We start from the raw sequence: 144179 nt of genomic DNA, 5'->3' as shown, positions 1-144179 counted from the left end.
GCAGCCCGGCGTATGTCACAGGCTCTGCCTCTCTTATTATTACCACTGGGTGTCTGCCCTGGGACTTTCCGCAAGCCAAGCCACGAGAGGCCACGGGAAGCAAGCATATCAAGCCATATGCACTGACAAACAGCTCCAATCATGGGAAAGCAAGGGAGATATGTGAGGGGAGTGTGAGAAATCTGCTGGATTAATTCAGAAATTTCCTAAGTGCTGATTAAAACTGAGTACCCTGAGCCTGAACAAACTATTATTAGCAGACGTGAGGTCTGTGAGTGCACTGACTGCTCTGCACTAATCAGTGACTCTCTATATGACGCCATCAATCAAGATGGACAAGTGCTGACAGGTCTTCAGACTAACTTGTTTAAATTCCTCGAGTCAGGATGGATCAATAACGCTGCAGCGTTTTCTTGAAAACACGCACACAATACGTGCAAGAGGAATGCAAGCATCGGTTGGAGTAAGCAGCTGCACACGCAAGGAAATACAAATCCTGCACTGACAAGAAATTTACTCTTGTCAGGTTGAGTGAGCTCTCTGGTTTCTTTTCTTACCTCCGTTCCTCTCAGGTCTCTGGGAATGTATATGTCTTCTGTCATCTGCACCGTCAGGCCAAAGTCCACCAGCACGGCCTTGTCTGACATCAGGACAATGTTGCTGGCTGAGGAGAGATTAAAAAGCAGGAACTATGATTCACACAGTCAGAGCGGCTGATGCGTACAGCATTCGTTCTGTTTATATGTCATTGTGCAGGTAGGCATTCGAGGTAATAAGTGTTTAGACTCAAACAACCTGAACGTGTTTGTTTTGATATTTACTGTGAGAAAGGCCAGTCGAGCCTACAAATGAGTCACAGGCTTTTTAGAAAGGGCATTTGAGAGATAATTTGAGGGCAAGCCTTTCATGAAAAAGATCTTCCTTGTCCTTAAAAACCCATCGAGGCATAATTAGATATTGTGATTTGGGGCAGGAAATGCTAAGGACCACAGCAACGTGTCAGAGGGCGCTCTGGTGGCTGCTGCTTTAAGTCACTTGTCTGCCTGGACCCTACATTTAACCCTGACAGAGCATGAAAAGCAGCCTGGAATTTCCAGACAGCAAACATCCTTCAGTCCATAAGGCTGACAGACGGCTTTAGGGAATGCTTTCATCCCTGCAGCGATTCAACCAACGTGGAACTACCTCCCAAACCGCATCTGAGCTCCACCTACTGAAACTAACCGGCATTTGCGTTATCTAAGTCATTAGCTAGCAGATTTGTCAGTCTGACCTAGCTACCTAGAATTCCTGAAAAAGGCATTCGTCACATGCATATAATGCTCACTGTCAAGTCGGTGAGATTTCAGTGGTTTGTGGTTGCTCAAAGTGATTCACGTTTTTCCTACTCAATAATTATTTGCAAGCACTATTTCCGCCTGTGGCTCGAAACTGACGTAAAATATGGTATGAGTTGAAACAAGTACACCATTTCCTGAAGAATTTGTAGTAGCTCAGTTCCACAAAGCACATTTATCAACAACAACGTTTTTTTTTTTCTTTTCTTCTGTAGCGCTTACGTTTGATGTCGTGGTGAATGACGTTGTGTGAGTGCAGGTACTCCAGGCCCCGCAGGACTTGCTTCGTGACCCAGATGATCTCAAACTCCCTCATGGGCCCACAGCTGTCCAGCTTCTCGAGGACCGAGCCGCCCTCGCCTGCCTCCATGAACAAGTGGACGCTCTGGTCCCAGAGCAGAGCACCGTAGAGCTCGGCGATGTTCTCGTGGCGGAAGCGGGCCTGGAACTCCACATCGGCGGCTTTGAAGTGCTCCATTGGGATCTGGGAAGGGTGACATCAGACGTAAATGTGTGCAACGTCACAAATAGCTTCATTTAAAGGAATAGTTGATCTGCTCATTCTGGAGAGATAAAAAGCACAACCTGTTTGTGAAATACAAAGCTCCACTGTTCGTAACTGTAAACTGGTTGCGGTAGTTTTTCTCCAGTGTCCTCTGAATAGTGTGTACAATACACTGTGTCGACATGACGTTGTGATGATAACAACAGATAGGAAGCTACGTGTTCCTCTTTTGTCAATATTTTCCATGTTAGAAATAATCAGCACGCATGCACCCCCACCATCTGTGTAGCTAAGAATTCAGACAGTGTAATACACACAGTGTACACAGTGTAATATTGTCGCAAACACCCAAAGGAGATGTGAGAAGTCACGGTTAAATTTCCACTGTTGCATTATTCTAGTCTTGTTTTGCAAGTCTGAGACCAAAAAAGTTTTTTTTTCTATCAAGAGCACTGTTCCTCTTTTATTTCAAGAAGAAAAGAATGCAGGGAACGCAGGAAATGTCACACTGGCCTTAGGAACAGAGGAGCAGTTGCACTGAAAACACACAGTACTCGGCAAAACAAATATTTGGCACCTAAGGCAAGAGTTCCGAGCAGTCAAGGCTTGATTCCAATTACTCCTCAGCAAAACTCACCAGTTTGCAAGCCATTCTCTTCCTGGTGGTGGTGTCCTGAGCCAAGTGGACTTTCCCAAATGAGCCCTTGGGCACGAGGCCAGTGCCGTGATTCTTATAGGTCAATTTCCACTGAAACAGGAGCACGTCTATGTTGATCTGGTAGCGGCCTTTTTTAACAGCCATGTCCTTCTGCAAAGAAGAGTTTGGCATCTTTGTTAAAGAAATAGAAAAGTTCTTTTTTTTTATTATAATGAAATGTAAGGTATGTTTTAAACATTCAGGTTTGTTATGGAGACAGAAACAGATTCTTACTTTATTCAGGAGAACTCCCATCTCCTCTGGGAGGTGCTGCAGCCCTGACGTCTGCATGCTGGACAGGAGGTTGACAAAGGACAGGAGGTCTGTCACCGTCCCATAACGAACACCGCCGGTCTCATCAGCATAGTCCTTTTGCTCAATCCCCAAGCCCACCAGCTCCCCCGCCTCTTCGTTCTCATCCATCTCCTCCTGGGAGAAACCGTCTTCCTCAAACGACAAGCCTCCTTCCTCCTCCTCAAGTTGATAAAGAGTCTCTGCAGCGTTGATAATGTCCTCTACATTCATGTGAGCCAACAGCAGTTCTAGTCCGGGATTATACTTGTAATCCATGTTGACGCTTGCCTGGTCCTGTTTGGTGTAAAATCAAACATCAGGAGATCAGTTTGTGGACAGCTCTCGGCTGAATTGGGCTTTTTTGCAAGTGAACAGTGAGCGCGCAACTATCAGTTCATCCGGAGCACAGGATATACAGTGACACTACTCTCAAGCACTGCTTTGAACCAGCTGGCTGAGCACGCTGGCTGGGAGGGGCTAAAGAGGTCTGTTTTCCAAGCAAATGAAGGGAGTTTTGTAGTAAAGCTGGGAAGCCCCCAGGAAAACCTTCAGCTTATTTGGCAACTACAGAACACCAACTGATATGTGTGTATAACCCATATGTGTGTATAACCAAAAACAAACCAAAAAAAAAAAAAAAAAAAAAGATTCATTACTGGGCTGGAGTACAGCTTGTAAATGCATATTAGGCCAATCATACACATATGCATAGGTGGTTTTTTTTTTTTTTTTTTTTTTGTCCAACAAAAACTAATGTAACTTTAAATGACAGCACACTGATCGCTTTTTCCTTATAAGAATATTGAAAAACAAGCTAATTCTAAATAGCTATTATTAGAAAAAGTGCAAGCGAAAAAGTAACAATTCGTATTTAGCCATATCTGCAAAATACTTTCTATGAAAAAATAGCAGGCTATAGGGTTTATTATAATAACCCAGAACAAAGCAGGCAAGGCAAGGCATTTTTATTTATATAGCGCATTTCATATCAAGAGGCAACGCAATGTGCTTTACACAAGGCAAGGCAATGTGCTGTACTTACCGTAATTTCTGTCAGAAGATTAAGTGGCCCGTCGTGTCTTCATGGTGCGTCTCCAGCGTCGGACCCAGACTGACTGACGATAGAGCTGTACTCCTGTTTAGAAGGAAGTAAACACGGGAAGTGTGTGGCGTTCGAGGGCCGACGTGTGCGTAGGCGTACACTTTGATGTCAGGTGCCAAGCGTTTTGTCTCTGTCTAGGTTTCGTTTTCCTTTTTCCTCCGTTGCCTGGAACGAATTTTGAAAGAAGGAAAAAAGGCACGAGGGCACCACTTTCAGCAAAATTGTTGGGTATTTCCTGTGGGGAAATATTTTTGCATACAAGAAAATGTTATTAAAAGCTTCCGAGGTCATTTGTCGTTGAATAAGGCGAATTGAGACATTCGTAATTTTGTAGCTGTAACTCTATAATAACTACCAGGGACACATTGAAAAAAAATAAGGCTAATCGTGCGTATATCTATAAATCACTTCGTGTATTAATTTATTTATTTACATATCCTTTATGGTACCTTTCCGTTGCCGTACAAACAAACCTAGCGCATGCGCCCTTTGCTTCATTCTGAACAGCAATGGCGTCCTCCTTTGCCGTGTGCAGGTTACATATGAGGGGAAGGTCCAGCCTTGTGAACTGCTTACAGAGAGTCGACACGTTTCACATTAGAAGTATTGGAACAGACGTCGTTGCTACCCAAGCTGAGGCAACTCGGAAAAACGAAAATGGTTAGTAGAGATGCTAAACAAGTTAGTCTGCAGGCTAACCGCTGTCCGACTTAGACTGTCGTTCCAAACTCCATTGGGGAAATGTTGTGTTTTGGGTAGACTAAGATAAAATCCCAAATTTGCAAAGTATTTCACAGAGCATGACAAATGTATTTAATCATTAGGGGCTTACATTAAATTCGGCATTCAGTTTAGTTAGATACCAGTCGTAGTTTAATAAAGCGTCTTTAAAAGCGATTCTTATGTGGTTTCAGTGAAGAATTTGTAACGTTAACGTTACTATTCCATCGATGATACACTGCCTGGCCAAAAAAGTCACCACCTGGAGATAACTGACCAAATAGGCACGATCTTTATATTTATCTATTTATATTATTTTTCAGCTGGCAACAAGTTCTTAAACCCCAACTGATTTCATGAATAGCTTCTCATTGTCTTAAACAACCATGCTGAAAGACACATCCCGTCATCGTGGAAAAGATATTATATTATATATCTGTTTGAGAGGGGTCAAATCATTGGCATGCATCAAGCAGAGAAAATATCTAAGGTGATTGAAGCAGAAATTACACAAACAAACAAACAAACAAAAAAAACCTGGAAGGATGGCAGGGAACCATTGTCTGCCAGGAAGAAGTGTTTGGGAAAAAATTCTGATTGACGGTGATCTGTGATGATTTAAATGTTTGGTGAAAACAAACAACAGTAGAACTCAGGGCTATGTTTAATACTGAAAGTAAGAGCATTTCCACATGTACAGTGTGAAAGGAACTCAAGGCATTGGGTCTGAACAGCTGTGTAGCCTTAAGAAAACCAATAATCGGTGAGGCTAACTGGGAAAAAAAGGCTTCCATTTGCTAGGGAGCTTAAAGATTGGACTCTCAAGGCTTTGCACAGTGGTCAAACTCTCCCATCATCAATACAAGATCTTGGGGGAAAAATTAATGCAAGACTGGTTGGAAATAAATCTTGTGACACTGGAGAAGCTTATTGAAACAATGCCACAGTGTTTTTTTGATAAACTAAGGAGTAGTTTATCAGAAGTTTGTAAAATGAACAGCTTTCATATGAAGTTTGGACAGGATTGTTTGTTAGATGTGTGGTGTTCAAGTCCCCTGGAGCTAATGGTATTAATTCCAGCAACAGCATTACTCTAACCACATGGGAAGGAACAATAACAATGAATCAATGTCTAATAGAAGCAAAATTGCTTTTTCTCTGTTGTCAGTTGAAAAGGATGGTTGCAAGTCTTTGCACACTCTCCAGGTGGAGAGACAAGAGCAAGCTGAGAGATCTGTTCTCATCAACTGCCAGTCAAGAACCAACGAAAACATGTTCCTTAAGTATTTTTCCGCACATGGAGACATCAAGGAATACTTCTTTTATGAAAGTCATGTAAGTCAAAGATCAAGTTTCTCTGTTGCCTGACATAAGCGTTGTTTAAAACAAACTTCATTGCTAGGATTTTAGTTAGTTAGTTAATTGTTTGTGCTATTCTTCAGGGCAAGTATGCTGTAGTGGAGTTTGCCAACCGGGACGGAGTTGCCTCTTTACTTGAAGCGGCCGTTATCCCCAGCGTCAACCAAGAATCCGCTCTGCCTTTCAAATCAAGACTGCTAACACTGAGAAACCTCAGCCCAACAGCAGACTCAGCGAACCAGTCGTTAGGGAAAATGTGCCAGCCTCAAGTGACTGTTCCCATCAATGAGCTCATACAAAAACTGTCCAAGGAGGAGAGTGTAAGTGTGACCAGTGATTAGGAAATAATTGCATATTTTCAGTTAATATTCATTTGTAATGATCTGTAATGTCCTGTCTCTTCATTTCCCCTCAGATAGACCAGCAGATAACCGCCCTGACAGAAGCCTATCAGCTCACAGAGGAGAACACCAGGCTGCGCTTCCTTGTCTGCTCTCTGCTGAAGGACGTCACGGCCGCTTACTTCCCAGAATCCAACATCAAACCCTTTGGCTCATCAGTGAATGGCTTTGGAAAGCTTGGCTGTGACCTGGACATGTTTCTGGATCTGGACAACATCAGTGGGCGGAATGTGAAAATGGTAATGATGAGGGTTAAATCAGCAGGAAATAGTCTTTAAGGTTGGCCCTGTTGGTGTGGCCAGAAATTTGACTTTAAGTGTTTATATTAACGTAAGCAGTCAGTTTGCAAGTTCATATAGCTCAAATTTAGTGTAATGAATATTCACTAATAGCTTGGTTTATATTTGTAACATTCACCTTAAACGCAAAGCATATTTACAGATCAGCCACAACATTATGATGGAGAAGTGAATATCATTGACCATCTTGTGACAATGTGAAACTTTAGGACCTGCCATTCATGTTGATGTTACTTTAACCCCTTTCACATCAGATGAAAGTTTTTTTTTGTCTGATGTAAGGGGGTCCACACGGGTCGAATTACCCGGCAGTCGGACCGAGATTTTATCGGCTTGGCTAATTTACAAGATGACCTTGATGTACCTGCCTGTCGCGTTCTGATTTTGTCAATGGACATACTGTCAGACTGTGTCGTTCTAGAAGATCCAGGGATGCGAGCAGCTCAAAAACAGAGCAAAGTTTTCGTTTACTCTCACAAGAGGCCGATCTCTGAAGGGCAGAGGTTTTTGTCCAAAAACACATCAAATGTGTTGTTGTCAATCGCTAATGGAAGCGCATAGGTAAATTAGCCCTGTGTCATGTTCAGGACATTGCACTGAATGGGGAATGCATGTGCAAGTGTGTTTATATACATCGATATGGCACAGTTTTTTTTACTGACCATGGCAGCGCACTGGCAAGACCATGAGATCCACAGGCTGCTCTGCAATCCGAAGAGAAGAAACAACTCATAAAACATGAAGAACACCCACAAGGTGTTAAGCTGGCCTCCAAATTCACTAGATCGCAAACTGATCAAGTATCTGTGGGATGATCCACAGAGGCCCCTCCCCTCAACCCATAGGACCCAAAGACCCCCACTAACAACATTCTGTTTCCAGACACCACAGGACACCCTCAGAAGACCCATGTCCATTCTCTGATGAGTCTCTAGTGTTTTGGAGGCACAAGGGAGACCTACACAATATTAGGAATGTTAATAATGTTATTCCGGATCTATGTTTATTATGTGTGTGCATTTAATGAGAACATTATGCTGCCTAATGCACAATTACTTCAGTGAAAATGGTTGTATATTTTGTACATTATGCATAAACTGTGACTTGGTTCAGGATTATTAAACATGTTTAATCTGTCTGTTTGCAGCCTAAATCAGGCCTGTCTGTGGAGTACCAAGTGAAGCAGGCCAACTCTGAGCGGGCCGTCACTCAGAAAATCCTGTCCGTCATCGGGGAGTGCGTGGAACAGTTTGGGCCCGGGTGCGTCGGGGTGCAGAAGATTCTCAACGCCCGAATCCCTCTGGTCCGTTTCGCCCACCAGCCCTCTGGCTTTCAGTGTGACCTTACCGCCAACAACAGGTATTCCCCCCTGTGCACATGCTTGAAATTCATCATATTGTGGTGTTGCAATGTTTTAGTTAGAAACAGGTCACTTTCATACATTCACATGGTCACGTATGGAAATGTGATCTTTGACTTGGTCATAGCCCTCTTGCTTCACAGAAACTCTCTGCTTTTACGTTGAAGACTGTTTTGGTCTTACTGCTGGCGTTGCAAAAGCCCCAAAGAGAAACCAATCTTTGGCAGGAAGAGTTGTTACAGTTCAGTTGCAGGCTTGCTACGGTGAAACTAAAGTGGAGGACCGAAGTGGGGGCTTGTTTGCGTTTCACTTCTTCCTTTCCAACTTTAAAGATACGCTAGAGTGTGGCGACACACACACACACACACAAACACCTGCTAACGTACAGAAAACCACTCTGCAGTTTCTAAGGAAATGGAGTTGAGCCACCCGTTGTGGGTGGATGTGAGGGGGACTTTTCTCAAATCGTGCTCTCACATCTTTGAGGCGCCGCACTTTCCTGCCTGAGATGTGTGTGTTAAAGAAAAAGAAAGCTGAAGCAGCCGAGCATGGCTGAGTCAGTCACAGGGACGAGCTGAAGGTTGCTCTCCAGCGGTGGTTTCTGGTTGCTGTAACTTAAGTTTCACTGACCTCGCTGACGTTCACCACGATGCATTATTTAATCATTAAATCAATATCAGAAAAAAATCTTCAATGAATAAGATCATCCCAGGCTTAAATGTTCTAACATCTTGTAAATTCAATATTTAAGGTAAGTTTCAAGCCATTTTTAACCAGACACAGAGAAATATTATTACTACACTTATTTATCTGAAGTACTTTCAGATATTGAAAATGCAAAAGAAAGGCGATTAATTTTGACTTTTATTTCCACTGTAAGTCTCTAATTAGAATCATCAGTGTCATTAAGCCCAACTCTCTCAGCCTGACACACAACCTATACTGGATGACAATTTGCTAAGTACAGTTTATTGTAGCTTTCCTTTTTCTTTTTAACAAAGTTTTTACCGTTTATACTGAGCATGTTGCAGACCTGAAGACAAAATCTTGTAACACTGTACTACCTGTGTCCTGCATTGAAAATAAAGCCTATTCTGTTCTCTATCCTATTAAAACATGCACAGTGGCAGTCAGCAGCATTTGTGACTCTGCGTGTTGTCCACAGGGTGGCGATGAAGAGCACAGAACTGCTCTACCTTTACGGAGTGCTGGACCCCAGGGTGCGTAGCCTGGTGTTCACCGTGCGTTGCTGGGCCCGAGCTCACAGCATCACCAGCAGCATCCCCGGGGCCTGGATCACCAACTTCTCCCTCACCGTCATGGTGCTGTTCTTCCTGCAGACGAGGAGTCCTCCCATAATCCCCACAGTGAATGACCTGCGCAACCTAGCAGGTACCAGCCAGCACTCACCAGACGCATTGTAATCTGTTTAACATTTTAGTTAATGACCCCAGAAGTGCTCTTTTATTATTCTTTTCGCACGTCCTCTAAAGGCAGACGCTGTGGAGGACATGCAACATTACGCAACGCACCATGTCCTCAAGCGCCTCATACCTCGTCTCTTCCAATGCGTCATCCTTTTGCGTCATGTGTGTAAAATAGCACAGACTACATACCGTCGAAAGCAGCTTTAAAACATTCTGTTTAGCAATGTTCAGCAAAGATACATATGTAGTTGAGTCCATATAGAGCTACAAGCTGGTTGTAACTCCTTCACCAGTCGTCCAGTTTAGATGGGAATGCCATCAGGTTAAAGCAGAGTCTGCACCTACAGTGTATACAGTGACTTTTAAAAGAATTTGCATTCCTCAGAATTTTCTACATTTCTGCATAAGAACATGTCTCAAAACTAATTTTCGCCACGAGTCCTGAATATAGACAAAGAGTTAAACAAATAAAACTGAAATATTATGCTTTGGTATTTGTTTGTTTTGGAAAATGAGCCAGCATTTTATATCTGTGAGGTGCAAAAGGAAGTGAATTTTGTTTATTAATTTATTTTAAAAGGGCATTGCACAAGTCCTGACCGTGGTTCAATAGAAATGTTGTGGAAAAACCTGAAGCAGTTCATGTGAATGAAAACCCACCAACATCACAGAAGTGAAGTGGTCCTGTTCTAAGGACTAAAATTCCTCCAAGCTGCTGATCAGCAGTTACTTGAAACATTTAGTTGCCAGTACCTGCTGCACAAGGAGGTCACAGCAGATACTGAAAACAAGGGCTCACTTACTGACAATAGAATTTTTCTATTTAGTTTTTCTCTTCGTCTCATTTCAGGACTCGGGTGAAAATTGGCTCATGTATTGGCTAAATTTTATGCAGATGTGTAGAACATTCTGAAAGGTGCAAACACTCATCAGCACTACTGTGCGGTAGACGTTTCCACACACTGTCTTACTAATGCTTCTGTGGAATGAATATCCAGAACAACATTACAGTCAGGGACTCATGGTGGTTTTCCCCGAGTCGACACAGCCATACTAGTGAATTAAATTGGCAATCTGATAGTGCCAAATGTCAACAGAATGTGCTGAATGACTCAACAAAATGTTTTAATATTAAGGAAGTAGGGCACAGAGTGGAAGATACTCTTGGGCTGTCTGACAGTCCCAACTGCTGCAGGGCTGAGGTGTGTTTAATGAAGTAAAACAAGGAACCCCAAAATATCGTGTTCATCGTCCTGAAAGAGAACGAAAGTTATGTCACGTTAGAGAAGCTGCACATAGAAAGTGTGGTACTTTTGATTGATTTACTAAGCAAATAAATGACTGAGCTATGGCAACAAGAAGGATATGTTCAGATTAGCAATTAATTTCAGTAGTTAGATCTTAAAGTATGTCAGGAATTGATTTATTTTTAAAGGTCTGGAATTTGCCAAGTTGGTTTCCACAGAATTGTTTCAACTCTATAATTTATGATGAGGAAGGAGGACGTTTATGTGTGTGTCTGTGTCAGGCTGCATCCTGCTGGGGATGACTGCTGCTGTTAAATAGTGTCATTGCTATGGGGTGGGGGGGCCCTGGTCTGGTCCAGGTGGGTGCTACATGTCTAAGTTTCCCAGCAGTCACAAGATGGTCAATGATATTTACTTCACATGTCAGTGGTCATAATGTTGTGGCTGATCGGTGTAGGTTTGTTATGATAATCTTCTTCCTAAGCCGAAAAGTAGCATTTCAGTGTCTGATGTGATCAAGGAGCCCAAGTATTATGTGTGTCCTTCAAGTGCACTAGAATATGTTTTACTTAATAAATACTATGTGACCTTAATTGTTGCCCCACAGAAGCATCACAGCCTTTGTTTCCCTTTTTATTACTATTTATGCGTGTTATAAATGTGCATCTGCTCTAAAGTAACTTTCAACACACCAGTCTGCCTGCGAGTCCACCTCAACTCCTCCACCTCTCCCTCCCTCTGTCACCTTGGCCGCCTGATAATTGCCTTCCAAAAGCAATCTACACCTCCCCTCTCCTCCTCTTCCTCCTTGGTCCCGTTTAGCACGGACTCTATCACCCAGAGTGCTTACTGCACAATAAAAAGGGGCCATCACTCTGGGAAAGTCAATGATCCTGCCTCCTCCTGACACACGCAAGCATATAGGCAGCTATTTCAACAACGGTATAACACGCAGACACACCGGCCTCCAGCTCGTGAAGGAGACTGGTAACAAGGACATAGCTGGAGACGTAAACCAGCTCTCACTTGCCTCCCACTTTGTCTCACTGTTTCCTCTCCACGCCGTCCATCTTTGACTTGTTTACGACCGTCATAAGCGCCTTGAGGCAGTCGTTTACCTTGTACCCAATGCTCTCGTCCTCCACAAGGTCCTGCGGACAAGTGCGCGATTGAGGGGAACGACTGCACGATGGTCAGCGACTTGAGCAAGATCCGGCTCCAGAACAACACGGACACACAAGGTGAGCGCAGAACCAGCCGCGCAGTTGAACAGCTTGTGTTCAGGGCCGCTCAGTCTAACTTGACTTTTTCCTCTTTTGTTTCAGAGCAACTGCTGCGTGAATTCTTCGACTTCTATTCAACTTTCGCTTTCAGCACTATGTCCATAAATATTAGAAAGGTATGTATCATTGTCAATGATGACCTTAGGACGCCTATGGCTCACGGTTATCCCTTTGAAAATGAACTTAAATGTAAATTTAATATTTGAAACCCCCTTTTGAGGCATCTTCTATGTTAATACAGAGTGATCCAGTATATAAGCAATGCAAAACTAGTTCTATTTCTCAAAAATGTAAATGTTATGACTTATCTTAAGCAAAAAAATTTAGTACAGAAATGTGACATTACAGTATGTTGCAGATAATTAGAAATCATTGCCAAGTTGGATTTGTACTCGATGCAAAGGGGCAATAAGGGCCTTGCATAAAAACAGATACGAGCCCTTCATAATTTACCGGTTGATATTCGCTCTGCATCTCTGTGTCGTTTCCATTCGTTCATATTGCTGATGACAAAGCAGCTGCGTATATTTAGCAGTGGTAAAATGTATTTCACTGAGTCTCATTATAGGGAACATAGCCATGTTTCCTCTTTTGGTTTCTCATACAAGAGCGAGGATTCTTGTAGTGTCGCTCGGTGTTCGTTCCTAAAAAAGGAGACTGACGGAAAAACTGCTGAGAGTCTTTCTTTCACTAACCAATTTGAGGTGCATAACAGGAAGGAAAAAAAAACAGAACAAGCAGCAGTGTAGCCCTGATGTAGCGTGACCTCCTGGCCTAGAAACATGGCTTCTGCGGGTACGGCAGAGCTGCTCTGACTAAGAGGATCTCATTGTCTTTGGTTTATTGTAACTGTCAATCTTGACTTACACCAATGTGTGTTTTTATCAGCCTCAAAACTCTCATCGTGCCGTGGGCATCGCCCACGAGCTGGTCAGTCCAAATCCTGAGACCACTTTGCTACTTGACCTTGAAAATGAAACCTGTGCCGTGCGTCACTGAGGAACCAGATCGGAGATTTCAAAAATAAATAAAACCCTTTCAAAAAGAGCTTCAGCGCTCAAGGAAAAGCCACTTCAGTGTTCTTTCAACTTTTCCACCCATCTGAGCTCCGGCAGCGAAATCTGTTGGTAATAAGGCAGCGTTTGCTGGGTGGCGTCTTCCCACACACACAGATGACAGCTGTCCTCGTCTTCTGTGATTGATGCCGACCCCACGGGAGCCTGGCGCCCTTGAGCTGGGATCCCAATTAGCATCTCTGTCAAGTGTAAACAAATGCATATTTGTACTGCTCAGACCCATTTTTATCCTGTTGTTGCCATTTTTTTTTTTTTTTAAATACGCCTTGTAGCATCCAGAGTTTATGTCTCACTGCATCTCAAACCTAACATTCAGGTCTAATTATTCTTCTATACGTGCAGGATGGTTAATTAACCCACTGCTTACAGTGTTCAACGCTGAATAATATCCTTCTTAATGCTTAATAGTCTCCCGGTGAAATTCTGTTGATAAGTAGGTTTTCATGCTTTGGTGGCTCAGTGTATGAGCTGCAGGGGACTTTGAGTTTAATGAATCGATACCTGTGGGAAAGCCAGACCTTCCAGGCTAATATATGAGACTAATATGAAGTTTGACACAGTAGAGGAGGCTTGCCGGCAGACCGTGGCCTTGACCCGTGCCTATAGGCTTTCACCGGGGGAGTAAGGGCCATAAATCTGCTTTACTGTACCGTGTTCCTCCGGTTCGCTCTGCTCCCCTTGACTGATTGCTTCACGTTGCCATCTTCTGCCCCTCCTGCCTCCACACAGAAACCTTCCCTATATGCCTCCAGCTCCTTTACCGTCAGGTATGAGGCAGGCTGTGCAGCACGGCAAGATTCTTGCCATTTCTCTGACCCACATTTGGGCCCTCGTCTGCTAGTTGCAAGATCAGATCCAATACGCTTCTCTTCATGTGTTTTCATATTAAGTCCCTTTGCAAATTTGTCTTTATTTCATGCTACAAGTCAAAATGTCTTTTAAAAGCGATGTCCACGTTTGTTCCTTTGCCATCTGCTATCCTGCAGAGCAGTGTTCCATTCCACTATGCATGCCCCACATACAGAAGCAAAGACCTTAAAGTATGACCAACAAGATAGATAGACCATAACATGCAGGCCACTGCTGCCGCTCTCGAATGTGTTCTGAACTGCCAGCATTGTCCCTTCCCTCTCTCCAGGGCAAAGCGCAGAACAAGCCGGAGGTGTTTCCACTGCACATCCAGAACCCCTTTGAAAACTCTCTGAACGTCAGCAAGAATGTCAACGCCAGTCAGCTGGAACGCTTCATCTCTCTGTGTCAGGAAAGCTCCTGGCTGTTGCAACAAGTCGAGATCAGTTCACCCGCACCCAAACCTTGGGGACTGGCTACCCTCCTCCTACCCTCACAGGTGGCGGCGGTCACAAGTCGCAAGAAAAGGAAACGAGAGCCAGCCAGTGAGAGGATCAAGGGCTTGTTAGAATCCTTGAATATCAAAAATCAGAAAAAGAAGAGCTAGTATCTCTAAGACATCTCCGATACCATGTCCGCTGGGGGACACTGGTGTTGCTGTCCAATATTTCACCTGTGAGGTGAGAAAAGAAAAGACCAGAGCTGGAGGCTGCAGAGAGGGGACTGTAGTCCCAAACATGGACACTGGAGGGTGTTACTGAGGCCAGTATCTGAATAAGTTAGGGACCTGAAACAAGGAGATGACTGCGTGGGTTACTGTAGACTTCACTACTCTGCTGTAATTAAAGGCAATCCTGTGGAATCAGCCCTGCCAGGTCCTTCTTTAGGTCCTATTTTCACAGGTTCACTTGATACAAGATCCCTCTACACAGATCATAACAGCATGAGTCCACAGACGTCTACTGTTTACACTCAACTCAAAGTTATGGACATTTATATTTATATATCATTTTATTGATACAAATATATATCTACTCATTACTTTGATTGAGCAAAAAGCAGCTACATGTAAGCAGAATACACTATTATCATTAATAGTTCAGTGTAAATGTAGGGCGACTGTTATGCTTTCTTAATCTCCAAATAAATTCCAAATTTTAAAAGTTTTTTATTCACCAAAGCCACATTTCCTATTTTCTTTGTGATATTGTGTTGTTTGCGCATTCGGGGTGAGGAAGGATTGATGGATGTTGTTTGTGTTGCTGTGTGTGAAACTCTTCGAGAACAATGAGAAGGATTTGTGGCTAGTTAGCCTGGAAAGACTCTGAGCTAATGCTTGATCTTCTTGATCATATTTAAGTCTTTTAATTTATGAGCAGCCGAGTGGGAGGAACACTTTCATGTCATGATGGAACTGGTACATAAGCAGCACCAGACATTAACATGACTATATTAATAAAAACTTTTATCATGTTGTGACAGTGCAGTGTTCTGCTGGGAAACTTTTGGACGTGGCATTCATTCATATAGATGTCACTTAGACATGTAACACCCATCTAGACCAGACCAGACCCCCACCCCATAGTGATGACACTCCTTGATGGCAGTAGTTGTCACAAAAACACTTTAGGAACACCTCAGAAAACATGAAGAACAGCACAAGGTGTTGACCTGGCCTCCAAATTCACTAGATCCTAAACTGATCAAGTATCTGTGGGATGATCCACAGAGGCCCCTCCCCTCAACCCATAGGACCCAAAGACCCCCACTAACAACATAACATAATGTTACTCCTCATCTGTGTATATGGACAGAGGAGTAGTTCTGAATAAAGAGATGGGAGCTAAAGAGAAGCAGGAAAAGTAATAAAACCGGTGATCGTGCGAAGTGATAACCACACCATTTAAAATCCAAAACACTTCCTCCTTCCTCATCATGAATTATACATTTGAAAAAATTCCATGGGAACCAGCTTGACTGTTCCCCTCCCTTAGTTAAAATAAACTGGAAGCTTTCACTATTTCAATCAAAAGTCCCAAACATTGTCTGGGTGACATAAGTTTATTTCTCTCTTGTGACGATGAACAGAATATTTTGGGGTTCCTGGTTTTATTTTATTAAATTTGTTGATGCCAAACTGATCAAGTATCTGTGGGATGATCCACAGAGGCCCCTCCCCTCAACCCATAGGACCCAAAGACCCCCACTAACAACATTCAGGACACCCTCAGAAGGCCCACGTCCATTCTCTGATGAGTCACAGTTGATTTGGAAACAGATGGGAGACCTACACAATATAAGGAGGGTGGTCATAATGTTATGCCTGATTAGTGTTTAATATCACAGTTTTTTCTATTTTTTTTTTGTCTGTAAATGATCAGTCACGGTGTCATGGTGTTAGTATAATTTATATCTGTATAGAAGGAGACAGCCCATCAGCTTGGTCACCGTCTTTACTTGAAACAAAGTCTGTGGTGAAGCCTGTCGAATAGATTGACCCCTCTGAAAACGGTGGTTGATGTGTCACTTTAAATATATGAAAAGAGACAGATGGCACTTAAACTTCTAAACTGGCCGAAGCCTTTTAATTCCAACTCACAATTCCTGGGCCTATTTATCAAATCCCTTGAAGTGTGGCCCAAGAGCTAGAGGTCATCAACATGCTCATATAGTTTTCTTTTTAAACTTACATAACGTGTGCGTGTGCGTGTGCGTGTGCGTGTGCGTGTGCGTGTGCGTGTGCGTGCGTGCGTGCGTGCGTGCGTGCGTGACGGAAGAAGAAAAGACCTTGGGGTGCATGTGTTGAAAGTGCATCTACAGGTTCACATCCTATCAGAGTGCCCGGGTGTTGTTTGTGTACCTGTGTTTTGGGCCCATGGGACGAGGTTTGAGGATGGGAGTGTGTAGACCACAGCTGTTTTTCCGCTCATTGCCTTTGGAGGTTGAGGAGAGATGATAGACTTTTAACTACCTCTCCCTCCCTCGCCTCCTGCCACCCGGCATCCACCCTTTTGCCACGGGGGCCACGGCTCGGACAGGAGGAAAGGAGTGAGACGGCTTTGAACTTCACTCACTGCCCCTGCCTCCTCTCTTTCTAGCTCACATTTCTCTTTCAAATTCAGGGTGCCTTCCCCCCCTCCCTCCCTCTCTCTCTATCTCAGTCATCTGTTTTCCTGCTCCACACAGAGTGGCAGTGTTCTTTGAGGTTGGTGGAGTTTGTTTATTTCCATGAGTGACTTTCTGACTGATGGATCTGCTCTGGTGTGGAGCAACATAGCGGTTATGAAACGTTGGTGGTTAGAGGAGCATTGGGTGGGGGAAATCGACACCTCTGGAGAATTTGATGAAATGCCGCTGCTGGGTGTAGTTGGGCTCATTTAGAATGAGCTGCATGTCAGCGCTGCGTATCCTCTTAGTCCCATTTTCAGTGGTTTTAAACATCCCACCAAGTTCTTTGATGGTGGTCTTCATTTATTGAATGTTCTATGAGGAAATAACATCTTGTAATAATTCAATGTTCTACTGGGAAACTCTTGGGCCTTGCATTCATGTGGATGTTACTTAGACATGTACCACCCACCTAGACCGGACCAGGCGCCCCCACCCCATAGCAGTGACACTCCTTGATGATAGCAGCCATCCCCAGCAGGATGCAGCCTGACAGACACAACAACTCAAAAAGCACAAGCACAAGGTGTTGACCTGGCCTCCAAATTCACTAGATCTCAAACTGATCAAGTATCTGTGGGATGATCCACAGAGGCCCCTCCCCTCAACCCATAGGACCCAAAGGCCCCCACCAACAACATCCTGTTACCAGACTATTCTCTGATGAGTCACAACTGTTTTGGAGGCAAAAGAGGAGACCTACACAATATAAGTCAGGTGGTCATAATGTTATGGTTTATTGGATGCAGACAGATATTGTGGCCAAAAGGTTGGCACAGGCCATTGTCAAGGTTAATTATATATATTTTTTCTAGTTCATCCTGACAGGATTTTATGGGACCATCTACGAGTGATGGAGCACTTCATTCCGCAAAGGGTCCAGGATTTTGTTTCGGAAAACCTGCCTAGCGGTGACCTTCCTCCGGGGTGTTTGCAGGCAGCACACCGTGGAGTCTGATTTATTAGGAAAACTGGCAAAAAATGTCCAAGATGAATTGGCCGTCTCACAGAGGTTCCAGAGGTTCAGCGAAGCAATGGCCAGAGTTTATGTTGCTGCTTTTTTTTTTTCTTTTCTCCTAATGCGCCTTCAGAGGCTGAAAGAATGTAAAAAGGTGGCTTGAGGGTTTGAAAAACATGCAAAGTATTTGAGGAAATACAGTGAAGGAGGTGGGGGTGGTGGGGGAGTAAGAAAAACAAGAAAAGAAAAGGATTTTGGCATGCATTTGAGGTTCAATGCCCCCTAAAAATCTAGTACAGCCTTGTTCACAGACATGCGAGGGAAAGAGCTTTTCTACTGGAGAACACGACGTCACTGCGAGGCGTTTGATGCTGAGGGTCTTATCAGTTGGCGTGCTTTCAGGAGTCGTTTTATCAAGCCCTCCGATCGTTTTCGCCACGCCTTCCACTTACCTCCACGAGCTCCACAAAGACCCGCGAGCCGTGCGCAGAAAGTAATCTCCAAAGCACTTCCCTTTGCAGTTCCATGAATTGTCCCTGACAACATTGTCATGACGCTAGTTTTCCGTGGTTGAGGGACAAGATCCTAGCAGACCCTCGCAATACCAGGTTTCCCACTCTCCAGCACCACAGTTGACCCGATAGGACATGGGGAGAGGGAGCAGGGAACAAAGGAATGCACTTGACCTTATCACAGTGAGTATCTATCTCTGAATGCTTTCTACTGTGGATGTGCAGAGGTGTGTTCTGTTGCTTGTGGAAAGCTTGTTTCCAGGGGCCCCAGCTAAAAGGCAGCACATCCCCCTACAAAGAAAACATGATGTAAGCCATTGGCAACCAGCTCGGTAATGTAGGCTATGTCTTTAGGGTGTATGGGAATGCTTTGGACTTACTGTACCCACCAGCCAGAACCATTGTTTGAGTGTAGGACTGCCCTAATTGGAGCCTGGCACAGAATTACTGGTGACTCCACTCTGCACATTCTTTTCCTCACTGGACAGTAGAGTGGCTACATCCCTCCAGCAGCAGTGGTCGGGATCAGTGGTTGCACGCTGCGACGGAAGATGAACCGTCACACCATACCCAGGCGTAGCCACTGTACAGTTTGCCATCAGGACACGGGCGGGTATCCATGGAAACACGGCCCGCTCATCCACAGCGCTCCACCAAGCTCTCCTGGGTGCCTTTGCTCCGTGACTGGAGAATGTGTGTGCGTGCAATGCCACACATGTGCGTGTGCTCTGTTTATGCCATCACATTCTCTTTATTGGATTTTCAAAGCTGGCTGCTTGGTTGGAAAGGGGCTCTTTCAACATACTGTATTAAACTGTATTAGTTTTTCATCCTAATCCTAATGAGGGTTTATTTTATGGGGCTGTAATTTCCAAATCATTTCCCAGCAGATGTCCTTGAAAAAAGAGAAGACTGTTTTCATTATAAATTTATGTTATTATATCTTTTAAAGGCAGTTTTTGGTGTCCTCTAAAGAACTTTTGAGTGTATACTTCATGTTAACTCTTTAACACCTCAGCCACAAAATGTCCATCTGGTCTTTTTTGCTTATTTTGACTGTTACAAGGTCAGAAACTGTCCCCAAACTGTCGTCAGACATGTTCTTGAAACTATTCAGTAAATTTAGTGACGACAAGCATCATTGTAGTGTGACAGAGCGGTGAGTTGTCCATGCTTGTTAAGTGTTTGCTTTAGCCGTAGTTCAAACATTGATTTGTAGCTAGCAGACGCTCACCATCTCTGGTTTGATCGTGTTTTGCGTTACATCTGTTTCCATTGTTGTGTAGTGATCAGTTCCTAACAAATGCAGCTCAGACCACCTCCAAATGTGATCAGATATTAAGTCACTCAAATGCAGGCTTGGTGTGTTCACACCTGTGCATTAAAGCTTGTTACACACTACGCAAGAAGCAAGAAAATTCTCGCTTTTAGGGTTCCAGGAACAAGTTTTGACACAGTGACCAGTTTTCTCAAAAAGAAGATATGTCTGGGGAAAAAGAGGAAGTCTGGTCACCCTAGCTTAGGCCAACGTCATCATATGTCACGGAGAAGTCCTCATGTGCCCCTTCCATTGCGCCATATGTCACACGGGCGGAAGTTTCGTTGTTATATTTGAATGTCAACCAGTCGTCTTTTGACCTCGTCTGTCGGATCTCACCATTTATTCACCAGGCACCCGTCACATTGCGAACATTGGCATCGGGGAGCTCACGGGTGCCCAGTAACACTTATTTTTTTCCGCATTAACCACGTCCCACTTCCTATTTCTAACCAATTACACAATAGTTGTTGGACACAACGCAAAGGAGAATTTCTGCCTGAGTGATGTGCTGAGAACAAACTGCGAGAGCCCCCAAACGAGAACAAACTTCTCGTGGAGAATGTAACAGCCTTAAGCTGGTCACTTGCGAACCGATTCCCCAAGGTGAGAACAACGTCTTTGTCTAAGTATCCATTTAACAACACTCAGAATCAAATCAAAGTCTTTTTGTTTTCTTAAATGCAAATTTGCAAAACAAACAAAAAAAAAAAAAAAAAACAGATGAGAGCTTCAAATCCTCAAATCAAGTCAGCAGAGCATGGTGGGATACAGACCTCGAAGTGATCATCACGACTCTGTCCAGATAGATGGCACGCCTGCGTGTGGCCTCTGAAAGAAGATACAGACGAGGTTACTGGAAGGATAGTGTGAGTGGAGAGGAGATTGAGGGTACAGGGTTGGGGTTGTGCAGATAATAACATTTGGCTCTGTGCTAGGAGGCTGATCACTCTCCCTTCTCGTCCTCATGAGCCAGATTTCTCCCCCTTTTTCTATAAGAGCTTAATCTACACTCGGCACCGCAGCCAGTGGAGGCCTTATCAGCTGTGTGAGAGCTCCGGCCTTGGCTCCCCTCCGTGAATGGACCTGGCTGAGTAGAAATACTCTCATACACACTCACACACACTGGCAAGGCCAGTTCAAGTTCACACTCAGCTTTGAAAGGGCATTGGCGACAGAACTGAAGTTAATGCATTTACGGCCATGGACCAAACATTATTTAGGTCGCCGTTAAGAGCTAAGTGTGTTTTTAGTAGTTGTCTAAGACGCTGCACATAAAAATAGCTTTTATTATTATTTTTATTTAGGCTAGCAGCTAATACCTACAGAACTAAGATCATTCCCCTAATTAGCACAGGAAGAATGCCAACATGCTTCACCGAGCAATCATTCCTGAGCATCAACTATCAAATCCGCCACTTTTACATATCAAAGTGTGTTTACAGATGTTGAGGAGCACCGACTGCTTCATGTGTGAGTTATATAAAGCCCCGCGCCTCCAGAGGGAGCAGCATGGAATCAGATAAGACAACAAGATTGAAAATGAGTTAGATAAAAGAACCAGATCTGTCTCAGCTCGCTCGAGGGTATCGGCTTAATGCTACATTAGGCTTTCATAACAATGTCATAGTGATCTGCAGACTGAACATTAGAGGGCTAGCAGTGTCATTGCAAGCTCAGTATCATGCTGATATTAGTATTGGCATTGAACATAAGGCGCTTCTGTACCGAAGAAGAGTGCCACAGAACCGCTAGCTGTAGAATATTCGACTGCTTTTTGCTTTTTTCTATTTATTTAACCATCGTTTGATGCTTCAGATTTAGCTTGAGACCTCTTGGGTCTTCTCAGGTTTGGAGAAACAGTGTTTCAATTTGACATGCTTAAGATTTTTGACAAAAAAACAAACCCTGCTGTAATTTTACACTAGCTTTGAGCACAGAAAATACAGGTTAAAATGAGCACCCTACTGCCAACCTTTTCCAGGCCAGACTCTCTCTCTCTCTATATATATGTTTGGGTTCCCTTGGCTTCCAGCCCTTCAGACATAATGGTGTTCATTCCAGGAAATCATAAAGATGCAATTCAGCAGCTCTGTTTTTACAATCAGAAACAAGGGATTCCTCTTTCTTTTTTTCTTCCGTTATGTTTCCAATCAAAGCTGCAGTATTTCTTTTCGCGCTCCGTGTAAAAGATCATTTTCCATCACCGTTATTGCTGTTGCAACACAAACTACAACCTCCGCACATTTCCCTTCTATGGAAAACATTTAAAAATTCTACTCCTCCATGCACAATTAATTTCAGATGTCCCTTGTAGGTGGCTGGTGGATTCTTGAAATACTTTTTTTTCCCCCGTCTGCCCTCACTGTGTTCCAGTAAGTACAAATTGGAGATCTGTGCATAAGTAGGAGCAACGGAAATGAAATGAGACAGACTGAAAACAAGCCTTGTGCTGCCAGCTCCCTACAGAGAGGGACTTGTTCAAACTCACCATCAGGCTGGTAGGAGGTGGGAATAGGGAGGAATATTAGGGAGGGATAACCATCCGGATGCATCGCTTAACTTGATTATAGGACAGAATGATGGTATGAAGCCACGTTTGGCTTCATTTAGATCTAGATAAAGTTTTCGGGAGCACTCCTGTAACAGTAACATGTGAAAATACTTTATTTTATCTAGTTTAGACTTTCTGCAGAATATTGTATAAAGTGACTGACTCAGGGTAGACTATATGAAGGGAAACCCCTGTTAATCAGCTTGAGATGGACATAATATTTACAATATAATCAATGTAAATGTGCAATTTAAGTAATCACAGTGACCTGGCAGCCTACTTTGTACATAAATTGGAAAACAATTCCAATTCCAAACAGTTCGCAAAAATATTTAAATTTCATTGGTTTTCAATGTCAACCATATTTTTTTCCAGTTGTTAACATTCAGTTCAAAAGTCTAAGTTTTTATCCAAAGTTTCTTACTGGGACTCCACCACTGGTTTCATATGATTTACAGTGCAAAAGTTCTAATAATTATTATTAATTTTACACTGTAATAGATGGGAATGGCTTCATCTTGTATATTTTTAGACTTTAATACAAAACATAAAATAATTTGGTCGAAAACGACATAGATTTAAAACTGTTACTTAAGTCATTTCAGAGAACTGGCATCGCTACTTCTCATTCAGATATCCTTAGCTACCAGTTATTGCAGGCCTAATTTGGGTTGATTTTATTCTTCACAACTGCATTCATCCGCTAATACAAAGTAGACAACCAACTAATCCACCAAGAAAATATTTAAATTTATCATATCAGTGCAGGAGCTTTAGATTGGAACCTTCCTGCAAATTTTTAGAGACAATGCTGTTGGCTTTTACAAAAAACAAACAAAAAAAATAATTTATCTTAATTCATTCTTATTCAGACCGTTTACTTTGCCCGTGAGTTCATCCTCTGTCTGAAACAAGCCCTTACATCTCCTGTCTCTTGAAGGCCCTCTCCCTAAAAACTCACTTTATTTTCATTGGCTAACTTGTGGTGGATTTCTGCGGGGCAGCAAACCGCTTGTCAGACATGCTGTGCCTGGAGTAGACGACCGTATATTTAAAAGATCTGTGATGAATGGACGTCAGCTTGTCCCAAAAGCAGAACAAAAAATTTGAAAACTAAGCATTTGGAGTCATCTAGACTAATGATTTGGCCTACAATGATTACTTTTACACACATTTACCTCTTAAAATCGTTGACCTCATTTAGTAAACACATCCCATATTGTAACATTATATATGCTTTAACAAAAATAATGAAGAGCACAATATCTCCCCTTTAACTAGTTTAAACCATAGACTGTATAAAGATGATAGGAGGGACTGCTCTTGAAAAGTGAAGCCAAAGCAAATAGAGCTCCCCCTGGTGACTGGCTGCAGTAAAAGTCATAAGCTCCACTTAATACATGTTAGTGGATGGGACAAACTTGGGTCAAACTAAAACAGTGAAATATACCTCAAATACAGTTTTTTCAAGGATGGTTTCTGTCACTTTAGGTAGTTAATATAATGTTGATGCATGTTCAAGTGTTTTGTTTTTTGTCTTTTTTGGATATGTTTCGTTTTAGTTTGTTATTTGATGCTATAGAAACAGGATGCAACATAATGGCGACCACCTACAGAAGAGTATTAGGGCCACCCATGAGGAAAAAAAATGAGAGGCAACATATTTTTTCTTTCATATATATTTTTTTTTCATATTTTTTTTCATCATACACTTTGAGAAAAAAGTCGAAATACAAACCGGCTGTACCATCTGTACTAATGGTGAACGCGAGGTCTTTGGCAGGATGGATAAACTGTGTGCGCGTGTTGGGACCCACAAGCAGTGTGACATGAGCAGTGTTTTGCGGAGACCTGACAACATGTGACTTCTCGGACCACAGTGCGTCTCTACCCGGCTACGGGACTCTACGGACAGATAGGGACACGCTCCTTAGCCTTGAACATTACGTCCCTCCCTCAGAGGACAAGGTAACAGTGTGTGACAACATCCAGGCCACTGTTGACATGCAACAGTCTACTATAATATATCACACTTATAATTCAAAATATAATCACAATCGCAGTCTTCCACTGAGGCCTGCCGTTTCCATACACTGGTTTGATGCTCGACTTTATTCTTGACATTTCGACTTTTTTCTCAACATTGTATTTTGACTTTGTTCTCAAAGTGCCTGATGAAAAAAAAAATCTACCACCTCTCATTTGTTTTTTCCTCATGGGTGGCCCTAATACTCCTCCGTAACCACCAGTTGCCACGCCAACCGCTCCGTAAAGTGGCCTGTGGGACCATGAAATTTGTAAAATGAAAATAAATAAATAAGTACAGTGTATAATCCAATATTTCCTTGTAGCTGGTGGAGTTAGAGTAGAAGTTGTAGCATAGTATTAATCAAGTGAAAACGGTAGTGAGTGGAGGAGGCATGGGCCGGTCATTGATATATCGCAGATACACATGGACCGTACTGTGCAGACTCTGGCTCCAGACTCCTAAGATGGTGCTGCCTGTATCCCCGGGAAAATAGCATCAGTTTGCCCAATGCAAGGATGTGGAGACGCATGGTCCATATTTATACAGTCTATGGTTTAAACCTTTAGCTATAGCACTTCAAAACACTTGTGTGTGGCAGAACATAGGGTAACATTCACATATTTGTTGGTCAGAATCAAACAACTGGTGCTTTCCGTCTGCACTGTGTCAAAGTGAGCACAGCAATCCCAATAAACATCCAGCTTCGGCCATGAAAGCTGGTTTTAACTGTAATTAGCGCTCTTATTTTGAAGATTTTGAAGCTGAGTTTTGCCACATTTAACACTGATTTTCTGATTTCTTTTTAAATGATACATTCCCATGGCATAAACAAACATAGCCTGGTTTTAAACTACAGTTTGATTACAACACTGTGTCTCGGCTTTTCCCTGAGCGCATTTCGAAGGTGGAGATGCTACAAGGTCGGAAACAGGCCCTTAACCCGGTGGGCTCGGATCAGGACAATGTGGATGCGAGGGTGGAAGCCACAAAGGCAGCTCTGTGTTTTAGCCTGAGCTCCTAGTGGCTCCGCTGGCAGCCACACATAGACCAGCATTGTGTCTGTGAATCTTCCACGGGACGCAGCATGAAGTCACACCCCCACAGAGTCACATGAACTCATCCAGATGCGTTGGGTGTGCACCACAAGGGGGAAATCAGTTTTTGACTCAAGGAAAACACAAAACTGCGGTCGTAGTAGTAGTAGTAGTCATCGTAGCATCACTATCTGTCAGGTGTCACAGGGAGCAACCTACACCTCATATTTATCTTTGCTGATAAATTTGGGAGCGCAGATCGTGCATCACCTCTTGCACTCTGACATGAAAAGAGGTTGGGTAAATATAGGCCCTGAACCGACTATGGAAGTATCCATACTTAGAAGCAACCCAAATTCCAACCCAGGAGCCTGCATCTGTCACACATCACATCTCCTCGCCTCAAACAGATCCTGATGCCTGCCGTCGGTACGTACAGGATCGGGGTTAGCTGTGAAGTGAAAACGAGAGGAAAAGGAACAAACATAAACTCGTCCTCGGGAGCATTATCCTATTTTTGCGGCACATTTCTATTCATCTCTCCCCTCGCCTCCACCTCTGATTTCCTCAAGATCAGGGAGACTAGTGGAAAAGGCAGAGATGAAACGCAGATTGCCGCCTCCGCTCTCGCCCCCCTCCCTCCCCCTCCCTCCTCCTCCTGCCGTCTTCCACCCTCCTCATTGGCTCCAATTAAACTGGCCCTGATTCCTATTGCATAATAAAATCCCAATAAACCTCTCCCCCTCTCCGATCGGCTTCCTGTGCAGGTTCACGGTGTGGTTAATGAAGCTGCTATCAGCTCACAAGGTCTTATTAGAGCCAGAGGAATGTAGCGAGGCCCGCTGGATCAGAGGCTCCCAGCTCATTAGAAGGCATCTGCAGCAGCCCACTGACATGGGAGACTGACTGGCTGATTGGGTGATAGCCTGGCTGGCTCAGCGGTTAACCAGACGGCTTGACCTGAACTTTTTGGTTTCTTTTTAAACTGTGTCCACTTTGTCCCAAATATGCCTTGTTTACTCTAGTTTCTTTTGGGGATTTACCCACAGATGGGCTGCAGTCAGAGGAGCAGCTCAGCGACAGGCAGTGAATGCTACTGCTTGGAGTTAACAAGCAGTGTCAACGAGACCTACCACCTGACACAACTCTGCACAATCAGTCCCGTTGCATCTCCCAACTCCTTAAATTAATAATGCAGGACAACGGGGCAAATATTCAAATTGAAACGCAGTGATGCCTCCTGGAGTGAGTAATAATAAACACAAGGCCGGTTGTGAGGAGCTGACGACGTATGCACGGCCCATCATTCCTCTCATGACTGAGTGCCAGTGCAGACGTCCCTATCTGCCTTTTTAATGGACAGTCAGCTGTTCTGAACGTTTTAACTGTTCTTGGAGCGATGAATTATTCCTTTTACAACCTGAGCTCAGAGAGGCCGTCTTATGTTAACCAGCAGTTCAGCAATCTGTTGCTCTTGAAGGTTTATGCCTCAGCAATGACTCACTCCGATTTATTTATTTTTAAACGTGCATTTAAGTGTTATTGCTGTAAATTTAAAAATCTTTCACTCGTAGCAATAAATCTTGTGCATGGTTCGCCCCTTGCATGCTCCCTTCAAGCTATCTGGGACTTTTGTGTCAAGCAACCCAATTAACCAGGATATTACTGATCACATGTGTTGAGCTCATTTTGCATGCATAATGCCTCCTGGCCTGGTAGGCCTTTGCACGAGGAAGCATCCCATCATCTGAAGTGGTTTGAAGTGGCCCCTAATATAGACCAACGTTGTCTGGCAGTTCGGAAGAGGCCAATGTTGGTGCCCTGCATTTCCGCTTCTACTGGGATGGAGTTCATTATCGGTCTCTTAAAACAGCATTGGACGAAGAATGGATGGGGGGAAAAAGGAAGGCTTGGATGAGAAGTGAGGGGAGTGGGGTGGATTGAAGCCTGACTGGGGGCCCAGGAGAGACGAGCCTTTCCTCTAACGGGATTCATTATGGTAACATGATAGCCCTGTCTGGGATAATACAGGAGGAGAGGAAGAGGCCATGCCGGCGCGAGGCAGAGAGCAGCGTGATGCTTTTTTCCTGGATGGAAGCCGTTCTCTGCAAAAAAATGAAAAAAAAAAGAAAAAGAAAGAAAAGCCCCAAATACTTCGTAACAAGAGCTGTGTTGTGGTTCAGAGAAAGCCCCGGAGTTGTTGTGTCAGGGGTGAACGGCTCGATGTGAATGCAGATAGGAGACGTCCTTGGAAAGCGTTTAGTCCACTGACACTGGAGTTCACTGAAAACCGAGCGCCCAATTGCACCAGCACCAAAAAATAGTTTTTCTGATTATTTTTCTTATCGTATTTAGTCATCCTTCCATCGTGTATGAATGAAATACAAAATATCATTTCAGAGATGGTATTTATTCCAAATTTCTGACGATAACAATGTGAATCGAGAGCTGTGTTTTCATTCGGGTTCGTTTTCTCCAACATAATGTTCGAGCCGAGCGCAGGGCGTGCCTCCCTCTGCTCTGTTTAGGTAGCAGGCGGGCGTGAGGAGGGGGCTGAGGTGAAGAGACACGGGCCAGAAGCCTCCGCGCTCCAACAGCAGGTTTTCATTTCTCCGTCGGTGGGGCACGTTAAGTTAAGCAGACACCAATATGTGCATTTAGTCGGGTTTATTTTCTTTTGATTAAATAGGCATTTGGGGCATGTGCAGCCGGGCCTGAGCCTCTATAATACCTTTATTCTCCAGGAACTCGCCAGAGGGAGGGAGGCGAGGAAGGCGAGGTGAGGGAGAGTATCCAGAGAGGGTAGTAGTGCTGCTGCACCTCTCCCCTATTCCCTCTGACATCTCCTGCCCTCTTCCCTCTTCCCTCCATCATCTACACTTCTTCCCCGTGTCTGAAGCTCTGGCATGAAATTCCACACATGCCTTTAATTTGGAACGAGGCGTCTCAGTGAGCGAAGTTATCTTACCGCTGTGGAATTTTCCACTCTTGCCTCTGACGTGAGCCCAGAAGCAATTAAACAAAAGGAGGAGTGGGGCACATTATCGGACTGAGGAAGGAGCGGGTCTGTGAAAGAAGGGAAAAAAAAAGAAAAAAAATCGAAGTGCTGCGCTTGCTTCTGTTTGCTCAGGCCTCTGTTTACCGGGGCAGCGAGCGAGAGGCAGGATAAAGAGATAATGTTTAGAAGGTGAGACGTGATGAAGGGATGAAGGCTGCTCTGTGGATTCTGCGCGCTAAAAAAAACAATCCAAGTGGTCCAAGGATGAAAAATATTTCATGACCCCGGCGGCTAGCCCCCCCCCTCCCAAAAAACAAGCCAGCCCATTACCCTGCACACGATGGGCAGAATCTCAACTGACTCATGGCTTTTAATAGGCTGACAGAATAATGGCCGCCGTTACGTAAAAAATCCCTACATCCAGCAGAACGGCTCCTCTTCCGTCTCACCCGTCCTCCTCTGGGGATTCTGCTAGCCATGAGTAACCTTATCGCCGCCTCTGCGTGATGGATCTCGCAGATTTGTCCAATCCGCGGCTCTGCGTTTGACCGGACCGGCCTGCTCCTCGAGTCACGTCCTCAGATTGGTGTCTGCTGCTCCTTTTGTCTAACTGCTGAAGACGAAAAAAAATGAGAAAAAAGGGAAAAAAGGACCGGGTTATAAAAAGAACACTGACGACGAGGCCTTTGAAGTTTTCTGAGAGAAATTGTGGAGAGGAGTGGGGAAACAGTTGGGTCCCTTCTACTTGAAATAGTAATTATGCTAACGCTTTGATATTTGGAAAAACTGGGTTCGAGCCTCCTATTCTCAGCACTGTAGTAGAGAGGGAGAAAAAAAATCTCATTCTCCTGAATAATAAGCGCACATGTTCAGAAAAGAGGCCTTTGTTCCTAAAGTGACTTCAGAACTCCCTCTCAAAATCTCAGCGAAAAGCCTCCGTTTCAGCTTTTAATTGATATTGAACCTAATGACCAGCTTCTACTTCTCTTTCTCTGTTACTGCGCTAAACCAGCTGCACAGCTAAAAAGAGAATTCACTATGAAACACAGGCCGTGCTCTAGTTTCTATTTGTCCAACTAATCCTAGAAAAGCTCTGAAATGTTTTAAATCTGCAAAACGGGATTCATTCTTTCCTGGTATTCCTGTGGACGTTGTTTAGAAATGTAGCACCCACCTAGACCAGATCAGACACCCCCACCCCATAGCAATGACACTCCTTGATGGCAGCAGCCATCCCCAGCAGGATGCAGCCTGACACACACACACACACAAAATGGTTTAGGAACAACAACAAAGACATGAAGAACAGCAGAAGGTGTTGACCTGGCCTCCAGATTCACTAGATCCCAAACTGATCAAGTGTCTGTGGGATGATCCACAGAGGACCCTCCCCTCAACCCATAGGACTCAAAGGCCCTTATTAATAACATCCTGTTTCCAGACACCACAGGACACCCTCAGAAGACCCATGTCCATTCTCTGATGAGTCACAACTGTTTTGGAAGCACAAGGGAGACCTACACAATATTAGGAAGGTGGTCATAATGTTATGCCTGATCGGTGTATATGGGATCCTGCGGGTGCAACAGCACTCTGGCATTCATCTTCTGTGTCATGTGCATGTGGGGAAAATGTATGACTCCACTGCAATGAGCTATTAGAAGGAAGTGAGGGGAGTGTGACTCTGAGCCCTTTGCACCAGTTTCAGTTACATGAATCCCACCCCTGCTCTCTGGCCAACTCCTGCTCTCCACCCTGTGCTGCAAATGAAAACACGGGTGTGTGCCGGAGAAGGAGGAAAGCAGAAAAATAGACTTGTTTTGTTTTGTTTCGCTGGCTATTTAGGATATCCACTGAAAAAGAAAAAAATTGCACATCCAGTAAAAGACTCCCAGGGTAAAGCCGGTTTTATCGTGTGTGATTATGGAGAGGGAGCTGGAGATAAATGATGAGAGAGGAAAGAGACGGCAGGACTGGATGAGTTGAGACACTAAAGATAGAGTGTTTTCAGGAAGGAGGTGAGCAGCAGTGCAGAGGGTCGTCTGGGCCGGCTCGCGGCTCATTGAGAGTCGATGTCCTCTCCCTGAACTCAGGCACATGGAGGTGACGCCGCCGTCTGCCTCTCAACAGTCAATATCTGTTTAGACGGCACTGGAAGAGGAGTGGGGGGGGTGCTGTTTGTTGGATGGAGAGTGGGTGTGAAACCTTTCTTTTTTTTTTTTTTTTTTTTAATTCTTCAAGCCTAGTGATGAAGAGGAGGTTTAGAGGTGACTGGTGAACTTAAATTTAACGGCCAGTACAAAAACATAGACAATCATTCGTCCTAATGTAGCCATTCAGTTACAACTGTACTGAGGGACAATACAACCAAGTGTCTATCTCTGGTTAAAGGAGCCTTATTGCATATTGCCATATCTTCTATTTTTACACCTCCGCAGACAATGCGGGAAGTATTTTGGTCGTGACCGTCAGCTTCTAATTTTAAGCCGTGACATGTTCCTTGCATGAAAAATGCATGTTATGTAGCATTGTCATGTAGCAGCTGCGGCGCACACATCTTCCACTTCCCTGCACTCCACCAGTGTCTTCAGCTGTATTATTCAGCCCGTGTCTATTTCTGCTGTCTTCTGAAAACTGATATCTGGGACTGGAGAACTTTAATCATTATTCATTTTCTTGCAGCAGGAACATGGCGTGAGCACAGTGGCGTCATGTAACGCAAGCGAAGATAGATTTTGAATGGTTCGTTCTTTAAATACAACGCGGACATCGTGTCATGGACATAGACAAGAAATGTTAGCAAGCAGTTGCATATGTGCGCATCATATAACATTAAGTTATTCGATTTAAATGATATTGATCTTAACCCACTTCTAAGAGAAACATTTTGTGTGTGTGTGTGTGTCTGTGTGTGTGTGTATGTGTGTGTGTGTGTATGTGTGTGTGTCAGGCTGCATCCTGCTGGGGTGGTGGTGCCTTCTCTGGTCTAGATGGGTGGTACATGTTTAAGTAACATCCACATGAATACCAGTTCCAAAAGTTTCCCAGCAGAACATTGAATTGATGGTCAATGTTATTTACTTTTCTTGTCAGTGGTTTAATGCTGTGGCTGACCATTGTATATCCACAGTTTTATACATACAATGCATCAGAAATAGCTGAAGGCAAGTTCTCCTTGGGCTGTTTTCACATCACAGTCAAACTTCCAATATACCATCAGAACTGATCAGTCTTCTCACTTTCATTCAAGGATTTTCCCGTATTTTGCAGAATGGTTTTCTTAATGGAATAAAAAAGTATGTCCACTTTTTGAAATCAAATATTTATATGAAAAATACCACAGATACATTTTTTTAGACTATCGTCTTCATCTTACATTGCAAATCTGTTTTCTCCCCTAAAAATACAAAAAAAATAAAAAATTGTCAGTCTGCTTAACTTTAACACAGCACACCAATGGAGAAACAGCAGGATTTAGTAGAGCATGTGGTTTAGGGAGCAAGAGACTTAAACTCCAAAATATCTCCAGGCACTTCTAAAACCAACAGACCCCAAATCAGAAATGTGCTCTTCGGGCACCCAGGCCTCGCTGAAGCGCACACCTCATCTCAGCTCGTAGCAGTTCACATGTGAGCGTTGAACCCAGAGCGTGCCATTGTTGTTTTTTTGTCAATGGGCGGCGTAAACGTGCCTGGTTCAGTCCAGACCGGGCCGGTTGGTTGGTTCTCTCCACTTGCCCGCCTGCTGGGCTCACTGTGCTAGGGAAAAGGAGCTAGAGGGAGAGAGGCGGGTGGGCGGGCGACCAGGACCATGTGTGAGCAATCTGTAGTCAGACCAGCGGAGGAGGCTGTGTGCGTTCATGTGTGTATTTGTGAATGCTGCTGCTGTGTGTTTGTAAGAGTGTGGGGAGTGGGTTACCGTACCTGTTCCGTGTAATCACATCTTAATCACATCCTTCCATGTCACTCTCTGCATTTAGTCTCCTACATGTAATCTCCTCCTAGTCAGATGGTGATGACAGGTTTCAGTTTCAGCCTCCATTCAAGGTTTTCTTTCCTTTTTTCCCCCAATCTTATCTGCACCGGGATAAAAAGATTCTCCCTGCAATCTCATTTGATTCTGTGTGTCAAGCACGAAATGTACAAAAGGAGGATTTCTCCTGTTCGGTTGTTTGCTTGTTTTTCTAATGCCCAGATTAGTAGAAAGTGCACCATTGAGCAAGAACGCAAACCACTAACCCTGATCCATCTGGTTCTTTCCCCACTTCCCCCAGCCATCACCACCACCACCCCCCTGGGGCTCAGAGAGCCTCTGAGTGTTGACCCATAAAAGTGACCGCCTGACCTTTCGAGATTAACCCCTGACTCTTGCCTTCACTAATATCTGCCCTTCATTCAACCCCCACAGAGCCACAACAGAGTCCATTCAGATGATAGACTCCCGCCTGCTCGTTAGACAGAGAGACACTCGGGGCGGTGCGCAGGCCAGACCAAACATTACACTTCAGAGTTGTGCTTTACAGTTTACATCCAACACGCATCGTTTGAGACATGGCTCCACTCTGTTTGTCCCAGAGCAGTTTATTAGTATAATTTCCTCTCCACCTCTGGGACAACAAACTCCCTTCATTTCATAACGTGGCTGAGCCGCAGATCACAGCTGATCCAGTTTTTTCCTCCCGGATAAGAGGCACCAGTTGGTTGTTTGTTGTGGGCAGCTCGCAGAGGGGTCCGTTAGTGCTGCCACTTGTTTGTTTGGGGAAATGCTTTCTTTTCACGGACTAACTTGCCACTTAGCATGAACTCCTCTGTCTGCATATCAGTGTTTGTGTGGAGGTCTATTCTAAGAAAAGGCAAATTACTGCATCAGCCTCAAAAACAAGGCGCTCCCTCCTCCGACCTACATGGTAGCCTATTAAACTGACATGACAAATGGAACGGCTTTGCTCTATAAACAATCAGCACGTGGGTGTAAACTTAAAAGGTTGCGGCGTAATTATGATGGATGCCTCTGGTGTACTGTACTCTTCAGAGTTGGTGTCAGGGTAAAATCTGCGTTTTGATGGAATCAAGCTGCCTCGAAGCTTTGTATTTATAGTGCATTATCAGGCTTGTTTTCGAGGGCTATCACAAAGACCTGCTATCGTTTTTTCCCAGGCCGTTATCTCCCGGAATGTGAACATCCACTCGCAGGGTTCCCACAGAGACGGGACAGGACAGGACAGGACGTGTCCTCCATCTGAGAAACGCTGTCCAGAGTCGGCAAGGAGGCTGCAGAAATCACAGTTTGCCTGGAAATCAAGAAGTGGCCTTAACGTCTGGATGTGAGATAAAGAAGCAGAAGAAGGAATCCATCTTTCACTTAACAGCCTCCTTGTTTCACCTCTGGCTCAGTGTCAGTTTGTCATGTCCAATAAGAAATATTTCAAATCCAGAATTAGCCAGTAGGAAGGTTGATGTCTTAAACCAGGGCTGTCAAACCCACTTTAGTTTGGGGGCCATCCAGTTCAATTTTGTTCATTCTATAGGCCAAATTGCACACCCTGGCAGGCCGGTTTTGGCTCACGGGCCGTACGTTTGGCCCCCCTGTCTTAAGCAATAATCTCTTAACTGCTCAACCACCTGGCCCTGCACCCCTGTCTCATATCTGAAAAAGTCAAATCAGTACAAAATAACATTCTTTCTGGTGGCCTGACATTCTTCGTCATTCAAATATCATGATACGTTGTCAGAGACGTTGTGGTGACTCACTGTTACTCTTCTGTTCATCACCATCACATAAGGCCCCGCCTAGATGACTTGAACGGCTCTTCAGATTTGCAGGAGCATAATCAGTTCCCAGAGGAGTCACTCTAGAGCAACATTCCCATACATAAATTTACAGATGGGGGACTTTGTCTAGAAACTTTACAGTGAATGCTAACATTAGCACCGTAACTGCTAAACGCTTCCACTGTGCTCACCAGCTAACAGCTAGCTTTAATTTGGTGTTTCAAAGGTAGTGTGCAGTGGGTAAATCTGAGCTCTTTCAGTAGGAAGAGTAGTTGAGTTGTCTCGAAATGAAGTTTAAGGAGGATTAAGACTGATGCAAAAACAGTAAATCTGTGACACGCAACACCGAAACAATGAGCTGAAAGAGGCTAAAATGTTTTGTAGCACTAGAAAGAGTAGTCCATCATTACAAGCTGCACTTATTCAAGCATACCCATCATTTACCTGCTGCAGCTTTTAATAATTGTGGAACTTTTCCTTCATGCTCATGCTGTTCGGTGTGCTGCAGCCGAGTCCAGAGGAAGGGACTAGAGCAGGAAAAGTTAATGTGGGTTTGTTCAGAGTCTGCGATTCTCGTCTGGCTCTGTGTGGCCACATGTCCTGCTGATTATACACCACTGATGGACTGCGTCTTGCAAGATTTGACTGGCTGCATTGAAGTAAGATATCAGATGGTATTAAATTAAATTAGTGCCAAACCATAGGCTGACTTCATGACAAAAAAAAAAAGATTTTTCCCCTTTGGGTTTGGATTCTAAAAGTAGAACACATGACATGATTTACACAGCAGTGAAGCAGTCTTAATAATAAATTTGCAGATTGTGAATTGTAAACTGCTCTTCTGGTCACTAAACTCTGACGGTTCAAGAGTAAAAATAGCGAGGACAGTGCTCTCGAGAGGCAGCTATGGTCCTTATAGTGATAAACTGCAGTTCCCAGGACTGTTTGATTGGTTGAGGCTCATACAAGATGTTCTTTAGAAAAAGGGCACTCTGTCTGATTTATCTTGGCTATGATACATTCCTCATACTACCTTCGGTGTTAAATGATCACTAAACAACCCTTAAATAACTAAAACAAAGCTGTTAAATTCTTTAAAATCCATTACCTGAATCTGCAGGTGCATTTATAACTGTCTGACATACAAAAAAAAAAAAAAAACAGCTAAATTACCCTGCAGGATGTCGTGCTATCTCAAAATCTACCTCAGTGCTGACCTCCTCGCCAAGCCACTTGCATCAATATTTTCATAGTTGTCTTTTACTTTGTCTCATTTCCGCAGACATCAGCAAGGTTGCAGTGGCCGGACGGTAAAACCCCCGTAATACCCACTAAGTTGGGGGAGGGTGGGGTAGAAAAGCGACCACTAAACCAGCCCTCCAAAGGGCCTCACTACGTTGGTGGTCCTCCCTGCCTCAGACTTTTATGGCATCGTCTAGTAGTCACAGCATTCAGGGCTTTCTTGGACAGCAAAAAGGAGCAAGTAAAAGTGGAATGCTGTAATGTCTCGCATGTGGGAAGCGCCCTGATGTGCACGGCACTCTGTTCTCCTTGTTTTGGACAATGATGGCACTGGAGCCTGCTGTAAAGGAGGCGGGGCCTATCCCAGCCGACCTTGTTGAGTGGGAAGATTTGTGTGATGTTAAGGATACATTTCCAAGGGAGCGGCTTATTAATCACATCATACACTGTGCTCTTTCGCACTCTTTGCTACAGTGTGTTGTGTCTCCATGGCCATCTTGTGTCCCTGACTCCCACCGCCGTCCCTGAACTGCAGCTGGACCACCGATAAACTGCTGTTTACAGAGGAGGAAGGTGGAGGTGGCTGGCTTCAAATCACAGGCCGCGTGCATGTTGAAAGCCTTGGCGCAAAACAGGATGTGCCAGGCAGCCTCGGTTCTGCACTGCAACGTGAAATCTCGCGGTGCCCCGCTTCATTCGCGCTTTCATCTCCACATACTCACACCCCTGCATCTGTGAGTAGGAGGTCTTGGAAACTGCAAGTAAGAGGTTAAAACTGCACGTGATAGCATTGCTGCTTTGAAAAGAAATTAATGTCACCGTCCTACAGCCGTGAGTTAAAGTTTAAAGAGGCAACAACAAGATGAGGGTAGCACAGATTAAACTGTGCCAACACTCGCTGTCTCTCTATTAGCTATAAAGTTGGAAGGTGCGAGGCGGTATCTGTACTCAGCAATCAGCTCTTAAAGCTTTCCATTAAAATGGAACTAAAATGGACCAACAGTGAAGCCCAAGGTTTATGGACGTAATTTATATGTGGCACTCGCATTAATATTTCCTGTTGTATGCAACCTGCACCAACTACCTATTCGGTCAAATTATCACCCTATTGGTGGTTCAGATGCAGACTAAAAAAGAAAAGGGGCTCCCTCGAAGACTTTGATCCAAAAGCAGAAACTGTTTAGGGATTTTTTTTGTAAAAAAAAAAAAAAAAAAATCACAATTTCCAGTGCAGCTTTCATTTATTCATCTAATCAGCGCACAATTATCTCTGGACCATTTTCACTCCAAGTACCCACCCTAACGTTGGAGCTAAAAAAGATCCCTTTTAAGAGCTAAGATTGTTCACAGTTCCTGCCGTGCAGACACACAGGACCAGAGTGCTTTCTCCAACATTTACAGGCGCTGTGGAGAAGTTCCTGTGGTTTAAAATTGGCTACTGGGAGGAGATTCAGACTAAAATCAGTCCTGCGTTCAAACAGCACATGGTGCTGTAGCACTGGGTCTGAGCTGCTTGAAGGTGCTTTCACACTCAGTCTGGGTGATCTGGTGTGTTTGCGTGGTTACTGCTGATTGTTTGGGATGGTGTGAATGGTGTCAATCAAGCTCTCCTGGTCCGCTGCTGCTCTGAAAGCAAACCAGTGCCTCTTACCTGATGCCGTATGGTAGAGGTGTGTTTACAGATCAGGAGCGGGTTCAGTCAGTGGGTATTTTTGACTCAACTTTTTATAGATGTGACGGCTCATTATCTGGCTGTATGGAAAACAAAACTTACCGGAAAGAGGGCACAGATCCCTGCTATTGCCTTGTTTTATTACAGAAAGGTCATTAGACTTTATTGATCCACAAGGTAAATTGCTTGGTCACAGTAGCTCAGCATAAAAAAAAAACACTGAATTAAAAAAACAGTAGTACGACTACTTGAAGGAAAATGAAGTGTAAGATAATTAAAAAATAAAATAATAAGATGACATAAAGATAATACTATTTTCAAGAGTAGAAATCTACACATCAGAGCCAGGCTAAGGTTGTTTAAAAATTGAATAAGATCTTGCAACCTTTTTTCCTTTTTTCTTTTCTTTTCTTTTCTTTTTTTTTTTTTTGCCCCACCGCTGAAATGGATGAAGGGGTGGCTGTGAGTCTGAAAGCAGTTCTACTCCTGGCCCCCTCCTTGCAGGTATGCGTGGACAGCAGCTTGTCCAGACATGTCTGTGAGAGCCGCAGGAGCTGGAGGACCAGACCACCTCATAAAACTTTCAGAGAGCTCACCTAAAAAAGTTGGGCAGATTATGCTGTCGTGAGAGGGCTTTAGCAACACTAAGGTTTTCTGAATCAACCGAGGCTAGTGATTTTGGTTAAGTCAAAGTTGAATCTGCACATGAAGAAGAAGGCAGGGTCAGTTTGAAGCAGAAAGCAAATAGTTTCCTTGTTTCTTAAGCTCGGGACACACCTGAAACCTCCTGATACTGGACAAATATCTGATTATTAAACTATTTAGGTGCAGTTAATGTTTTGTTGTGTTTTAAAGAAGAAGAATAGTCTAAAGAGATTTTGTGTATCACAACTTTTTTTTTTTAATCTTTCCCATTAATCATCTGATGACACCATCCTGGATACAAAGTAGTTCAAACAAAATCCACTTCTACCAGCTACAGCAGTAACATGCTGCTTACACATTTATCCTTCAGCTTTAATAATGTAATTATGCATATGCATGTATATACATATAATAATATACATCGATCAGCCGTAACATTATGACCACTGACACGAGAACATTGGTCATCTTGTGTCAGTTGAATGTTATGACTTTTAGACCTGTCATTTATGTGAATGTTACTTACTTCTTACTTTTAGACATGTAGCACCCACTTAGACCAGACCAGACCATACACCCCCACCCCATAGCAATGACACTCCTTGATGGCAGCAGCCATCCCCAGCAGGATGCAGCTCAAAAACATGAACAGCACAAAGTGTTGACTTAGCCTCCAAATTCACTAAAACCCAAACTGATCAAGTATCTGTAGGATGATCCACAGAGGCCCCTCCCCTCAAAGGCCCCCACTAACAACAGACACCACAGGACACCCTCAGAAGACCCATGTCTATTCTCTGATGAGTCACAGCTGTTTTGGAGGCACAAGAGAGACCTACACAATATTAGGAAGGTGGTCATAATGTTATGTGTATATGTATCTGGCAGAGAGACCAAACAGATATTTCACTTAATTAGGTGACATTTTTAATTCAAAATCCTTTTCTTTACGTATTGCTGTATTGGTACATTTAGTAAAATAATCTGAAAATACTTCCTGCCTCACTGTGTGCACATAATATAAACATGTTTCTCTGCTCTGTCTTGCAGGAAAAAAAAAAAAGTCATACTAGAGACATGTTCATACATACAACACATTCTAGAGCAGATGAACTAATTAGATACTGGAGCACCTAGATGCATACATTTGCATACTAATGAGGGGGCCGTGTTCCTTTAATGTGAAGTGTGTTGACTTGCGCTAATTGTTGCATTAGCTCTTTAATTAATGACCTCTGGCCTAACAGGTTGTGTTTAATATATCACGGTGATTAAAGTGAGGGCGGTAGAGCGTCTCTTCATTATGCTGTCGAGCTGAACAGGCATATTTTTAACGCAAACTCCACGTCTCCCAATTAACGCGCGCATCGATTATACAGTTTGCACAAAACTAAGAGTTGCTGAAAGTGAAGAGTTCACTTTGTGGTTGGAACAGCAGTATTTAATTTCAGCTACATCTGCATTCAGCAGCTTTGGGCCCTCTGACTCTGAGTAAACTCTGGAAGAATGATTCAGCTGCGATGCACTGTGTTTGACCCTGCGAGCTGCCTCCAGTCTGCGTCGATGGAGTCGCGCTGAACTGGGCAATTGCTGATAATGTTAATAAATGAGCTGCTGGAAGTCGGTGAAACGTGTCGAGCGCCGCGTGTGCATGCGGCCGCGTCATAGGAGGTCTCACTTGATGCTGATTGGAAGCAGACGTAAACGGGCGGGGCTCGCTGCAGAATGGAGCATCCAGATTTAGTCGCTGTAGGCTCCCCGCTGTGACCCCGTCACGTTGTTTACACGTACACACACTGCTGGAGAGGAGCAACCAGGCCAGACGCCATAAATTATAAATATGACACGGATGACACCCTCTCCAGCTCCGTCCCACAACAAAATAATGAGGCAGGCCTTGAGAGGTGCAGGTTGAGACTTTTTCACTTCATCACTGAGCGACTCCATCGCCGTGGACCTCCACTGTTGCGCAGAGCACCGCAGCACGGAGAGGTTGGATTCCACTCGGCATCAACAAGCTGAAAAACAACAAACGCTCTTAGTACTCTTGGCTCAGCTTCTACGCCGAGTCTTTACCTCTCAAGGGCTTGCATTGGAGCGCAGTAAAAATAACAGTGTCGTATTTCCCTCGCTCCAAAGTGATTTAATGTTCAATTGTGCTTGAAAAACCCGGGTGGTTTTGTTTTGATACACTCACGCCACACCTCTCCCACTCACTCCTTCCTTTCCAGCTCCGTGCCTCCTCGTGTCTTTGTCTTGAACTCTTTTTGGCTCGGTCTTCCCCAAAACTTCTACATCAGACGAGGTGCTGCTCACATAACAAATAGGGCACGCAGGTGAGTTGCTTTTTTCGTGCAGTGAACCTTGTGTAACGTTACGGGAAGTGCTCCTCCTGCCGTTGGCTCCCACTGCACTCCTTCAGATGCATCCATTAAAAAGTGGTAAAGTGGAAAAGGAAGTAAGACATACACTTTCCGCATCCAGAAAGTTTTTCTTGCTACAGGCCAAGGCGAAGGCCCAGGGAGTCTGTGGAACAGCTGGATGTAGGAATGGGCGCAGATAGGTTGACACTGTAATTAGTCACTGGAAGGACTCGGTGAAAAGCTAACAGTGGCCGCTGTGCGTCCTCGGGCTGCAGCGGGAAGAGAGTTCCTTATCCATGAGCAACATGTCAAGAGAGGGAGGGAACCTGCTGAGGAATCTCAACCATGTCGACTCTGTTTGTGTGTGTGAGCGTACCCTCCATCAAGCCCTGTCACTCATCCATCTCTCACGCCTGTTGGCCCCCAGAGAGCGAATCATACTGCTAATGTCTCTGCCGGGAAGGATGGATGTTGTGCAAGTGTGCGTGCAATCTCTGCGTGGTGATAATAGAGACTATATTTCATGCACTTTCATATCATTTGCATGTTTACCATCTGTGGAAGAAGAAAAAGAAAAAGCGAGTGACGTGGAAGCGGTTGCAGGTTCCGCTTCAATAAACATGTTATCATCACCCTCGGCTATTTTGGAATTCCGTTTCAGTTTTGATAGGAAAGACTTTACAGACATTCTGCCGTCCTGTGGTTTTGGTCAATGTTCCCCTTCTGCCTCTTGTTAAGTGAACCACTGCTGGGCTCACTCACCGAACAATGAATAAGGAGAGGAGGCCTCTTGTAGCAGACTAACCGGGAAAGTTTTTCCTCTCGGAGAGTATAAGCTGATTCAAGCGAGGGCCTGTTGTCCTCTTGCCAGCGCCGCAGTGACTCCAAAGAGAGCTGAATGGAGACTCCATGCTTGTGGTTCCAGATGTGAGTAATCTCATCCCGTATCAGTGACCCAGCGTGCTCATCATCACCTCCCTGCTGATGCGGTGGGGCTTGGTAGGGGTGAAATGGGGGTTGGGTAGAGGTGTGTGCCTGGTAGTGATACTGGTCAGTACTTGTATCATCTCTCCTGCACATAAATCTGCATACTTTATATGTCAATCTTTATGAAAATATACATATAGCGATATCTGTGGTTTAGTTTAGCAGAGCTTAGTAAGAATGTGAAAACAGTATCATATAGAGTCCTTTTGGAGGTGGCACGCTGCCATTTGCACTTCAAACAAACCCTTTCGAAATGTGTTTAGTGGAAATGAATGTGGGGAACAAACGGTTCTGATCTGTGAAGCATCTTTAGCTTAATGTCCAAACAGTGTAACAACACCATCCGCATTCATTATGTCGTGCACACTGGCCCGAAATAAACCCCTTTTTGTGTATACACCATCAATCATGCGGCAACAATCATACACCGGGAGAAAGGTCAAGAGTTTCTACGTGATCGCTCTTTGGCTTTGACTGAGAAGGATGCTAATGAGCACGCTCTGTGAGACCAAATTCGTGGAAGCATTTGTATTTATAAAAAAGACTGTTTAATATTTAAGTTTTTACCAGCATGAGCAAACACTGTTTCCCGTACTGGAGGTTAAATGTCATTCGTGGGACAGAGGAGGCTATTTTCATGTTGGTTGAGTTTATCTGGATAATATGTCTTCGGCAAGACAGTTTACAAGATTCTTCAACATGCAGGCAATGGTTCTGATTTGAATGAGCCAGAACTATCAAAGTAAAAGAAAAAAAAAATTAAATAAAATTGTATTTATCAAAGCTTTAAACCATCCCATTGAAACTGATGATGATGATGAAGTTTATTTCTAATGGTAACACTGGATCAGGCTAGTCTGAGTTAGTTTTGCATGTTTATTTGCATTATTAGAGGAAATACTAGCGATGCATGGCTGCACTTGAAGCTGAAAAGCATGAATGAGTACTGGTGGATATCATGCATGAGGAAAAACAAAGGTAAGTTGGCACAGCACAAACAAAACACTAACATGAATTATTCATTAAATGTATTAAAATCACTACGTATTTCATATTACAGGGGTGTCAAACATACAAAATCCCGCCACAGGGTCCAATCTGGCCCACAAGATGAATTTGCAAAGTTGCAAAATTTACACAGAAGACATTAACTGCAACTTTTCATGATTTTCACAACGGTTTTAACGATGTATCACCAGCGCGTCATACATCCGGAAGTCGCCATGTTGGAGGCACTCAGCAAGGTAAACAAAGAATGAAGTAGGTTATGGAAAATAGTGAATTATTGCTGTTTTTTCAGCTGTACCAATCAGGCTGACCGTGAAAAACATCTGGAATTTTATAAACTGCCAAAAGTTATTACAAATCAGGGAGAAAAATGCCAAAAGTTATCAGAGGAAAGGCGGCGTTTGTGGTTAGCAAGGCTAAACCAGGATCTACGAGGCAAAAGTCTGGACAACATCTGAATTTGTTCAGCCCATTTCTTGTCAGATAATTGATATGTTTATAGCAGCGACTCTAATTTTCTAGTCTAATAATATTAATATAATTCATATCAAGCTCAAGTGGTCTTTGTTGCCCTGTCATTCCAATAGATTTCACCCAATCTGGGCCATCTTTTGGATGAAGGTCAGACATTTTACCTGGAATAAAATGAGAAATACAGCAGATTTTAGCTCTACACTCTAAGAACGGTGTTGCTACTGTAGCAGGTTATTAAGGGTGGTCAGGATCAGATATAAGTGTCACATGTGATAGCTTTATTATATTATTATCAGTACACTGAAAAATAGTTAAGATCTGTTGCTATCAACATTTCAATTACCTGACAAGAAATGGGCCGAACAAAATCCAATGTTGTCCAGACGTTTGCCTCATAGATCCTGGTTTAGCTTCACTAACCACAGGCGCCACTTTTACTTTGATTTTGGCATTGTTCTCTCTGATTTCTAATAACTTTTGGCAGTCCATAAAATTCCAAATGTTTTTCACTGTCTGCCCGATTGGTGCAGCCAAAAACACGGCAATAATTCAGCATTTTCCACAATCTACTTCAGCCCGTGCGCTTTGTTTACCTTAACGAGTCCCTGCAACATGGCGACTTCCGGATTTATGTTGCGCTGATGACCCTCAATAACCTCAATAAGGGTCTTGCTGTTTTAGTGACACTTGCGGACATAACAAAACAGTGAGATCCAGAACTAAACAGCAGTTCACCAAAATTTCACCTCTTTGCACTAAAAACGTTTTTAGAGTTATTTGTAGGTTATCATGATGTTTCTGGTCCAGCCTGCTTGGGATCAAATCAGACTGTATGTGGCCCCTGAGCTAAAATGAGTTTGACACCCATGGTGTAGTGTATATTAGTGGCAAATCCCAGAACACGTTTATTGTTTCAGAATGACAGAAGAACTTCCTTGGAGAGACTGTATTTACTACTGGAAGGGCAGCTAGCACTTGTTGGCTCTGTAAAATAGATGAATGGAATTTTATTTGTGGCGTTAACAGCATTCAGATCTTCAGCCGTTATATCAAGTATCAGTATTTCTCTGCCAGATTTGAGGTTCCTGTGTAAATTTATCGACGGGGCGCATGATTCCACATATTTCCTGGTGGAAAAGAAACATTGCCATTGACGTTCTAAAATAACCTAAATGTAGTACAGAGGTTAAATGAGAATCCCACAGCTCCTCAGCCCGCCACCTTCATAATATCTACCACTTATCCCTGAAATAATGCACTTTTCTCTGCATTGTCAGACGGCTAATTAGGCTAGCTGTGGTGTAATTACACATTACTCCAAACTTATAAAACTTTTTTGCAGATTGGAAACACTGAGCTGTCTACACGATAAGCCTGTATTTTCCTTCTGGCACTTTACCCGTTCTCCTTCCCTCTCTCTTTTCCACGTCTGGCTGTCTGGGGCTGTCTGCTCGTCTGCTGTACTCCACTCAGATCCCAGGAGACCATGTGCGTGTGTATGTGTTACTGGGACTGTGTGTTTTGCCATTTAACAGCCCGGCGATACTTAGGCGAGCCAGGAGGAGCACAAACAAGACACTGGGATGGCAAAATACACATATGGAATGATTCACTGAGCTGTCTACCGAGTCTGGCAAGCGTTTTCAGCAACAGGCATTCATGTGAGTGCACAGACGCCGAGTGGATGTGTCATCCAAATGAATTAAATGTGATGATTTAATGGCTGTTCTGTGCCGTGGGATCCTGCATCCAGGCTGCAGACGGTTAATGTGAAGTGGGTCACCATGACTCTGCCGGTGCCCCCCTCCCCCCCTTAGATATTTCATACATAATAATAAAAAAAAAAAAAGACACAGAAGACGAAAGCGATCAGTTGTGCAGACCTACTCGAGTGTCGTCCCTCTGCATAGTGTACTGATGTCATTTTTGGCATGATGTGTACATATCAAATTAGCCACTGTGCATGCCTGAAAGCACTTATCCACATGACTCATATACCAAACGCCAGGTCAAACAACTCACCCATGGGTGCCTCGCCTCCCTGCATTCACAAAGCATTTACATCTTATCTAATCCGGATAATGGATGGCATACTTGTGCATTCAAACTATGTGACGAGTCAAGGAGAGCAGCAGGCGAGTGCCCAGCTCCGCTTTATCACTTCTCTGAGGGTTACAAGTCTTGACCTGATGTGTCAGACAGGTTGTTCCTTGCAGCAAAAAAAAAAAAAAAGTTGATCACCTCAATTTCTGTCATTTAAATCGTTAAATGAGGAGTGGTTTATCTCCAAGCGGTCCGAAGGACATTGCAGGCTTCGAGAGCTGGAGACAGCTGAATGAGGAGGAGGACGAGTGGAGTCATTTACCAATTAGCATGAGAAGAGAATGGGCATATCGCTACCCCATTGGTTCCACTCCCACCCCAACGATTGCACCACTTTCAAACAAGAAGCTTAAACCAGATTAAGTGAAATCTTAACAAAGCAGAGAGAGAGGGAGAGAGAAGCATAGTGAGAAGCTTACGAGGTCCGCAGCCAGATGGCAGAAACAGCCTCACTGTTCTGCAGCCTTTGGCTTAATATCTGAGATCCACTGAAACAAGCAATTAACTGCAAGGATTGTGTGCATGTAAACGGTTTTCTCACTCTTCTTTTTTTTTCCCCTCTGACAGAGAGATGATGGAGGATTTGATGGTGGGAAACATCATCGCTCAGGGACAGTGTCAGAAATAAGGGACTCTAAAAGACTTGGAAACTGGATCAATTTTGTCATTGCATCATGCTCCGACTCCAAACAGCAAACGTTAAAAGAAAGGTCCGTGTTGGTCTCAGAGGATGAGTGGCATATCTAAAGCGGCTCTCAGCAGAGAAAAGAGTGTATTTAAGGAGACAAACAGGACAGAGATTTGACACCCTAATGCATCAAACTCTCAGTGAAACATGGGGGTAAGAGTGTCCGGGGCTGTTTTGCTGCTCGGGAGTTGGACACCTACGGCAAAGTGTCTCCACCTGGAATAAGCTGTTATATCAATCTGTGCTCTCTTCTCAGCTGCTGGACACCATTCCCCAAAACTTAAGTTTTACCTCAGAAGTGGCGATCAGCTGCAGCCACAGTGGATGCGTTGGTTTGTGCTAGCATGTGACCTGCAACTCCTGTGTTTTGGTTTGGTTTGTTTTGGTTTGAATTCCATATAAGCGTGTGATGGCGACGGCGGCTTTGAATTAATTCATGGGAGATAAAGTGGGGCGGTAGTTAGCAATGAGGCCTCGCAGCAAGAAGGTTCTGGGTTTAAATTCTGTGCGAATCCTGTGCGGCGGAGTGCATGTTCACCTTGTGTCTGTCTGGGTTCTCTCCAGCTTCCTCCCACCGTCCAAAGGCGTGCTCTTTAGGTTCATTACACACTGCAAGTGTGAGTGGTTGTCTGACTCTAGACTGACGACCTGTCCAAGGTGTACCTCGCCTCATGTCCAGTGACAGGCTCCAGCCCCCTCGCATCCCTCCAGAGGAAAAGCGGTTAGAGAAAATGAATGAAATAATTAATGAAGTGATTTCTGAGTCCAGCCAGAAAACATCTAAAAGCAATGGTGATTTAGGTTTGAGATTTAGTAGTAGTTTAGGGAGAGCAGTTACGACTCTAAAAACTGGGGGCAGCCTATCCACCTTCTACTGTATTGTATGCTCCAGTGCAGCGACTGTGGAAAAGTACCTTGTGCAACGTCACTTCAAAGACAATGAACCACTTGCTGTATGCAAACTGACAAACCATGTGATCTGTCCTCCATAAAGCTCTGAAAAGATTATCCGTGGGTCCCATATGCTGAAGATCAGCCTAAAAACAGCTTGTTCCTTTTGCTTGTTTGTTGATTTAGCCTGAAATCACCACCGCTACCAAGTTAGAATATAGGAGAAAATCTAGATTTTACACAAAGAGGGCATGGTTGAAATTATTGTACAACCATAATGGTTTTTATTAATAAAATACATGTTATTGAGGGGAAATTGCAAAACAAACAGTATAAATGTACAGCCCGGCCCACTAGGCTAAAAAAAGAACAAAGTCTGTACTACTGGTTATGCTCTGTTCATTTATACAGCTAATGCACATGATGGCTTAAAAGAAGAAATGATAAATAAAAGTGCAGAATAATGAAATTAAAAACAAACTGATACCTGGTTAGTCAGCGGGCAGCCTTGACATTATTTGAATCATTTATAAAAGACCTGAAAATGAAAAGCTTATTGATAAAATGCATATTTGAGGGCTCCATAAACTGCATTCAGTCATCTATTAGCTAAATCTAGTTCAACTCTTGGCAGGGAGTGCTTCACTTACTCAGGTAGGTAATATGAACAGGTAGAGGAACAACGTGCAGTTTCCAAAAGCAGCTCTTTTCTGCAAGATATATATGAACACAGTCGTCCGCTTGATTCCGGATAAAGGTGGATCAAAGTGAATCTCTACATCAACACGAGGCAGCTGTTCACACCGCTGGTTCAGAGGTGAGGGGGCTTTACATGATCCTCATGTGTTGAGAGTGGCCAGTGTGCCCTCTTCCCCACAGATCTTTTACCTTACAACAATAACCACAATCCACAGCCGGACCAAAACACTTTAAGAAAAAAAACACGGCCGGTGCCTCTGATCTCCTGAGCAGAAGCCTCTGGGTGGTGCGATGCCGCCGGAGGAGCTCAGACCTCATACAGCCAGGCCCTCTCCACATCTGTCCTGAGTTACGGTAGGCACTTTACTCCGTCAAGACCCAGCTGTTTAGGGATTCGCTTTGTTGGTGTTGAGCCGGTTTGATTACAGCTGTGTTTTCCCTCGCAGAGGCCCTTAGATCATATTTGAGAGGATTCTGTGCTGCCGTGTGTTTGTTATTGCCTTTTTTTTTTCTTCACAAATTTCTCTCTGCCGTTTCAGCGAGTTGCCGGCCAGCTGCTGTGAGTTCACCGCCCAGAAAAATAAAATCTTTTCCTGAGGAAGAAACTGAGCAGATTAGATTAACCGGCCTTGGTGATGATGTAGTGAATTCTCTCGTCATCACTGTATTCAAATTGTAATCTCGTCTTAGCGTGTGATTGGTGGCCAGTGAGTTTTGGTTTTGAATCTGAGACATTCAGCTGCAGACAAAAGACGACAGTGTTACGGAGGGGTAAACACGGAACACATGTTCATAGTCTTGGTCCAACAATACCCCAAATGTCTGCGATGTTTTCCTGCTGTTCAGTCCCGGTTTTATTCGAGGCGGCGGTGACGGCCTTGAGGAATGTAACAGAGAATCAGTTTTGTGTTTATGTTACACTGTGGTGCAATTGTTTGGGTGCAGGGCAGCTCCTGTGGTTCTGTCAGATACATTCAGCGGATGCAGTGACCACTGGATACTCTGGCGTTCCTAAAATAATCCTAATTATAGGTCTGCAGATGGATTCTGATGGGAAATGGACAATTTTGGTCCAGGAGGCCCACAAATGTGCAGTTATTATAGCCGAGCCAAGTTTAGCACATTCTTTCTGTATGAAAAAGTGTACAGCATTTCAAAATCAGCTAGATGGACTCAAGGCAGCAGAAAATATTTCTTTGGCATTCTCTTTGTGAGCGAGCCATCAAGGTGAAGTTAAATGAAATCTGTCTGGGAGTGATTTTATGACCTCCGCGGCTTCCAGCTGACCTGGCAAGCCTTCTGTTTTGTCGTCAAGAGGAAAGGCTAAATCATCACCAGTTATTTGTCAGAGGAAAACTCTGAGCAAATGCTGAGGCAAGAGAAAAGTGCCAGCTCCTGGATGACCGGTGGCCGTAAATTAGACTGATCACAGAGCGGATGGTGTTTGCCAGGTGGCACCGTTGCCCTGCGATGGTAATCTGTCTGGCCAATGCCAAGCTTTAAAAGGCGTCTGCGCTCGCTACATTGGGATTGCTACAATTACAGCCTTCCAAAGCCCATTACCTGCCCATCTATTTAAAGCCACTGTAGCAAGCCTCTTTGCACAGCCGCCTTTGATGTGAGCTTTACCCCAGCAGAGGTAACTTATACAATACCACACATACACTGATTGGACATAATGACGGCGACATGGAAACTTTTCAGACAAAGGCGTGCTTACAGATGAAGACACTGACTTCAGTGTTCTCCTGATTCTTTCTCCCTTTTTCCTGTTATTATTCTTTTTTAGCCACTGTTTTTTTTGTGTGTGTGTCTGTGTCAGGCTGGGGGTGGCTGCTGCCATCAAGGAGTGTCATTGCTATGGGGTCGGGGTGTCTGGTCTGGTCTAAGTGGATGGTACATGTTGAGTCACACCCACATGAATAGCAGGTCCAAAAATTTCCCAGCAGAACTTCAATGTTATTCACCTCTCCTGTTGGTGGTCATAATGTTGTGGCTGGTCAGTATATGTCTAGGGAGCAAGTTGCCGTTCTAGGTCCAAACTGGGTCCTGTTACAGATTTAAAATATTACTTTCATACTGCCAAAATTTTTGACTCAGTTTTTTAAAAACATGATTGCTGCGTGAAAACGATTCTTAATGGAAAGATGTTTAAACTCCTTGCTATGTCTATGTTTTATGACGGTAATGTTATTATATGCATCCGGCAAAATTGGTTGCACTTATAAATAAAGCAATAAATTAACAATTTTCATTTTCACCAAGAGGGAGACTTGAAGATTGTCATGTGCTGATATGAAACTCAAATCACAGCTCCACACCGTACTTTGTATTACACTTGTATAGTATTAAAACAACAAGTTCTTGTTTATTCGGAGAAAAATATTCCAGACTAGTTCTTTACCTGGAGTGTGACCAAGCTAACTGTTTACCTTGTTTCCACGCTTCGTGCTAAACTATGCTTACTTTATCCTGGCTGTAGCTTCATATTTAATCAATACCCTCATTTAACTGTTAGCGACAGAGTAAATTAGCCCTTTTCCTAAAAACTAATTCTTTGAATCTGTACAAATCAGGCGATATAAACAGGACTTGAGATGGGTTTTAAAGGACTGCAAACTCAAGTTTAGTTTTCGTGCATGCACAGTGTTTTAGCCACAGATGCAAAATTTCACAGGCTGATCTGCCCTGTAATAAATCTAGTCAGTGCCCTGTACGTAGTGCCACTCTTCAGATTAATGAATTCATGCTGGTTTTCTCTGCGGTTGTTGCTTCTGGGTGACTCGAGGAGCCGGGAGATATCCACATAGCCCCACCCCCCACCCCTCCTTCCCTGCTCCTAGAGAGTCAAGATGTTGAACTGGAGTTCTGGGGAATAGGGGACCCACAGCGGGGCAACGCTGCTCACCAAGCTCAGAATATACCCGACCTCAAAAACCACCACTGGCAAGCGGAGCGATGACATCAGCACTTCTGCACCACATTTCACTGCGCTGCACATGAGGCGCATGTGTACGGCACAATGGAAAACAGACGCGGCCCCAGAGTGTATGGGTGGAGAGCGCTCCATGAACACAGGGAGCAGCACGAGGGTTGACCTTCAGTGACACTGAGCAGATGCTAGTGAGTCAGAGGCCAAATTAAATGATATGCCTTTTCCAAACTACTGTAACACGAGCGGGTAACCATGCCTCATATCGCTTGTGTTGTTCCTGTCAAGTCCAACTCCCTTTTCCGCCTTGTCTTAACATGTCCTTGCAGCCAAGAATCTTCTGCTTCATTCTGTTGGACACAATTGTATACAAGGGAAATGGAGTAACTCTGCCTCCATGACTCTATTAAGTCATTATGGATGGTTTTTCTCCATATACCACTGACCACAGGACGTGTAAAGTCAACAACTGCAACAATGGATGGCTCTACAGGAAAGGAGATAATCATCGAGTAGGTGATTCAAAGTTAGGCTGACTTTCATCTAAACCGTTATTGTTGGGAACATGCTAACAGCTGTGATCAGACAAGTAGAACAGTACAAATAAGTCGGAGGATGTATTTTCAGGTCAACAGAAGCCCACCAGCCTGCCTTATTTTCAGGGGAATTGAGTTATATGCAACATCTGTGTCAATATTGTGCAGGTTTTTCGTCTCCTCTGTTCTTTTTAAGAGTCGGAGAGGGAGTTTTGGGTCTGGAGGCTCGGAGCCAGATGGGCTTAAGTAGTTTTGGCAAATCTTACAGCACAGCCAAAAACAAAAAGAGCTAAATGCTGAAAATAATTTTGTGTAGTAGAGGTGCTGTACGTACGATAGTCAAAAGCGAATTCAAGCAAGTTTATGGCAGAAAATTATCAATTTCAATTAATAAATTACTTGTTAGAACTTGGGACGCCCTACTTGGTATGGGTCCAGGCGTTAGGATATCAGTCTTCATTGAAGTTTGTTTTTTTATAGTTATTAATTTTAGGTCTGCCATAAATCAAAACTACGTCTTTGTAACATCAAAACATCGCCTACCTCTTTGTTAGCAGTTAGTTAGCATTCAAGCTGCCACAAATCTAAGAAGAGGAACCAAAGAAACATGGCCATCTCAACACAGAAAACGTGGAAACAGAGACCATGTAGCATTTTGGCTTGACGATTCACTGTCAATAGTCAAAATACAGTAGTTGGCAGTTTTCTGCAGATATATTAAAGTATCTACTATTATTAAAGTACGATGGGTTTGCATCAACAGAGAGAGAGTGGAGAGGGTCTTTGGTTTCTGATTCCTGGACACCTACATCTCAGAAGGTCTCTCATGGACACCAATGCTTTGGTCAAGGGGGCACCAAACAGTTTCTTCAGGACTCTATGGAACATTAACTTGTCCCAACAGCTGCTGGTGTCCTCCTACCACTGCCCCACCGAGACTGTCCTGACACAGGACATCCTGGTTTGGTCCAGGACCAGCAGACCAATTACTGCAAAGAGTCATAAAAACTGCTCAGACTTGCACCTACCTGCCCGGGATGACGTCTTCACCTCCCACTGCCTGTGAAAAGTTATCAATTCCCCAAAGGACCAGTATCACCCTTCATACCACCTGTTTGATCTGCTGCCTTCTGGAAAACTCTATCAAATCATCCAGACAGTTACCAGTTACCACAACACCTGTCTGAACACTGCGTAGAAAGCCCAGCATTCTAGATGGGATAGTCCTTTCGTTCATGCCACAGTGGGGAAATTTGCAATTATATTGTAACTTGTGCAATAATATTTATGTAAATGCAGTAAGACATACATAGTCACAGGGTACTTTTTCAATATACACTCCTGGTGGAGGATTAATTAATTATGATTTTATTGTATTTTAGTACAAAATATGGATTTATTTAAATATTTGTTTTGTTTTTTATACATTTGCTGAGCATTGTTTTGGATTGTGCACCCACATCTGTTGTATATATTGACTATCATGTACAGTGAGAACAATAATCTAATAATATGATATGATAAATAGCCTGTGCATGATTGCTGTGTAATAGTTTAATTTGCAAGCAATATACTTAATGGGCCGACATTAACCATCGTGGTGTCAGTGAATCACAAATAAATGGATTTCATTTCACTATAGTGCAAGGATAGATGGGTGGATAAGATGACTCGTCGGACTCGTGGAAATGCTGAGCGTGAATTGACCTTATTGCTGAGCAGAATCCAGCTGCCTCCCGGCTGGAGAAGAGGGATGTTTCCTCAGAGCTGTAGTGTAGGGGGGCTGTTCCCTCAGCAGATCCCAGCTCAGTCCGTCCAGAGCAGCGGCGGGGATGAGCGCGGGGGACACGGAGGCGACGCAGCGACGCATTTCACAGGTAAAAAAAAGAAAGAAAGAAAAAAAGTGGCTCCGGGTCGAGCGACACGACAACTTTCATTCAGGCGTTTGTTGGGCTTTAATTTCAAGACACGTGAATCGGTCGTGGAGACAAACTGCTGCCGCTGCTGTAGCTGTTAGGGAGTAGACATAGGCTGAGAGTCGCATCTGCTCTGCCTTCAACATTTCCAGTGGTCCCTCAACTTGCAGCCGAGCCGCGCCAGCTTCTCCGGCGCCGCTCTCCTGCCCGGCTCTCCCTGCCTCCTCAACCGGGATTGGAGCTTTGGGACTGTTACCGAGACACTTCACCGGGACGCGGCATTAAGCAGGTGAAGGAGCAGGAGGATGTCCGTCTGTCTTGCCTTTTATTTTGGGGGTTTTTTGTTTTCTTTAACTTGACGCGTGTGCGGCGGAGATCGGCCACCGTCTGCGGACGCGCTCCGATCAGCTGAAGGTTAAAGAAGGCTGATGGAGCTAGCCGGGCTAGCGTTAGCCCCGTGCTGTTCCATTCTCAGCCGTGGAGGAAAAAGGCCAAACTCCGTCCAAATTACGCAGTTTTCTATGTTCTAGCTCAGACGCGGAGATTTACACCGAGAAGGAAACACTAATTAAGGAGGAAAGCGAAGCGCCGCAGCCGTGGCGTGTATCCCGGAGGCAGCCTGTGCTACTCCAAACAACTATCAGAATATTGAATTTTAACTTGTAGAATTGCTCTGCCTTGAATTTCCTCCTGCAGCCTGATGCGAGCGGCTGGAGCTATAAAACAGAGCAATCACTGACATAACAGCCCGTGCAGTGGATCATCCGTGCACGCTGAAATGATCCGAGCCTCTCCGCTGATCTTTATGTGGATTATTAAGTCTTGTTAAACATGCATGCATGTGTGTGTTGCCTGCTTGACTAAGCTTTAAATGTGCAGATGTTCGAACAGGATTTGATGCGCGGCTCTTCCGTGGCATCATGCGCGCATCCGGGCCAGGGCTAGTCCTGCTACGACATCAACCTGCAACAGACTCAGCGGAGCTAGCCGAGCCCCGTCAATCATTTTCATAACAACATGACAGAGCTCGCGTCCGGAGCGGCTCCCGGTTCTGGTGAGGATGCGCCAAATGGCGATGGGAATTAGGCGCAAAGAGTCCCCCTCCTCCCCCACTGGCAAATGGTCTGCCAAGTTTAGGTTGCTTTGATGTTTGCATGCGTGCTGTCACTTTGTCACACCTGCAGCATGTTTGCATTGTGATGGCTGCTGCCGCTGCTGTTGCTTGACCTCTCTTCTCCTTCCCTCTGTATTCAGCCTCCGCCGTCTCATAACCTTGCGCGATTATGGTGCTCGCTGCTGTCAGTTAGCAGAAACAGGTGTATGATATGATTTATCTCCAGTATTGGACGATGCACTTAAACGTCCTTTTAAGGAGTAGTTATTTTTAACAGCCTACATGGCTGTATGATCTACAAGACTCACCTCTGTTTTGGTCATTACCTTAAATTATGTCTCAGTGGCTTTAATTTTAAAAGGTCTTGGGCATAAATTGTTACTGTCATTTAGGGACCTCTAGAGGCCAGACTGCCAAGATTTTACCAGTCCAACTTCAAGATTTTTATTTTTTTCTGCTCAGTTATTTTAGCCTTAATATATCATTCATATTGGTTGCAGACTCGGGTCTGATTATTTTAGGTGTTGTTGTTTATAGTATTCATGGAAATACTGCAATTACTTTGCCCACTCGTGATGTGTCCCACCAAGGTAACGACACAATTTCTTAGATCCTGCATGATCCAAGGAGTTTAAAGTGAAAATACTGCAAAAACATGTAGCTAGTAAAAGTGCCTTTTCACAGAAGCAAGTGAGATGTGTGTGCGTGGGTGCATGTGTGTGTACGTGGTAGGTCTTTCACACATCCTTGAGACCGGGATGGTGTGGGAACACAAGGCCGTGCTAGATGCCCTGAGGAGGAGGGGGTGCGGAGCACGGTGGGACGTATTAAGAACGGAAGCAGCTCATTAATTCCTTCCAGCACCAGGAGGAAAGGGTTGGTCAGCAAAACTGGAGAGGGGCCCTCCACAGCTATGAAGTGAGTCATAGCAGCTTTGAGAAGATGTCCGAACGGCAAGTGGCACATCAGGGCCACGAGAACCTGCTTTTGAGTAACGGTGCGTGACGTCTTGAATTGTGGAGAGCTCTCAGGCTCCATTTCTAGGTCAAACGCATCAAGTAATTGAGTTTTCCTGCAATTGCAAAGCTGCAGCTGAAGCCTTTGAAAGTCATCTGCCCGGCTACAGGGATCCCCTCTGAGGTCTCGCCTGATGTCACATGGTGATGTCAGAGCAGAGGTGACGCAGGCAGGGGGAAGGAGGTTGGTGGATGAAGCCACAAATGTGTGAAAGCCACTGACATCTGCCAGTGGGCCTCTCAGAGCGAGGGCGTGAGGCATTAAATAAAGAGGAACGCGCACTCTGTAGATCATGGCTGCATGCTAGCTGGTTGATGTCCATATGTTTGACAGATGGCTCGTGCTGCCTTGCTTTGTGATGTCACCGTGTGTCATTTTCATGCCAGTGCAGCGACGAAGCCCTTGAGATAACCCTGAACATTTTCACGTGTTTACTTTGCAGTTTTCCACATCCGCCAGTCCGTCCGACATGACAGCACTGCGTGGGAGAGCCTTTTCATTCCACCTGTAATATGCGTCACGGCCATCTGCCAACAAAATCCAATCGTCTGTCTTTAAATGTAACACTTGATGTGTTTAAACGTTCCTGTCGAGGCGTGGGCCGGCTTCTTTTTTTGTTAAAATGTGGATTGTTCTCAACCCTTTTTCTCTTGTGATGCTGCAGCAGGAGCCATGCAGGGTCCACATCTGATTAGCAGAAAGCCAGGCCGTGCTAACCCTTTGATCAGCGTGTTTCTGGCTGATAAACCATGCCACTGTCATCTCCAGCAAGCCCCGGACCTTTGACAGACACTAATTGCCATGAAGCCAGTTTGGCAGGCTCAGAAACAGCATGGGCTTGGAATAGTTCAGTGCAGGTGAAGCCTACTGTGGAGGATTAGCATGCATAATAACCTCTCTCTTTTATGTTTTTTTTTTCTCTCTCTCTCTCATTTGAAATGATCATTTTCAATTTCTGGCACGAGGCCTCTGAATCTCCCAGCACATATGACGGCTGGATGCATTCAGCTGCAGAAAATCTTGTGACGTCAAATTGCCACATTGGAACTGAACTGAGCTAAGCCCTGCCACACAATGGAAAATGAGTCCACTGACATAATTACCCACACATCATCAGCGTCTCCTTGCTTGCCTGGTGCATTAACAGGCTATTAGCTATACTGTTCTTGTGCGCAGGCCAGTTGTTATTGAAATTTGTCTCTGGATTGAAACACTGACACTGCATTAAACTAGGAGAACAAATGTTTGGCTGGACTGCTTCTCGACAGTCTGTAATGAATCAGAACCAGACCATGGCATCGCAGACTGTGATGTGTTGGAATATGGTGGAATAAAAACAACCATCCCCCTCCTCCTCCTCCTCCTACTCCTCCTCCCACCACCACCACCACTCCTTCTCCATCCCTATCCTGCCTTTGATTCCTCTGCCAGCGGAAAGAGTCTGACTATAATAAGTTTTGGGCCGAAGCAATGCAGTGGGGATATCTTAACAGCCCGCGCGCTATTGTCTGCGAGCTGCCATTCACGAAAGGAAAACAGCCGTTGCCATGGGATATGCTCAACAAAATAATCTAAGCGGGTGTGTTTCTTTGGCTGAACCTTTCCACATGAGCTAATTGACTCTGAATGTGCGTGCCCTGCCTGTTGCTGCTCTCGCCGCCGAGAGAGGGTGTGCGTGTCGGGGAGAGCACGTGGTTTGCAATGTGGTGCTAAGCTCTTTTCAACTTTTCGAACACATGTAATTTTTCATTGTTGCAGTGGGTCATTATTGGCCTAAACTGTAGTGACTGCTGAGCACCAGTGGGATTTTCCTGATGGATGACGGGTGTCCAGAGGGCGCACAGCTCCCCAGATAATACGCTCACACTTCATGTTGCTGAGTTACGGTCCCACCTGAAGTGGAGAACAGAGTGGGTCGCTGTGGCTGACATATGGCTTGGAGGTTGTTTATTCTTCTGGCCTCAGCAGAAAGCATCCCTCTAACTTTTCTTTCCCTGGGACAAATAGAAGCCCTCGGAAGGCCTGATTGGAAACATCTGCGACACCGTCGGCTCTCCTCGGTCCCCACGACGACGCACTTCCTCAGGAAGAGGAGCGACGGCCCCTCCACTGGACACACTGATGTCACACAGATAAACAATCTGTGCAGCACTCCTGTCCATTCGCTGAATGCGATGGGTTTGCCATCCCCGACGAACGCAGTGTGCGTGCACGGCCTGGCCTGCATCCTAACAGATGCAGGCCAGAGACTTGCCAAGTACACACCCACACGGGTCAGTTGTTATAGATCCAAGGAGACTGGGAACAATGTGCTTTAGAGGTGTGGCTCTTGTGGAATATTTTAGGAGGAGGAGGGGGCTTATCGTCCTTTTGGATCCAGGCTTGGGTGGTTTTGAGATTTCTTTTGTTGTGGTGCCTTCATGCTGGAGGCTGTTAAATCCAGATTTGTTTTGTCTGTAGTACTTTTCACTTTTAACACATCTGTGCTTTCTTTAGGACAACTTCAAGCACTCAGTGTTTCTCATCTGCTGAGAGGATAGTGCGGAAAGCCTTCTGTTTTTCTACTTCATACTTTTTCATAGACTTTCCCGACTGCTCTCTGTCTGTAAAGTTTATTTATGTGGACTGAATCATTCCGATAGCCTTTACCTTGTTAGGCCTGTAATCCTTGCAGGTTTGGGCTGTTTACTTACACCCTCTAACAGTGCAGTTCTGTCTTCCCTGAGGCCTGATTTAGGTCTCTGTCCTGCGTCGTCTGCCGCCCATACTGTCAACCTCCGCTTCCCTTTCTCCCTACCTCCTCACCCTGCCCTCATCTCAGTTGGGCCATGAATAAGGAGCTGACACCAAACTGTCAACCTGCAAGGCATCATAGCCCTGCATAGCCTGCCGCCGGTGTAGCCACCAGTAACCCCCCCGACCACTTCACACACTTACACACGGCTAAAAATGCTGTTATCTGTTTTAATAAAAAGGCCGCTGCCTTGACAAAAGTTCACTTGAGCTCAAAAGCGCCTTTCGTGCATCATTTTACAAAAGACAGTGGTAGTGCACGGTGGCTGGCGTTAAGGTGCCTGGCCTCATGTGGTTGTATTTAAATTTGGCTTACTTAGCAGCACATGTTGTCCATAAACTATATCATTAATTTCCCCCCTTTGAGTAAGCCACGTCATTAAAAATACAGGCTTATTTTTTTCTAGCTGCCAAATCCAAGAAGCTGCCATGCCAATGTATTTTTTTCACACAAGAAGGCATTGTAGCAGAACACAATGTCGTTGTGTTTTGGGGGGATGAAAGCCGCCCATTGTTGCGTACTGCTGCTTGAATCTGAGGTTTTTATTTGATATAAAAATGGGTAATTCCGTTGCATAACGGCATTAGCGGTGTTTAAACAGAGCTCGCCATGGGAAGGAAGTGGTGGGGGCCTGAATGAGGGCAGGTCACTTTACAGGAGGAAATCCTCACTTTTACTGATGATGGAGATAATCATCATTTGGTGATGACACCAAGAGCAATTGCCTCAGATTAAGGGTTTAGCTAGATTAGAGAGCATATGGATGGTGATTTAAGACAGGTTTGTACGCAAATGCCATCAGAAAAATGTGTTATCATATAAATAACAAAGCGGTTGACCGAAGGCTCATTTAATTAAGTCTTTGCCTGGGTAGAGAGATAGGCTTCAACTGCAGGAAGGAAACCATGATACCAATCTTACTCTGATCTCAGCATCTGATATTGGCTTCTCTGAGGCTGAAGGGAGATCGGGCGGTGGTTCTTAATTTCAAGTACATAAGAAAATGTTTAGAAAAGAATTCATGTTCATCAAGTAAGTTTGAGTTACTAATTTGTAGCCCCCACTGACATCCTGACAAATGACCACAAATACTACTGTTTTAGATTGCATATTTCTGGCATTTACAGTGTTTCATGAGTCGTCATTGGCACATTTCCCAGCAAGTTCAGCTGAAGTTTAAGGAATAGTGGTCAGTGAAAAATTGGCCATGTCCTTCGTCTGCACGCTCGTCTGGAAGCAAGGAAAGAAAAGGCTCTGACGAGAAAATCAAAACCAGTTCCTTCTTGAGGAGATTACTCATTAAGAGGAAAGAGTTAAACTCAACAAAAGTATTAACTGGGTAAGCGCCAAGAGTCAATCCTCCAAAACTAACAGGTTTAAGGGTTTTAAATGAAAAAGGTAATCGTATTAGAGAGCCAGACATACAAAGAGAGCGGCATTTTCACGGTCTTGGATCCGGTTAATCACCAAGTAGACTATCCTAGGGTTCAGGTACAAGGAGGAAGGAAGAGAGGTGGGGTGGTGACTCTTGTCCTCTGAGTCAGGACTCCTTTTATAGGTGGATTTTAGTTCCATCTCTTTGGGAGTACTACTCATGGCTAAACAATTGCTAGGAAGCAAATCAAATGCTAAGCTCTTCGCAGCTCAATACAATTCTGAGAGGCTGCGTTGAACATACTGTATATTTTTCCAGACGCAAAAGCTATTTGGCTCTTCCGTTTAACAAAAATGGCGTGATTGACTTTCAAGCCATCAGAAAAGCATTTTATTCTGGCAGGGGGTCTCACGACGCTGTACCTCACAACGGTGTACCTGTATGCCATTTCTTATTAAGGACAGCCAGGTTGTTGGCAGTCTGTTCCAGTAGAGAGAGTGTTGAATGAGTGGGCTGCAGCAGCATCTGTCCTGTTGACAAGGCAGCAAGCATGGCTTCATCAAGGGCATTACATCATGTGCAGATGCACACTGGGTGTCGTTGATTCAGTTACTCATCAGTCCTTCATACTAATACTCGTAGTCACATTTGAGCATGTATATATTTATCTTGGAGGTCCCTGTACGTCTCTGTTATTAATTTGCAGAACTTCCTAATCTCACAATGACTACAAAAATGAAACTTATTGTATTTAAAAAAAAAAACAAAAAAAAAAAACGTTAATATTCCCAGAGCTTTTTGGTTTAGTCTCATCATGTGGAACTCTTAAAGACGCAATTCGAGGATGTTTTTCAGGCTTAAAAGTCGAGTGTTTCCGCTGTGTTTTTGACCTTTTGCGGCATTTTTTTCAGCAACTGCTTCATCATCACACTTGCTTTAAACACAGATCGCGGCTCAACTACTATTTGCAACACTGATTGGCTTTGCCCTTGGCAACAAATCAATAATTCAATTCTGATTCATTGATTCATTCTTCTTAGTGTGTAAAACAGATAATGTAGTTTCACAAAAGCCTAAGGCTACTTCCTCCACAGTGCTTGTTTCACCGTCATTCTGAATCCAAATACATCGATCAGGCATAATTTTATGACCTAATGTTGTGTAGGTCTCCCTTCTGCCTCCAAAACTTCCCAGAATTCACTTTAATAATCAGGAAACACTGAATTAAATTATAACAATTTGGTTGTCCGTTTTCCTGTCAGCTGACAAATCATATTAGTGGCTTTCATTTCTTTACATTTCATTTTTTATGTAGGGAAATCCAAATCCAGCTCTAACCTAGATATTTATTTGGGGCATATGTCTGAAAAAAATGTTTTAATCTTATCTGACAGAAAGCAGAAAGGAGTTTTTTTAGATTGATGTGGAGGTGGGCAAAGAGGAAAACAAACCCCCCACAGTTGCCTCACTGATGTAAAAGATAAGCAGTGGAGGACTGCACTGCAAAAACTGAGATCCAACTAAGATAAAATATGTTAAATCAAGGCAAAATATGTTGTGTTTTTGTCTTAGAAAATTGGAGCATTTGACTTTCTCTATTATAGCTTGTTGTTCAGATTGTCTTACTGGAAAAACAGTCCTGGTTCACATCCCCCCATTTCCAGATATCTCTAAATTGTGCTTTTGTATCTGGACAAATGTAAAACTCTAGCTGTACTTGTTTTAAAACAATCTTGCCTAACATATGACCTTATTTAAAGATGATGGACCTAGCATATGCTGAATTTAAGCACAGTTTCTCTCATTATAAGGGAATGCTTCTAGAATATTTCCTATGTATCAATGCACATCTACTAGTTTTCATTCTAAAAACACTAGTTTGGATATATCTGTGCGTTCTTTGAAGCTAGATATATGCCAATCAGGCATAACATTATGACCACCTTCCTATTATTGTATAGGTCTTCCTTGTGCCTCCAAAACAGTTGTGACTCATCAGAGAATGGACATGGGTCTTCTGATGGTGTCCTGTGGTGTCTGGAAACAAAATGTTTTTAGTGGGGGCCTTTGGGTCCTATGACGGGAGGGGCCTCAGTGGATGATCACACAGATACTTGGTCAGTTTGGGATCTAGTGAATTTGGAGACCAGGTCAACACCTTGTGCTGTTCGTCATGTTGTTTGAGTTGTTCCTAAAGTGTTTTTGTGTGTTTGTCTGTGTCAGGCTGCATCATTGCTATGGGGTGGGGGTCTCTGGTCTGGTCTAGATGGGTGATACATGTCTAAGTAACATCCACATGAATGTCAAGTCCAAGTATTTCCCAGCAGAACATTAATTGTCACAAGATGATCATTGTTATTCACTTCTCCTGTCAGTGGTTTTAATTTTGTGGCTGATTGGTGTATTTATTTATATACTTGAAATCTTGGCAAGTCAGATTTTCCTATTCTCCTGGCAGATTATTTTGCTTGTTTTTGTTAAAGCGTATTTTTTGCAGTGTGCTAACAGTCTCTGCATGGAGGTCTACAGGGAGCCCACTGTAAACGGTGACAGTTTGTCTTTTCTCATCATCACCGCTGATTATTATCCTTTTTGTGTGCGATTTTACGGCGGTTTATCTTAGTTCTTCTCAGTCCTGAGACGTGAATGGGTTTGGTTCCAGTCATGTATGAGTAAAATAGAAAGAGCATGGCTGCTTAGCGGAGACGCTGGTTTTGTCGTGGCGGCTCATCTTGTTTTTTTGGGGTTTTTCTCTTTGTTTTTTTTTGGCTTGGTGTTTGCTCTGTGCTCTCAAATGTCCACAAAGGTTGGGACACTTGACAAAAGCTGGACACGGGGATAATGGTTTTACCGTCCTCTTATTTTCTCTGTGTCTCATCTTGTCTCCTCATGTCATCCCCTTCTGTCTCTTTTTTTCCCCAGTGATGGCCTCAGCTGCGCAGCTGTGCCGGTGATCCTGCCGCTGCACATAGGGAAGAAGCAGAGACGCCTTGACAACCGACCTACCTTCCTCTTGCTCCAAAAAAAAGAGAGAGAGAGAGAGAGAGAGAGAGGGAAAAAAGAAAACACACCAGCATAAACAAATGCGACCATGTACAGCGTGGAGGACCTCCTCATCTCTCATGGATACAAGCTGCCCAAGCATACAACCTCCTCCACCCCTACCCCGGTCCCCTCATCCTCGTCCCGCCAGCCTCCCTCATCTTCGCCGCCGTCCTACAGCAAAAAACACCATGAAATCCTGGAGAACAGACCTGGCTCCAGGACAGTGAATGGCTACGAAAGAGGTCCCGTGGTGACCTGCGGGAATGGCGGCGGAACCAGGCAGCCCCAGGCGTATGCCGGCAACTGTCCCAACAACAACAATGAACCCAGGGACAGGAGCCAGCCAAGACGAGAGGGGGAGAACCGGAGCCAAACTGACTCCCACTCCTTGGGAGAGTCGCTGACCTCAGACAGCGGGTAAGACGTAGAGTCGGTGCTTGTACCTTGAGGCCAGTGATGTGCTCTGGTCTGAACAGATTGCATGCCATCCTCTGATCGTGGTTGTTCTTTCACTCTATCGATTCGTGTCACAATCATTCTTCGTCGTGGTGCTTTTGGTGGAGCAGATTAATCTCATTAAATAATGAATCAAGGGGTTTTGCGTGGGGATTCTGCATCACATCTTCGATGGAACACTTCTACTCAGTCCCTCCCATCTCTCTCGCCTCTGTTATTCCCCTTGTGAGTAACTTCCTCTCATTTCTTCTCCAATCCCTCTCTCTGCTCCTCTCCCCAATCAAGTCTCAAACAGGGGAGGGGGTATAATGTGTGCTGGAGTCTTAATCTGCCACATGGGACCTTGGAGACGTAATCAAAACAGCTTTTGGGCGAACCTGTGTGTCTCAGTTTGAGCATGCCCAGTCGCACACATACAGGTTGCCAGGTTTGCAGGATACCCCCTTTCCTGTTCCATCTTCATACATAACCAATATGCCTAACAGGCTTCCAGTGTTTCACAAGCATCATACCTGCTTACATAATGCATGTCCCATCAATAATACGGGATTCATATAGGGTTTATTTAAATATGAATATGGAGGATACGCTATATTTAGCTCAGTCTGGAGTTATGCAATTGAAACCCTCACGGGTAAGGGCTGCTGGAACGTATGATATTTCCAGAGATATCGCCTGGCTGCAGCCCGTCTGTTTTTTCCTGAAAACAGGATTGTTTAGTTTGCCTATTCGCACCAGTTAGTGTGGAGTAACAGAGACAAAGTCAATACAGCTGTTCCCTTGTCCACACAATTAGGCAGGCTTGTCAGATTTATTTTTTTCCCCCCACTTTTATCTTTTTTGTTTGGATGACTTTCTTTTCTATTCCCTAATCCCTTCCAGCCACCAGCCAGTGACAGAGCATCTCAAAATAGTCAAATGACCTTGGATAATGTCAGCGGTGTCAGTGTTTTTTTTTCTTTTCGCTTTTATTCTTTGAGACGATTAATCCGCATTTTCATGTCACTGCTCTGCTAGTGCTATCGGAGCATTCAATTGGGAATGTGGGAATTGCTAAGACATATGTTCTCCGATTTCAGTCTGTTGTTTGTTCATCCCTCTTATTTTTTTCCCCTCGTCCAAATCCGTTTTGCCTGGCAGCTTTAGTTTAGATAAGGAGCAGGCCTATCTTGGCACTCCCACTAGGCAGCGCTACTTAGACCCAATTAGACTAATGACGGTAACTCATCTTACATGAGATGGCCTCATATTTAGCAGACTGCCACGGCCACCTCCCCTCTCCTCCTCCTCTTCCTCCTCTGCAAATGTCGCTGGCCAGTGATGATCATGGATGGAAATGTCAAGGACGCTCAGCGGCCTTGGCCTCGAGGGGTAGTACACATGTGCTTGCGTCTTGTTTACGTTGTCAGTCAGTCAGTCAGTGCACAGATCGCCTGAGATGATCAGGCTGCATGTAGGTCTGTCATCAAACATCAAGTCCCTCTTACACTGAAATGTTTCTCATTTTCTCAGATTACAGTGCAATAGAAAGGTTGTCAATGAAATGGCCTATAAATGTCGATCTTTTCTTACTAACAGCCACAGATTTTTCATTGTGTAGTGTGTCCATTATGCCCATAGAAAAACAACAGTCCACTGACACTCATGATCATTTGTCTCCATCTAGTGGGAGATGCTTTCCTGTTTAATTTAATCTGTTAAGGCTGTTGCATTTGTTGGGATTTAATGCCCCCGAATATTTGTGTTTCAGTGTTCTGATTATTAGGTTGCTTTAAGGTTTCAAAGTTAACATTGCATATTTGATTCGGTCATTTGTAAATAAACAATAACGCAAAGGAAGGGAAGGTTATCCTGGAAACAATTGTTCATTGTCAAATATTTCAGGCAGGCGGTCTGGTAAGTCTGTCTTGAAAATGAAGTGGGGGACACAAAAAAGACAGAGCTTTAAAAGAGTTCAGAAGAATTCAACCTTAGCCAGTTCCATCATTGCAGAGATGCCTCAAGAAGGTGTTTCAGGCACTATTGAACCCTCCAACAAGCATTTCAGCTGAAGCATACAGCTGAAGCATATTGACACCTTTTTTTGTTCCCTCCCAGATTTTGTGATGGCACCAGAGGTCCTCAGCCACAGTCTAAGGACGTGTCCTATTGGAGGAGGAGAGGCCAGGACTTCACTGTGTTGCTGGACTATGCTGACTTCCGAGAGCCCCATGGAGGGGGACATGGGGGTTACAGTAGGCCAGAAGGTCCTCAGCAAGCAAGAGGCCAGGAGCTATCTGCAGAGGAACGTCAGAGGGCAGCTCAGGAGAGACAGCGCTGGGCAGCCCAAGCCCAGGCTCAGGTCCAGGCTCAAGCCCAGGTCCAGGCCCAAGCCCAGGCTCAGGCTAGGTCTAGAGAAAGGGAGGCTGCTCTTCATCAGTGGAGAATGGTGACGGAGAGAAAGTGCCAGAGCCTCGGGACAGATGAGTGGCGTCCAGCTGTGAACTTTAGCCGGCAGCTGTCACAGAGTGAAGGAGAGCGCTGGACACAGGAGCAGCAGCGCCTCCATGCCCGGACACCAGACGGCATGGTAGTCCATCCCAGGACCAAAGCCAAATCCCAGTCCCTGCCCAGGATGTTACAGCCTGAGAGCCTGCAATATGTAGACATAGCTGCTTCAGGTCAGGAACTGTACAGGCGGGTCAACGGTCACCCACTGTCACACCATGACCTTTACAGGCCACCCCGATGGCCAGAGAACGGCAGGCCGGCTAGCGCTAACCAACTCTCAATGACGCCAAAGCCCCGCTTCACTCGACCCCCCAGACCTCCCTCTTATGAGATGCACCAGCAAATCAGGGGAAGCTGTGAGGTGTTGTCTGGCAGAGACTCGGTCATTCCCCAGGCCAGGGACAGAACGCCGCTTCCCATATCAAGAGCAGGTGACCCCCAACTGGACTATTATGCACAGGACTCTGGACCTCCAGGATATATCCCTCCCCCATCGTATAAAAGAGCTCCTATAATGGGAGGGGGGCGCCGGGGATATGGAGAAATTGCTGTTGGCTACAGGTAGACTATGATTTATTACTTTAAATTTATTAATCTGAGTCAATATTTAACCACGATTGAATATCAACTACTGAGCTTATGAAATACAGACACAAACACACTTGGTCTTGGTTCAGTTCGCAGTATTGGTTGGGTTTGAAGAAATGATGTACTCTAATTTCTTATGCTTGCTGCTCAGTCTCCTCTGCTTTATAGTCAAGCCAGACTCTGATAGAAATTTTTGAATGGCTTTCATGTTATCCAGTAACTTTGGAGAACCTCCAGTCTTTTCCAAGTCATTGTCTCTTCTTTGTTGTCTTGCATTTGTTCATATTTAGGTGTTAATCTATCCTGTGTAATGAAAATTCATGCACAAATTAGGGAGTATAGTTATCATATTGGCGTTTTGCCTGTTAAATAATGCCATTAATGTAATCTGTCATTATTTCATAGCCACAACTCATATTATTAGTTTGGCTAACATCTCATATTGAAGAGTAACTTTATTGTTTTTACTCTTAGGTACAGAGGGGATGTGTACCAGCATATACAAGTGGCTCCAGATGGATCTCATTGGTTCACCAGACATCCAGCAGGTTCCTGGCCTGATCCCCAGAGGGAGAGGAGCCTGTCCAGCCAGAAGCAACTCTACCCTGTATATACAACCCAGCAGCGCCCAGGTGGAGGGGTGCAGTACATCCCCTTCGATGATCCCCGCATCCGCCATATTTCCTCAGCCTTAGGTGGCAATTCCCTGACGGATGCTGACAAGATCCGTCACATCCGTAACGAGCTTCCCAGCGTCACCGTGTCGGAGCCTGCGCCCGACGATAGTGCCTTTTTGCCCCCGCCATTGGGGCCTTTCATTGCTGCCAAACTGGCCGATGATGCTAACCAGACGTCTTCGAGCGACTTCGACAATGACAATAACAGGTGGCACAGCGATTTGCACAAAGAGACTGTCGATAACTTCCCAGCACCTGACCAAAACTGCAACAACAGATATCCCAAAAACCAACGTCCTCCTCTATCGCCCTCTTCCGCATTTCACGTCCCGTTATCAAGGTCCTCTTCTCATCAGGGGCACAGCTCGGACCAGGTCTTTGCAGAAACCATCACCCAAGTGAAGAAAATTGCCCCAGATTCAGGGCTCGAGAACAACAGGAACACCAAGAGGCGAGTGAGTGAGACCATCTTCTGCCTTGTGTCTGTTCCTGTTCACACACCAATTAACATTAATAAAGACTTATCAGCTGATCAGAACAACAATGAAACAATGCCAAGCTTGGGCATTACCAACACGGACACTTTTGCTGTAGGCCTCAAAGAAAGCCCAAATATTCGGAGCAAGTCTGTGAACGAGATGCCCATCAAATCCCACTTTTCTCACTTTCCCACCAGCAGCACATCCTCGTTGAGGAATTACAAGAGGGCTCCTTTAAGAAAGGAAATTATAGATGCCTGGGCACTCCAGGCCAATGAGGACAAAGAGTTGTGCTATGCTGGGTCATGGCCTGGAAACCAGTACCGCAATCAGGAAACTCAGACAGGTTCACCTTTGACAGTGGTAAAAAGTCCAGAACCCCAGAGTCCTCCTGGGGGAAAGGAGCCTGTACAGTCAGATACAACTACAGATAGTGGTGTGGGAACAGACAGTAACTCCTCTTACGTTTACCCTATGGCGGGCCAGAAAAACCTTCATCCATCGTTCAACAGCGCCTTCTCTCGTCTTAGCGTTAGCCCAACACAATCGGCATTACTTCAACCATCACATCAAGACCCATCGTCTCCATCCAAGGTGCATGACCAGAGAGACCAGCCGCTCTCTTCTCCAAGGAAAAGCAACTGTAGTCCCCCAGAAAGTGCAGAGCAAGTGGTCTTTGGTCAGTTTCTCTTAAAGCCAGTGAACCGACGTCCCTGTGATGCCATTGGTGAACTGGAAAGCATTAATAAGGAGATGGAAGACACAATAAGTAAAAGACCCAACACGGTGCGGTGCATAGATGATCTTGACGGACTGAATAAGAAAATAGCTCGGTGTAAATCAGGAGCACATTTCACTACTGGTCCAGAACCTGGCAGGGAAGCAATCAGTCTTCCACCATTGCACATAGAGAAGCCCAACAATATAAAAGTGAGGTCAAAGTCTTTGGCTTCAACTGCTGATCTAGATTCCATGGATGTGAGGAGTGCTTTCTCCAGACCACAGGCCAACAACATACCACCAACAAATGAGCTTTCCATACTCTCCAAACAAAGCACCACTGGTAATTGTGTGTCGTCAGTGCCCCCACACAATGACTCCAACCGGCTCTACAGACAGGATATCCCTGTCCCTCAAGAGTCCTTACTTCGAGATGTGGGGCTGACAGTCTACACAGAAACTCCTGGTGGTCCTGGGGAGCCAGTGCAGCGTTCACTCTCTGTCCCATCTCCACTTGATCGCAAGGCTCTTAGTCAGTCGGTGCAGCTCTCCTGGGACATCCAGGCAGCGCTTGTTAAAAATAGTGGTAGCCCTGAGCACAATTCACCTAAAGAGTTTAGAGCTGGAGTTTATATGGAGAGAAGGGCTAAATCAGAGAGTGCTCTGCCACTTAGAAGTGAGGTGAACTTAGGCATTTGCAGAACCAGAAGTGAAAGCAACAGGTCCCCTCCGAAAGACAGTTCGTCACGTATCACTAGACTCACCAGGGAGGTTTCCTTTTTGTTTGAGAATGATGATGGTGATCAGAGATATAGCATACCTGAGCCTCTGACCTATAAGAATGAGTCTACAATAGCAGATAAGCACCTAGAGAACTTACTGATTAAGGAAAAGGCCAATGCTTTACCTGCGGTGGACCTCAGCAACTTGTATGAGGTGAAATGTGCAAAAGGAATTCCTGAAAATGAGTCAATTGAGCAGCGGGCAGCGAGGATCCTAGGGATAGACGTTCCAGTGGAGGCCTTGGGTGTGGCTGATAAACAGTCTGAGGACAATCAGGACAATGTGGACACCACTGTAGGTGAGAAACGACCAAGTCCAAGTGAAGAGACACAGCAGGTGATAGGAGAGTGTGAGCAAGTCAAAGAGGAGTCCCTGATGGTCCAGGGAACAGATATCCATGAGGTTGTGGAGGAAAGATCGGGTATTTTCCAAGAAGAAGCTGCTAGACAAAAGCACAGCAATGACTGCACTGATGGTGCGGACGGCCAACAGGATACAGAGACTCAGTCAGTACTAGACCTGCCAGAGTTCCCACCGAGTAAGCTTCCTCTATCTCTGCCTGTCTCCCCTAATGAGAAGCTAGCACGCAGCATGTGCAGCGTGGAGACAAAAGAGCGTGGAGGAGCATGCAGCATAATCGATTCTCTGCAAGATAAGCTCAACTCTACTGTGGCATCATCTGCCACATCTTTGGGCAGGTCGGACAGAATGGCCCGTCTGAAAGAAATGGAATCGGTGACACGGATAAGACGACTCAGCCTCAATGGTCCCGACTGTGGAGGCGAAGCTGATTCTGTAGAGAGAGATGAAGACATGGAGGAACATGAAGTACAGGAAGAGGCTAAGGAGGAAGTTGTCGAGCAACAACTAGAAAGAGAGGAGGAGGAAATAAAGGAAGAAGAAAGCAAAAAGGGGGATAACCCAAATGAAGTTGGAAATGCACATGACAGGTTGGGAGATTATGAAGACAGATTGCAACCAAAGGAAAAGGATGAAGGCATATGTAAGGAAGAGCAAAGACTGGAAAATGAGGTAGAGGAGATTAATGATGAGATTGCACTAAAAGCAACGCGTAAAGGGAGTAAAGAAATAGATGTTGAATTAAAAATGGAGGCACCAGAAGGAGAGATGAAGTTGAAAATTGTGGAGGAAGACAAAGGAGAGGTTCTGGAGATGACAACTGATGAGAGGAATATAGCAGGAGTCAGCAAAGTGGAGACGACTCCAAAGGCTGATGGAAGAAAGTTGCCCAAACCAAAGCAACGGACCCGACTCCAGAAGCCTCCTCTGCTTCCCAAACCTCGCAGTGTTCCCAAGAGAGAAATAACGCTCCCTCTCAGCTTCAGCACTGGGACCTGTGGCCCCTCAGATGTGGAGGATGAAGAAATGCTCTCAGTCTCAGGTGGGTGAAAAGTAATTAATATTTGATTAAATTTATTCTGGTTGTAACTTTCTGTGCAAATTACTCCCCCAGTCAAAGTCAGTGATCACCCTCTAGTACAAGGCATATAATAGCAAACCTCAGTTAGCATCACCATAACTAGATCTGGCAATTTTCTAGCTCGGTTGTTGGTCACACGTTCCTATTCAAACCCTGCATTAATATCCATGCTTTAAGTACCTGTGATCAAAATCCTTCTCCATGAGTGTTCCCAGCCAGCAACTGAGATCCAGTCTCAGTTTCGTGCTCTGTGTACAAATAAACATTTACAGAAGCTGGAAGAATATTGCAGGCTCTAATGGATGGCTGTGTAAGAACCCTGAGCAGCTGTTAGATACGCTTGTTTTGTTATTTATTTACATTCTGACATTATTTTAGAGATCTTCACAAAACTCATCAGTGTGGGAACATAACACAGTTAAGCCATTGTTGAAAATCAGTATCGTTGTTGGCAGGATTCGAACCTGCACGGGGAGACCCCAATGGATTTCTAGTCCATCGCCTTAACCACTCGGCCACAACGACGAGTACCTGCATCCCACGGGGGCGCCAAACATCCCGCTGAACATAGCATCATCCAAGTAGCTTCTTAATTTCTAAAGACTGGTGTTTGGGTTTAAGGTTTGGGTTTAAGGAAGGAAGAACATTTGCGGGTGTTGCGACTCTGAATCTCGCGTGACAAGGGTCTGTTCACACCTTGAGACTGAGACTGATAATTGGTCATTGGGGAACCATTCACGCACCTTTACATTTATAGAAAATCATAAGAAAAAGCAGAAACTCTGGTACTTGTGTTTCCCATTCGGATTCAAAAAACTTTATTTGTCACCAGGGTGCAATTTAAAGCACATGTGAGCAGCATGACGTGCACGAATAAGACGCTTTTAAGGAACAAAACAATAGAACAATACACAGTATGAAAAATACAAAAAACTATGGAGGGTGTAAACATGACTCTAAGAGTTAGGTGAATAAAGCCGTACACCAAAACACCAATATGGCGGTTATTAATTGGTGATAATATGACTTACTGAGTAGGAAAATGTTTCTTGATGTTCTGTATAAATGTGTGCAGAATCTTTTTACCAGTCACAACCAACGAAATGAGGTCAAATGCGACCTAGACCAGCTCCACATGTGGAGTATCTCAAATCCGATATCAATACGTCCTGAGTGTGTTCACATTTGTACTTTGAGATGGTCACTTTTGATCGCCCAGGAGTGATGTTACTGCACGGTCTCAATAAATGAGAAATACTTTCATTGTGTAACTCCCCCTGAATCCACAAAGTCTAAGTGCGTTTCTTTTTCTCTGTATAAACCCTTACACTAATGAGATATGATGGATAGTTACTGGGCATTACAATGTCTCTAGACATAGTTTGGAAATAAAGGATTGTCAGGCTTACTGCTTATTTTCCAAATTGTTAACCAGTTTCCTCTAAGGTTCACTTTTGCAAGAGGAAATAATACCACTCTGACTTGTTCCTGATCGAGTGTCTAATCTTTCCTTTCCTCTCTTTTCTCATCAGACTCATATGACCCCAGTCGAGTGGAGAGGGTGTAACCTGTGACCGCTGGCTTCGCTACTGAGGATATCCGTCTTTGTCGGGTTGACAGCCCTTTTCCAGCAACAAAGGCTTTCATCTCACCTCATAGCCCAGTTAGCTGTGGCCTCTGCAGCATTGTTACACATGACTTCTCACAGAACTAACTGTCTCGGTGCTGCGAGAGCATTTCTATAGCCAAACAAAAGGTCCGCGGTCTTTTCTCAACCTCGTCATCCGTGTCCTTCTTTGGTCTCTCAACGAGTTTATTTGCTCAAGCGAGAGGACTTCCTCCTTTTTAGAAGTTGTCTCATTTTGCTTTTGGAAAAGTACACGTCATTTTTTTCCCCCCGTCCCGCACTTGGGCTCCTCGCTGAGCTTCGGTGTTGAAATATGAATGTAAAAGTGCTTCTGCTCAAACAAACAAAAGAAATGTAACAGAGAAAAAAACACAACAACGCAACAGTATTGCATTACAATCAGTATTAACCTACACCAAATGTAAATAAGAAAGAGTTATAAGATTTTATTAAGAATATAAAAAATAAATCAATTTAAGACATTTAATTGCTGAAAAAAATGTATATTTTCTTATGTATGTTAAGAAAAAGATTAGATTTTTGAAAGTGTAGTCTTTGGGTGTATTACTAATATTAAACCCCACCCCCCACTCTTTATTCTTATACTTGTGTGATAGAGAATGTACTCAGAGTCCGGATTGCAAAGAGAAACACTGTGGTTTGAATAGTTTCACTCAAGAGCAATATAGTTGTCACACGGAACGTTTGTGACACGATTTCAGTAGTTATAAGTCTCTTATTTCAACGAGCTGATCTCATTTGCTTTAAAGCTCCACCTTTTGGTACAAGTATTAGATTTGCACTGCTCAGATTATTGGCTTTATGTTAACCAGGGATAATCTCCACAAATACTCTTGAGGTTTCACTCGGAGGGATTCACGTTTCACTCCCTCCCCGCTCGGCCTCGGCATCAGCATCAGCAGTCGCGACGTGTACCAGAAATGTCTTTCGTTAATCCTCACACTGTTGCAAAAGAAAATGTATATTTTGTGGCATTAACTGAAGTCTGTATTTAACCGTGGAGTCTTTTTTGAACTTTTGTTCACATCTCGTGTGTGTGTGTGTGTGTGTGTGTGTGTGTGTGTGTGTGTGTGTGTGTGTGTGTGTGTTTGTGTGTTTGTGTGTGGTTTTGCAGGAAACAGTAGATGTAGCTAAACTGATCGCAGCCTTGTGCACACTGTTTCACATCCAGTGTCATCAGTATATGAATCCTAGTTTAAAGTGGACATCAGCAAATCCATTTCACTTTATCAAAGATGGAAACATGTGATGTTCTTGGCAATAATGATAATAATATTTGATATTAAGCTGGAGACGCTTAATGTTGATGCTGTATAGATTATTGCTGTTGGAATACTAATCACAGTTTAATAATTTAATGCTGACATATCAGTGCTTTATAAGTTGTGGGCTTAACTGGCAATTGGTTTACACTCACGTCTCTTATAGGGTAGCAATATGAGAAGTTTAAGAACACACCAAACCAAACTTTTTTGCTATGCATTGGACATCAACATTCACCGGGGTGGGGGGGTTAATTCCAAGCTAATACTGCAACTTCTGGTTCACCTGTTTGACCCTGTCACTCTGTGAGCTGTACTCAGTGTTGAACCCGTTGGATCTGGTCGTAGACTTGCATGGCTCTGACTCAAGCCTCGACGCAAGGTTTTGTCTTTGTCCCGTTACCGACCCACTCACCCGTACCTCTGTGCTCCAGGTAAAGTGTTATCTGGTCATTCTCGTAGGTCTTTTTGTACTCCAAGTTCTTTGTAACATAATCTAGACTATTGGTGCACATCTTGCTTTGATATTTTCTATTTTCATACAGACGTATGTACAGCTTCTTTTTTATGCGAAGCATCTTTTTTGTTTCCTGTTTTTGTTGTGTTTTTTTTTTTTTCTTTTCGTTTTGTTTTTTGGTGCATGTAATGCGTAAGACGTCACAGACAGATGGTGTATTTGCATATAATTGCATTTGGTACAATATAGTCTATCCAATAAACAACTGTTATATTTCATATAATGTATATTTTATTTTCAAAAGTTAAGCTACATATTTAAAACAGAACAAGGTATTTTTAGATTATTGTGAAAAGGGAACTGTTTTTGAGAGCGCAGTATTTGTCTATATTTGGTATGAAATATAGACAAGTGTGTGCTGTTGTACAGTACTGCAGACTATTCATAAATAAAAGTCTTTGCATGAAAAACTGTCTCTGATTTTGTACTGTATGCTAAAATCACACATTATTGTAAAATGTAATCATATGCCTTATGCAAATAACTGAGTTTGTTCACACAGTGAGGCTTCATAGCTGCAGGTAAACTACAATACAGTGGTGGAAAAAAGTTTTCGGACACCCCATGCATTTGTGAAGTATTGCATTAAGAATCACTCTTAGGTCTTTAAGTTCAATTTCTTTAAGTACAATCACAGACAAAATACTAAACAAATCATACAACAGCCATTAAAAACTTAAAATTGATTGGTTCCATAAAAATGCGTAAGAAATTTTGAGTATTGAGTCATTTATTTGGTGCCAGTAATCCACTAATGAAGACCGTTTCTTTTTACTAAAAGCCACATTTTTCTTTTGCTGTGCTTCTTGTCTATATAAAGTCTGTACATTGGAAAGTTTTTCAGAGACAAAAAATGGCTTAAACAAGGAACCTTACGCAGGAAACGCCTGAAGATACAGATTCTCAGTCTGGAAGTGTACAGCTACAGTACAATGTACAGATCACTTCCTGGTGATCTGGCGGCAGTCCTTCAGCGGTTGGATACACTGCAGAAATACAGACGAACCAACAGCGCGGAAGAGAAACCGTGATCTGAGCATCCAAGGGTTTCTTCAGCAAGAAATGGCTGCATTTATTTGCATTGTGTCTGTCCAATCCAGCCACACCTTTTTAAACACGAAAAAGATTTTTTCCACAAATATTTCAAGACAATATTTGAGATTGCGTAAAATTTTAAGGGTGTCCAAAAACTTTTTTCCACCACTGTATATGTCCACCGTCCTGTGAGTGTGCATGTGCACCATGTGTGGACACATTTTTTCGAGCTTTAAAATGGCACTTTGTGCGAGAGCAGAACCGCCAGCCACATGTTCACCCTCACCCTTTTCCAGTTTTGGGCCACATCATCAGTGACAGCCTGTGAATGTATTCAGTGTTTAGCTGAGTGAGAACACCATCTGCTGGATGCAACTGGTATTATACTTGTAAATCCTCGCAGTGAGTTGGATATAGAGGAAATCACTTTAGTTTGAGCTCCAGATCAGAAAACGTGGCAAATGGGAACAAGTGATGATCAGGTCTACGATCCGTCTAATGTTATCAAAAACGAATAATCAGTCAATACCAGGTTTCATGGGGAGAGATCTGTTTTGGTCATCGAATATAGATGTGTCGTGCGTTGGTGGTATAGTGGTGAGCATAGCTGCCTTCCAAGCAGTTGACCCGGGTTCGATTCCCGGCCAACGCAAAACGTTTTTGTCAATGTCATTAGACTTGTGCTGCTCTTTCCACTTTTTTGCGCTTTAAAACATTTTCTCAGTCCAAATATATCTTATATTTAGCAGTGGGCGGAGCTGCAGTCCACTGCTTTTACACGTGTACACACACACACACACACACATACACACACATATAGATATTAACATATATATCAGTTTACCATGGTGGCTTTCTTTAACTCACTGATCAAGTAGACTTTATGAACTTTTTATGATAAAAACATACCAGTGGCTTAGTGCAGGACACAAAGCTTTTCAGGCCAGGTTTCAGCAGTACACCAACACCTGAAGGATAAAGGACACTCCTCTGAGGACCTGAGAACATTTTAGCCACAGAGGACAGATGGTTTGAAAGAGGAGTAATGGAAGCCTTCTATGTCAGATTTGCACTTCTGTCCCCAAGAAGTTTTAACATCATTGACACTTTGAGACTGGAGCCTCTCACTGACATGACTTTGTTAGAGCACCATACATAGGGATGTGTTTAAGGGACAAACACGACCTGAGAGAAATATTGTATTTTTATTTTTACCCCGGCTACACTATGCTTTCTTATAACGTGATGTGAAGTATTATTAAATGCTTTTGACGGTGCTGATTCATGCTGGCTAAACATATCTGCATACATGTAAATTAATATCATTTTAAAATGTTGTTATTGGACATTTCTCTATACAGCTGTTGTTGCTACAAGTAAATGAAATATAATTTCATTCTAATGTGCATTATAGGTGTTTAATTAAATGACGATGAAAACAAAATCAGCTACATGCAAGAAAAATGAAAATCGGGAATTAAAACAAACTAAATCTCAGACTCAACATAATGTCCAAAACACTCGTTGTCGGCAGGATTCGAACCAGCGCGGGGAGACCCCAATACACTTAGTCCAAAGCCTTAACCACTCGGCAACGACAACGTATCATAACCACTGGGTGGCGCCAGACACACGCCGACAGACTCTTGTCAGACAGATTTTTGTCAACTCGTTGCGTTTGCAGTGGTTTGTTTAACACAAATCTCAATTTTTCTGGCGCGTTGGTGGTATAGTGGTGAGCATAGCTGCCTTCCAAGCAGTTGACCCGGGTTCGATTCCCGGCCAACGCAGTCTAAACCTTTTTGAATTTTCTTTTCTCTCTCTCTTTCTCTCTGCAACAGTGAGAGAATGTGTCAGCATTTGTCAGAGGGTTATCCATAGTGGAGTTTAAATCAGTGCAACTGCTCTAAAAACTGACAAACATCATATTCCTCCTTGTCCCCACTAATTAACCTGAGTAGAGATGGATAGAAAATAATCTTGCTCATACAGTTCTAAAAAGACACGAAAACACTGCACTCTCATTCACTGCAAATCCACTAATACACTGAGGCAGAAACTTTTTCTCTCCAAAGCTGAAAAAAATAGTTAAAAATAGAGCAACCTAGTTTGTGTTGTTCAGTGCAGTGAGGAATGTACAGACTTGTAAAGAAAACAAGCTGTTCACAAACATGGCTCAACACAAGAGAGCTCTTCATTCCACATACACCTGAAGGACAAAGGACACTCATCCTGAGGACAATACACAGAAAATTAACAGAAAAGAAACAGAAAAGAGTTCATCAGGAGTGTGTAAATACTTCACTAAAGATGTAGCCCTTACTACTGTGACGTGTTATTTCAAGACGCTTCACACTTAGGTATCACAATCGGTGATTATAAAATGCATCACGTTCTATTTTGGCATTCTATTTATCTTAAGATAATGTTTAATAAGATAATGATAATGATAATGATAATGATAATGTTTCTGTTTTACTGTTTCACTTTAGATTTTGTGGGCACCTCAACATCTCCTCGTGGATTTTGATTCATCAGGTTGTAGGATTTTAAAAAGAAAAACTCAATTTATCTGACTGAGAATCTCACCACCTAGAAGAGATTTTTCAGTTTCGTTGTGCTCCAGTATAAACCATCAAAATGGGCCAGTGTAACGATCTCATAAGTTCACTCACCACATTACCTTAAATAAGACATTAAAAGTTTAAGTAAAAATGAAATAGTAAAATAAAAATGTTTCGAAATATATGTATATATATTTAGATGTGCAAGATAAATATTTAAGTTGTTTCGTTCATAGACGTTGTCTGATTGGTGACGTTTTTTCCGTCCTGAGGCGCAAAAATCTTTGCCTTTGACTCCATATCATACAGTTAACGCTCCGTATGCCAGGAGTCTCGTTAAAAGTTGCACATGCGCAGTAACTTCTCTTCAATACAAAACATAGGACCATGCTGGAGCGCACCTCTCCTACGCCCACAGCTGAATGCAGCTTGATTTATGGTGCGTTCCAGGCAACCCGTAACTAGTATATACAGTCACTGCTCGTAACTCGTGTTTTTCCGTCACGCAACAAAATGCCGAGCCCTGTGATGGAGGTGTTTCTTCGTGTGGCATACGGTGATAAATAGACTTTAGGACGATTCACATGTTACAATTATAATATTCAACATATTAACTTGTACTACAACCTGTTGTGTGGTTTGAAACGGTGCCAAAATATGTCTCCGTTAAGAAATCGCTAACGTTAGCGTCAGCCGTTAGCATTAGTTTCAGCCGTTAAAAAGTTGATTATGGTGGATAAAACAATGTAAAGTACAGTTTTCCGGCACGTAATGTTTAGCTAACCGGCTCTGACAGTGTGCCTGATGTCATGCTTTTATCATCATCATTTTATCTGTACTGAAATCACATTTCCATTCGAGAACAGATGAGGAGATGCACTGTTTTCTGGATGAGGACTCAACCCCTCTTGGCTCCCCTGTACCAGTGCCCTCGGGGGCTATACTTCTTGGATGAAGCCCAAGCAATAAGGGTTATACTTCAACTTCCACAGGGTAAGTTTTGTTATCCAAAAGGGACAGAATCATCCACTTAATTTGATCCTAGACAGACATTTCTATCAGAGCATCCCACAGCATTGTTAGCATATTTTTGCCAATTGTCAAAGTTAAAATTATTATCAATCTTTTTTGCAGACACAAAAGTGGTTCATATAGTTTCACACAAATGATCAATCAGTGAGCACCGTTGCCAGTTGAAATGAAAAAGCAGCATACATTCCACCATGTTTGTTTACATCTCGCTCCCCTTTCCCAGTTGTAACTCGTAACTTGCCTGGGACGCTGGAAAGTCGTAAGTGGTGACTTGAAGTCGTAACATACGAGTTCAAAAGCCTGCCTGGAACGCACCATTACATACCACCACCCTCCCGCCATGGGGGTGACATCACAGTTAATCAGCAGACCAAAGACAGGGGGAGACAGTACACTCAGTCTTTTTCAGGACCTGGTTTAGCAACAAGGCTTGGCTAACTGCATGTAGCGAGGCTAATGCTTTATTCTGCTTGCCCTGCCTCCCTTTTCAAACGTCAGGTCCTGACCCAGCATGGATCAAGACAGGTATGACTGATTTAAAGCACTTTTAAGAAAAGTCAAAGAAGCATGAACAATCAGGGATCCACATGGAAAATGCACTGCGACTAGCCATATTTGGTCGATTTTTCTTTTGAGGAATTCGTTGTCGTGTTTAGTTGCTTCATCAACTCTTTAATCTCACTAACTGCGTCCTCTGTGCGTTTACATGCAGACGAGCTATGCTCAAAATTCGACTTTCTGACTACAGTTCTTGTCCCAGTTTACATGCAACGGAGAAAATCGAATAATTGACGGGAACATGTCCTCCTCCTCCACACTAGGTGGCGATGTGTCTTTTCAGTGGGATAATACCACATTAATATGGTCCGTTTTCCGGTTGCCCTATTACGTCATATAATAAACAAGCATAGATAGTATATATGTCTAGGGTGCGATTTGTGAAAAAAAAACGGGGGGATAATTTTGAGAAACATTTATTCAGAAAAATTACCAAACAACAGTGTGAAAACATGAAAACTGTTGATTCTTGTGTAGCTAAACCTTACAGAGGCTACATAACGTAGGCGGTAGGCCTATTTTGAACGTGAATTTAACCCCTGCATTTGCAGAAATATTTTCTCATAGCTAATTTAAATGTGGCAAATAAAAATACATTTTTAATTATTTCCCAATATCAGTTCAACAGAAAACATGAAATACCACGATGTGCTGTCAAGATTTTTTTGTTGTTGTTGTTGTTGTTTTTTTTTTTATGGTTAATTGGGTAGACTATAGGTCCGACTATGAAAACAGTCTGCTCTGATGACGCACTTCAACCTGCTTTCTGGTTGGTGGATCAATAGCAGCGTGGTGTCAACCACTTCAACCGTGCTTCATCCACATCTCTGCAAATCTGCGGGCCAGGAAGGAGGCAACATCTGGTGCATTTACAGAGATGAAAAGCAGATTGTCCAGCGAAGACATATTCATTCTGTTTCTGCTAACTGTAAGAATGTGGTTCATGGCACTGAAAACTCTTTCACACTCCGCTGTGGACACTGGGAGCGTGGAGACACTCTCTCCTGTGACACCGTGACACTTGAACTCATGGAACTCCTTCAGGAGTATGGGAGGGGTTGCGGTTTCAACAGCAAGAGTTTTGTGCATGGCAAGGAGTTTTTCATTGCCATACAGGATGCGCTCGTCTTCATCAGATGGCCAGTTTGAGGGATTTAGAGCAGTGGCGGCAGAGATAATCCCGTTGTCATCCAGCCTGCACTCAATGTTGTCAGCCAGGGAGACAAAAAGTGGCTTGCGAAACACCTCTGCCTTGCAATGGCCCCCATCACCTGGCTGAGACACACTGACCCCCTTGAATGGGGAAGGTTTTTCAAATTCCTCCCTCATAGATTTTGCGTTCACACTGTCGGCTTTCCTCATTGATCTCAGTGCCAAGCCCACCTCAGTGTTAGCACGGACAACTGTTGCGTCTCTCCTCTGAAGGAAAAGTGACAGGGCCTGTCATTGTAAGTCTACCACTGTTCAAAAGATCTTGTCGTTGTCGGCAGGATTCGAACCTGCGCGGGGAGACCCCAATGGATTTCTAGTCCATCGCCTTAACCACTCGGCCACGACAACTGAATGCTAAACTGGTGTGCCAGAGACACGCAGACAGACGTCTGTCCATACGCGCAGTGTGCGCAGTTGTGCTGCCAGATCTGGGAGCAGAAGATTGCTTTTGTGAAGCGTTGGTGGTATAGTGGTGAGCATAGCTGCCTTCCAAGCAGTTGACCCGGGTTCGATTCCCGGCCAACGCAGACAGCAAACTTTTTGAATCTTCTGTGGACTGTGTGAAGGCGTATGGCTTTTTGTGGACTTCACCATCAGTGAGGTAGTCAATGGTTCTCCTTGCCCATTCCTCATTGTGTACCTGCTACAAGGCTTGCTGTAAATAGCTAGATCTGGATAGGTGTTTGGCTACCTGTCCAAAAAGTTTCACCAAAGCCGGATAGCTCTCCCAGAGAGCTGTCACTGACGTGCAGGATCAGGACAGCCAGCGCATATCAAACACTCTCCCCATCCTACGAGCCTGGATGCCCACATCAAAAGCCGCAGCCTCAAGCTCTTTCCTGTGTTTTGGGCTTTGAGAGAAAAATGCATATAGAGAGTTGATGAACATTTGGAAAATACTGGCATCTGTGGTGCTTTTAACAGCATCGTGGACTGCAAGTTCTAGCTTGTGATAACTGCAGTGAATCACTGTCAGGTTCACGTTTATCCTCTCACGCAGGAGTGTGGCTGCACCGCTGTATCTGCCCATCATAGAAGCTGCCCCGTCAGTTGCAATGCCAATTAGCTGGGAGCGCAACATGTCGGGAGATGTTCTGCTCAGCCAGGTTTTGTAGCAGGGTGTCACGGATGGATTCCCCGGTGCACGACTGCAGTTCAATAAGATTAAAAAAGAAGTTGCAGATCTTGCCCTCATAAGGAATTCTGATATAGACGATCAAGCATGTTTTGTTGGACGCTGTGGTGCTCTCATCGATTAGGATGCTGAACTTATCTGGTGAGTTTTGGATGAAGTCAGCTAGCTGTGCTGTCATTTTATCTCCAGTGAACATGTTTATGTTGCGGCAAAGCCTTGTGTGAATGCAGCATATATCTGAGATTGATTGAAATATTATATTATTTTATCACTTCTCTTCTCTGTTCTTCTTTGTGTTGTTTAACTGCTGTTACAAGTCAGTGATAGGTAATTTCATTGTAATGTGGATTACAGGTGTTGAACTTTAAACCACAAAATAGCCTTAATATCCTACTTTACCATTATTACTTAGGAGGTGGTGCTCCAAAGTTATTGTGAGTCTACCACTGTTCAAAAGATCTTGTCGTTGTCGGCAGGATTCGAACCTGCGCGGGGAGACCCCAATGGATTTCTAGTCCATCGCCTTAACCACTCGGCCACGACAACTGAATTGCCTGTGGCCAGACACACACAGACAGACGTCTGTCCACACGCGCGGTGTCTGCAGTTGTGCTGCCAGATGTGGAAGCAGAAGTTTGCTTGTGTGTAGCGTTGGTGGTATAGTGGTGAGCATAGCTGCCTTCCAAGCAGTTGACCCGGGTTCGATTCCCGGCCAACGCAGTTGGTTTTTGGGAATCTTCTGTGGACTGTGTGAAGGCGTATGGCTTTTTGTGTACCTCACCATCAGTGAGGTAGTCAATGGTTCTCCTTGCCCATTCCTCATTGTGTACCTGCTGCAAAGCTTACTGTAAATAGCTGTAGCTGTCCTTATTGTTGTTGGTTGCAACATTGCAACAATACGAATCAATTAAAAAATGAAACGACCAAATTTATCGTCAAAGCCAGTGAAGTGGAGTCAAGGTCAGAGTATGGAGACACAGGAGAGAATGAAGAAGGGATTGAGGGAGATAGAGCATGGGGGTTAAGAAAGTGGATGACAGGGACGTGATAAGATACCTGGAAGAACAAACAACAAAACCACATGATACTGAACAACTAACTAAAGTTTCCATTATTACGTAAAAGACAGTGCTCCAAAGTTATTGTAAGTCTACCACTGTTCAAAAGATCTTGTCGTTGTCGGCAGGATTCGAACCTGCGCGGGGAGACCCCAATGGATTTCTAGTCCATCGCCTTAACCACTCGGCCACGACAACTGAATTGCCTGTGGCCAGACACACACAGACAGACGTCTGTCCACACGCGCGGTGTCTGCAGTTGTGCTGCCAGATGTGGGAGCAGAAGTTTGCTTGTGTGTAGCGTTGGTGGTATAGTGGTGAGCATAGCTGCCTTCCAAGCAGTTGACCCGGGTTCGATTCCCGGCCAACTCAGACAGCAAACTTTTTGAATCTTCTGTGGACTGTGTGAAGGCGTCTGGCTTTTTGTGGACTTCACCATCAGTGAGGTAGTCAATGGTTCTCCTTGCCCATTCCTCATTGTGTACCTGCTACAAGGCTTGCTGTAAATAGCTAGATCTGGATGCGGTTTCAACAGCAAGAGTTTTGTGCATGGCAAGGAGTTTTTCATTGCCATACAGGATGCGCTCGTCTTCATGCATTTGAGGATTAGGCGTGCGGCAGAGATAACCGTTTATCAGCGCACCATGTTGTCAGCAGGAGACAAAAGTGGCTGTGAAACACTCGCCTGAATGCCCCATCACTGGCTGAACACGACCCTTGAATGGGGAAGGTTTCAAATCCTCCCTATAGTTGCGTCACACTTCGGCTTTCTCTGTCTCAGTAGCATCAGTTTAGCCGACAACGTTGGTCTCCTTGAAGAAGTGACAGGCTGTATGTATCTACCAGTTCAAGTTGCTTGCGCAGGATTATGCGGGAGACCATGGTTCTGTCACGCTACCACTCGCACGACATGATCTGTGCCGACACACAGACAGCTTGCACCGGTGTCTCAGTTGGGCGATGTGGGAGCAGTTTGCTGGTGTAGCGTTGGTGGTATGTGGGGAAGCTGCCTTCCAAGCAGTTGACCCGGGTTCGTTTCCCGGCCACCAGACAGCAAACTTTTTGAATCTTCTGTGGACTGTGTGAAGGCGTCTTGGTTTTTGTGACTTCACCACATGAGGTGTCATGGTTTCTCCTTCCATTCACACGTGTACCTCTGCAAGGCTTGCTGTAAATGTAATCTGGATAGGTTTTGGCTACCTGTCCAAAAATTTCACCAAAGCGGATGCTCCCAGAGAGCTGCACTACGTGCGGATCAGGACAGCCAGCGCTATCAACACTTCTCCTCCTACGATGGATGCCCATCAAAAGCCGCAGACTCAAGCCTTTCCTTGTTTGGGCTTTGAGAGAAAAATGCATATAGAGAGTTGTGACTTTGGAAAATCTGGCATTGTGGTGCTTTTAACAGCATCGTGGACTGCAATTCTAGCTTGTGATTCATGCAGTGAATCACTGTCAGGTCCGCGTTTATCCTCTCACGCAGGAGTGTGGCTGCACCGCTGTATCTGCCCATCATAGAAGCTGCCCCGTCAGTTGCAATGCCAATTAGCTGGGAGCGCAACATGTCGGGAGATGTTCTGCTCAGCCAGGTTTTGTAGCAGGTTTCACAGATGGATCCCCGGTGCACGACTGCAGTTCATAAGATTAAAAAAGAAGTTGCAGATCTTGCCCTCTAGGATCTGTATAGACGATCAAGCATGTTTTGTTGCGCTGTGGTGCTTCTCGTTAGGATGCTGAACTATCTGGGAGTTTGGATGAAGCAGCTAGCGTGCTTTCATTTTATCTCCAGTGAACATGTTTATGTGTGGCAAGCCTTGTGTGAATGCAGCATATTCTGAGATTGATTGAAATATAATTATTTTATCACTTCTCTTCTTGTCTTTTTGTGTGTTTAATGCTGTTACAAGTCAGTGATAGGTAATCATTGTAATGTGGATTACAGGTGTTGAACTTTAAACCACAAAATAGCTTAATATCTACTTTACCTTATTACTTGAGGTGTGCTCCAAAGTTATTGTGAGTCTACCACTGTTCAAAGATCTTGTCGTTGTCGCAGGATTCGACCTGCGCGGAGACCCCAATGGATTTCTAGTCCATCGCCTTAACACTCGGCCACGACAACTGACGCCCGGCACCCTGGTGGTGCAGAACACGCGACAGACGTTGTCCATAACCTTGTGCGCAGTTTGCTGCAGATGTGGAGCAGACGCCTGTTTTTGTGTAGCGTTGTGTATAGTGGTGAGCATAGCTGCCTTCCAAGCAGTTGACCCGGGTTCGATTCCCGGCCAACGCAGACAGCAAACTTTTTGAATCTTCTGTGGACTGTGTGAAGGCGTCTGGCTTTTTGTGGACTTCACCATCAGTGAGGTAGTCGATGGTTCTCCTTGCCCATTCCTCATTGTGTACCTGCTGCAAAGCTTACTGTAAATAGCTCTAGCTGTCCTTATTGTTGTTGGTTGCAACATTGCAACAATACGAATCAATTAAAAAATGAAACGACCAAATTTATCGTCAAAGCCAGTGAAGTGGAGTCAAGGTCAGAGTATGGAGACACAGGAGAGAGTGAAGAAGGGAGTGAGGGAGATAGAGCATGGGGGTTAAGAAAGTGGATGACAGGGACGTGATAAGATACCTGGAAGAACAAACAACAAAACCACATGATACTGAACAACTAACTAAAGTTTCCATTATTACGTAAAAGACAGTGCTCCAAGGTGGGCTCCAAGCCCACCTCAGTGTTAGCACGGACAGCTGTTGCGTCTCTCCTCTGAAGGAAAAGTGACAGGGCCTGTCATTGTAAGTCTACCACTGTTCAAAAGATCATGTCGTTGTCGGCAGGATTCGAACCTGCGCGGGGAGACCCCAATGGATTTCTAGTCCATCGCCTTAACCACTCGGCCACGACAACTGAACCGCCTAAAGCCTGGTGGTGCCAGAGACACGCAGACAGACGTCTGTCCATACGCGCAGTGTGCGCAGTTGTGCTGCCAGATCTGGGAGCAGAAGATTGCTTTTGCGAAGCGTTGGTGGTATAGTGGTGAGCATAGCTGCCTTCCAAGCAGTTGACCCGGGTTCGATTCCCGGCCAACGCAGTTGGATTTTGTGAATCTTCTGTGGACTGTGTGAAGGCGTATGGCTTTTTGTGTACCTCACCATCAGTGAGGTAGTCAATGGTTCTCCTTACCCATTCCTCATTGTGTACCTGCTGCAAAGCTTACTGTAAATAGCTCTAGCTGTCCTTATTGTTGTTGGTTGCAACATTGCAACAATACGAATCAATTAAAAAATGAAACGACCAAATTTATCGTCAAAGCCAGTGAAGTGGAGTCAAGGTCAGAGTATGGAGACACAGGAGAGAGTGAAGAAGGGAGTGAGGGAGATAGAGCATGGGGGTTAAGAAAGTGGATGACAGGGACGTGATAAGATACCTGGAAGAACAAACAACAAAACCACATGATACTGAACAACTAACTAAAGTTTCCATTATTACGTAAAAGACAGTGCTCCAAGGTGGGCTCCAAGCCCACCTCAGTGTTAGCACGGACAGCTGTTGCGTCTCTCCTCTGAAGGAAAAGTGACAGGGCCTGTCATTGTAAGTCTACCACTGTTCAAAAGATCTTGTCGTTGTCGGCAGGATTCGAACCTGCGCGGGGAGACCCCAATGGATGACGCCCGGCACCCTGGTGGTGCCAGAGACACGCAGACAGACGTCTGTCCATACGCGCAGTGTGCGCAGTTGTGCGCAGTTGTGCTGCCAGATGTGGGAGCAGACGCCTGTTTTTGTGTAGCGTTGGTGGTATAGTGGTGAGCATAGCTGCCTTCCAAGCAGTTGACCCTGGTTCGATTCCCGGCCAACGCAGACAGCACACTTTTTGAATCTTCTGTGGACTGTGTGAAGGCGTCTGGCTTTTTGTGGACTTCACCATCAGTGAGGTAGTCGATGGTTCTCCTTGCCCATTCCTCATTGTGTACCTGCTGCAAGGCTTGCTGTAAATAGCTAGATCTGGATGGGTGTTTGGCTACCTGTCCAAAAAGTTTCACCAAAGCCGGATAGCTCTCCCAGAGAGCTGTCACTGACGTGCAGGATCAGGACAGCCAGCGCATATCAAACTCTCTCCCCATCCTACGAGCCTGGATGCCCACATCAAAAGCCGCAGACTCAAGCTCTTTCCTGTGTTTTGGGCTTTGAGAGAAAAATGCATATAGAGAGTTAATGAACATTTGGAAATGACTGGCATCTGTGGTGCTTTTAACAGCATCGTGGACTGCAAGTTCTAGCTTGTGATTAATGCAGTGAATCACTGTCAGGTTCACGTTTATCCTCTCACGCAGGAGTGTGGCTGCACCGCTGTATCTGCCCATCATAGAAGCTGCCCCGTCAGTTGCAATGCCAATTAGCCGGGAGCGCAACATGTCGGGAGATGCTCTGCTCAGCCAGGTTTTGTAGCAGGGTGTCACAGATGGATTCCCCGGTGCACGACTGCAGTTCAATAAGATTAAAAAAGAAGTTGCAGATCTCGCCCTCATAAGGAATTCTAATATAGACGATCAAGCATGTTTTGTTGGACGCTGTGGTGCTCTCATCGATTAGGATGCTGAACTTATCTGATGAGTTTTGGATGAAGTCCGCTAGCTGTGCTGCCATTTTATCTCCAGTGAACATGTTTATGTTGCGGCAAGCCTTGTCTGAATGTAGCATATATCTGAGATTTACCCCGTTAAGTTGCTTGAGTTCCACCAGCTGTGGCTGCATTTTGGATGAGAGATTGTTTTTGGATATCATGTAGGCAAGTGCGTATGCTGTTTTCAGTGGCCTGTAAACTTTTTTCATTATGTTTTCTCCACAACTCTGCGCTGTTATCAACTGCCTTCTCAATTGCAGCCTGTTGTCCTGTTGTAAAATATCAAGACATTTCAGGTGGGAGTGGCACTTTCCATGTCGATTTATTTTGTCATAGTTTTTTTTGCTGTCTTTGCTTCTACACCATGTATGAATGCAGGGTTGATGTTGAGCCTCTCTTGTGTATTGGACCCAGATCTTTAATTTCAGAGCAGGCTGTGCACTGGACTGACCTGTTTGTCGTGACAGTAAGCCACTTTCGACCCTCTCGCCATTTAGCAAAGCGACCCGGCTCAATGCAGCCCCAACCCATAGTTTCGGGGGGCGAGGGATTAGCAAGTGACCCCTTGGCCTGGGAGCTCTTCTCAGACAGGGATAGGCTGCTGTCCACCATCTGATAAGCAATGTCAGATCTTGTTTCATCTTCTGTCAGAATTTTTTGTTGTGGTCCTGTAAAATGTGACAATATGCTGCTCTGGGTTCTTTTCATTTTTTCTCCATTTGAAAAGCTTTTGTTTGGCGCGGATGACGCAGACAGGAAGTTGGACTTGTGAAACGCAAGAAGATCCGGTTGGTTTTCAAAAACACCTCTGACTCACTCCTGGTAGATCAAAATCACTGCACATTCAAAATGAACACGGACCTTGTGTATTTTGGTTGTGAATAATTACAATGTAATGGTGAAAATACTTTGGGTGTGGGGGGGTACATTTTTTTCCCCGCCGAGGTTAAAAATAATTCAGGGTAGTACGTGTAAACCGAGGGGGGGATCTCTATGATAAATGAGTCGTTCAGACGGCAGACCGGCATTTCAAACAACCACCGGATGGATAATAGTACAGCTCTTTTAATCTCCTACGTAATGTGCGCGCTATTTAAGGTGCAGGTAACATATGCTCTATCCCACAACTCCTTATCTTTCTTTCGATATTTATTTTGAAGTCGAGCATCCATTCCACATCAGCTATCTGTTACTGTATCAAGTTACAGGGTAAGTTGGAGAGCTCAGTTAAGGCAGTCCTACTCAGCAACGAGGCATCCCAGGATCCTTATTTTAAAATTTTGTTATCGGTTCTTTTTTCTGTTGTATCACATTCTGTTGTTGTAGCATTTCTTCTAATGTGCATTACAGGTGTTGAACTTGACAATAACAAAATATGCAGCAGCTCATGCAAGAAAAATGAAAATTAGGAATTTATACAAGAAAAATCTCAGAATTAACATGATCTCATTACGTTGTCATCATCGCGCAAAGCAGTGGTCCCCAACCCCCGGGCCACGGATTTGTACTGGTCCATGGGTCAATTAGTACCGGAACAGAAAGAATACAGAACTTACATTATTTCCAGTTTAGTTAGTATCTGATTCTGAACAATGTTTTATTTTGGAAAATTACCGGATTCTCTCCACCACATCTGTCTATGACGCTGTGACGCAGGTCAAGATGTTTGCTCAGGTCACATGACTACCTTCTTAAGGAGCTGCTCCCGCCGGTAACACATGATCTATTACCGCTTAACTGAAACTCCCAAGCTAGCAAAATGAACAAAACAAAACAAACGTCTTTGGAAAGTTTCTTTGCGCAGGGTAATGTCTCCCATTACCCCTAGATGGGTCTATCTTGGTGCAGAGGAACAAGGTCAGTGTTATGGTGACTTGTATTTTTCATGCGCTTTATATTTGTTTTTGTGGTGCATCTTATGTTGAAGGCATTTTTAACCTTTACTATTACGACCAGAGAGTGTTGGCTGAGAGGCCGTTACTCATGTTACGATTTTACGCGATATTATGAGGAATAACGATGCATACACAGTGGATTCACGTTTATTATTATATTTAGAAAATACCATTATTATGCCGGTTTTCTGGGGGATTTTGCTGTGAACAGGAATGCCGTGTCGACTCGTGTTTTTCTCTCTGATGCTGATGTATCTGCCTGTTACATTCTGACTCTACGGCCTGACAGACTGTCTCACTGTAGAAGCTTCAAAACAAGTTCTGGTTTACTCCCATAAAGATTGATCTCTGAAGGGCAGAGATTTCTGTTCATTATTTTCAAGCAAATCAAATATGTCGTTACACGATCATTAATGGAAGCTCCTAGATGAATAGTGACTGTGTTTATATCCAGCTTGTATAGTGATCTCCCGCACTTTAACAATCTTTGCAGCGCTCCGCATCCGAGGAAATGAGAAGATTTGGCGACAGATATCGGGCTCTGCACAGGACACAGTGATGTATTCTAATAACAGCAGCCTTTTGAAAACTGCTAATATAAACACCGCCTGTGGATGAGTTTCTCTCCCTTGATCAATGAAGTTGGCGGTGATCAGAGTAATTTGTGGTTATTATTGGTAAAAGCAGCGCGAATCACAATTTAGTTCAGTTTGACATTATTGTCAGTCCGTTAGATAAACATTACATTTTATTAAAATTGAAAATGAATATTTAGAGCCTGTGGGCTATAAAAATAATAGTCATTAAAGTAGCTGGGCCATATGGCCGGTATTTATCCGCACCTTAAAGTCCAGTCCGTGAAAAATATTGTCTGACATTAAACCGGTCCGTGGCGCAAAAAAGGCTGGGGACCACTGGCGTAAAGGACAGTGCTCCAAAGTTATGTTAAATTGAGTATGGATTGCTAAATCTCAGAATTAACATCCTTGATTTAACCTTTCCTCATTACGTTACCATCATTACGTAAAATCAGTGCTCCATTGGTGTTTTACACGGGCCAACAGCATTAAAACAACTTAAAATTGCTCCTGGCCCCTGTTGTGGTCCCTGTGCTGAACAGATAATAGGTTTATTAATTTCTTACGGCAACATGCACTGGCTCGAAGATCCAAACTAATGCCATCCTCGGAAACGATTTTGAGAAGATGGGGTTGGCCCTCCCCGAGGTTGAGGATTTGGACCTGGTTATACTTGATCAGGAAGGTCACTTTTGGATTGAGACACTGTCATTGGTGACTGCTGGTATAGGGACCAGCCCTAAGAGTGAGTTGCTTGACCAGAAACTGGAGTCACTAATTTCCATAATGGCTGGTACTTACCTGTCCTTCAATGGGGGGAACTGTGTGTCCAAGGGGAAATTACCCTGTGAATAGAGCTCTAACGAGGCTATTGTCAATGGGAGCCTGGAGACTCAAAGTGTGAATGTTGTTGAAACTTCTTAGGGACAGAAGTCAAAACCGAATTGGAAATAGATGGTAAATTAAAACTCAATCCACCTCTTCTGTTTAGAGAAGGTTTTTCCACTTTGACATAGATGGCTTCCGTTACTCCTTTCTCAAACCATCTGTCCTCTCTGGCCAGGACTTTGATGTTGGTATCCTCAAAGGAGTGTCCTTTGTCCTTCTTATGGAGGTGGACTGCTGAGTCGTTCCCTGATGAGCTGGCTCTCCTGTGTTGGGCCATGCTGCAGCTGCAGACTGTGTGAGGGCACACAACTTTTTTTTGAGCTCACAATCAATGAGGTAGTCAGAGGTTCGCCTTGCCTACTCCTCACTGTGCATCTCCTGCAAGGCTTACTGTAAATAGCTGGAGCTGTTGCCTGTGGTTCTTGGCTGCAACATCGCAACACACCTCCTGTCCAGTGCCAGATGTGTTGTGAGCACTGCTGGAAATTTGTTACGATGAGATGGATCCAGCTGGTTCAGGATGTCAGCACTCCATCTACTCCGATCGTTGCAGGGTACGGCCACGACAACTGACGTCTGACCGCCTGGTTTCACCAGAGACACACAGACAGACCTTTGTCAGTATACTGCAATTATGCTAATTAAGCAGTTGACCCTTGTTTGATTCCCGGCCAATGCAGCAAAGTATTATTGAATTTTCTTTTTGATGAACTTTCCACACATAATTCAAAAGTCAAGACTGTGAGCTAGGTTTCTTCTAGTCGCAGTTTCTTTGCTGATAAATTGAGGGAGCAGGCTCAGTTTTAGTAAAGAGGTACATCATGTGGAGTTCAATAAAGACATATTTTAAAGAAATTCAAATCTAAAACGAAACGTTTAGTCAAGTGATCACAACAGTGTTCAGTCAGAGTAGAGACACACAGACAGATATTGTGGACTACACTCACCGTGTGTGCAGTTGTTGCAAAAGGCTTTTATTAATGCGTCATTAGACTTGTGCTGCTCTTTCCACTTTTTTGAGCTTTAAAACATTTTCTCAGTCAATATATATCTTATATCTAGTAGTGGGGGGAGCTGCAGCCCACTGCTTTTATGCACACACACACACACACACACACACAGATATAAACATATATATCAGTTTACCATGGTGGCTTTCTTTAACTCACTGATCAAGTAGACTTTATGAACTTTTTATGATAAAAACATACCAGTGGCTTAGTGCAGGACACAAAGCTTTTCAGGCCAGGTTTCAGCAGTACACCAACAGAGGACAGATGGTTTGAAAGAGGAGTAATGGAAGCCTTCTATGTCAGAGCTGCACTTCTGTCCCCAAGAAGTTTTAACATCATTGACACCTTGAGACTGGAGCCTCTCACTGACATGACTTTGTTAGAGCACCATACATAGGGAAATGTTTAAGGGACAAACACGACCTAAGAGAAATACTGTATTTTTAGCCGTGTGGTTTTCTTAGTGCCTCATATGACTGTCATGCTGCTTCCTCTTTATAGCGACAGATGACCAGTCTGCTGACATGTGGTATTACCATCACTGTAGCGGTAGATCCCACGTTTTCTCTTTAATTTTTTCCCTGGATTTCTTTCAGTTCATGTCCTGTGTTTTGGAACGACAATAAATGGTAAATTAGTGGTCAATTAGAGCTATAGTTCTCTGTTAACTAGGTGACCCGTGTGCGGCTGGATGATGTCCAAGAAAAGTTTAGGCAATGGTCAGGTTTCCTGGTTTTCTTTCTTTTTATTAATCAGTACCCAACAATAACAGCATCAGCAAAGGGTGGAATATGTCTTGTGGTCCGACCTGCAACACAGACAGATGTTAACTGGCGCCGTGTTCATGAGGTTCCCTAAAATCTCATAAATATTCAATAAATATTAATATATAAAATTAAGTTAAATATCTGTAAAGATGTGCAAATAAGCAATGTGCAAAATGTATTGTGCAAACCATGGTAAATAAAGTGCTATCGTGACTGAAGTGCAATGTGCGATTATTACTATCACTTTTTTTTTTGCATAGATATGTTTTTAATAACAGATGCTCAAATAACAGTGAATACAATACCAAAAAGAAAAAAAATGTCAGATTTCCATTTGTGCAAAAATACAGATATCTATAAGTGTATGTCCAAATAAGTATAAATGCAATACAACAGAAGTGTGAAAAACAGAGGATAAAAATAAAAGAAACCAGTACAAAAAACTTCAATGGTCTAATCATATTTTAACTTAAATAGGGATACAACTAAGATATCGCCAGTATCAGGCTTTAAAGACGAATGGTTCATTAATATTCGGAATTGAGCAACAAAAGCAGGAAAAAAAAGGTTGCATCAAGGTACCCCACCCACCCATTCCCTGTATGGTGCTCATTAATATATTAAAAGACTGTATAATCATTTTAGGTTGAGCTAGGTCCAGAAGTAGTCACAACCATGTGGTCGGGTAAATCAAAGAAGACAGAATGTTGATAAAGGGGTCCTGTATTTTGTGAAAGGTTGAGTTTTGTACTGTATAATATTTTTTCAGGTGTGCAGTAAGCGGTAAGCTCGTTAATCCAATGTCTTAGTGATGGTGACTCTTCTGATTTCCAGTTGAGTAATATACATTTTTTCACTGCAGTGCTGGCAAGAAGAATTATATATTTCTTATGATAGTTCATCTTAACAGAACTCATATCTCCCAATATCCATATTTTTGGATCTTGTTCGATTTGTAAACCTACTATCCTTGATGTTAGAGCAATACAGCCTCCCCAATATTCTTCTATCACCGAACAATTCCAGAACATGTGCAGGAGGTTGCCTTCATTAGTCTTGGAACGTTGACATAAAGGAGAAATGTTGTCAATTTTATGTAATCTGTAAGGGGTGTATGTTCTGTGAAATAATATTAAATTGAATTTGCCTGTGTTTGCCTATATAAGTTCTTGGGATGTTTTATCTGTCTCACTATAAAGATGCGTTTCAAAAGGGGATTTGTTTGGGAGTCTTGGAAAGAAGTCTTCAGATTGTTCTTTGACCCATTGCCTAATTTGAAATAAATTAAAGTAAGTATTGTTAATATAAAAGTCTGAGATATCTAAATCTAGGAGTAAATGACATTCTTGCCAAGCAGCAAATGTGTTCTGAATTAAGGGATTCTTTGTAATGGACGTTAATTTTTTATTTTATTTTTTTTGTCACCTATAAATGGAACTACAGTTAAAGGAGTTGCTTTCATCTTGTGTTGCTCTATTGAGACCCATGTAACTTCACTGTTCTCCTCATGACGCCAAATCCAAATTGAATGGAATTGAGATGTGAGAGAATAATACCTAAAATTTGGTAAATTAAAACCCAGAGAAATTAGTTAAACTCTAGGAGTTTTCCTTTGCCACAGAAAGAGGGTTATAGCTTTGTTAAGTTCCTTATATAAGCTTTTGGGGATATTTATAGGGATACACTGAAATATGTAGATACATTTTGGAAGTATGTTCATTTTAATTGTGTTAACACGACCAGTTAAGGACAACGGAAGATCTATCCATCGTTGGAAGTCTGATTTAGTTTGTTCCAACAATTTTATGTAATTCTCATTGAAAATCTGTCTGTCTGATTTGCATATGTGTATGCCCAGATATTTAAAACCATTAGTGGAATTTCTCAATGGACTAGCAAGAGATCTAATATTATCATCTTGTATATTTATAGGCAAGATCTTACTTTTGGTATAATTTAGTTTGTACACTGAAACTTTGCTGTAACCTTCCAAACATTGCCATAAAAGAGGTAGTGATGAGTGCGGATCAGTTACATATAACGAGATCATCCGTGTAAAGGGACAGTTTGTGTTCTTTTGTACCAAATTTAATTCCCACAGTTGCAGAATTAGATCTCATAGCAATGGCTAATGGATCATTTGCAAGTGCGAAGAGCAAAGGTGAGCTTGGACAGCCTTGCCGACAGCCTCTAGTTAAGGAGAAAGGACACGAAAGAACAGCATTTGTTAAAATGTTGGCTCTGGGAGAGTTGAATAGTGTTTTAACATATCGCATACATTTTTCTTCTTCTTTTGCCCATGGCCTCCAGGGTCTGGAATAGGAAGCTTGGCTCAGTCCTATCAAACGCCTTATTTGCATCTATAGATATTATTAATGTAGGATTTCTGTCTTTTTGGAGAGCATTCAATATGTGGAGCAGTCGCCTCACATTGTTGACTCCATGCCTATTCTTAACAAACCCCGTCTGACCAGAGTGAATTAGTTTTGGCAAGACATTTTCTAGTCTGAGGGCTATAAATTTGGATAAGACTTTGTAGTCACCATTTAAAAGACTGAGGGGCCTGTATGAATCACATTTCTGTTTGTCTTTTCCCTGTTTTGGAAATAATGTGATTGTTGCCAATTTCAGTGAATCTGGTAACTTTTTATTTTCTTGAGCTGATTTAATCATATTTGTTAGGAGGGTCAACAATTTCTTAGAAAAAGCCTTGTAGTAGTATACTGTAAAATGGCTTTGAGTGCTTCCCAAATATTAGCACGTGAGGAGGAATTTAAGTTTGCGTCGAGAAATATTTCTATGTTAGTCGTCATGTATGACATAAATTCCTGGTCTTTTAACATGAAATTCCTAAACTTCCACTTGTAGGGAGTTGGTTTCAATGTATCCAACATCCAATTAAATTTCAAAGGATTATGATCCAAAAAGGTAGCAGCTAGGTAAAAGCAATCTTTTACAGATGGGACCCTCTCTTGTGACATCAAAAACATGTCTATTCTAGAATATGTATTATGTACTCCTGAAACATAAGAAAAGACCTAAGAGCACATGTATTAAAAGTACATTTTAATTGTAGTCAGAATGATTGACCTCAGTGGTGATGGATAGTTATTAGATCTTTAGCTGCAGTACATGGAGAAGATTTCAGAAAAAAGACCCATTTTCATTTTTATCTGGGCTACATTATCTTTCTTAGAACACGGCGTGAAATGTTATTAAGTTCTTTTGATGGTTTCATTCATGTAAGGCTAAACATATCTGCATACCTTTAAACGATTATATGATTTTATTATTTCATTTTAAAAATGTGTCATGTGTTAAATCTGCAAGTGTTCAAAACAGCTCTTCGTTGCTGGCAGGACTCGAATACTGACAGACTTTGGTCAGAGAGATGCTCCAACACAGTGCAGTGTGTGACGTTGTGCGTTTCCAGACGTGGCAGCAGAAACCTATGTTGCATGTTGTGTTGGTGGTGACCATAGCTGCCTTCCAAGCAGTTGACCCAGGTCCAATTCATGCAGAACACATTCCACTATTTTTGAATTTTCTTTTTGGGGACTTTTGCTTAACTCACTAATAATTCAAGTCAGGATTTTGAGATAGCCAACTTCTAGTGGTGGTTTCTTTGCTGGTAAGCTGAGGTGTGGGGGCTCAGTTGTAGTAAAAAGGGACATCATGTGAAGTTCAATAAACATATATTTATTGGATTTCATTCTAAAACGATGTAATTTTAGATCTTACAGCAAATACTTTTACACATAAATGTGTCAGAGGAGGATCTCTGACTGTTCACATAGTCACTGTGCTTCAAATCTAAAACAAAACGGTTAGTCAAGTGATCACAACAATGTTCATTCAGAACTGAAACTGCCACAGAGAGACATGTGTCAGCATTTGACAGTAGGTTGACCGTGGTGGAGTTTAAATCAGTGCAACTCCTCTGAAAACAGACAGACATCATATTCCTCCTTGTCCTGTGGTAACAGAATAAAAGGTAAGGTAAATATCGAAATATGCTGTTGGCTGAATTTGATATTCTTTAAACTTTTTGTTTTCCACATTAAAACCACTGTATCCTAGCAGACACTTGTTTATTGTGCTATATTTCTGCTCTATATTTCTGATTAGACAATTGTGCTCAGATGTTCTTTCAGCTCTTTGACTTATTTATTAATACTAATCCAGAAGATGGAAGACTGAACACTGAACCATGGCGTGAAATTTCCTCACCACATTTTTCATCATCTCTTTTTTTATTTTGTTGTACAATTTATTATACATAATATATCATTATGTATGATATGTGATGTTTATGTGTGTGATATGTATTTTATGTATTTATGAGCTTGTCTGACGAAAATGGCATTTACTTTCATTTTGCTGCGTCGCATGACTCTAAACAAAATGACCGCAAGCAGCATGACTTTTATAACTACACTGGCATCTTAACTTCCTTAAAGCAGCCTCTGGAAAGAAAGAATGATTTAATCACTGTGTTTAAAATTCATTTGTCTAGTTTCAATAGATTTTTTTTTCTTAAACATTAACATTCTTAAACATTGGCCAATCAAATTAATTACTGTTTCCATCTTTATGACGCCGTTTCCGTTACTGAAATTTAAATGGGGCGCGTTACTTGGTTCTCAGCCACGGGAGCCGTGAAGCGGTTTCTGTTTTTAGTTTTGGCGAGGAGAGGAGGCAGGGGCGAAACAACCGCATAGGTGATGATAATTGGCTAAGGTGGGCTTTCACGATAAGCCAATCTCAGGCAGTGTTCAGTCTATACACACCCACACCCAAGCAGAGGTAAGCGGCAGAAATGCCGAATGTGGAGGAAAAGTTGCGAGCCGTCACTGGTTGGACTGAGTCGACCCGGGGTTTTCTCTCTGACTCATATCTGCCTGTTACATTCTGACTAGAGGCCTGACAGACTGTATCATTGTAGAAGCTTCAGCTCAAAAACAAGGTTTGATCTTCTCCCATGAAGACCGATCTCTGAAGGCCAGAGACTGTTGTCCCTTTTTTTTCAATCAAACAAATCAAATGTGTTGTTACACGATCGTTAATGGAAGCGCACAGGTGAACGGCGACTGTGCGACTATTATATATCCAGCTTGAATAGCAAGATCCCACACTTGAACGATCATGACAAGAGGGGATTTGGCGGCAGATATCGGGCTCTGTGCAGGACACAGTGATTTACTCTAATATCAGCAGCCTTTTGAAAGAGCGGGGGTTTGACGGATCCATTCTTCAGGTCATCAACAAACTGCAACGTTATCTGCAATGTACGCGATGACGTATGAGGGAGGAAAACAGGCGCGCAGCTCTCACAGCGGGAGGGCCGACCTGGGACTTTCGATGTGAAAGCGGTATAAATCTACCAGTTGGGGTCTGAGGTGCAATAACTATTCTATTATTCTAAGTTCTGTGTAAGTACGTGTCTATATAATTCTACTCTATGCAACTGGCTGAAACCTGCTAAGACAAAATTCAAATTACTAAACATATGTAAACATAAAAAAAAAGAAGAAGAATATGAGTAACGCAATAGTTACTTTCCTTGGTAACTTGGTTACTTTTCTAATGGAGTAATTCAGTTACTAACTCAGTTACTTTTTGGTGAGAAGTAACCAGTAACTATAACTAATTACTTTTTAAAAGTAACGTGCCCAACACTGGTTTTTACATAAATGTATGGGAGACAGCAGAGACATCAGAGGAGTCCCTGAGTAATGAGTTGGTCTCAGCTGTGGCCTGCAGATCAGAGGTTGCCATGGCAACTTGAGGTGGTTGTCAGTGACGACAGAAGCGCTGGCCGGGACAGAGAGAAAAGGGTGATTTTCTCCCTCTGTGCTGGTCTCACATTTGAACTTACCGTGACAAAACAGTAGCTCCTGTCAGAAAAACATGCAGACCGTGGGTGTTGTAAGACCTTCCTGAAGACTTTGATATGTTTTTTGTCTTTCTAGAGTAAATATTTTGGAGACACGTGTGAGTTTAAAACAGGGGTCCCTTCTGCTTCTCTCAGAAAATCTTTGCATTACAGTCAATGGAGAACAGAGAGAGACACTCAGAGGCTCACATTTTAAATTTTGTACGTCTCACTGCTTTGACAAGCACATTGTTAGAGACAAAACATGTTTATCTACAACTCATGTATGTAGAGTGTTAATTGTGGCGGGGAGGAGCATGGAAACAGAAAAGTTTCAGACAATTTCAGACACCTTCTTCCACTCTGGCTGATGATGTCACCCACTCTAGCATGAACATTCCGTGCAATACACACCCATTATAATCTCAGAATTTCTACTAAAATGATTATGGTCTTTGAATAGTGATCGATCAAGAACTATACAACCTATCAAAACATGGATCAAGACACCAATACACAAGACTCGTGTCTACAGTTTAAAGTTTAAATTAAGTCTCTAGGTGAAAGTACACCTGATCAGTAGATGTTTGAAAAACTTTTTTTCTCTCTTTTTTTTTGCCTGTCCCATTCATTTCAATGGATTTTTTTTTCGCAGTTTTTGTATTCGTATTTCATAGAGAAAACTAGTAGCACACCGATCACAATCAGACTGTACCTTTTGATGTATAACTTGTCCTACAGCTCGAAGAACAGTATAACAATAGGGCCTCAAGGCTACTAGCCCCTACAGCTAAAACAAATAAAGCAATTAAGAACCCAAATGGGAGCGCCTTGTCACTGTTTGTTTTCAGCCAGGCCCCTGAAACATCCAGTAGTCAAATCTGCAAAAAAAAGAAAAGAAAAAGAAAATGGTTTGTTTGTCCAAATCCTCAATTAATTATTAACACTTCTTTGAAAAATTACTGTAGACAGGTCTGTGGTTTAGAGAATTAGCAGAAACACAGGGCCTAGTGTGTGGATCCCATTTGTTATTGTCAACATTCTTTGTAATAACTGAATTAATTAAACCTGTAAATTTTCTGTCTTATACTTACACTAATTGAATTGACTTCCTGTTGATTACTCTTCAAATTTGTTTCCTATCACAGAAAGATGTTCTTGAAACTACTTTTCTGTTCATTTATCTTTGGTAAGTTAATAAAATTACATTATTAATTATAAAAGACAAACATGCTGTTGATATGAAGAGTTTTTGTTTTGTTTTATCATTCTGTCAAGATCTGTTTTCATTGATCATTTCTATTTTGTGGGTTTTATCCTGAATTATCTTTGAATGCTTGTTTTCTGTCTTTTACTTGATGCAGTGAAAATATGAATCAATACAGTCAACAGTTAACTGACTAAACTGCACTTAATTCACAAAATACAGGAAATGACCAAACAGAAACCCTTATGGATGTTTAAAGACTCTTATCGTTTTCAGTACTCAGCTGCTTGGCTCCTTTTGTTTTCTTTCAGCACCATTTAAAGTGAATGTGACACAAAGCTTCTATGAGGCAGAAGAAAACCACAACGTCACAATGGAGTGGACCTTCACATCCAGAGCTGTCAATGCCTTGGCCTACCTTTCTATCCATTGTTACCTTTTAACTGACCATAAACTCACATTATTATTATTTGATGGTGTTGAAGTAAAAAAGTACCAGGATGTACAGTTTTTAGGTCGAGTCAAAAGTGAGAAAGATGGCCTCACAGAAGGAAGAATCAGACTTCAATTATCCAGCCTCAGGACCAATGACTCAGGCAGATATGTGTGTGACGTGTCCACTGATTATGCTCTTGACTCTGACAGCTGTCAACTTAATGTCACGGGTAAATATGAATGAATAAGGAGATGTCAATAGAATCCTCTTGTTTAGAATATGGTCACCACTGTTGCCTTTATTCTTTACAGCAGCTGAGCAGCTCCGGACTCTCACACCAACTTCAGGCCCTCATTCAGAGAGTAGGGGAAGGGACGGTCTCTACTGGTGCCTGGGAGCAGTAACATCACCGGTCATCTTCTGTCTTATAGCTATATTTATTTTCAGAAAGTTTAAAAGTTGCCTAATAACGAACCAATCAGAGAGACTTCCTCTTAGGAATATGTCTGGAGACTTGTCCACTATAAGACTTTAAGTTATTTAAGTTAAGTTATCAATCTAAGATAAATAATGTTTCTGTTTCACTGTGTCACTTCAGATTTTGTGGGCACTTCAACATCTTGTGGATTTTGATTCATCAGGTTGCTGTTTAAGAAAAAAAAAAAAAAAAAAAAAACATCTGACTGAGAATCTCACAAAGTAGAAGAGATTTTTTTCAGTTTCATTTCTGTAAGCTATGACATTGACTCTAATTGATGTCATGGTGAATTTAGCTGTGTTGTTTTAGTGCCTCATATGACTGTCATGCTGCTTCCTCTTCATAGCGGCAGATGACCAGCCTGCTGACATGTGGTATTACCGTATTATCCTCACTGCAGAAATACATCCCATGTTTTATCTTTAATTTTTTAAATTCTGCAGTTTGTTTTGTTTTAATTGAACTTTGTTATGCTAATTATTTTTCCTCTTGATTTTCTACAGTGCTGTGTCTGGACCTCAGCACTCATTTCCCTGTATTTGTTTCAGTTCATGTCCCATGTTTTGGAATAACATTAAGAATCATTGAAACACTGGAAGTAGCTAAGAACATTTATATCCACTAGTTTAAAAAGACAGAGGTATAATAAGACTTGTTTATGTGTGTCTGTTTAGACATAGACAGTATTTTCTGTACTTATTGTGTTGTATATCTTACCTGGTAGCCAGTCTAATTTGACTGGAGTTAATAAAGCTTAGGTCTGTGGAAATTTACTAGAATGATTGTTCTTTCTTTTCTTCCAGCTTCAACCATCTATCAGACCAAAGCTGCAGTCTATCTTTCTGCTGGGACTCCACTTATTATGAAGCATGTACTTTAGTTGGAAATGTTTCTGTGGTAAATTAGAGCTATAGTTCTTATAGGTACAGTTAACACCCTATCTCTTCAATTTACCTAAGAGCACAACTTTTAAAAGAACCTTTTAATTGTAGTCAGAATGATTGACCTCAGTGGAGATGGATAGTTATTAGATATTTAGCTGCAGTGCATGGAGAAGATTTCAGAGAAAAAAAAAAAAAAAAAAAAAACATTTTTATTTTTATCTGGGCTGCACTATCCTTTCTTAGAAATTCTGTTGATGGTGCCATTCATGTCGGCCAAACATATCTGCATACTTATGTAGGGGAAATAAGTTATTAAACAATTAAGTGTAATAATAATAATCAATTAATATTCGATCAATATTAGTTATTAGTAAATAATCAATCTCATCATATCTGAGGAGTCAGCTCTCAGTACAGGGATCATCTATTTCCAGCTCACAAGGACCTTCTGACAACGACTTAAGTGAAATATGTGGTTTATTTACGAATGGTGAATAATAAACAATATGATGAATAATATAACAGAGTAATGGAAAATGATGAGAATACCGAAATAAATGAGTTTAAAGAAAGTGAGAAGTATGGACGTATAGAGTATGGCCCTCATTCCTTAATGATTTAGATCAACACTCATTAACTCTGCTCAAATATGAAGGTAATGAAAACCCCTTGGATGCCGCTCCGAACAACTGTATTGAGTGACCAAACGCTGTCCTGGTGAGCTCGATCTTCCACAGCAGTATCGTCGGGGAAACCAGCGGTACCGAAGCGTTGAGAGCAGATTGATGGACAGTCAGATACTTAAATGAGTAAAAAAAAAAAAAAAAAAAAAAAGCTTACTTTTATTTCCCAAGTTATAACAAAGATGCTGATTTTTTTTCTATTATATTAAATGTATATATGGTTAGGTTAAGGGTGAGGGTTACTGCGCCTGTTGCGCCCGCCCCTGGTACCAGAGAAGCGATTTAGAAAAATTTCTTTTAAATTTGCTGTCACTCTGTCGTCAATATCTTTGTTGGGAAGTATGGAAATAAGTTCAACAGCTTCAATAAATTCCTCAACTTTATTTGTTACGTGCTCTGGGTCGGCAGGCTCCGCTTCCACATCCTCTGCAAAGTGTAAAACATCTCTAACCAACTTCCTCGAAAGTTCCTTGAGGTCCTCCATGTCTTTCTCCAGGCATACTACTTCAGACAATAGCAATGGATCAGACTAGATCAGCGTTAGCCCCGCCCACTGACTCTAATGGGTGAGTTTGACAAATAAATTCATGATGCGCAACACAGGACCATGAAATAATTAATTAGATAATGAAATTATATATATGTGTATATATATATATATATATATTTTACATAAAATGAATTGGTATTTTATTAATTAATGACTCATTTAAATAAGTATTTAATAGTGTATTTATTTATTTAATTGTGGAACTTTTAATCGTCATAAAATCGGTGAAGCACTTGTACAGATGAGCTGATATGGAGGTATCCAGAAAATGCATTTTTCCCCAAGATAATTTGAAAATGTGAAATTATCTTCATCAAAAAAACAATGGTGGCCTAATCTATTGAGTAGCTGTTAAAATGTTAACATTCAGTGGATTGTGAATATAAAATTTGACTCCCAATGCAATGTCTGATTTGGAAATTGTATGCTTTGTTAATCAACAATGCATTTTCTATTTAAAATCTTTTATTTTTTTTTATTTTATCATTATGTGGGCCTATTTGGCCTATGTAATTATAACCTAAAAGCAAAATATGTCTGTTTCATGACTTAACATTCATGTGATGTATGTAGTATGTACGTAGGTGAATTAGATGGTAAAACAGTAGTGTTAAATTTCCCAAGAACAGATGTGATCATCAAGAGATTCCCACTGTATATACAATAATGTATGAGAAATAAATAGCAAGCTTACACAAATTATTAACTATATGTAGTCACAAAATACATTTAGTCTATATTTCAGTTAGCTCCATTAGCTCTTCTTGATGCATTGAATTGTAATTTAAAGTGTTATTAATATTATTTCCATTCTTTGTTTTTTAAATGTATAAATATCATTATTTTTTGGCTCAGAAAAATCTATAAATGCATAACCTGGATTGCCAATTTGACTGAATTATTATGCACTTCTATTACTATTTTTCTATTGACTATATTTTATTTCCTCCTTGTATTTTCAAGCAGGCGGAGGAGGGAGAGGGAGCCAGAAGAAGTGATTGTGATCGCCTCTGTGAAAACAGTTTTCAACTGTGTTCTGATCTGATTTGTTAGGTTTGTTCTTGTTGTTGATGAACATTGGTGTTAACAAGGAACAGCAGTGGTCAGTATTTTACTTGTTAATTAACTTTATTACTGTTAAGACAGCTTAAACTGTAACTGTTAATCTGAAGCGAAGTATCTCGAATAAAATTTGACACAGTTCTTGGTCACATTATTTTTACAGTTTTTAAACTGTGCTCTGATTGATCTGTTTAATAAAATTTTAATAAATTGCACTTTTGTGTTGTCAAACTTATAATTTTCCCCCAAAGCTAGGTTCTGTTAATACATTGTATTTATATAAATGTGTTTATTGATAGCAAAATAATATTTTTAATATCATTTATTATTCATTAAATGTGTGTGTTATCTATATTCAAATACTGTCATTGTTTTACAGTTAATAAGTCAATTTGAACAGATAAAATTTCGACCAAACATTAAAACGACGTCTACACCTAGACGCAGCCAGGAGGTTTTAAAGTAATGCTGAAATGCAGGTTGAAAAGACGTCACATCGCAATGTCAACATCGCCTCTACCTGCGTTTGTCAACCTCTTTTTAACTCTACTTCAATGCAGAAACAACTTCTAAAACTCGACACATACAGCTGTAAAAAAAATATACAGTATATATATCAATATTTACACAATCACATTTAGAAGATGACTAATGTGCATTTAGAAGACGTCGATGTTACAATGTGACGTTGTGGAGAAGTTGTTTACAACAGTTAAAAAGAAGTCGAGGTTGCAACGTGAAGTCGTTTCAATTTGCATTTCAGCATTATTTGTAGACCTCCTGGCGACGTGTACGTTTAGACGTCGTTTCAACTTTTATTAGATGTCGAAATGTTTGCAGGGATCAGTGATACGATTTTCAGCCTCCATCACTATCATTTGCATGTTATCCAAAGTAGTCTTCAATCCATTGATGGAAATTTGGGGTTGTGCTGAATTCAAGTCACTTTTCTCAGAGAGAGACTTATTTAACTCACAAATTCCCTGAGCACAACAAGAAGCATCCCCGTGGATTGAAAATCATCAGATTCATTCACATGGTGTTGTTAAATTCATATTGACTGCGGCCATGCTCGCTTCGGCTGGTGTTACCTTTAGCCACAACTCCTTATTTGCTGGCAACAGTTTATCGTCTTTCTTATCTTTCTTTCGGTCTTCATTTCAAAGTCGAGCATCCATTCCACATCAACTGTCTTTTACTGTATCAAGGTAGGCACAGGATAAGTTGGAGAGCTCTGTTAAGGCAGTCTTCTCAGCAACTAGGCATGCAGTTAAATCCTTATTTTAAAATTAAGTTATCAACTCTTTTCTCTGTTGTTGTTTAGCTCTTGTTGCAAGTCAATGAAACATAATTACATTCTAATGTGCATTACAGGCGTCGAACTTGACAGTAAAAAAATATGCAGCAGCTTGTGCAAGAAGAATGAAAATCAGGAATTTAAACAGGCAAAATCTCAGAATTAACATGATCTCATTAGGTTGTGTTAACCGCTCATGTTTTTATTACCTGGTCAGTAAACACAGGGGAACTCAGCATCAGGGCCAATTTCTTGTGGTTTAATCCCCCTCCTTTCCAGTTACTCTAACGGCAGTTTTGGGAAGCAAGACCAGGATGCCCTTTCCCTTGAGGTGTTGCAGTTTTGTTCTACCATGCTGTAACTTCCGTACTGTTCAATGCAGCTGAAATGGTTGTCGCTAACGCAATGTGGCAGCAGAGAGCTGCTTATATATGCTTAGTGGTGAGCATAGCTGCCTTCCAAGCAGTTGACCTGGGTTGACCCGGCCAACTCAGTAAAATATTTTTGAATTTTATTTTTGCTGAACTTTCCATTCATAATTTTAAAGTCAGGAGTATGAGGTAGCTAACATCTAATGGTAGTTTATTTGCTGACAAGTTGGGGGAGAGGGCTCAGTTTAAAGAGGATTATCATCTGAAGTTCAATAAAGACATATTTACTGAATTCCGTCTGAAAACAACTTAAATTTAAATCTAACGGCAAATACTTTTACAATTAAACATGTCAGAGCAGGATCTCAGACTCTTGATAATCAGTCTGAAACTTCACATATTTTCTGTGCTTCAAATCTAAAACAAAACATTTAGACGAGTGATCACAACAGTGTTCAGCCAGAACTGAAACTGTGCCACAGAGAGAGACGTGTGTCAGCATTTGTCAGTGGGTTGTCTGTGGTGGAGTTTAAATCAGTGCACTTGCTGTGAAAACAGACAGACATGTTCCCTCTTGTCCTGTAACAAGAGAATTCTACTGACATCCTTTTAGTTCCCTATATTTGTTTCAGTTCATGTCTCATGTTTTGGAATGATAACAAGAATCCTTGAAACACTGGAAGTAGCTAAGAACATATTCATTAAAAAAAGATGGAAGTATATGTATAGTATACTTTATTCTTATTATAAACTGTGTGTGTGTTGTAGATTCAAATTAATCATGCAAAGTATTCATGGCAACTTGTTTTTAAAAAAAATAAATAATAAACAATACTTTTTTTCCCCTTATTTTCAGCTTTTCTGTGAGAGGTACAGATTGGATAGGTACAAATTATAATGGACCAAAAAAAGAACATCATTAGAATGATAAAATGGACATGAAGATATCCAACAATGGAGTTGCAGGGATTCTCACTAATGTATGCCCTCAAGAGAAATTGATCAAGTCAACCAGACCTGGTGAGGTCTGGTTGACTCAGATTGGAGTGCGAGACACCAAGGTCAATCTACAGAGTGTAACAGATAATGATAATGACAGTTCAAAATGTGCGGGGAATGCTTAATATGCCACTAATATACTAATTTGTCCAACAACAAATTGCACACTCTTGCCAGGATTTGCACCTGGGGCCTCATGTATCAGAGTTGCCCTGTCCACCACTGCCCAAGTTCGGGACTGGAGGTCATTGTACCTCCTCTCTTGGTCGGTGCCGGGGTTGGAGAGAGGGTTCAACAGCCACATTCTCAGGGGGTAGCCACAGTCCCCTGGGGTCAAATGAAGGCAGAAAACATGCGAAATAGATTTAGTTTCCTTTGTTCATACACCATTTGAATGAAGCACACTAACTTTTTTTCTAATTATAGGTGCTTCAGTGGGAAACGAACACTTAGGACAAGACAACTTTATTAATGGATAATTTATTTACTCACTGAGAAGCCACCCATCGCGCCAACTGTATCAGCCTCCAGCCTGCTCCCAATCATGCTGTTGGTCAGAATAGGCGAGTGATGCGTTGAACCAGGCCACCTTGCCACGATGTTAGTGAGTTGCATTTGCGCATCACATATTATTTGAACATTTATGGAATGAAAATGTTTCCTGTTGACAACAAATTCATCCTTTGATGGCTCTTTTATAGCAATGTGTGTGTACAGTCAATAGCTCCGATTTCATTAGGGAAACTTTAACGTTGACCTATTCAACAGCATTGTATGGGAATTTGATGTACCTGGATGACATTGTAATGATGCCATCCCACACCGTTGGCATGGCTCGACTCAGGGTTGACCGACACACTCCTGACTGGTCGGCCAGTTCCCACTGGAAAGCCCCTGTTGCCAGGAACCCCAGAGTGGTCAGCACCTGTGTGGGCAGTACAACCCCTGACTCCATGCTGTGTTGCGCTCTAGGGCCGGTTGCAGCTCTGCCCACAGCTCGAGTAATACTGGCCTCGGTAAATGAAAACGACTCAAGAGCCACTTGTCGTCGTTTGCGAGTAGATCTTCGCGTTCTCTAAACACTCTCTCACGCCTAATGTTACCATTTGCGAGGTCTTCTAACAAAGCCATGGCTGCCATTGTTAATACCCTTTTCTTCATCACTTTGCGCATGCTTTTATATCCACCCATGGTTACAAATGTGTGTGTTAATTGTGCATTTATTCTGTCTCTGATGTTCACATCCTCCGAGAACTACTTGATTTCACATTATTGACAGTTCCACAGTGTCGCCTCTTAGTGTCGCCAAAGGAACAATCACTGTGCAAACCGGCTTACGCCAGCCATGATGTTGGCGGACGAAGGTCAACGCCCATTTCTACGGTCAATTCACTTTTGATACATCTGAACGTTGACGTTGATGTGGGCGTACGCCACGTTTCTGGGCGCACGCAACTTTGATACATGAGGCCCCAGGTCACCAGTTGGGGTCTGAGGTGCAAAAGTTCTGTGTAAGTATGTGTCTAAGCAATTCTACTCTGCAACTGGCTTGTGTGCAACTGAGCTCTGGAACTGTTTTTCACCAAGCCTAGAAAAATAGGTGTCCAAAGAAAGGGTGCAGAGTGTGTCAGTAGTGTTTCAGTGTCAAGCTGCCCGAGTCTTAGCTGACTGTTGGTGCAGCATGCATGTGCCAAGGTTATGGACAGCAAATGCAAGTGTACTTTGTTCATCGTTTTGTTTGACAGTTTGAAGATTGTTCAAATGATTGATGTTAAGTTTTATATGCTCTAAATGAATGAACGATTGAATGAATGCATGAATGACTTTGTGTCATTGTTTTATTTTTCAAGATTAGATTTCAAATATTCCTGATATGCCTTTGTGAGTTCTTATGGATGTTACCAACCTGTTACTTCATATACAGCTTCATATACAGCAATTTACATTACATTCTGTGGTCTCAAAATGCACTAAAGAGATACATCAGGCTCGATACATCGGGCCCCTGAGGGTCAGAGAAATTTAAAACCAACTCTAGAGTCTTATGGTTGGAAATAAGGAGATTTACTTACTTAAGTTTTCAAAAATGGAGAAAATTTCATGGAAAAAATAAAGGTCAATGAAGTTGCGAGAGGACATCAGTTCCTTTAGCCCCAGCAGTGGTTCACATGTTTTAAATCAGTCAGTTCAGACCTGTTGTGCTGGATGGCTTTTAATCAGATATTGAATTCAGTTTGCCCAGATTGGATGCAAATGGGAGGTCTGAACAGAATAAAATCAACAATTGCGTTGGCCGGGAATCGAACCCGGGTCAACTGCTTGGAAGGCAGCTATGCTCACCACTATACCACCAACGCATGTGTTATTATGTTGGTATGTCGCTTTAACATCTGAAGGAGGGAGGAGGGAGGCGCCAGATGTTTGCTGCCACATCAGCAGCATGAGTGAAGGAGGAGAAAAGGGAGGTACACCAGGAAAAGGAAAAAAGACACGGCTTTCAACCTGTGGTTCTGGAAGTGCTGGCTACTCACTTAAATTTCAAACCATTTCAAAACATTTGATGAATATAATTGATGATTTATGAAGCCCAATTGTGGTTTGATAATTGCACATTCAAGAAGTGAAAGCTTCAGTTCACAGACTGTGATGCGGGAAACAGTCAGTGACAGAGATGAGTAGTAGCCTGAGTACTGTACTGTAAGTGCCCATCAGTTACTGGACTGTAATACAGTAGTATTGACTAATGTATGTAGCATCAGAACTCTCATGAAAAGAAACGGTTTGCGTTGGCCGGGAATCGAACCCGGGTCAACTGCTTGGAAGGCAGCTATGCTCACCACTATACCACCAACGCGATGGAAAATTCACTTTTTTGATGCCACGTACGCACTGCATACACTGCACATGTGTTTTAAAGAAGTCACCGTCTGGTCTGTGGTCTGTAGCACCACCCGGTGGCTATCTTTTGCAGTTGTCGTGGCCGTAGCGGGGGAGCGAGAGTCTGTATCTTCCCCTCCAATCACGTCGCTCCGTCTCCATCTTTCTCCATCTTTGCGTCGGCCAATCGCTGTAGCCATTGTCCAAAATTGCCGGGGCGGACCAATCGCCGCCCGCCGTCTCCATCTTTGCTCTCGGCCAATCACCGTAGCCATTGTCCAAAATTGCGAGCCGGACCAACCGCGGTCCGACATTTCCATCTTTCCGACGGCCAATCACGACGGCGCATCTCCAAAATTCAACCGTCCGGCCTTCACGCAGCCGCAGAAAACCTCTACTGTCATTTCAAATTTACCGCCTCGAATGATTGGAAAGACGTACAACCTTCAGCTGCCTGTAACTACAAAAGGTAAATATGTGGCTAATTTCATTGTATTCCGTCAGCTGTCTAGCTTGCTCGGTGTTAACTTTTCATTCATCGCAAAACGTAAACACGCTCCTTTTTAATGTTGTATTAAATAAACTAGCGGGTAGCTAGGCAGATATTAATGATATATTAAAGAGAGAAATAACTATTAAAAAAAACGACTTTGACGTCGCATCGCATGTGTAGTTCAAACGTGACCGTTTTGCTCCGACAGCAACGTACGTTACTGTAACCCCCGGTAACGTACAGTAACGCTCCATCACTGTAACGTGCTGCTTATCAGTATGCCAGCATGACGTCAGAGTATGAGAGTATGTTCTTATGTACTTTTAGCATAACATTATGAATGAAATCTGTATAGTTTTCACTTCTGTTGTCACAAAAGTCTTGAATATGCAGTGTTACCAGTTACTAATAAGCTACAGTAACGTTAGACAATAAATCTGTCTGCTGGTAACATTCACTTCTGTTGTAACCACAGTCTTCAACATGCACCGCTGCTACTGGTAGGCTACTAGTAGATAACAAGCTAGTATTCACTTCTGTTGTCATAAATATATAATATGTAGGCTACTGCTGTTAGTTTATAATTAGCTGTTTGTTTGTGTGATTGTATGCAAGTAAGAACCTACAGTGTGCACAAATATCTGTGTATTAGTAAGTTACAAAAGTGTGCACATTGTTCATATTTGTGTCATGAGCAAATATTAGCTGTATTGGTATAAATATCATTTTCCTGTTCATAGCAGATGGGTCCAAACAAAAAAAACATAGGGCCATGGGAGAGGAGGAGGAGATCAGGCGTTTGGCCTCTGAGGCAGGAAACAGACCAGCACCTCGGCAGAAGAAGTGGCATGATCTATGTCTGAAGGTAAACCTGGACAGAGTGATATGTGTATCATATTAAATGTAAAGCTATGACATATTTAAAGGGAACACCTTATTCGCTGTCAAACATAGAGATTGAAAAATGCCCAATGCAGATGAGGGGACAGATGTCACTGTTTGGAGGTGCACAGAGCTGTAAATGTGGTTTTCATGTAAAGAACGTATCTGAAGTCTCTTATGAGGTGCTGGTGTTCAATTCTGTTGTATTACAATTTTTTTTTATCTTGTCCGTGAACCTGTAGCCTACCACTTCGCTCCCTGTCTCAGTGCATCCAGGAACCTCATGTACAGTGGCACCGCAGCCAAGCAGCCAGGGCCTTCACCTGGTGAGACGCTACAGCCAGGACTCTACCTGCAGGTTCACCACCACCACCACCACCAAAGGATGTCTCCTCAGCTAGTGGTGAACCTTGGCATCAGTAAGTAATGAGGATTTACTTGTGCTGATATTTACATTATTATTATTAGAATTATTATTAATATAACTCCGGTTTCCTCCCACCTCTAAAGACATTCTCGTTAGGCTGATTGGTGACTCTAAATTAACCTCTGTGTGAGTGTGAGTGTGAATGGTTGTGCGTCTCTGCGTTAGCCCTGTGATAGACTAGTGACCTGTCCAGGTTGTTCCCCACCTCTCGCTCGATGCCAGCTGGGATAGACTCCAGCAACCCCCACGACCCTAGTGCAAGATTAAGTGATGCAGAAGATGAGATGAGATTATTAATATACTCAACTATAAAAAATATACAAAGCCCCAGTTAAGGTCATTTTTTTCTTTTTGTCAGTTTACAAAGCCACAGTTTAGTGGCTCTCATGGTGCCATGTTAAAGCCAAACTTAAGTTTGGCTGGGAAGCATTCACTCATGTAAAGTAAAGAGAATGATACATAGATAGACTTTGATTTAATAAATACACTGGTACACTGTTATGGTTTTCATGTAGCAGTAACTATAGTGGGGCTTTCATGCATTCATTCCATGTTTAATGTATTTGGTTTTATTGACGGCTGTGCCAATAATGATAGATTAATTCATTCATTACCATCTATGTTTATCCTATAATGTGAACTGTGCCCTTATTCCCTCAGACCTCTGATGTATCCAGCCCCATCACAAGCCCCACAAAAAGAAAAGTGCCACCACCTGGACACACACTGTTTCTCCTGTGTCTCTTCCTCCTTCTCCTGTTCCTGTATCAAGCTTCTTCCATTCTGCCTCCACTGCTACAGCTGTAAGAACATATTCTACTACACAGGAGCTGCTCTTGAGTAGATTGTTATCATATCTCTGTATTTAACTTACCGTGTTTTATTTTATTTTATTTTTATTAAGTGTTATCTGCCACCTCCTCCTGTGTCTCCTCAGGAACCCCCTCTGCTCCTCTCACCTTGCCATTGCCTAAAAATGTGGGGATCGTACCTGTTTCAGATGCTGCCTGGCTGCCCACAAAGCTCTAAAGACATTTCAGCAGCCCTGTGGAAAGACCAGCGTCTTTTCAAAGACCTGAAACTGTGGTATGATCCACCAGAGTCATCCCTCATATACCATCAGGTCCTCACTCCTGCGCGCTTTTTCCACCACCGACTTCTCTCATGGAAAAAACATGGTGTGACATTCTTTGTCAATATGTATATAATGTAAATAGTTTTAAAAGAAAAAAGTCTTAATTTGCTGCTGTTCTATTTTGTTTTTTAACTTTAACACACGTGTTTGTGAGTGTGTGTGTGAAATTTGTAATAAATTTGTTACATTTCAGTGACTGTCTTCATTTTTTACTGCAAAAATGCAAACTCACTCATAGAAAACGATAACATTGTTGCAGTACTTCATTCAGAAATATTAAAATGACTATAAAAGTACATTTAGGTACATGTGATAACACTTGGTAGTAGTCTGTGTTAAAGGCCTCATGTTCCAACGGTGGAATCGAACCAGCGACCTTTGGGTCAAGAGCCTCCTATGCTTTTCTGCAGTTAAGTGTCATATTTGGTTAAATTTCTCAAATTAATAGACCAGAATATGTGTGATTTTACTTGTGATGGACAGCAGAGACACTAATAACTACAGGGTCCTTCCATCTTTTCAAAATTTCCTCTCTTTTCCTTCTTTTTCCTTCTTTTTCCTTCTTCCCCCTTCTTCCCCCTTCTTCCCCCTCTTCCTTCTTCTTCCCCCGCCTATCCAGACTATTGTTCCCCAGCTTCCGCGGGAGTGGTTAAGGCGATGGACTAGAAATCCATTGGGGTCTCCCCGCGCAGGTTCGAATCCTGCCGACAACGAAGTTTTTTTTAGCCATGATACCGTGACGTCTACACACAAGTTTGTCGAAAACTATATAATAGGGAGTCTGATCTTTACAACTGATACCAGAAGAGGCACTGATCATACCACCATAGGTAAGCTTAGCACGCAATACTCTGCTTTTCTCGATCTGTATTAAATAGTAATGCAGATATACATTGAAATAAAAATCAGTTTCAAGTCTTGGGACTTGGATTAGGGGGAAAAAAAAAAAAGGACTGCGTTGGCCGGGAATCGAACCCGGGTCAACTGCTTGGAAGGCAGCTATGCTCACCACTATACCACCAACGCGACGGCAGCGTGTTGCGTCATCAGGTCTCCAGTCTGTTTGCAGAGAAACAAACAACCATGTAGTCCTTTTTATGTCTCTGGTCTGCAGTTGTTACTACAAATTGTTAGTTAGTTAGTTAGTTGTACATGTCGGATGTCAAACAGATGTCACATGGAAAACCAGACGATGATTTGCATGAATTTATGTTCTGCCACTGTAAAGAAATTATACAGCTGGAGATATCCGAATTGAAATTCAACCTATTCAACCTATTTAAATGGAACACCCTAACATATTAATGCACTATACTAAAAAGTCGTTAAAAGGGTGTTTAGGGTGGGCATAAGTTACGCTTCATGGTTAGCAACTACTAAATAAAGATGGGTCTAAATGTATCTATAGGACTCCAAACCTGGAATAAAGTTTCATTCATAGAGGCGTCATAAAGAGTGGAGATGCCGGGGATTGAACCCGGGGCCTCATACATGCAAAGCATGCGCTCTACCACTGAGCTACATCCCCTGTGACGCCACCTTACCCGATTGCAGACCACAGACCACGTGGTTAATCTTAATAACGCCAAGAGATAATGATAGGAAAGTGATCACGATAAGACAATGTTCTAAGGATGTAACAATAAGGTACTGTATTTAAAAAATATATTTTAACATCTTCTGGCGCTGACCACGTGAGAGTGAGTGGAAGAGTCCACGCTGTAAATAGACGTCTTGATGTATTTCGACGAGGTGAGTTAAATCGAATACATTCACCGTCTGCACACCTGTCATACATGGAGACCAAAACATGATTTTTTGAAGATATTTATTTAAGCTGTGAATTTGAAGTTGATGCCCAGTTTTCAGTTGCTGCTTGTTTACATTCTGCACAACATTTCACACACAGACAAAAACAAGCAAACAAAACTAAACAAAAAACACATTCATTATTCAATTTAGATTAAGGTTTGGAATATACACTGTGATGAATTATTTTTTGAGACAAGACCACAACCTGGTTGACGCTGTAGTCTTTGCCCTGTTTAAAATCCAGTTGTTTAAAAAATCCAATATTCTACAAATCAGTTGGTAGCCCTGTTCTGTTATTTTATTCAGATTTATTTCCAAAATACTTTAAAGTCATGTTCTGAAACTGTGGTTGGGGATGGTTTTTGTCCAGCAGATGGCAGCATTGGTCTATTTTATTCATTAAGACTGAGAAAACTTCTGTGTGTTCTCTGCTACAAGGTTTTATGTTGAGTTTACACTCATTCGAAGCAGAGTTTTATACATATATTGCATTCAGTATATGACAAAAAAAAATGTCATTATTCAGGTACTTTTACTCATTCTCTGGTTGTGTGTGTACGTCATCATGTCTGAGACAAACTGACCTCTACTCGTCTTTCTGTATGTTGGAGTGAAAGCACTTTAATGATAGGGAAACCCACGCAGGATACAGTGTGAGAATGTGTGTGTGAGTGTGTTCCAACACCTTATAATCTCACAGGCCTGACGGTGGAATCCAGCCGGTCACAATGAGGTCTTTGTGCAGAAGCAGCAGGTGAAAACGCAGAAAAAAGCATGTGATGGAGAGGCCGTCCAACGTGCAAACCCCTGTCTTATCTGCATGTATTTTTATGTGTGTGTGTGTGTGTGTGTGTGTGTGTGTGTGTGTGTGTGTGCGTGTGCGCGCAGTGTGGTCGACGTGTAGCACACACTTGCTTGAGTGCTGGACCATACGCTTGTTTGCTCTGGTGTGTGTGCATGCCAGCCAAGCTTAACCGTGTTTAAGCCTTTTGAAGATTAAGTGATTTTTAAACTGTTCTCTGGTCGCTTCACCTTAAATGACCCGTAGCAACAGAGCGAAAGCATTCCCTTATTCAGGGTGATATCCCAGAAATTAGATTTCTCTTATTAAAAGGGAAAAAACTGTAAAAACAAAAAACAAAAAAAAAAAGTGCTTTGAATCTTTCAAGTGATAAATTAAAAAAAAAAAAAAACAGCAAAATGAGTTCTAGTGGTGGCTCCTGTACAAGCCTGAGTTGCTCCATCATCGCATAAAAATATGGATTCTGAGCGGGGCCAGGTCTCCTCTGCTGAGCCGACAAAGCTGCGTCTGTGCAGGACACTGGGGGACACAGGCCCGCACGGCATTGGCATGAGACGTTTCAACAGCCGTTTACACGACACCATGACGTGTAGGCACTTTTTTCCTTCAGTCAGACTGGCAGAAGGTTGTGTTTTATGTTCCTGCTCGTGGCTTCGTTCAAAAGACACCTCATGTGTACATTATCACTGGTTATATGCTAAACCACGCCGAGTTTGTTTGCTCGCCGCCCAAAATTGGTTTGCAGTGTTGACTGTGATCATAAAAATGTGTTTGAAGGATGACTGCTTGAGTGGTGTGCCGTAAAAACATGTTTTAACGCCACTGTCTTCTTGCATCTATGTGCATGCACATCTTCCCTTTTGTTTGACTTGGCCGCCGTCACCTCCTGCTGTTTGCCTGTTTGCGTAACCCTCCGTCGGGCTGACTAAGAAGGACGTGACACATATTCCCTGAGGTGAGTTTCCCCCACACTTTCTTGGCGCTGTCTAGCTGTTTCTGGCTGTGGGCAGGGATTGGTGCCCGGCGGGGAGGTCGGTGAGCTGGACGCGGCCCCATCCCCTGAGGAAAGGCCGGGTGGACTGGTAAATTTCAGCTAAGGAGAACCTGAGTTGTTTCCATTAAACCGTGTGTGTTCCCAACTCCATCACGCGCACAGAAATGCTTGCAAAGTGAGTTATACATCTGCACTTTTGGAAAATTAAATCAAAATCCAGATTAATCTTACAGCCCGAGAGAATAAACTGTCACTTTCCCACACTGAGTAGGAATATTAGAGGGAAGTGAACTAAAACAACCTAGATTTCACAGCCGTACCGCAGAAGTATGGTTTGTTTTTCGGATGGAGCAACCTTGGTGCGGCCCTGGTATGGCCTCTGTGTTCGAAATGTGACTTTACACCCCAGGGCGGGGGAGGAGAGGGGGGGATAGATGCCTCGCATACAGAACTTTGCTGCCCTTTCACATTGAGTTAAACAGGACACAATTTTTCCAGTGAAAGAAAACAAACTCTGTTACCAGAGTAATTTTCTGTCCTCGCATTCAGAGACACTAACGCGGCGCTGACACAGAAAACCCTCTTTTAAGACTCAGTTTGTGGTCTTAACTGACTTTCCGTTGTGCATGCCGCCATGTAGAAGATTGTATGTTGTCACTGGCAATATCTGAAGTATGGCCTTTTTGCACAGAGCTTATCCAGTGACTCCGGGGTGACTGTCATGTTGGCAGGCTAATAATCAAGATCCCTTTAGAACTAATAAACATCAAAAAATGAGGCATTTGTGGGCTGCGGAATGACTACACAAACACTAACTGCCCAAATTATGTGTAGTCTTTCAAAAAACATGCAGAGCTGTGGTGGTGGTCCTCGATATATATGGGTTTTTCCCTTTTCTTTCTGTCTAACAGCCTTTTTTTCCCCAGAGTAATCACATCCTACAACATAAAAAAGCTTTAATAAACACAGCGTCAGGTACATTTAGAATGGAGTCGACTCTTGCATGGTGCTGTCAGGTATACCTCTCCGCATTCACCGCAAAGACCCCATCTGCTGGAGTCCTGACAGCAACGGAGGCCGGAGCTGTTTTATTGTGGTCTGGACTGTAGCAGAGGTATGGTTTCCCCTCTCATCAAGCCACCAGCGTGGATTCCATCTGTATCACATTACTAACCTCTCACCGCTCTCTGGTGTAGGTGTTCCCAGCTCTGTGTGTGTGTGCGTTTTAATATCACACGAACTGAGCTAAAGGCGCTGGGAGAGCCACTGACCCGACAGGAACCCCCTCTGAGATGGATATCGCTTCAACATGAATGCTAACACAAAGTAGGATCGCTATCGGGGCTGGCTACCATAGAGGCCCAGAATCCTGACGTGAGGCTGATAACCGGTGAAGTTTAGGAGGTTAATTCGACATCCCGAATCGGAAAAGGGCTAAATGATGGTGTCATGAAGGTCTGATGAAGAGGAGGTCTGGCCTTGTCTGACTTAATAAATAATAAACCTATAGTACTTATGAGCATTGCATTAAACGATTGGTTGCTGAAAAGACACAAAAAAGGGGCAAAAACATCAATGTCTGTTAATTTATCAAGTTAAAGCCCCAATTTCGCAAATGTGTACTCCCTCTAGACTAGGGCTGGGCAATTATTTTCTAGGTGCAACAATACATTATTGTGTTGCACATATTACTCAAAGTGTGTTTAACATTTTTTTGGACGCCTTGATTTTCCAGCCCACAATCTCCAGTAAACCTTGCGTTTCCGTGTCTGCAAGGTAAGGAAACGAGAGGATGTAGCGTTAGAAGAGTCATTCCTGAGCATACAATACAGGCAGGATGTGGCACTAATAAATACACCATAAAACATCGTGGTTAGACAGGTTCGAGGTCAAGCCACTGTAGGTCTGCTGTTGAAGCCATACAACTGTTAAGCAAATGCAAATATCATAATAAAATGTAAGATATTTATGATAATAATAATAATAATAATGCATTGGTTTTATATTGCGCTTTTCCATTGTTAGATGCTCAAAGTGCTTACAGTTGTATCATTATTATTATTGCAGCTTGTCATTACAGTTTGTGTTACAGTGTCTCCTTAGTTACCTGTCTCATCGACATACTTAAACAATTTTCTGTATCTCAAACTTTAACACAAAATATAAGTGAGTGTTGGACTTAGACTGATCAGCCACAAAATTAAAACCACTGACACGAGAAGTAAAGAACATTGACCATCTTGTGACAATTCAGTGTTCTGCTGGGAAACTTTTGGACCTGGCATCAGACCCCCACCCCATAGCAGTGACACTCCCTGATGGCAGTAGCCATCCCCAGCAGGATGCAGCCTGACACACACACAAAAACACTTTAGGAACAACTCAAAGAACATGAACATTACAAGGTGTTGACCTGGCCTCCAAATTCACTAGATTCCAAACTGATCAAGTATCTGTGTGATGATCCACAGAGGCCTCTCCCCTCAACCCATAGGACCCAGAGGCCCCCACCAATATTACCAGATGTGTGATAATTATTGTACTTATATGATAGTTTCAGGACATATACGATATAAAAGGGCAACTATACAGCCAAGCTTCCGTGTTCATTCTTTAGGGTATGACAGTTTCGTTCTCATATAGCTTTGGTTTTAAATGCACTTTCCCAGTGTGTGATTTTATTTCAGTTTTTTCAGGTAAACCACTAACAACGTTCTGTTACCAGACACCACAGGACACATTCAGAACGCCAAAGTCTGTGCTCTGATGAGTCACAACTGTTTTGGAGGCACAAGAGAGACCTGCACAATATTAGGAATATAGAATATAGAGGTCATAATGTTATGCCTGTTATGCCAATGCATGTCTAACCAGGCTGCCCTATGCTAACAAGCTTGCTGTTATAACTTTGTCAGCAGAATTATGATTAATTCCCAAATGCAGGGCCCCACCGCAACGATGAGAGCAGAAAACTTTACTATTCATGTTCTGGGAAAAGCAGCGGATGTGATTCTGCGCCGTTACTTGGGCCAAACATCCAGTCAGACGTCAGCGTCAACTTCCCCAGTGTCGGCTAACATTGTTTATTTAGCTTTAATCATCCACTGTCTCATATTAAAAAGAGTTAACTTTATGACTTCCTCTGTGTCCCTCTCTGAAACTCAAACCTCCAACAACTCCCCCAAGCCCACCCCTCCTACTTTTCTTCTCCCATGGCAGAGGCCAACGAGCCAACTCACTATTTATTCTACATGATATGAACCAGAGTGTGAGTCGTGTCTGTGTAAATACAGGTGAAATGAGAGATGTGCCTGAAGGAGTAGGGGGGTACAGGTTGGATTTAACAGGTCATGCCGTAGTTATTTTACTGTCTCTTTAACTCTAATCCTTATTCCAGAGGACTTGGCACGCATCTGCTTTCAAACACAGCTCAACAAATGTTGTTAATATTAGCACTACATCTCCATTAACAATACAAAGAAAACACACTCTGTCACTCCAGAGGAGATTTATCCTCCGAGGCAGCGAGGTTCGAGGACTGGAGAGGGAGCAGAGAGGACTGGAAACGGAGTCTAAACACACCGTGCACGTTACAGCTCATTGCTCACGGCACCTGGAGTGTTTTTCACAGATTCATCAGTGTGCACCGCTGGTGATAACAACCTCTAACACTGCCCAACACCAGAAAACACCCCTGCTTCTCACAATGAGTTTCTGTGTCTTGGGTTTCAGAATCTCCTGAAAATAATGTCTGAGATCCACTTAACAGGATTGGAAATGAATGCCAGAGAAATAGCAGTACAGGATGAAATACATTCTGAAGTCCACATTTTCAGCCAGGGATTAATACTCACATAATTGGATTTGAGTAGAATGTAAGTACAGTCATGCTGAAATCCCATGGAAACAGATTATTTTGACATATTTGGACAAAACAAACACTGGATGCTCTTTGATACAGCGCCAGTTCATAAAGCTGCAAACAAATGGCAATTTGTCAGGTTCCTTAGTTAAATAAACACAAGCAGTTGAAGTAAATCTACCTATACGCCTTCTGATCCATCATATTAGAAGAATCAGTGGTTCCAGATTAGATGCCAGTGATTAAAACCTTCTTATGCAGAGAGAGGTGAAGCGTGTCTTATTTAAACCTCTGACATCATCTGACAATGCAGAAAGATCTCCAAAGCTTTCACAGAAAAAGGTTTTAGATGTGTCTGAGTCTGGCAAGGGATTTAAAAAGATCTCCAAATTATATGAATTAAATCGCTGTGAATGGAATCATCTACAAGTGGTGTAGACTAGGAGGTGACAGGTGAGTGGAGTTTTACCCCTGTCCTGTCCTACTCTAGCAAAAATATAATATTTGTTTTAAGAAAAGAAAATAGTTATTCGTCTTGCATTTAGTTTCTGCAAAAAAAAAAAAAGCTAAGTTAAAATGAAACACTCATACTCACAAGCATCCTGCAGCATGAAGTGGTTAAAAAAAAGTCTACAAGCCAAGTCAGAGACTGGAGGACGGCTACAAAAAACACAGTTTAGGAACAAATATGTGGGAAAGTTTGAGAAAGTTTGTCTGAAATAGTTACTAATAGTCAGATAACTACATAGGCCTTTTAATAAATCAACAGTTTCTGAAATACTCAGACCAGCCCGTCTGGCACCAACAACCACACCATGTTCAAAGCCACTTAAATCCCCTTTCTTCCCCATCCTGATGCTCAACTTGAACTCCTGCAAGTTGTCATGATCACCTCTACATGACTAAATGCATTGAACTGCAGCCATGTGATTGGCTGATAAGCTACTTGTGAATTGAACAGGTGTACCTAATAAAGTGGCAAGTGTTTATCTGCCTGCATTAGTGTACATTAGTACATTAGTGTTTCAGTGTTGGTAATAATCCATTTTATCCAGTTAAACTCAGGGATATTGTCACGATCAGCTGCTAATTTAAACTTACATTATAAGCATACTTTAGCATTATCACCATATATTAGTTTTAATATGAGGTTTTGTATTATTTTGAACACTAGGCTAAGACTGACCTCACAAACAGCTGCTGCCCCCAGCATCTGATCTCTGACCTGAATCATCACTTGACCGTAAGTAATAAGTTTTTCAGCCAGCCACCTCCTTGTCCTGGATAAATGAGCGTTCAGACCTACACCGACCCCTGACCTGGAAGCAAGGTGGTGTCTTTTCATTCTTTTCAGATACCGAGCGTTCACATGAAGTGGAGATCCAAACACTTACGGAGGCCACATTGTTCTCTGGGCAACCCGCTGCTGTCGGCCCAGTCCAGTCCAGCCTTCCCCCTCCCCCCCTCCACCCCTGGCTCTGTCATCCTCTGTTCCCTGTGAGAGGGCAGGATAAGCTGCTGGTCCTCTGCTGTTAGAAGGCCACCACCCTAACACTACACGCAGGCCAAGCATGACTTCAAAGGTCGATGCTTGTGGGCATTTCCCTGCGAGTGTTTTCTTGGGACAACTAGAGTCTTTCCCTCTGAGCTGAAGTATTTTACTGCAAACCAGCCGAGGAGCTAACCAGCTAAGGCTTTTTGAATAGTTTTAAAAGGTTATTTATCCTTCTGAAACCTCAGTACTCCAATCCTTATTTTAAACATTCATATTAAAATAAATAGAACTAAGAAGATGTAGTGATAAACTCACAGTAAAACTATATACCAACTATCCCCTTAGCTAAGTAAAACTGTTGTTTTGGATCTTCTGGAAGGAACTTTAAACCGTGAAACTGTGAAGCGTTTAACTAAAAGGAGTGAATATGTGACAATAAATGTATGTTTAACATCACAAACACGTATTAAGACAATAAAAACAAAACAATTGTGAAATGTACTGTGCATCTGTATGCTGTAAATCCATATGAAGAACTTGTATAACCTTGCAATAAACTTTGATACAGTAAAACTATATAACTAACTCTTTAGCTAAGTAAAACTTTGGGGTCTTTCAGCTTGTTGTTTTGGATCTTCTGGAAGAAACTTACAAATATATAAATATAAAAATACTGACATACTGACATTACAGTCATAACAGTTAAAATGTGTTTAAATATGAATAAATGTGTCAAAACAAATGAACCCGTAATTGTCCCTGGTTCTTCATTTCATCTTGATCACATTTTTTTTTCTTTTTTTTCCCAGGCTGTAAATTTCCCCGGGTGTCTGTAGGTAGTGCTAACACAGGGCCATGCAAACCTGTTTTACTACTAGTGTGGGACTTTTCTAAAATACTTACTCATCATGACAGTAAAATAGTTCATCCTTAGTCAATCTACTGCATTAACTCCTCTCTCAACCAGTAGAAAATGTTGTGAATGTGTGATTATGCATGGGAAAAAAATACCGTCATATATCATGATACTGTCAGAATTTTGATAAATACTGTGTTATACATTTTTGTATACTTTTTGTATATATAGTTGTATTTCAGGACTAAGGTTATGGTCGTATGAACTTCATCTTAAGTGAAATATTTCCACAAACTTAATGAACCACTGTTGGTTTGCTGTTATAATCCACTGGGCTTCTAGGAGGCGTCCATGTCTCTATCGTCAGGTGATCAGTGACTAGACAAGATGCTTAAAGCGTCATGGCATTAGTCGACGTCTAGTCTGTATGACCCTAGTGCATACGAACACGGCCTTTGTGTCTGTTTTTTGCATTCTGTTAAAGTATTTGTTGAACAATCCTTGGCGTGTTGTGGAACATTTGTGTCTTATTTAGATACGCTTCACATGGAGTACCCGTGAAGCTCGAAATTAAAGGTGCACCCAACTCCAAAAATCCATCTTTTGTGTCTCAAGTACTAAACGTTTCACAAGCAGCAGCAGAGCAGCGAGACATGTTGCAGTTGGCATTTAGATATTTTTGATCTCATGATTCAGATTACAGCTGCCGTGATAATGCGTCGGTGAATGGCATGGGCGCTCCTTCAAAATATTTCCCAGGGGTTGTTTGAACTCACTCTGTCCTTTTTCCACCACTCAAGTTGTGGGTCTCCACTTTGTCTTGGAGGCAAAAAAAAAAAAAAAATCCTTTTCTCTCGTCTGTTTAAAGGGCAAATTTACTCTTTTGCTTTATAGAAAAAAGAGAAAAGAATACTTTTGTTTAAAAAAAAAAAAAAAAGCAAAACAGCGACCGAGTCGAATATGAAATCATGTTGGAAGAAGCTGAGTTGATGTGGATTTTCTGCACAGACTTTTATCAAAGGTGGAGCATGTGTGTGATCCTAATCGCCTGTCCCGCTCTGGCCTGTCCGGCGTGTTTGCTTTGTGCTGACATATGGTGCCGCGGCCGTTTATCTGCACCTTCGCTAGACACGCCGGCTGTTAGGAATGTGTGTGTGTGTGTGTGTGGGAGAGAGGACAGCGCCGAGCTAACAGAGTCTTCTCCCAGCGTCATCTCTGTTTACCTGCTATTGTTTGCAGCTTCTGTGCAGAGATGAAGAGAAAGGAGTGATTTATGGCGCGCAGTGACAACAACAAGTGTTTGGGCTGCAGTGGCGCCGACGCGCTTCTTTATCCCGTGGCATCGGCTGCAGCCCGGAGGCGCTGGCTGCGGAGCCATGTTTATTTTCGGAAAAAAGGTTTACAAAATGTTCGGCTGAAGCTCGGTGGAAGCTGTTTATGTGGTCAGCTACTGCGCGATTATTCACTGACATGCGTATATGGAAGAAAACAAGCAAATTAGTTTGTTAGTTTCTCTTCTGCCTGTTTTCTCTTTTTCTACCGAGATGAAAAATACAAGAGACAGGCCTCGCGTCACACCTAAGCCGAGGTGCCCACTGGCCGGCTCCCTCTACTCCTTGTATCCACCCCCCCCCGCCTCCTCTCTTTTGCTGCATCTGATATTGTTGATGTTGTTTTTCTTTCTTTCTTCCTGAAAAATGAATAGTGGCTCTGTCACGTCAGGGAGTGCGGGGTTCTGGGTTGTCTCCTTCCTGTTGCCTGTCTTATCTCGCGCACAGATCCTGGCCTGGCCTGCTTTGGTGTCAGGCCTCTGCTTGCTTGCTCTCCCTCTGCGGGGAAAGACAGAGTGGGGGACGATCTGGAGCGCGCCCCTTTTTTTTCATATTCGTCTCCCCGAGACTTTAAAGCAAAGGCAGGAAGTTCCTACCAGCTCCTTCCTCCTCTACACCACGCTGAGACACTCCGTATGAGGGGTTTTAAGTGGAAAATGGTACAAGATACACGACGGGAAGGGATGGGTGAGGGGTTCTGTGTGTGGGGGGCTTTAACTTGAGGCCCCACCATGAGGTCTTCATTTGTTCCCGGGGCCATTACTGTGACAGACTGTTTACAATCACTGACAGATTAGGTTTACTTAAGGATTTATGTTAGTCCTTTAGCTGAAACGTATAAACACGGCTGATGCTTTTCCACCACCCTGCTGTTATAAATTAATGCGTCCTGCCGGGGGCTGTGGGGGCTTACTCTAGGCACAACCAAAATGTGTGACTTTCTAAACTGTTACGCAGGAAAAATATGCTCTAATTCTTTCCCGAGGAGGTGGAATGTAGCAGCGGCGCGAGCTCCGATCCACGGCACTACCAACCACTTAACAGAACTCAGCACCCTATTAACAAGTGTACCTGGGTCAGACCGCTGCCACTGGGTGGTGCAGTGTGAAAGGGAAATTGCTGCACATAATTCAGTGATAGAAAAGGTTTGTAATCATGTTTTCTGTGTTTCAGAATTGGAATATCATATTCCACTTGTGCCGCTGCTGCCTCTCTAAGCAGGATCTAAACTGCTGCTAAATTCCTCGTCTGGAATTACATCAACTTCATGCATTCATAAGTGGAGTATAGAGTTAATGACTGATTTACAGCACAATGAAACATTCATTTATTAACTACTACTGCTTATCCTGCAGAGCAGGGTGGATTGTGATCGACCGGTAGATTGCAACGGTAGCGCGGGTGGATTAGCTGTTAGTCTATCGTCTATTGTCACTACTGCATTTGACACTTGGTTGACAAACAATACGATGACGAATTGACGAGAGGAAGGTTTGCGCAGTCAGCTGCCGCAAAACTCCAAGCAGCTAAGTAGTTAGCCTTCCAAATTACATCAACTAAAGAAGATGTATAAAGAAGAAAAAAAGAAAAGTCAAAGCAGGTACAAGGAGAACATGCAAATTCAAAACGCCTGCAGTTAAGAACCCAGAATCTTCTTGCACTGGGGTTATGAGGTATATCGTGACATACTGTATCTTGATGACATACTAAACATTTAGTGTGTCACCAGGTATTCACAAAAGGTTTTCAAGAGTCTCCAACACCCACTGGCAAAGCAAAGTACAGAATCTTGACTAAACTTGTTTCGCAGCTCAAAGTGTATCTCCAACTTAAAGCTTCTTTCCCTGGCAGTGCCCTAGTCGCTGTCCCGTGGGCCTGCCCGGCTAAACCACAGCTCTTTAGATCCTTCTTGATTACATGTCTAGGCCTCAGTCACACAGCAGGGAGACCGCCGAAGCCTTTAAACAATCACATCACATGATGAGAATATGGGTTCATCCTAGTCCTCCTCTGCTTCTTCAGTGACTAAGAGAGGAGAAAATAAGAGGATTGTTTTTCCAGGCTTTGTTGGTCCTGCTGAATAACAACTTTCCATGAGGAAATGAGGAACACGTAAAGCAATTACACAATATGAGAAACTCAAATCAGACTCCCGGCTGGGAAGTTTATGACTGTGGATGAGTCCAGGGGAGCAGTGGAAGTTAATGTCGTGATCTGGTTCCTCAATGGCCCAAACATGAAGGCCCGCGTTCATTAGAGACCTGCCTCTAAATCCATGTTTCCCAAACTTTGGCTGAACCCTCAACCACCTGCATGTGGATGTTTTGAATGAATGTTTTTCGTTTTTCCATACGTCTGTTTATTCAGAAAAAATGTAGAGAAAGTGAGAGAGTGGGACAGCGAGGGAGGAAACACGGCATCCTGGGGCAGTTGGTATCCGGAGTAAGGTTTGGCATTCAGCTCAGTGAGACCGCAGATATTCCCCGGTCTTCCATCTTCTCCTTTCTTTCTTTCTTTCTTTCTTTCTTTCTTTCTTTCTTTCTTTCTTTCTTTCTCCTCCTCACCAGCCGTCATCCTTCCTCCTCTGGACTCCAGCTAACACTGCGCCACATTCACCACTGTCTCTTTTCCTGCACCGGGGTCGTGGCCTCTTAACAATGCTGCGCCCTGGCCTTTTCTTAAGGCGTGAGGAAAGTCATAACACTTTAACAGAGGCGTCTGTCTTCCATTCATGCTCAATACACACACACACACACACACACACACACACACACACACACAGCTTTTTGTCTCTTTTTATACTTGCAAACAACCAGGGTCTGTGTGAGGCTGCTGGATAGATTTATATTGCATGAAAAAACAAAAAACAACGCCATCCAATCTCTCCAGCACATGCAATAAATATTTCAACTGTATTAATCTTGTTTTAGTCATTTTTTCAGTGCTTAATATTGTTTTTGAAAAAGGCTGCACACATTTGCACACCTCCCTCTCGCGTTATTAGTTTACTAAATGCAATTCTACTAATGCAGTGCTAATGCTACTGAAGAAGACATCCAGTCTGTGCGACGTTGCACAATTGTGCTTTGTGTGAACTGCTGACATGAGCATGCAGACACTGACAGTGGATATGACAGGTAACTGAGGTTGTTTTGTGACTGTGAATAAGCACATCAGTTAGAACAAAACAGAAAATAAAGCTGAGGCTAAGAGGAAATTTGCAGGAGTTGTGTCAAAACCAAAGTACAACGCGTGGTTTATACCCCTGCTTGTGTTTGGTGGCGTAGCTACGACAGCAGCCCAGACCCTAATGCTGTAGCCTGACGAGCACCTCCTCAGAAATGTAACTACACATCGCAGCAACGCAGACTGAAACAGCTATGATTGGTCCACTCGGTAGTCACGCGTTTCCGCTTTAATATTTTGGCTGCTTGTTAAACCGCTTGTTTACACTTTTCTTCTGTAATCTGTAAGCAGAAGTAGATAATAATTTTATTTGACTGAAAATGATTTACCGAGCTTCCTGGCTGTCGTCCGTCACTGTGTCCCTTCTAGCTGATCCCCTTTGTTACCGCCTCACCCACGGCAGAGACAGAGCATATTACTTTGTGGCTATTGTCCCTTTGCAGACACGTTACAGTAATTAGGGAAATAGCGCCATGGTGGACAGCAGAAAGTGATAGGCTGGGAAATTCTAAAGCGAACAACAGAAATAAACAAAATATCATATCAATATAACAGATGTGAAGCTATTCTATCTTAAATTTAAGCGATGGTGATAGTCAGAATAATGCCGTGGAGTTGTCGTGTGAAGTGAGTCGCCGTGTAGGATGGCACAAAGAGCGATATTTGGAGAAGATAGCAGGCGAGCCATACCTTCTTCTAACGGACGTGTTCGTAGACCTGACTACATCAACCAGTCCGCCCGAGCTCCGTCCTTATGATCTGTCCCACTATGTCACAAAGGGAGTGTTCCCATACAGGTGCTGGTCTAAAAGCATATAAGAGTCTGGATGCTGATCACTTCTCTATAGCTGCTTGGGTTACTGAATCTTGGTGCTAGATCAATCCAGATCAATAATACATAATCAGATTATTGTTCTTTTCTTTTAACACTTTTTAGTAAGTTTCTATAATCATCTTCCACTTTTACTGGTAATACCTTGAGGCTATGAAACCAAATAAAGTTAAATGCATGTTGTCACTGAACTATTCTCAGCGATGTCACTGTGTTCCCACATCCCAGCCACTGCTTTACTGAACATAATACTTCAACAACCAATAGAAACAATGGGAAGAGCTATGAAAATAAAACCCAGATTGTTGTTAACTAGAAAACCACAGTTGTTTTTTTTTTGTTTAGTTTTTTTTGCTTCTGGACAAATATGGATTCTCACGCCTCTGCTGGTGGCACATTCCCATATTTCATTTTTTTTTCTTTAAGCAACAATCAAAATAAAGCTATTTTTAATGTCGCACCAACCGCAGCTCTTGTTCATATCTATCTCCGGGGGGGTTGTTTTTGTCATTGCTATCCCTGTTCAACACATCCTGGGCACCAGAATCAACACACCGTACATGACATTCGGTGCACACACAACCCTGACAGTTGGACGGGATGTGGAGGTCAGGGCGGACGCGGACACAGTGGACCTCACTGAAGTGATAAAAATCAGCTGTGAAGGCTGAAAACGAGGGGGAAAAAACACAGAATTAATGTAGCGTTTGATCTCCATTGCTAGAGGCGGAAACCGTGGCCTTGTGTATGCCATTATTCAATGACTGTCAATGCCAATAGCACAGCGGAGGCTCCTTTCATAAAGGCTGGTTTATGCATCGCGCAGAGGAAGCAGTAAGATTGGCAGGGGACAAAAAAAAAGAAAAAGGCCAGATTCATGAGGCTTGAGTCTTGGGGATACACAGAAACAAGTCAAGCTGCCCCTTGTGAGGAAATAGAGAGGAGGAGGGGGGTGCATTAAAAACATGGCAGTGAGGAACTCAACTGACTCACTCACATCCCAAAGGCTAGCCATTGTGTTTTTTTTGGTTTTTTTTTCTGGGCGCCTCTACTCCGGTGATATTCTGTGTAATCAGGTCTTCAGTTGGTGTGTGGTGGATCTTATTTTAGGAAAGCCCAGAGTCCAACCCAAACACTGTCCGCAGACAAGAGAGCCATCTCACTCCATCCCAGAGTCCCCTTGCTTCCTGTTTTCTCTCAGCTTCGAGGCGCTGAAGCTCAAGACTGTGTGCAGTTTGGGTGTGTGAGTGCGATTTGGAGAGGATGTTTGGCCCCGGTAATGGATTTTATTAACACTGAGGAGGAAACAAGTTTGTACTCTTGGGAGACATGTTTAAACCCAAAGAGTGGGCTGCTTTTTGAAGATAAAGTCTCTTTGTTTGCAGGACGTCACTGACACGGCTGATTCAGCGAGTTGGAGGCAAGGATATTTTAAAGTGTTGGTGTTTTTTATGATTGCACATGAACCGACCACTTAGTGGATGGGATAAGTATAGGATGAAGCTAAATAGAGTTCGCATAGTGGTGGGCTTTAATAAATACACATATAAAAAGCATTTCAGAATCACATTGCTACAACCTTCAGACCCCAAACACACGAGAATAAGTTGAAGGCATTGGAGGACGATACAAACCTGCAAAAAAACGTGTATCTGTGTACCAGGTTCAGTCAACACAATATTTTTTACATTTTGGTCACCAGCCTTCCTGACTTGAGAGGAAGTACGAGCAAACAATGTTTTTTGGACAGAAGGGTAATACCACGCTTTGTGCAAGACTACGCTATGCTTCTGAGTCAACATCACATTTTGGATGGTGTGATTATTTCTTGCAAGTTAAATGTTAGATAAATGTTTTAGGGCTGAATAAGTGTCGACAGAAAACTGTCGAGTCAGACACCCATGGAAGGTCCTGATGCTTGAATGTACTTTAAATAAAGGATTAATGGATTTACTCTGTGATGAGAGCCCATAGTGGTTGTCAAGCTCAGTGCAGGTGAGGCTAACTCATAGTTAATCCCAAAGTTGTGAAAGAGGTGGCGCATGAGTGGAGATGAGGCAGGCGGGTGACGCAATCTGTGAGGGCACAAACATGATTATGAAAATGAGCTAAACTTTGCGCCAGGCTGTAAACATGTGTTTTTATTTCTGCTGTAAAGCATTTTGAAGGGTTATGGAGATTTAATTGCTTTAGGAGTCACTGGAATAAACTATATCTAGACTGCATGTTAACCGAGAAGACCTGGAGACGTTTTAAAGGAAAACTGCGTTGATTAATCTGCTCAAACCGTAGTCAGAGTGAGAGAAGTTTGGATTATCAATCAAATGAGCAAATGTCACAACACAGCACTGGTGAAATACAGCATTAGTGACATTTGCTAGCAAACTGTGTCCTTCAAAGCCCCCACTGGCATGCTAGCATACATAGAAAACAACAGACATGCACACATGTTGGTGCACTGTATATCTTCCATCTTTGAGCATCATCTTTTTATAACTTGTGAAGAATTGAATGACCGTAGAGTTTTCCAGTAATTGTGCAACAAAATGGGTCGTTAGTTTTATCAGTGCAGCTCTAAAATAGTTTTTAAAACGACTCTCTGATTTTACACCTCCTGTAGCTTTTCAGTGACAGCGGATAAATTTATGCTCTTATAGTTGGTTGACCTGTTTGCACATAGAGCAAAAAGTCAAAAAGGCCAAATGCATGCGGGGCTGAAACCTTGAGACCGCTGCTTAGTAACAGTTTGTATCTGTGTCTGCGCGTGTTAACACCTGCGACTGCAGATCTGGGTTGATTTTATGCTTCTCGAGGAGAATCACAGCGAGCGGCACACACTCAGCTGCTGCACAATGTGCAGATATTCTAGACCTGTTCTGACAATATTAAACTGAAAGGGTGGAGTTGTGTTACACAGCGCTGTGAGCTCCTCCACGTGCCACATTCTGTATATACTGACTCAACATAACTAAAAGTTTTATGTTGCTTTAATTTTTACCGTTGTCTTGAAATAGTTTCTGGGTTTAGACTTAGACAGTCTTTAATGAATCACAAGGGACATTACTTGTTCACAGTAGCTTAGTTGCACATAAAGAAACACTCTTAAAAACCACTAGTAAAAAGAAAGATCAAATAAAATAAGATCAACAGCGGACGAAACTGTGTCCATAGTGATCTGGTTGTTTGGACTGTTGCATGGCAACAGTGGCGTGGATTTTGTCTCATGCTGTGTCCTTGTCTGCTGAGGGAGGGAAGTAAACACCAACGCTCAGGAGCGTGTCTCCATCCACCCGCAGTATTTGATTGATTTTATAGTTTAATGCATTTTTAATCTATTTCTTGGAAGTTCAGCTGTCGTGGGATTGATTTTTTAATGTTTTTTTGTAATCATGTTTAGTTTTCTTTGCATTAACTTTATCTGTTTTAAAAGCTTCCTTGGTGTGTCGTGTCTCCATTGATTGTTTGATTGCTCTTCCTTGTGTCTGTCCTCAGTAGTCTCAGTGAGTCTATAGTCCTTCCTTTCCCCTTAGTCAAATTTTCTGTTCATGTGTAACCTCCTTGTTTCTCAGTCTGTTCTTGCATTTGTTCATGCCCCTTTGTGCTTTTCTTCATTTCCTTATGGTTCTTTGTATTGTTGAGTTTTTCCTGTTGCTTTGGCTTTATTGAATTATTTCGTCCAGCCTTTGTTTCTTCTGTGCATGTCCTGTGTTTGGATCTTTCCTGCTTACTGCACATTGTGACAGCCTTTAATCATGAAACAATTACCTCTGTCATTGATGCATTTGTCAAGGTGCAAATACTAAGGATGATTAAGAAATAGAGGGGGGAGTCAGAAATGAAAGGCTAACTGAAAACAACGTGCTGCCTTGATGTGGTGGACACTGATGTGGCTAAACCCTGCCTGCTACATTATGTGGAGTCAAGATTTGCAGACTCCCTGGAATAAAAAATAAGACCATTTTAAATTTCAACAACAAATACAGCATGTATTGTGAAAAAATCCTTGCAAAACTAAAGACCTGTGGGTTTCAAGTCCACCCACAGATATAAATAACGACTGTTATTTACATTATAAATTTGCCCCAGACATAATATTCCAGACCCAAACTTTCCATTTCTATGCAGACGATACTGTTATTTATTGCTTTGCAGCAACCCCTGCTTTTCCTTAGCCTCAGTGTGCATTTCATAGAGGACAAGAACAGCTTTGTCAGCAGCAACATGTTCTCAATACTGATAAAACTTTTTTTTTTTATTATTTACCACTTTCAGTGCAGTGTGTTCAGATGTCTCCAAAAATGTATTATCAAGGGTCAGGGTTGTCTAGGAGGTGTTGAAGTGAGGACCCAAGTGCAGGACTAAAGTTGAGGCCGGGTTTTCAAACAAAAAGTTTTTAATGAAAACGAACAAAAATCCAACAAAAGTTACGAAACTTTCGTGGTGGGGGCAGGAGCTGCAGAGGCAGGGACAGGAGCTGAGGCAGGTGCTGAGGCAGGTACCAGAGTAGTTCTGGGGCTAGCTGGCCAGCAACCAGCATGCCGAGGACGAGTGACCAGGTGACAGGTAGACCAGCCCGTCTGAAGATGCCCGCCATGTCTTCCCGGCCTCATGGCCGCCCTCCGGAGCATCCCACCTCGTCCTGTCGGCCTCTGGGCCTCCCGGCCATCCTCCGGAGCATCCCGCCACGTCCTGTCGGCCTCTGGGCCTTCCTCCAGAGCGGCCTGCCACGTCCTGTCCACCTCCTGGTCGCCCTCCGGAGAACTGTAGAGACTCCCTGAACTTTGTGTTTGTTTGATCCCTCCTTTTCTGCCTTCTCCACCCACACTTGTCTGGATTATTTTGTTCTGTATAAAGGGCCGTCTGGGAGCCGTCCCTTGAGGGAGGGGTACTGTCATGGTTCTGTCTTTTATTTCATGATCATGACTTTGAGTTTCCTGTTTTATTTAGTTTAGTTTCGTAACTTCCTGTCCGTCGTGCCTCGTGTTTCTGTCTTGATGTCTGTCTGTGTCTTGTTTTGTGTTTCCTGTTTTATTTTGCTACGTAGTTGATTTCCTGTCGTGTTTCCTCGTGCATGATTGCTTATTGGTCTCACCTGTGTTGATTATCCTCATGTGTCTCACATTTGTCCTGTCAGCCCTTAGCCCTCTTGTGTGTATATATGGACCTGCCTTTTCCGTTGTTCTCAGTTGCATCGTTAATGTTTTCTGGTACTACTTCCCTGCATGTCGTCCTTATGTTCCTCCTCTGAGTTTTTGCTATTGAGTTCTGGATTACGTGCCTTGTCTACAGCGCCTTTTGTTGGATTTTTGTTCGTCTTCATTAAAAACTTTTTCTGTTTGAAAACCCAGCCTCATCTTTAGTCCTGCAATTGGGTCCTCAGTTCAACACCTCCTCCAACCCTGACAATCTGGTGACAATTCATTGCTCTGCTGCAAAACTTTTGGACCTGGCATTCATGTGGATGTTATTTGGTTACATATCACCCACACATCTAGACCAGACCAGACACCCCCACCCCATAGCAATGACACTCCTTGATGGCAGCAGCCATCCCCAGCAGGATGCGGACACACACACACAAAAACAGTTGAGGAACAACTCAAAAAAACATGAAGAACAGCACAAGGCATTGACTAATTTGTCTGTAGGATCTTAAAATAGTTCTTCAAAACAATAATTTGTTGGATTGATTTTACCCAAGTGTCTCCTTAGAAAACTTACTCTCCTAGTTTTACCTCATACATGGAGGTCCCGATGATCTCTGACCCATGGACCCGCCTCCCGCACTTCCAGTCTGCTGTGGGACTTTTTGGGGCCCTGTGTGATCGTCCCGCTGAGCGTGTCTGTCAGCTGCCTCCAGACGGGGGTCCCCGTTTCAATATGGGCCTGTACAGCTGACACTCCATCTCTCTCTTTATCCATCTCGCACACCTCCCTCTGAAAGTTATGTTCCTGAGTGATGGAGTCAGCTGGCCTTGTCTCGTAAGGGGGAAAAGCACCTTCCCAGGGTAGCTAGTGGGTGTCTCTCCCAGCCCTCCCAGTCTTTTTTTTTTAATAAGGCCTTTCTTGAGGTGTCAAAAGGAGATGGAATAGGGGCCCCTAAAGGGCGGTCAGGGTCACCAACAAAGGAAAGTGGACAGTACAGCTTTTAAACTCGCCTACCTACTGACTTCATGCCACAACAATAATACAAGCTGTTGCATTGCTTCTTTACACTGCATTCTCTCAGCCCTCCAGCTCCTAGGGGTTGTTGAACGTGCACTGTTTTATTAGTTGCGAGGCATCCATCACGTATGGGGAGCGGTGACCTTTACAAATTCCTACCTGTGATTAAATAGCAAAAACACTTTTGAACTCAAAGGTGAAGTTATGAACATACGAAGAAGAAGAAGAAGAAGATAACCTCTGAGTGTGTCTCTTTGAAGCGGGACAAGACATGTTGAGAAAGCGTCACAGTGTGTGGTTATAAAGGCAGCCACTGCTTCTGCTGGCATTAAAAGTGATATGTGCTAATTCCCCCCCACCTCCAGGGCCAGTTTAATTAAGAATACGGTTGAGGGAGGAAGTCACACTGAGGTGGAAAATGGGATTATAATACTAAACTCAAAAAAAAAAAAAAAATGCAGTGTAGGCAAATGTTAGGGATTAGGGTAAGAAAAACACAGTGAGCATTTTGAGGACATAACTTTCCCACACACACCCAAAAATGCTTGAACACATTTCCCCTCTCTGCCTGTCGTAGGAGTTATTATTAACCTTTTTTTTTTCATAACCACCGCGTTTCCACACAAAGGCCGGCTTGTCCCCGGTCGTGTTTGCTCGGTTTATTAAAATAGTCGCTTGCACTAAAGTGATCAAACCCCTCCGTTCGCCCTCTAAATCTAAGCAGTCACTCTAAAAATATTTAATATGCACCATCAGCGCAAAATCAACAAGCCGCCTCACAGCCTCCCTCGTCGACTGCACTTTTAAAACAACACACATACAGAGACGTTGTGGTATGTGACCGTATCTCCCCGATAAATCCTGGCTTTTGATTTTTCGGCGATGCGTCTTGTGGAAAAAATGCCTTCTGTGAGGAATGTTCGTCCTTGCTCACATATTGCTTAAAAAAAAAATGAATGCAGACATTGTTAAGCAGTGAGAGGGAGAAAAGGTTGGTGTTGCCTTGGCCCAGGCTTTGCTTTTGCCATGTGAGGGTTTTATCTTCTTCCCTCATCAGTTGAAATCTGCTTTGGGTTATTATTGCTGACCTCTGGGTCCTTTAGCCGGAGGAGAAAAAGCTTTTAAACCTTCTATAATTTCCAGATTGTGTATATCATGCTTTAACTGTGTACACATACTAGTTTATCCTGGGTTTAAGTTATGATCATTACTTTCAGAGAGACCCAACCGTTTTCCTTTTTTTGACACTGCAACTTTTCTCTTTGCCGCTAGTGTAAATAGTTCTATACTGCGAAGGGGCTTTATATTACACAGTGATTAATCCCATGGTTTCCATATGCGCAAATTAAAAAAAAGAAGAAAAAAAAAAGAAATTCCACTGCCCTCTCGGCTCGAGTGAGGAGAAATAAGCGAAAACATCCTCGTTCTGCTTGGCCCCGAAAACAAACCCAACATTCATAATATCCACAAAATAAATGACCCGCTCCGTCTGAACTCTGGGGGAGCTGTGTACAGTGTAACATAATCTGCATTCAAAGTGTCAGACACACAGGCCTGCGCTCTGTCTCCCCCCCAAACGTTGCCCCCCCGCCCGTCTCCAAAAAAATGACACACACTCAGGAGCACCACTGTCATCCCCTTGTCCCGCTCTCTCTCTCAACCCTTAAACCCACCCTCCCTCGACGCCGCCACCCGACCCCGCCTGTCCTTTCATCCGAAGAAAGTGCCCATTGTGTGGGTAGTTTGTTGTAAAAAGAGGGGTGTAGCTGTGCCCCGGCTGGCGGGCGCTGAGTTTCCGTCTCGGAAGAGAAGACATCACTGCCTTGTTGTGATTTCAGCCTCTTTGGTTCAGCGCTCACAGGATGCTCTCTAGCTTATGTCTGAGCAAACAGATCCAAGTTCTGTGTTGGGTCTGCTCTGATATGTACTGCTACTTTTAAAGTTAATACCTTATCTTGTTCACTTGTATGTGCACCGTGCACTGACAGGTGAAGTAAACTGAACATCTTGCGACAATTCAATGTTCTGCTGGAAACTTTTGAACCTGGTATTCGTGTGGATGTTACTTACAATGACACTCCTTGATGGCAGCAGCCATCCCCAGCAGGATGCAGCCTGACACAGACAGGCAGTTTAGGAACAACTCAAATAAACATAAAGACCAGGACAGGGTGTTGACCTGGCCTCCAAATTCACTAGATCCCAAACTGCATTAATACACTGTATGCTGGGGGTTAAGGTTTATGCTCAATTTAACTGCTTCTAAAGGTGTTCTTGTCCTTTCTCTTAGGTTTCAGAGTTTGGGCCTAGTCAAGCATCTCAAGAGAGCTTCTGTTTTGATCCCCACTATGTATCCATGCTGCCAATCTCCCACTCTTCCACACACAAAAGGTGTTTCTGGATTTACATCTGGTGACTGGGGAGCCTACTGAAGTCAGTTAAACTGTCACGTTCTTCTGGGGAGCATGCCTGTGGACACCGCAGCCTCCAGACTTTTGTTCTGGGCTGACAGAGGAGTAGAAGTCAACATAGTCTTCTGCTGTTGGGTGTGTTCTTCATTCTGAGAGCATGAATTGTATCTGCAGTATTTTAATCTTTGCACGGCTGCCACATGATTTGGCTACTTGGATACTTCATAAAAGGAATATACTTTCTTGCCAAGTATAGTTGTAAAAAAGACTCCCATGTGCCAGAGACAAAAAACTTATGTATAGAATCATGTTTTAAGTAGAGAACAAAAGGCCTCAGGTGTCATGAAGTGGATAATTCCCAGTGATCTCTTGGTCTAAGTGATGTGCAGTGGCTAATACCTGAAATCATACACAATGTTCAATACATTCAGAGGTCCAAACTGCTTCATGTCAAGTCAAATGTTCCAACGCTAAGTGTATATTCATTTGCAGCCTGGGATTGGACTCATAAAATCAAGAGCATGTCTTTGCAAGAGTTGATTCTTTACAGTGAGAGCTTCATTTTCCCTTTTTTTTTCTTTTTTTTTTTTCCTCTGGAAAATCCTCTTCAGCAGGACACACAAAGCCTGTCTTCACCATGAAGGGGAAGGAAGCTGCAGGAGACTGAAATACCAAAGCTCTCCACGTCACAGAATCAGAATGGAAAGTCATCATAATGGACACTGAGGTGTAGTGTATGAACACACCGACGCTCAGGAGCTTGTTTCTTGCACCATCCCGGCCTCATAACAGGATGGACCAGGTCCCATGAAGCTTCAGCTGTGCCACGTGCTGTCAGATGATGATGATGATGACGAAGTCAGGGTGTCATCTTGCCAGGTTTCCATAATCCCTCCATCATCCCAATTTCAAGTAGCACTCTTTTATTTTCGATTCATGACTTTTGAGTATAGTCCTGTCCTTGTACCATTTTGTCCAATCTCGGATTCCATCTTTTCTTCTCTCTTTGCTCTGTGTTTTCCTTCCTGGTGGTCCCAGCTCAGAGAGGACCACTGCAGGAGAGAGATGAGCTCCTCTCTTTGAAGTCGAGCACCTCCGAGGAGGCCCAACATGGCCTGAGTGATGGAGCCCGCCTGCCAGGCGCACATCAAACAGGCAGGACGTCCTAGCTCTGACATCTACGTTTCAAACCCCTTTCCCCCCTGGCCTCTCTCCTCCTCCTTCTCTCTCTTTCTCTACCTCTCAGCCACCCATCCACATCAAACTTGATCTGTGTCTGAGCTCATAATTAAAACCAGGCAGGCTGCAACAGAGGTGAGTTGTTTGGGCTACAGACGTGCTGCTGGGGTCAAAGGCCATTTCGGGTTTGAACCGGCTTTTGTGTAAAGGGACCAGGCTGCAAGAAAGAAGATGGGACGCATGATATGACTCATAACTTACAGAATGCATCCTGGAATTTGGTATTACAAGAGCAAAGACATTTATTCTATGTATTCTTGCTTAAACTGCCAAGAACGATGTTGAACCTCCCTGTGACCTTAGTGGCTGACGATATTGACACTCAACATCTGAAGGGATGATTTATGTAAAAGAGGAACTCACAGGCTACAATCGTCCAAACACCACTCATGTCACCGACTGTTCTGCACAGGAAAACTAACACTGGAGAGAGGGGGGAAAAAAATCGACGCTTATCCCCAAGTTTAACCTTTAAGCGAATTTTTACGAGGAGTTTCTCAAGGAACTCCGTGTTGCGCCACGGTTCCTCATGTCCTTTAAGTACTCGTGAGTAAACACGACCAAACCGCCCTCGGGCCTTTGTTTGTTCAACTCGTTAAAACATGACATTTATTAGCTCGGTGTTGCTTTTCATTGGGGGCTTTTAGCTCCATTAGCCTCTTAGGATGGTCCTTTTTTATAAGTCTGAGAGTGTTTATGTTACTATGTTGACTGCGATGCTGGGAATGGCAGAAAGAGGGGGTGGATGAAACATTGCATGCCAAAACTAGTCACTCAGCACTCACCGGTGGCAAGCCTTCCAGTCTGATAATGTCATAGTAAGCCCCCCCCCACCTCCACGCCTCTCATCAGCTCCAATCTCTGCAAACACTGGCGGTTACGTTCACTAGTCCTCTAATTGATAATTTGCCTAATGGATGTGAACTCAAGTGTGTGTAGCTATCTGGGCTGGGAGGGACAAAAGAGTAGAGGGGTGGAGGTCAGCCTGGAGACATCCCCCCACCCACCTCTGGGGAATTTCTGCTCCGTCTGAGCACTTTACAGGATTATTTGGGCTAACTTTCATCTCTAGCTCTAGGAGCTCGCAGAGTGCTCTGACCCCCTGACCTCCGTCCTCTGTTCCTCTTTCTCTTTAGCAGGAGAATTCCAGCATGTGAAGTGTCTCTGCTAACCGCGCTCTCTTTGTAAGCATCATTCTGGCTAAGCTCACCCTCCAGGTTTGCCTCACAGCCAAAAGACGGGGGTGTCATTACCAGAGTAAGAACCTGCAAGGTCAAGTTTGCACAAAGGCTTAATTCAGCGAGGTTAAGAGGAGCTTCTCCTGACTGAGAGGAGAAGCTCTCTGCGGGACGCTAAGGTTGATGATGGCAGGATACACCTGTGATTACTCTTTAATTCCTCCCGAGTTCAAAGACTTTGCCCGGCAAGACGTGCATGAGCAAAAAAGTTTCCAGCATGGCCATATTCAGGCATTGCAAAAAGTCAGGATTAACTTGTCATCTAAAACATAATGAGAGTCAAAACAAACAACCACTTTCCACACTTTCAGTGCAAAAAACAGCTTGGTATAAAAAGTTTCGTGATGCCTACTGAGAGGCAGAGTCACCTAATGACCTGGGTTAATGTAGCAGCCCCTTCACCCCAGTCTCCCACCGCTTACGTCCTTATGAAGGAATGTAATTGTATTTTGTCTGGGCCTTTCAGCATGCGTATCAGATATTGAATTGGTGTGGGAAGATGATGACTGGCGGTAAAGTCTGAAAGGGCTGAGACAAGGTGGGGATGTGCTTAATGGTCAGGTTGGGGATGCTCTTGTTCTGGTCTAGTCTGAGATTGAAGTTAAATGTTTCACAAGCACTTATATCATGTGGTTAAATCCAGTAAGTGTTATTATCGGGTATGTCTGCAGATACATAATGTACCACCAAGTTGGTCATAAGCTGTCACTTTTTTCTGTTCACGAGATTGATTTTTGGATATTTTCTGTGAACCTGTTTGGTTTTCCTTGTGTTTTGAATTCTTATATTCTATGTTTCTTCCTTGCTGTTTCATGTCTTGATTCTTCCTGTTTTTTGTGTGTTAAATTCCCCCGCAGCACTTTTTTGTTCCTTTCTTCATGAAGTCATCATTAAACCTACTTAAAATTGCTCACCCTTCTTGTTGTGATTGTGTGATTTGGGTCCTACATCCTCACCACACAACATAATAAATAATTGTATTTCTTAAAAAGTCATGGCATAAAAATGGTTTCTTCCATAATATGTGTTAAAACAAAGCTGATAGTTGATGACTGACAAGTTTCATAAGTAGATTTATGATGATTTGACAAAGACTGTGCTGTTTGTTACATAATGGCGACTTGACTTGAGGACTCTAAACTGCCCATTATTAAAAGAAAAAGATGCAGTTTGCTTCGTTGGTACCAGTTGACGGAAAACTAATATAATCGAGGAAACACAGTTTGAGTAACTGATCAGATTCATCGCAACAGACCATACTTACACATAAAAGAGTTAATACAACTTCAAGTATTTTATCTATTCTTGTGAAGACATGGACAGCAGAAACACAGCATTTAAAGTAATTTATTAGGAGTGTAGACTGAGAAACGAATCGTGTACCACCACCAGACTGGCTTTACCCAATTTTTTATTTTTTTTTTTTTACAGAAGGCTCAAGTATAGACTCTGTCCCCATCTTCAAGAGGAGTCCGTCATCACAAACTCATGTTGTTTGTAATGAGCGACAACTTAAATGTCTAATGGAGGTCCCGAAGTTTCCAAAGACAAACAATTTGTCTGGGTGAATTAAGATAAGAGGCGCATTTCACGAATGATCACTGACACTGAAGAAATCATTTAAACTTTTAAACATAATTGCACTCGAAGAACTTTAAATTAAACATCCCTGTCTCTCTGGCTCACAACCCATACCCAGGGTCTTAACCAAAGTTCAGACTTCACAAAATCAAAAACTAACACTAACCCTCCATTAGTACAACAGGAAAATAATCATTGTCCATGTGGAGATATTTCATGGTAAATAAAATAATGGAAAAGTAAAGAGAGAGTGATAGGCCACCCTCCCACTTGCCAACACACAACTGGGAGCTGGAGTCAGCTCTGGTCCAGTTGCCAGGACACCAGAGTCACCCACTGTGGGCGACAGTGTTCATTGGCCAGTCTGTAGTTGGGAGAAAGAGAGAAAGGGGGAGGCAGAGCACGAGTGCTGATCAAAGTTTAGCCAGGGTCCTGCTGCTCTCCAAATAAATCCCCTCACCCCCTACCACCGCTGGGCTCTCAGTGCCAGCCTTGTTTCAATAAGTCTCCCTTATTGTACACACAGCCAGGGGTCTTTGAGCCGAGCCATTCACGGCGAGCTTCCCACAGGATTACATATCTAAATATATGGTGTGAGAAGAGCCACTGCTGCACGGTTGTGTGTGACAATGTGTGTGTGTTTGAACATGTGTGAGAGGTGTTTAGTGATTCTGTTAAATTAACCAGAGCTGAAGAGGATCAGCGTGTTGAAGGGCCCACCTCACACTGGCTGCTCCTGCATTAGAGGGACATTTCCAGTGATCCTACTGTGCCTAACTTCAGAAAACAAATGTTATACTGTAAGATAAAGTCATCTCATTCTCTATTTAAATAAATAAATAAATAAATAAATAAATAAATAAATCTTACGGGAATATTCTTTATTTTTGTTTGCTATGCCAAGAGGGAGATGAGAAGATTAATATCAGTTTCATCTGTGCGCCCCGTAGCAGGTCCAGGAAGTATTTAGCAAAAAAAAAAAAAAAAATACATCCACCAACATTTCAGAAACGACATGTGCATATTCTTATCTTCAACTTGAGGGGACATGTTCTCCTCTATGAAGGTGAGCAATGGTGCATTTACAAATGTTCAAGCTGGAAATTAAGGCCTCATCGTGGAGACACTGGTTAATTAAATTCGGAACTTCAGTTTAATTTGATCCTTTATTGTATTTGCTTAGAGTTTTTGTTGTCAACATCCTTTACTTTGTTCGAACCCTGAAGTACTGTATGTGGACAAATGATGGCAAATAAGGCTGAGGTCACATCTGTCCTGGGGAAACTGACTGCAAATGATCAGCTTGAAGTAGAAGTGTGAACACACCCAGGGCACATGGAGAGATCTGATCCTTTGCTACATTTCCTTGGAAGTGTGAACACACTATGCGTCCTGAGTTCCATTTAAAGACCTCCTACTCAGCGATGCTGTTCATGGTTCTGAATCGGCAGTAGACATAGGTCAGAGAAGCTTTTTACAGCTCTGTTGCTGATACAGTTTTGTCTCTGTGAAGGGGTGTACACACAGGAAGAGACTAGTGGCGGTGTGGCGACAAAAGACCACGGAATATCATTGAGATTTAGAGAGTTGTACCAATGAGGGCTGAAAAAGCAGCTCATATAGTCACATACATTACCATATGATGTAAACACAAGTTTCCTAGACGTTTACTGCAAATAAGCATCATCCACAACTTTGGTTCCCACCACTAAATTCACCAGGCTGATGGCAGCTTTCAAATGTTGGGTGAACCCAGACTGAGGTGTTTAAGCTAGCTCGTCCATACACTAGCAATATTTTCATTTATGTTCAACAAAAAGGTTACCTTAGCAACCAGGGCCTGAAATATCCCCTAGAATCCAACAGTTGGGTGAATAAAGTGATGGACAATGAGCACATATAGTTTATATGTGGATACGGCCTCAGAGTTTAGCAACTCGTAGCACCCAATAAGGCCCAAAATTCCACACGGGTCGCAGGAGGGCTGGAGTCTATCCCAGCTGTCATTGGGTGAGAGGCGGGGTACACCCTGGACAGATAACCATCCATGCCCACATGCATACCGACGACCAATTTAGAATCACCAGTTAACCTAATGAGCATGTCTTTGGACGATGGGAGGAAACCATACCTGAAGTACCTGGAGTACCTGGAGAGCACCCACACAGACACAGGGGGAACGGGCAAACTCCACATAGAAAGGTCCTAGTTGGCCAGTGGATTTGAACCCAAATGCAGTGCACCACCATGACACTGTTCTGCCCCAGTTTTTTGTTTTGTTCTAGCTAATACCAGTGTAAATACACACATACAGCTTTGACAAAAGTATTTATTTAAATACCCTCAAATATCTGTAGTTTGATACCACCACATGCTGGGGTTTCTAAATGCCCGGCAACACTGTAGATATGAGCCCTAGCTAACAGGGTGGGTCTGGGGTTCCCACTGTCATGCCTGATGGAAGTCAAACACTGCAGTGAGTAATTTCATAAATATAGTGGCAGGTGGGACTTGTTGGACATGCCTACTCTCTCCTTTACAAATGGTGGGTAATGTTCCTGACCTCCTCACCCCAGTGGGGGCCTCGGCAGCTGGGGCGCCTCAACCTATGCAACTCACACCGTCAACTCCCTTGTGTGTGTTATGTGTGCATGTGTATGAATGTGCATTTGTGCCTGTCTGTGTATATAAATCGCCACCTGAGTTTTCCTTTATCCCGGGCCATTTTTCAGCTGCACCACACACCGTGTCCTGTGCGTTTCTGTCCCATTGAAAAGAGCGTCACAGCTCGTATTATGTGCAACAGCTCCATGCAGCTATCATTTCTACTATTATAAACAAATCCGCCAGTTAGTTCAACCCCGTTTAGCACAGAGTCACTTGGAATAAACACGTCAGCACATAGGCTTAAGGTGGGGTGAGGAGATCCAGGACTACCACTACGGTTTGTGAGGGAAATAGACACTGATTTAGTGTCTTAAATCAAACCACATCGTTTAGTGAGACAAGATAGATATGCAAACTTTATGGAAACATGTGACCTAACCCAAAAGATAGTGTGGAATGTGTTGTCCTTGACCATCAGGAGACAAGATTTGAGTCTGAGTGCTGCTGCTATAGTAACGTCATGTCTTTGAGGCGGCGGGTGGAGAATGGAGGAGGCAGGAGGTCAGGCGTCATGGTGATACGGCGCGGGATACCGTCATGTCTGCAGCTGCTGTGTGGTAAGAGGGATGAAGAAAGATGAAAAGAAAGAAGGGGCAAGCGAACAAAAGAACCATACATAAGGAAAAAAGAAGTGGAACTGAGCGAGTTGGGGACAGCACAAAAAGAGGAGAGGTTGGAGATTGGGGACCTGACGCGCCCGCAGTCGGTGTCCAGTGTTCAGTAAGATGTTACAGTAAAAGGCTAACTCATGCCTCGTGTGGAGAGGAGACAAAGGAACAGAGTGTCTCCATATTCTCAGGCCACAAGGGTCAGCTCATTAAAGCAAGTGTCCAACCCCCCTCCCCTACTGAAGACATTAGTGCTCTTTGATGAGGCCAAGGGCTCCATGTCAGCCACGGGGACGTAGATAAACTCCCGATCTCCGCCCGCTAAAAGCCTCTCGTGTCGAGTGTGGAGCTGCAGGGGGAAGCCGAGGATGGCTGTGAGAGCAGAGAGTGATTAAAGTTAGATGATAGAGAGGGCCTTGGTCATCTTGCTTCTGTATACTGTGATGATGTAATTCTGAAAGCAATGAGACGTATTTAAGTCAAAGTGGAAGTAACCACATATTTACACTGATAGTTATCAGTGGAAGACCTGCTGCCCCAACTTTTACATCCAGCTGTAGCAGCAAAGATGTTGAAAAGTCCAAGAAAAAAAGTGATGCACTTACATATGCTCGGGTTTCCTGTTTCCCCTTTCTACAAAGACGTGAACAGACAAGGGTTTCCTCTTCTCACGGATCAGTTCGACGTCCACAGAGACTTCTTTTGCGAGAAAAGTATGCACAGTCAATTTTTTGGTTTGGCTCAATAATTCCACCACCACCACCCCCAGCTTCCTTTTTTTTTTTTTTCATTTTCAGCTGTATTTTATGCCTCTGCAAAATAAAAACTGACATAATGAAATAAATTAAACACTGAAAATGGAGGTACAATTCTTATTTTATCATTTTTCTTTAGTTGCTGTGAAATTAGAATGGTTATTCTAATGATGGTTATTTAATCTGAGAGATGTCGGTATTTTCCCCTGGATCTCCTCCTTCATTTCTGGCATGTTTATACTGAGCAGTTATGCACTCGCGTTTTCTCACTGCTCTTCTCACGCACCCGGAGCAGAACAACAGAAAAACTCTGAATCTGATAACAGCCGGTGCTTTGTTTGCCCTCAGATAAATGTCACTGTTGGTTAAATCTGATCAAACGACGCTGGAGCACATGAGCTGAGGTTTTGGGATTTTTAACTCTTATGTATTTGTAAGCAACACTTCTTTTAAGCTTTCTCGGCCTCTTGGGAGGTTTTACCGTTGTATCGACATCTAAGTATAATGTGACCTGTCTTAAATATTTTAATATCCCATAATTTGATATAAATGCAGTCTACTGCCCATGGATTCTAAAATAAAAAAAAAATCTTTAGCAAGCAAATTGGCTTTTTTATTGATTTTGTAACTGTAAGTCAAAAAAAATTACATAGGCAATCGTGCTATTAGGCTAACGATATGTTTTACTTCAAGTCTCATTTGTTTCCAAAAAACTAAAACAAATATCAATCTCTAACTTCACCACCAAGTTTCTACCTTAGTTAGTTTATAGTTTATGGTTCTAGGCAGGTAGTATACTCAGTGTCCACTTAGCTATGGAAAAAAGTACGATGGAAGATGGCAGCACAAAACCAAAACATTGAACTGAAAGATGCTAAAATATCCAGTGGGGCCAAGCGTAACTAAAGCCAGACTCATCACTGTGTGTTGTGAAATATCACGCAACTCAAGGATCTGCCAACTCAACAAATTGCATGTTTTTAGAACAACTTGATTAACAAATTTGACCTAAAAATCTGTCTATCTGTGCAGAAACTATACTCGGTTCTAGTTTAGTTTTATTTATTTTTCCAAGGCACAAGTTTAGTAAATGGAATATAACACTATCTCAGATTTTTTCCACTGTGATTCAAAGCTATACACCAGCAGTGCACATTAGAATTACATAGACTGTGGTTAATAAATAAATATAAAAATGATAAATTACAGGTATTTGTTCTGATTATATATTACATATGTACATATATTTTATGTGGCTTGGTCTGTGCCCCTGTGAATACGTGTCTTTCTTAGATAATTTTTTTGGCCTTTCCATCGTGAAGTATCTGTCACTGACACTGTTTTTCATTAAGTCTGCGTCTTCCCCTCCAGCTGCCGGGATGTCGTCTGCATCACTGATGTCACTGTCTGGCTCTGTCTCTCTCAGCTTGGGAAGTGGACAGTCAGTTCTGTCTGGTCATTGTGAACAAAGC

General features: G+C 43.0%; 3 protein-coding genes and 16 non-coding genes across 20 annotated transcripts in view; 9 read left to right on the top strand and 10 right to left on the bottom strand.

The window, feature by feature from the left end:
- map3k8 (mitogen-activated protein kinase kinase kinase 8) overlaps positions 1–4027 on the bottom strand; it is a 6855-nt gene extending 2828 nt beyond the window's left edge. Inside the window, exons 1-5 of the mRNA XM_047568886.1 lie at positions 3876–4027; positions 2774–3127; positions 2480–2650; positions 1560–1821; positions 558–664 (exon numbers count right to left, since the gene is read on the bottom strand). Of these exons, the coding sequence (XP_047424842.1) occupies positions 558–664; positions 1560–1821; positions 2480–2650; positions 2774–3109 (876 nt within the window). The 5' untranslated portion in view covers positions 3110–3127; positions 3876–4027. The remainder of the gene's footprint in view (positions 1–557; positions 665–1559; positions 1822–2479; positions 2651–2773; positions 3128–3875) is intronic.
- A 391-nt stretch (positions 4028–4418) lies between these two features.
- LOC124996066 (mitochondrial poly(A) polymerase) lies at positions 4419–15122 on the top strand. The gene is made up of 9 exons (XM_047568891.1): positions 4419–4595; positions 5824–5990; positions 6098–6334; positions 6430–6654; positions 7862–8073; positions 9240–9466; positions 11897–11989; positions 12074–12147; positions 14246–15122. Exons 1-9 carry the CDS (start codon positions 4445–4447, stop codon positions 14561–14563), a joined length of 1704 nt encoding a protein of 567 aa, XP_047424847.1. The 5' UTR covers positions 4419–4444; the 3' UTR covers positions 14564–15122.
- Positions 15123–52273: 37151 nt separating this feature from the next.
- On the top strand, positions 52274–73270 carry jcada (junctional cadherin 5 associated a). 2 transcript variants are annotated; one of them, XM_047568555.1, is made up of 5 exons: positions 52274–52415; positions 61677–62216; positions 64353–65306; positions 65808–69394; positions 70966–73270. In XM_047568555.1, exons 2-5 carry the CDS (start codon positions 61846–61848, stop codon positions 70998–71000), a joined length of 4947 nt encoding a protein of 1648 aa, XP_047424511.1. In that variant the 5' UTR covers positions 52274–52415; positions 61677–61845; the 3' UTR covers positions 71001–73270. The 2 variants fall into 2 exon arrangements, with proteins under 2 accessions (XP_047424511.1, XP_047424512.1); XM_047568556.1 differs by lacking the exon at positions 52274–52415 and adding an exon at positions 52432–52743.
- On the bottom strand, positions 69877–69958 carry trnas-aga. Its single transcript has one exon. It is a non-coding gene; the product is annotated as a tRNA-Ser (tRNA).
- A 1205-nt stretch (positions 73271–74475) lies between the features above and the next one.
- On the top strand, positions 74476–74547 carry trnag-ucc. Its single transcript has one exon. It is a non-coding gene; the product is annotated as a tRNA-Gly (tRNA).
- A 1066-nt stretch (positions 74548–75613) lies between these two features.
- trnag-ucc lies at positions 75614–75685 on the top strand. Its single transcript has one exon. It is a non-coding gene; the product is annotated as a tRNA-Gly (tRNA).
- A 3842-nt stretch (positions 75686–79527) lies between these two features.
- On the bottom strand, positions 79528–79609 carry trnas-aga. The gene has a single exon. It is a non-coding gene; the product is annotated as a tRNA-Ser (tRNA).
- Positions 79610–79716: 107 nt separating this feature from the next.
- trnag-ucc lies at positions 79717–79788 on the top strand. Its single transcript has one exon. It is a non-coding gene; the product is annotated as a tRNA-Gly (tRNA).
- Positions 79789–80860: 1072 nt separating this feature from the next.
- On the bottom strand, positions 80861–80942 carry trnas-aga. The gene has a single exon. It is a non-coding gene; the product is annotated as a tRNA-Ser (tRNA).
- Positions 80943–81044: 102 nt separating this feature from the next.
- trnag-ucc lies at positions 81045–81116 on the top strand. The gene has a single exon. It is a non-coding gene; the product is annotated as a tRNA-Gly (tRNA).
- A 454-nt stretch (positions 81117–81570) lies between these two features.
- Positions 81571–81652, bottom strand: trnas-aga. The gene has a single exon. It is a non-coding gene; the product is annotated as a tRNA-Ser (tRNA).
- A 102-nt stretch (positions 81653–81754) lies between these two features.
- trnag-ucc lies at positions 81755–81826 on the top strand. Its single transcript has one exon. It is a non-coding gene; the product is annotated as a tRNA-Gly (tRNA).
- Positions 81827–84280: 2454 nt separating this feature from the next.
- On the bottom strand, positions 84281–84362 carry trnas-aga. Its single transcript has one exon. It is a non-coding gene; the product is annotated as a tRNA-Ser (tRNA).
- Positions 84363–84474: 112 nt separating this feature from the next.
- trnag-ucc lies at positions 84475–84546 on the top strand. The gene has a single exon. It is a non-coding gene; the product is annotated as a tRNA-Gly (tRNA).
- Positions 84547–85241: 695 nt separating this feature from the next.
- On the top strand, positions 85242–85313 carry trnag-ucc. The gene has a single exon. It is a non-coding gene; the product is annotated as a tRNA-Gly (tRNA).
- A 22031-nt stretch (positions 85314–107344) lies between these two features.
- trnag-ucc lies at positions 107345–107416 on the bottom strand. Its single transcript has one exon. It is a non-coding gene; the product is annotated as a tRNA-Gly (tRNA).
- A 425-nt stretch (positions 107417–107841) lies between these two features.
- trnag-ucc lies at positions 107842–107913 on the bottom strand. The gene has a single exon. It is a non-coding gene; the product is annotated as a tRNA-Gly (tRNA).
- A 3914-nt stretch (positions 107914–111827) lies between these two features.
- trnag-ucc lies at positions 111828–111899 on the bottom strand. The gene has a single exon. It is a non-coding gene; the product is annotated as a tRNA-Gly (tRNA).
- A 430-nt stretch (positions 111900–112329) lies between these two features.
- trnaa-ugc lies at positions 112330–112401 on the bottom strand. Its single transcript has one exon. It is a non-coding gene; the product is annotated as a tRNA-Ala (tRNA).
- Between the last annotated feature and the right edge of the window lie 31778 nt (positions 112402–144179).

Source organism: Mugil cephalus, chromosome 18 (genome assembly GCF_022458985.1).
Source record: "Mugil cephalus isolate CIBA_MC_2020 chromosome 18, CIBA_Mcephalus_1.1, whole genome shotgun sequence".
NCBI lineage: Eukaryota > Metazoa > Chordata > Actinopteri > Mugiliformes > Mugilidae > Mugil > Mugil cephalus.
The sequence above is the reverse complement of the archived record's forward strand: the minus strand, read 5'-3'. Positions and strand labels throughout refer to the sequence as shown.

What these genes read in the sequence shown, in the direction of transcription:
- LOC124996066 (XM_047568891.1), top strand. Translation starts at nt 4,445, where the DNA reads ATGGCGTCCTCCTTTGCCGTGTGCAGGTTACATATGAGGGGAAGGTCC. An exon ending in ACTTCTTTTATGAAAGTCAT is followed by an intron (nt 5,991 to 6,097) that starts GTAAGTCAAAGA and finishes GCTATTCTTCAG; the next exon opens with GGCAAGTATGCTGTAGTGGA. An exon ending in GAACAACACGGACACACAAG is followed by an intron (nt 11,990 to 12,073) that starts GTGAGCGCAGAA and finishes CTTTTGTTTCAG; the next exon opens with AGCAACTGCTGCGTGAATTC.
- jcada (XM_047568555.1), top strand. Translation starts at nt 61,846, where the DNA reads ATGTACAGCGTGGAGGACCTCCTCATCTCTCATGGATACAAGCTGCCC. An exon ending in TCGCTGACCTCAGACAGCGG is followed by an intron (nt 62,217 to 64,352) that starts GTAAGACGTAGA and finishes GTTCCCTCCCAG; the next exon opens with ATTTTGTGATGGCACCAGAG. An exon ending in GAAATTGCTGTTGGCTACAG is followed by an intron (nt 65,307 to 65,807) that starts GTAGACTATGAT and finishes TTTTACTCTTAG; the next exon opens with GTACAGAGGGGATGTGTACC.